This window comes from Bubalus kerabau, chromosome 2 (genome assembly GCF_029407905.1).
Source record: "Bubalus kerabau isolate K-KA32 ecotype Philippines breed swamp buffalo chromosome 2, PCC_UOA_SB_1v2, whole genome shotgun sequence".
NCBI classification, from domain to species: Eukaryota; Metazoa; Chordata; class Mammalia; order Artiodactyla; family Bovidae; genus Bubalus; species Bubalus kerabau.
This window is the reverse complement of record NC_073625.1, coordinates 135365156-135509334: the sequence shown is the minus strand read 5'-3', so window position 1 is coordinate 135509334 and position 144179 is coordinate 135365156. Positions and strand designations below refer to the sequence as shown.

Sequence of the window (144179 nt, the reverse complement as noted above, 5' to 3'; positions counted from 1 at the left end):
GTCATTGAAAAGATAGATTATTACTCACAGTTCCAAGAGGAAGAGAGCATCCCATGCTGTGCAAGGTCACACAAGATAATAGTAAGCTCAGTGGAAGGCAGAAAGAGAGTGCAGAGAAGATGCAGGAAGACCTTTATGATAGTTTTCAAGAGAAAGAGTGGGAAAAATAAGCTTAAGCAAACACACCCAGTTAGGGTTGGTTAATTTAAATAATTTCAGTAAGTTCTAGGGTACAAAGGTTGCCTGATGGCTGACTTTGGGGTGATTAGGGAAGGAGAATAATGTCTAAGAATTGTGAGAGCTGCCATGAAGCAGACCACCACACTGGGGGTTTGGCTTTTGGATTAATTCCTTTGCATATGAAAGTGAGGCTCCAAGTAGAGTGTTTTGGTCTCAGGAGGAATCTATAAACCATTAACCAACCACCAGAGAGGCAGTCAACTGCTAGTCAGCAAGGCTCCAGATGTCAAAACATCAGAAGCAGAAAACAGGGTTAATAGAAGGTTTTTGTGTGAACTTAAGTTTTCATTTCTCTGCATTGAATGTCCAGGACTGCAATTGCTAGATCACATGGTACTTGCATTTTGGGTTTGTGAGAACTGCCAAACTACTTCCAGAGAGTCTGAGCAATTTTACATTACCACCAACTATGTTGGGGTGATTAAATTTCTCCAAACCTATAGATTTCAAGAAGTGTATTGTTAAATGAATTATTAACATTTCAGGCTTTTTTGTAAGTCACTTCAATGTGTTTTTTTATTGGTGAATGCAGTGTGCAGTACACTGAGCTGGGACCTATGAAAGATCCCAAGGTGAAACAGGAATATGACTTTGCTCCAGGAGCCTTCATTTCCCAGTGCAAGCAAACCTATAAGTGATAAACAAGAAAGAATAAAAATAGGCGATACATGGAGGTTCAGCCACTGTGGAGTGTAGGTGTAGTGGAAGGGCCATTAATTCTGGGGGTGTCAATGGGAGGCCTGATGGAGGTAGTAATTTCTCAGCTGTCATTGAAAAGTGAGTATGATTGAAAAAGTTGAGAAAAAAAGGTAGAAAAGGCATCGAGCTTTAAAAATACTTTGTGTGCTGGGCTTCTCAGGTGGTTCAGTGGTAAAGAATCCACCTGCCAATGCTGGAGATGCAGGTTCAATCCCTGGGTCATGAAGATCCCCTGGAAAAGGAAATGGCCACCCACTCCAGTATTCCTGCCTAGAAAACCCCATAGACAGAGGAGCCTGCAGGGCTACAGTCCAAGGGGTTGCAAAAGAGTCAGACAGGACAGTGACTGAGCACACATGTAGCCCTGGAGTGCTCTCATAGGATTAGAACACTAAGATCATGGAGGGATGGACTGAGCATCACTGAGAAACAGACCTGGAGAAAGACCGTGAGGAAACGCAAATGACCTAAGTAGGAACAGGACTTTTTTGGTAGCTAACGAGAAGTCACTGAAGGTGCAAAGGATGGAAACAATTTGATCTGCGTTTGAGATATCATCAAAGTTATATTGCAACGTTGTAAGATCAAAAGTGGAGAGGTTTGAACAGAAGCTATTGTGATAGTTGGGAAAGAAAAACAGGGTTAATAGAAGGTTTTTGTGTGAACTTAAGTTTTTATTTCTCTGCATTGAATGCCCAGGACTGCAATTGCTGGATAGTTGCAGCAATGAAAGTTCAAATATTTTCACCTCCTCATCACACTTGTTCTTGTCTGTTCTCTCATTAGAGCCATCCTTTTGTTGCTTTCCATTATTTTCTGACTTACTTGCAAGGAACATGCATTATTTGTTAAACTTTAAAAACAGGAAAGAAAGTACCACAAAGACACAATGTTCTTGTGTTTTTAAAGTTTAACAAATAATGCATGTTCCTTGCAAGTCAGAAAATAATGGAAAGCAAGCAACAGTAATTACTCATAATCTCCTTACTGAGAAATAGCCATAATGAACATTTTGTAATATGTTTTAAAGATTTGTTCATAATCTCTATCTGTATGCATGTTTACATGTATAATTTTGAGCAGATATTAGTCATGTTGTATGGAATGTTTGTTTTTCAATTTATAATATAGTATGTCATCTTTTAGGCTTATAAATGTACTTATTTAGAATTACATGAAATTATTTCCATTGAGTGGAAATACCACAAAGTCAACCCCTCCTACCTGAAGAATATTGAGATAGTTTTGCTTGATTTCGCTTGATTTTTTGCCTTTTCTAATAGTGTTCTTTTTATTTAAGCACCTTGCAGATTTGGAATCGTATAAGGTTCAGTGTCTGTGGTTTCTCTCTCTTGCCCATGTCCATGGAAGGAGTAGGACCTCCAGATAAGGTGTCCTGAGAGGCCCAACTCTAGCTTGTACTGGTATACAACATCAGGTAGCCTTGCCCCACCTCTTGAATGCTGAAAACTGCAGGACTTAGGTTGAATTATAAAGCAGTAAGCTTGTGGTAGTCTAGCTGCTACAGGGTTTACTCAGGGTCTTTTACCCCATGTTGATCTCCCCAAAACTGAACTTGCATTAAATTTTCCAGAGATCTTTTTTTTTTTTTTTTACAAATGAAGATGCTAGAAGCCAACCATAAAAACTGGTGATTCAGTAGGTCTGGAATGGAGTCAGGAAACTATATTATTTTTACCCTTCCCCAGTTAATTTGACCATACGGCCAAGGTGAGATCCGTGGTTCTGTACCTTTCTTTCTATTCTTCTTCTGGCACAACTTCCTCTGCTGACTACATTTGCTAAAGGAATGCTATATCATGCTAAGGTGGGGCTGAGTGATGGTGGCTTGATGCATTCTTTTATGGGAGAGTCAATGTCTTCAACTGAAAAGGAATCAGGCTCCTAATGACTGACAGGTTTGGGGCAGAGATAGTTTTGAAAAAAGGAGTGTTCATGAAAGCCTTTAAATAGGAGACGGGGCTATAATGGATATCCTACCAGGTGCTGGTCTTCCATTTTCCAAAATTATTTACTGATCTAATTGGGTGATGAAGACTTTGACAGCCCTTTTTCCTGAAGGAGGTAAAAATGGACATCTGGGTGCACATGACTGTCTCCTTTATGAGCCCATGTTTTACCCAGGGAGGTTGACACTATGGCCCTGAAGGAAGACAAAGAGGAAGCACTTCAAAAGGGACAAAAGGGCACAGTCAGGAAGGCTGTGGTTGCTGAGGACCGATTTTGCCCTCGAGGTTATTTTCCTTGGGGAAGACTCCGATGCTGCACCGAGGGCATTGTCCTGAGGATCATTTGAGCAGGTGTGCAGAAGTGTGGCAGGCTCGCACCATCAGCAGAGGCTGTGCCATCGCTGCACACGGATTACTGCCATTACGGATCAAGAGCCAGAGTGTGTGCCTTCTCCCCATGCTTGGCCTTTTTGGTCATCCCTGCCAGCTCAGAGTAGAGATGTGCCCTCCTCACTCATGACTCTTGTTCATGTTCCCATCAGGACAAAGACAGTTTGCAAATCTCTCTGTAATCCATTTTGCTGCATCCATTGCAGCCCTGCCTTGCCTTCCTCCTAGGGTCTGTATGCAAATCAGATCTAAGCTAACCCCCTTCCTTAATTCTGCTTCACTTGCCTGAGGAAACATTTCCTTCATGATGGCCCAGAACCAGCTCCAGTCTTTTGCCAGTTCCAGTACAGATCTGACATTTTTCTCTGTGTGCAAAAAGGAGAAAAGAACTTGCAGTTCAAGCTACATGCTTCTCCTTTAAACCTCAAGTAAATTCCTTGGCACAGGTTATTTTTCCCAGTCTCCAAAAAAAAAATGCTAGCATTTTACTAATGCTTACTGGCACCTTGAAAGCATCAGATTAAAATAAAATGGTTAGTTACACTTTAAAGAATGGAGCAAGATTTGCAGCATCAATATTCATCTCACAAAATCTGTGTGTCAATAACATGGCATTAAAAAAAAACGAAGTTATTGCAAAAAAAGGATGTTGTTACAAGAGAGAATCGATACGTCCAGTTTGAGAAACCAACACTGTGACTTCATCTCATCATTTATAATGTATTAGCTAAAAGGTCTAAACTGTCTCAATCAGGAGACACGCCTTGAGTTCTCTGCTTGAGGATTTGAAGTGGTGAAAGTAATTATAGCAGCATCATTTATTACCTACTGTTGTTCAGGTATTCTGCTTAAGTCACTCTCATTTAACTTCATAATGTCTCTGGAAGGGAAGTTGTCACACCCCCATTTTACAGATGACAAGGTCTCAGAGCTTTCCTGATAGCTCAGTTGGTAAAGAATCTGCCTCCAATGCAGGAGACCCTAGTCCGATTCCTGGGTCAGGAAGATCCGCTGGAGAAGGGGTAGTCTACCCTCTCCAGTATTCTGGCCTGGAGAATTCCATGAACTGTATAGTCCATGTGGTTGCAAAGAGTTGGACATGACTAAGCCAACTTTCACTTTCAAGAAAAACCAGTGGTCAGAGTTAACACTAATCAGAAGAGACTCCCTGTGGCCTCTGCATTTGCTCAGTACACCCCCGGCCATCCCCAGAGTCCTGGTGGTTCACTCATTTACAGTCTTCTCAAGTTGTGTGTTCAGTGTGCTGCAGCTGGACTATTTTTTGTTATACTTCTCTTTCTCTCTACTTTGTGCAACATTAACTGGCAATGTGAGAAGCATGTCCATCAGCTCTCCTAGACGTGATCATCATGCCTATTGTTGATGGTTGTTGGAAAATTGGATAGAGGGTTCAAAATAAGAAAAGACCAAAACAGACAATAAGGGACAGAGGTTGATTTGCCAGATCTCAGCAGTCAGAAAGGATGTGTGTTTACAGAGTAAAATTGAGCAAATCAAGCCAGGATGACTTTATTCTTAGCACTTCACCTGCTGTATTTTAGGAGCTCAAATTCTCTTTTCAACTAAATCAAACACAGAGAAACATCTTAATAGCATTTTAAAGGTATGTAAACACAAACTAGAAAGAAAAGAATTCACTTCCTCTCCTTTCATCTGGAGAGAACCACTCAATGTTTTGGACAGAGTGGGAAGGATAGGAGGGAGGGAGAGAAAATGAGCAAGTTGAGTAGCAAGATAGATGGAAATAGAAACATTTCATAAAATAGAGATCACAGGTTATACATGACTATCTTTTATTCTCAGTTTTTAGCATTTTCCCATGTCGTCATCTGGAGAAGGCAATGGCAACCCTCTCTAGTACTCTTGCCTGGAGAATCCCATGGACTCAGGAGCCTGGTAGGGTGCAGTCCGTGGGGTCGCTAAGAGTCGGACACGACTGAGCGACTTCACTTTCACTTTTCACTTTAATGCATTGGAGAAGGCAATGGCAACCCACTCCAGTACTCTTGCCTGGAGAATCCCATGGACGCAGGAGCCTGGTGGGTTGCCGTCTACAGGGTTGCACAGAGTCGGACACGACTGAAGTGACTTAGCAGCAGCAGCAGCAGCATGTCGTCATCGCTTGGAAATATATTTTCAATAAACTAATACTATTTCATTGTATGAAGAAGCAACTAATTTAATGCTTGTGCTGTTTGAAGGCATTTACAGTATTTCAAGCCTTTTTCTCCTTTTTCTATTATAAATAACACGTCAGTGAACATCCTTAAATAAGTATCTTCATCCACATTTTAAACTATTTCCTTACAATAGATTCTTAGGCATATAATTATGACTTTTTTTTGCCATTCATGGCTCTTGATATATGTTATCAAATTGTTTTCCAAGAATTGGTACTGATAAACACTACCAACAGTGTTTAAAAATGACTGACTTAAGATATTATTATTTTAAAATATTGACAAGTGTGAAAACTATTATTTTGTAAACATTTTACATTTTGTTTCTTTAATTACTGCGTTTGAACACTGTCCTCATATTTAATTAGCAATTATATCTCTTTTGTAAATTATCTGTTCAAGTCTCAAGTCACTTTTATTAGTAGATTTTCCTCTCATTGTCTTTGGCTATTAATTTCTTATTGTAATTTATTTTGCCAATTTGTAATCTGTCTTTCAACTTTATTTAATACAAATTTTCACGTATATTAAAAAGCTAAATATAAAATAAATGGAACCAAGAAAGCTCTAGGTAAATTTTGAACTGCTATTTAATGGTGGATAATTCTTTTAAGTGTAACCATAATAAGAGAAATTATGAAGAGGAAGGTCAAATTGAACTGCAGCCAAATGTAAACCATTTGCTTTTCAAAACAGTTTCAACATATAGTATGTGATATGCAATTACAGAACTGAATGTAAAATATAATTACTGTTTTTAAAAAACAAATACATAATGTCAAATTATTTTCCAAACTAGTTATATCAGTTTATAGTCTCCCTTCCCAGGAAACAATTGTTATAGTGAATCAATTATATATTTAAGAATTCTCATAGCAATGTGATTTACAATCATCAAAAACTGAAGAGTGCTCTCCATACCCGTTAAACATGGAAATGGAGAAATTACACGTCTTCATCTGCTGGTGGAGGAGTGACAATGAATGAGCTGGAACTGCACACATCACGGATGAATCTCATAAACACAAAGGAAACCAAAAGAAAGCAAGACACACAGAATACAGACAGTATGATTCTATTTATATAGAGTTCATGCACAAGTAAACATAGACTGCTGGAGACAGATATAGATGTCATCAAGCTAGGAAGAAAAGCCCCCAAAGTGGTAAGCACAAAGCACTTTTGTTTAGATTACTGCTTTTCTATCGTGGCTGCACATTAGAAGTAACTGGGGAGCTTTAAAATAATACATTGAGGCCCAGGACCCAGCCCAGAACAATTAAATTAGAATCACTCTATTCAATGGCTTAGCTAAGAGTTACAGTAAACAAATACTTAGTGCATCACTGAGGAAATTACGGTCATCCTTTCTCACTACCTCAAGGTCTTTGCTTCTGCAATTATTCCCTCTCTCTCCTGCAGGATTAATTTCATCCTCACTACTGGGTTACTGTTTTTGGTATATGCAAAAGCCTTAGTATTAGCTATTTTAAAAGAAACAATAAAACAATGAAATAAAGAACAGTCCCTTGACATTATGTCTTTCTCCTTCCAGCTACTGTTTTTTTTTTTTTCTCTCTGCTTTTTTATAGCCACTGTTCTGTAAACAATTATTCACACCTCCTCTTTCTACTTCTTTATTTCCACATCCTCTCCACCCACTTTACCCAGGCTTGCATCCCCAGAGGTGCCCCCAAACAGCTTTCATTAAGTTCAGCAGCAATAGCTGCCATCCTGCTGCCACTGCTGCTGCTGCTAAGTCGCTTCAGTCATGTCCGACTCTGTGCGACCCCATAGACGGCAGCCCACCAGGCTCCCCCATCCCTGGGATTCTCCAGGCAAGAACACTGGAGTGGGTTGCCATTTCCTTCTCCAATGCATGAAAGTGAAAAGTGAAAGTGAAGTCACTCAGTCGTGTCAGACTCTTCACGACCCCATGGACTGCAGCCCACCAGGCTCCTCCAGCCGTGGGATTTTCCAGGCAAGAGAACTGGAGTGGGGTGCCATTGCCTTCTCTGAGCCACCATCCTACAGACTCTACAGTCGATTGTTTGGCTTCATCATGTTGCACCCTCCTGCCTCACCATCACTGCTCGAGCTGGGCTCCTTTTTCTCCTCCTGACCTTGAAATATTGGCTTACACCCTCAGCTTAGTGCTTGGCCCTCTTCTTTAACTGTTCTCTTTCTTCATGTAACTCATTCTATCCCATGGCCTTTCAGTATCATCTACATGTTTTTGGCTCTCAATCATTTATATTCAACTTTGTTGTTTTCTCTAAACTTGAACTAACATATCCAACTGTCTATTCTACATATTTACTTATACAAACTAATATTTCATTTCATGCCCAAACTAACTTCTACCATGCACCTTGTTGCTTAGAATAAAAAGCAGCAACATTTCATTGATCAGCAAATATTCTTTGGTAGGCCTTCAGATTGCTTCCTTGGTGGCTCAATTAGTAAATTATCCACCTATAATTCAGGAGACCCAATTTCAATCCCTGGGTTTAGAAGATACTCTGGAGAAGGAAATGGCTATCCACTCCAGTATTCCTGCCTGGGAAATCTCATGGACAAGAGGAGATTCTCTTCCCTACCTTAATAGGAAACCAGCTCCAAAAAAAACTGGGGACTTCATCTCAATCTCTGCTGTATCCATAGTATTTATTCATTTATGGCTGTACTGGGTCTTGGTTGCTGTGTGGGGGCTTTCTCTAGTTGTGGAGAGCAGGGGCTTCTCTCTAATTACAGTGCACAGGCTTCTTATTCTGATGGCTTCTCTTGTTGCGGAGTCCAGGCTCTAGGCATGCACGTGGGCTGAGTAGTTGTGCTGCACGGGTGTAGTTTCTCGCGGCATGTAGGATCTTCTTGGCACAGGGATTGGACCAGTGTCCCCTACATGGCAGGGCAGATTCTTAATTGCTGGACCAGCAGAGAAGCCCTATCCTTAGTATTCACAGTAGTGCCTGACAATTGGAAGGGTCACAATAAATATGGCAATGGAGAAATAAATACAGCAACACATAAAAACAGACTTTCTACTTTTTAACGTTGTATTTGAGTGTCTGTGGTTTTTACTTAGGCTGGATAAGATTTTTCAATTTTATTTGCAACCTTTAATCACCACCTAATTGAAAGTGTTGCAGTTCAAACCCTGAGTATTAAACATTTGATTTGTTCCAATATTATTCCTTCATAGAAAAAAGCATAGCTGAAGAAATGCTCGTAAAGCAGTTTCTCCCATCTCTAAGGCCACACCTCCTCACCTGAAGTGTTGTTGTTGTTCAGTCACTAAGCTGTTTCAGGCTCTTTGCAACGCCATAGACTGCAACACACCAGGCTCCGCTTGAAGTACGCCTGCCTATACATTTTGCTGCTTCTGGTTTTAACCACAAACCCCTACCTGTGTATTTCCTGCCACAGAGATGTTTGTCATTTACTTGCCACCGTTGCTACACTCACACTTATCTACTTCCTGCAAATGTTACTCTCTTCATCATCCTTCATGGCTCTGTAAAAACATGCATTCTCTTAGCTTCTCTCTAAGATCTGAAAGTACAGGCATATTAACAGAAACTTTTTTTTCTTTCTCCCCTATATGACTTCCCAGGCTCTGCCAGTGTGGACCCATCTTTTGAAAGAGAGCTTAAGAGATTAATATTGACAGTTTGAACCAGATGGCCTAGAGACATCATGAGATATTTCACTAGCTGTAATTCTGGTCTCAATCAAGATCTTAATTAACAGCATTGTTCTTATTTATTATACAATTCTCATTATGTGGTGTTACACTGATTATACATTATACATGTTCTGTTCTTTAGGTGAACAGTTCACTTGAGTATAACAAGGAAAATACAAAATGTTATTTTAAAATATAAATGTACCTAATTTAAATGTTCCTGTAGTGAATTAAATGGCAATTTTGTGCTGTTCTTAAGAGAAAGGATTTACACCTACACTATAAATTATAAAACAAGCTACAGTGTTCCTAGCACCCACTTCATGCTGTTTCTGTTAAGAATTCCCAGAAGGGGCTCTTAGAATATACCAGCGATTAAGTGAATTATAGTACATTCTGAAGGATTGTATAATACCACAGAGAAATAAAAATAAAGCACAAAACATATATTTAAATTGTAAAAAAAAAGTTACTTCAAAAATTGAGATATGTTTGATGGTTCATTCTTCATATTAATGTAGGATTTCTGCCCCCATTCCCTACTGAGTGCTTCAAGAGGCAACATTTAATGATGCAAGCTGTGTTTTTCTGGGTGGCTGACTACAAAATGTCAAAAGAGCAAATGTCACCCTTGGCTTGTGGTATTTGTACACACAAAAAATTAATGACAGTCTAAAATATCATTATATTACCATGAAAATAAAAATATTACTGCAACAAATTACCAAAAAGGAGAAATACTATCCTTGCTTTTTTGTATTTTAAATTAATAAAGTAGACAGGAGGTAGAATCATATATTACAGAATCATAGGAAAAGAATTATTCCTCTGAAATTATCCTCATTCACTCCTGGCCTGCAGATCTTTGCCCAGATACTGAAGTCCTGTCCATCTTTCAGGGTTGTGAGCAATGACACCCATTGTCCACTGAATTGATGCTTTCCTGGATTTACCTTTTGGAATCATCTCTCTCTTTTCTCCCTCCATCATCTCCATTTTTGCACAGCTTTTTTATCTCCCTCTTTTTTGGCATTCCCCATAGTGTTTCCATGTTTTCTATTATCTGGTGGGATCCTTCAGGGCAGAGACTATAGTTACTTATTTTGCTATTAAATTTGCCACCATAGGATTTGTTTGTAGTAGGTGATCCCTGAAAATTTTAATTGAATGACATTGATTTCATTACCATTAGCTATCAAAAAAATGCCTCACCAGATTCAAGGAATTCTATAACTCTTAACTATAGAGTTTTGCAACAAATTAAGCAATAATAAAGAAAATCAACCCTGAATATTCTTTGGAAGAACTGGTGCTGAAGCTGAAGCTCCAATGCTTTGGCCACCTGATGTGAAGAGCCAACTCATAGGAAAATACCCTGATACTGGAAAAGATTAAGGGCAGGAGTAGAAGGGGACAACAGAGGACAAAATGGTTGGATGGAATCATTGACTCAATGGACGTGAGTTTGAGCAAACTCTAGGAGATAGTGAATGGCAGGGTAGCCTGGTGTGTTGCAGTTCATGGGGTCGCAAAGAGTTGGGCACAACTTAGTGACTGAATAACAACAACAAAATAATAATTACTGAATGCTTTTTATGTTTAAGATACTAACCCCTATGGGAAAAGAAAGACAGAAAATAATTTATGAAGTGTGTAGTCATGATGGGGAAAGCTTGAAGGTGTAGGGGAACAAAATTTGCCACCCCAAAATGTCTCTTTGGCACCTAAATTACTTTGAGCTGAAAAAAAAAGACCTAAAAGAAAAGGAGGAAACTTTGATCTTCTCCATAGATGCCTAACAGAGTGTGGATCTCTGTCCTGTTCCAGGAAGGCAACTATCATCATTGATAATTATAGTGTGAACTAGGTGTGGTAGACAAAAAGGAACCTAACAAAATCAGTTAAAATTCCTCTATGTCCCATTGCCTTCCTTTCCTACAGGCCAGTTCTTGGTATAATGTCTAGAAACCTTCTAAGTTCTTTGGCTTAAACTGACCAGTGCTAAGAAGTTTAAGAAGATCCTCCTTTTGCCCCAAGATAGAGTAATTCAAAGTTTGCATCTTCTGAAGCCTCCCATTTTCTGATATGTCTCTTAATTACATAGGTTCCTCCTACCTCCATGCTGTTTATTTGTTGACTAAACCAGGATGTTTGCCTTGTAAAGTTTCCCACAATCTTGATTTTCTGCCTGTGTCTCTATGGTATTGTTCAATATGTTTTTGTTTCCTATATTTTCTGTAAGTTTGGTAGTTAAGTATAGAAACTTTGTTGTTGTTCAGTTTCTGTCATGTCATGTGACCTCATGGACTGCAGCACAACATGCTTCCCTGTCCTTCACCGTTTCCCAGAGTGTGCTCAAACTTATGTCCGTTGAATCAGTGATGCCATCGTACCATCTCATCCTCTGTCATCCCCTTCTCCTACTGCATTCAATCTTTCCCAGCATCAAGGTCTTTTCCAATGAGTCTACTCTTCACATCAGGTGGCCGAAGTATTGGAGCTTCAGTTTCAGCATCAGTCCTTCCAATGAATATTCAAGGGTGATTTCCTTTAGGATTGACTGGTTAGATCTCTTTGCTGTCCAAAAGATTCTCAAGAGTCTTCTCCAGCTCCACAGTTCGAAGGCAGAGTTGTATTTGAGACTTTGGCAAGAATAGTTCTTAGGTAGTAGTCCAGCAGGGATCCATAATATATGGTTCTTAGTTTTAGTGGGAGATGTTAGTAGTCATCGATATTCATCAGCTAGAGTGAATATTTCATTAGGCTTTGCAAAATATTAATATTTTAATTCTATTAGTTGAAATAATCATCTAGTAAAAAACTTATGTTTTTACTATTTGTTTCTAGAAAAGGGAGGAAAAATATTTAAGTTTTTCTCTATATTTCCTAGTTATCAAAATAGTGATTTAATTCCATAGCATCTCTCAAAGATACCATTCAAAGATGACTAATTATTGTCTTAATATCATTATAAATGTATAGATTTAATAATATTAGATATGAATTGATACATCACAGTTATTATACAATTAGTACTTAAATATCCTTGCTTTGGCAAGTGGAAACTTCTTCAGTTGGCTCCTGAAAGTTTTTGACATGATTACAGTAGATGTCTTGCTTTCTGTTGTAACAAAGATGTGGTTTTGTGATTTATAATAAGAAACATATATTTGGTTTTCCTCCTGTTTCTGGCACAGAGTTCTTAAAACCCTTGATGTTTCCTAACTGATGAAAGCTCTAAAGGTGTCTTTTGTTATGTTACTACTACTACTAAGTCACTTCAGTCATGTCCAACTCTGTGCGACCCCATAGACGGCAGCCCACCAGGCTCCTCCGTTCCTGGGATTCTCCAGGCAAGAACACTGGAGTGGGTTGCCATTTCCTTCTCCAATGCATGAAAGAGGAAAGTGAAAGTGAAGTCGCTCAGTCGTGTCCGACCCTCAGCAATCCCATGGACTGCAGCCTTCCAGTCTCCTCCATCCATGGGATTTTCCAGGCAAGAGTACTGGAGTGGGGTGCCATTTGTTATGTTAATGAAGTTGTTTTTTGAATGCTCCTTGGTCACAAATCACCTAAGGAAAGGGGCTTGTCCCCAGAGGAAGCAGCAATGTGATTAGAGAGTTGAAACTTTCACCCTCGCCTCTGGCCTCCAGAGAGGGGAAAGGGGCTGGAGATAGAGGTCAGTTACCAATGGTCAGTAGTTTAATAAATTGTGCCTGGGTAATGAAAACATCCAAAAGGAGAGCATTCAGAGAACGTCTGGGTTCGTGAACATGTGGAGGTGCTGGGGAGTGGCCCACTTGGAAAGTTTGTGGATGCTCCACATCCTTTCCCTAAACCTTACCTTATGCATCTCTTCCATGTGACTGTTCCTGAGTTATATCCTTTTATAACAAATCAATAAGCTAGTAAGTAAAATGTTTCTCTGAAACCTATGAGATACTCCAGCAAATTAACCAGGAAGCGGTCATCGGAACCTCCCATAGTAGGTTGGTCAGAAGCACAAGTTACAATCTGGATTTGTGATTGGTGTCTGAAATTGGGGAGGGGGCAATCTTATAGGAGTGAGACTTTAACACTTGATATATGATTCTATGTTCAGGTATTTGGTGTCAGAATTGAGTTGAATTGTAGGATACCCAGCTGATGTGGGAGAATTATATGGTAGTATAGGGAACTTCCCAACACATATGTTGAAAGGGGGTACACAATTTTTAACAGTGTTTCAAGAATCAGTCATTTCTTCAAAAGAAGTAAGCATTTCTCCATGAAAAATGGTATTTGGCTACTTTATTTACTGTTGTATCTCTAGTACCTAGTACAGTGTCTGGCAAATAACTGGCGTCACTAAAATTTCTTGACATATATTTAAAACTTAAAATGATGGTTAAAAGAAAAAAAAATCAATTCAGATTTCTATTTTCTGCCTACCTGGAATTATGTGGAGAAGATTTACCCTCCCACCTGAATTACTAAAACAGAAGCAAAATTGAAATGGGCAAATTATAAAACAATGATTCTCAAAACATTGGACAATAGACAACAAAGGACACTGATCTCTAAGAGACAGTACTCAAACTAGATGAGTGCTCTGATTACCTTAGCTTACTTTCTTAAGAAAGTTTCCAGGGCCATGCACAGTGTGGGGTGGGGGGGGGGGAGGCCAAGAGGAGCATGACAGACTTTGCTGATGAGCCTGAGTTGAAAGTTTGGGGAGATAAAGATGGTTAGAGTCCATAAGGCAGAGTGTCAGAGGAGAGAGAAGAAGAGAGGAGATATTCACCCCAAATGACATAGATGGCAGAAATAGTAGACAGAGACATTAAAATAATTATGTAATTGAACACTAGACATTCATGAAGCTAGAGAAATGATTGAATAGGCTAAGTGGAAAAAAAAATAAAAGATATAAAAATAGATACACATAAAACTTCTGGAGATGCAAATGACAATATTTGAGATGAAAAATACACAGAAAGGAATTAGTGGCAGATTATACATTGAAGAAAAAAATATTTAGTGACCATGAATGCATAAGGATAGAAACCGTTGAAATGAAACATATAGGGAAAGCAAACATGCCAAGTGAAATGTAGGGAAAATTAAAACAACCTATAGATGTAATCTCTGAAAGAAGGTAGTGAAGCAGAAAATATATTTGAAGAAATGATGGCTGAAATATTTAAAAAGTTGATAAAATTATAAACTCACAGATTCTAGAAGCTCAACCAAACCCAAGAACAAGAAACTTGAAGAAAATTTTACCAAAGTCATGGTAATAAAATTGAGTAAAAATAGTGATCAAAAAAATGAAAGCAGCTGGAAAAGACACATTACATTTAGAATAAATATAATGGAGACAGCAAATTTCTTATCAAAACCAGTACAAACTAGAAAACAGTCAAGCAACTAAAGTACAAAAACTGACAGCATAGAACTAAAGTATAAAAACTGACAGCATAGAACTCCTAACCAAGCAAAAATATTTTTCAAAAATGATGGCAATATACTTTTCAGACATACTAAAGCTAAAATAATTCATCACTAGCAGACTCACACTATAAGAAATGTTAAAGGAAGTTCATCAAGCAGAAGAAAATCATGCAAGATGAGAATCTGAATATATACAACGAATGAATAGCATCAAAAATAGTAAAATAAAATTGATTTTTAAAGCAAAAGTAATAACAAAGTACTATGGTATTTATAACGTGTAGAAATTATATGTATGACAATAATAAAAATGTTGGGAGGAGAGAAATTCAGGTTATTGTTATAAGGTTCTTATAATATATGTGAGGTAGTATAGTATTACCTGAGGTTAAATTTTGACAAGATGCATTCTGTGAGCTCTAGGCAATGAGTAAAATAGCAATAGTTATTGCAATAAGCAAACAAAAATATACAATAAAATTATAAAATTTACTTAATGCCAGAGTCCAGCTCCAGCAGCCAGGGAATCAGCCTGAAGGGGTGAGCAGTGTCGGCGGATGATGATGTAGCCTCTGACTCATAGTACGGAACTACATGTTTATTTCAAGCTTCAGGTTTTCTTTTATATTTTGACAAAAGCATTAGGTCAGAGGTTTGACATTTTTAGTTTTCCCTACCCAGATTTATTGTCTCCGGAAATCATTGTTGTCCTTCAAACAGAGTTCCTGCTTCAATGATTCTCTCAGAATCGGCTTTACTATCTATTATCTACTTTCTCTTATGTGTCCTATACTTAATTTGTGATTACATTGTAACTCATGCTACCTTCCTCAGTTTATTTATCTTTCTAAATCCTGTTTGCCCCTAGCATCTTAAGATCACTATCTCCTAAAAAGGCTTCTACCTATTCTTAATTATTCCTAAACCCTAAACTCAGCAAACTTCTTTTGCCATAAATATTTCCCTCACAAACAGGTCTCAGACAACAGTCTTTCACATGGCCTCAAGCTGCAGCCTATGTGCTCATCCTGGGACATTCTTTGTAAAGATCCTTAAACAAATATCAATGGTTATTTTATAGATTATTTTCTGGACATAACTGCAGAAGGCTTTGTGCTTTCTCATGCTTCTCTCAAGCACCTTAATATTCTTTCCAGCCAACTCAACTGAAGAAAGGAAAGAACAAGTCAGAATCACAAGGCCCAACTCCTTCATCCCGGGTCCGTGCCTGCAGGACAAGGAGAGGAGGGTTGGGGGCCATGCCTCCATTTTGTCAGTAATGCCTAATGTGGCTCCTGACAACTTAATCCAGAAGAAAGCTGTAAAATAAGTGAAAAAGAACAAAATGGATAAATAGAAAACAAATAGCAAGATAGACTTAAACCCTTACCACCTATCTTATAAATGGCCTAAATATCCAAAGAAAAGGCATAGACCACCATATTGGATTAAGAATAAAAAAGTAAAGCATGAACCAGATAAAGGCATACCTTGGAGATATTATTGGTTTTGTTCCAGACCACTTCAATAAAGAACAATAAAGCAAGTCACATGAATTTCTTTTTGTTTGTTTCCCAGGGCAAATAAAACAATAAACTATAGTCTATTAAGTTTGCAATAGAATTATGTCTAAAAAATTGTACATATCTTAATTTGAAAATACTTTATTGCTGAAAAAAAAAAAAAAAAACTACCATCATCTGAAAATCCAAGGTTGCCACAAACCTCCAATTTGTAAAAAAAAAAAAAAAAAAACCCCAAAAAACCTTTCCCTTTTACCTGCTTCTATTTTGGTTAGATAGTTTTTCTTGAGAAATGGACAAGGATGTTAAGTTAGCAGTGATTCTGCCCTCCAAATGTGAATTTCTCAGCCCTAAGTGCACCCAGGAAGGAGAACCATACCTGCAATCTGGCAGCCAGCAGACTGCAGCCACTCCCTATGATGGTGGTAGTGGTGTTCAGTTGCTCAGTCCAGTGTATTCTTGACTCTTGGCCAACCCACAGACTACAGCACGCCAGGTTTCCCTGTCATTCACCATCTCCTGGAGTTTGCTCAAACTCATGTCCATTGAGTTGGTGATGCCACCCAACCATCTCATCCTCTGTTGTCCCCTTCTCCTGTTTTCAATCTTTCTGAGCATCAGGGTCTTTTCTAATAACTCAGCTCTTCTCATCAGGTGACCAAAGTATTGGAACTTTGGCTACAGCATCAGTCCTTCCAATAAATATTCAGGAGTGATTTCCTCTAGGATTGACTGGTTTGATCTCCTTGCAGGCCAAGGGACTCTCTGGAGTCTCCTCTCATACCACAGTTCAAAAGCATCAGTTCTTCAGTGCTCAGTATTCTTTACAGTCCAACTCTCACATCCGTACGTGACTACTGGAAAAATCATATCTTTGACTACATGGACCTTTGTTGGCAAAGTGATGTCTCTGCTTTTTAATATGCTGTCTATGTTGGTCATAGCTTTTCTTCCAAGGAGCAAGTGTCTTTTAATTTCATGGCTGTAGTCACCATCTGCAGTGATTTTGGAGCCCCCAAAATAAAGTCTGTCACTGTTTCCATTGTTTTCCCATCTATTTGCCATGAAGTGATGAAGCCAGATGCCATGATCTTGATATTTTGAATGTTGAGTTTTAAGCCAGCTTTTTCACTCTCCTCTTTCACCTTCATCAAGAGGCTGTTTAGTTCTTCCCTTTCTTCCATAAAGGTGGTATCATATGCATATCTGAGGTCATTGATATTTCTCCCTGCAGTCTTGATTTCAGCTTGTACTTCATCCAGCCCAGCATTTTGCATAATGTATTCTGCATATAAGTTAAATAAGCAGAGTGACAGTATACAGCCTTGATGCACTGCTTTCCCAATTTGGAGTCAGTCCTTTGTTCCATGTCCGGTTGTAACTGTTGCTTCTTTACCTGCATACAGCTTTCTCAGGAAGCAGGTAAGGTGGTCTGATATTCCCATCTCTTGAAGAATTTTCTACAGTTTGCTGTGATTCACATAGTCAAAGGCTTTAGCGTAGTCAATGAAGCAGAAGTAGATATTTTTCTGGAATTCTTTTGCTTTTTCTATGATCCAACAAATACCTTTTCTAAATCCAGTTTGAACATCTGGAATTTCTTGGTTCATGTACTGTTGAAGCCTAGCTTGAAGAATTTTGAGCATTATTTTGCTAGTGTGTGAAATGAGTGCAATTGTGTGGTAGTTTGAACATTCTTTGGCATTACCTTTCTTTGGGATTGGAATGAAAACTGACCTTTTCCAGTCCTGTGACCATTGCTGAGTTTTCCAAATTTGCTGGCATATTGAGTGCAGCACTTTAACAGAATCAGAACACTGAGGAACTCAGGATGTGCAAAATTCAGGGTTCTAGCCCAGATAGCTGAGATGCAAATGAAAGGAGCATTTCAGTGAGCCCAGATGGTAACATCTTCCCTTACATAAAAAAATGCTAAATTCCTTAACTTGGAATATCTGGTTTCCTTTGAAAGTGAAAAGTGAAAGTGAAAGTCGTTCAGTTGTGTCCGGCTCTTTGCGACCCCATGTACTATACAACCCATGGAATTCTCCAGGTCAGAATACTGGAGTGGGTAGCCTTTCCCTTCTCCAGGGGATCTTCCCAACCCAGGGATCAAACTCAGGTCTCCTGCATTGCAGGCAGATCTTTACCAGCTGAGCCACAGTTAACAGTAATTTTTTGATATTCAGGCTACCTGCCCTTTGTTGTAAGCTTCTATATAACCTAGTTCCTCCCTTGCCTCCTCAGAGCAGTTCTCTCAGGGTTTCTTGAGATGCTGTTTCCCAGGCTTGAAGTCCTAAAAATTCCCACCAAATATGCAATTCTCAACTTTCAGGTTGTGACTGTTTTTTGACATTCTGAAGGCAGAAATTTAGCTGTTTGGTCCAATAAAATTGGGTTGCTGAAGATTCCTCCCCAGTTGATAATTTTATTAATCGATAGGTTAATTCTAGCTCTGCATTCCAGAATCTTGGACTCAAAGGCTCATTGGAACTCCCTTGTCAAGTCTCAGGACTGTTAACTCAGCTGAAAAAAGTACTGAGCATCCACTGTGTTTGGCACCATGCTGGGCACTGGCTATATCACAGTGAACAAGATAGACCTTCATCAGAAGAACTCACTTTAACTTAAAGTGCACAAAGCAGAAATATATAGCAGAGCAACACTTAGTGATTATTTAAAATGATGGTGAGTATATTTTCTTGCCTTACTAAATTTACAAAATAAGCTAAGAACAATCTAGCTAAGAAGTGATGCATACATAAACCAAGACCTCCAGGTTCTAACTTTTCTGTGCTTCTATAACTGACAAATTCTCTGCGAGTAAAATATTCTGTCTTTAGAAATGTTCATACAGTTAATCTGGCCTTCCTCATGCCCTGCAGGCTTGTGAGTCATTCTCTGCCTTTGAAACAATGGTGCATATTTCTGCTCTGCTTTGCTTTGATCTCTCAGTTTTACTCTCAGAGCCAGTCTTATTGTCTCATTTCTAAGTTCTTTGGGGGCATCATTTTATAGATTCTTGTATTCACAACCCTCAGAAGAAGTTTGAGCTCTTTTCTATTCCTTTCTAAGAGTGGACTTTGCATTAATCTCTTTAAGTAAATGTATTAGAGATTTAACACATTTCTTCTAATATTACCGTGTATCCAGCTACATGGCAGTGGTGGTATTTCAACTCAGTCCTGTTAAAAGCTATTAGTGATGATTACTAGAGTAGATATTGCTAATGTAGTAGCTGTTTTGGCCTATAGAAATACATAGGATTTGGGTAGTAGTTTTACCTTTATGAAATGAGATATGGATACTCAAATCTTTTATGATTACCATTGTAGCTTTATTGAGACTAAGAATTTAAATTTACTTTTAGCAAGAGCCAATTAAGTAGTAGAGAGAAAATGAAATTGTATTTTATTCCAGATAACCGAATAGATGCTTTCTGATTCTATTTTTAAAGAAATTCCTTTTAAAGCAGACTTTTGGATCTGAGAGTCTTGAAGGTGTCATTTGACTTAACATCTTGTCTCTACACATTTCTATGACCAGACAACTATAGTTTAAAAATCTTTATTGGAATATAGTTGCTTTACAATATTGTTAGTTTCTGCTATACTGCAAAGTGAATCAGTTATATGTATGCAAATATCCCCTCTTTTTCAGATTTTCTTTCCATTTAGATTACCACAGAGCACTGAGTAGAGTTCCCTGTGCTATAAAATAGTTACCTATTTTATACATATTTGTGTATATACATCAATTCCAATATCCCAATTCATCCCATCCTTTTCCCTCCTTGGTATCCATACATTTGTTTTCTACACCTGTGTCTCTATTTCTGCTTTGCAAATAAGTTCATCTGTACCACTTTTCTAGATTCCACATATAAACAATAATTTTTCCTTTAAAGAGTCTAGAGATGGAAGTTCCCCATGTCCCTTGTACACTGTTTTCAAGTTTAGTTTCCTATATAGTGCTTCTGTGTTCAAGAAACTCACAGTCTTATGGAGAAGACAAATATGTCCATTCACAATTAAATATAGTGAGGCACATATTAATACAGGGATGTAGCAAATTCTCTGGGAGCACAGGGTCAGACAGCGTTTCACAAAGAAATCTTGGGGAAATGTGGAAAACTTTAGAATTTGCAAGTGCTTTTTGCACTGGACAGTGTAAACCTTCCAATTTTAGTACACATGCTATAACACATGTTCTTTCTATGCTGTTAAACTTAATGTTGAGGTGGGAAGAGACACTAATTTCCTCTCATCAACTCCTCTTACCTGTAGAGATTCATATACATCCATGGATCTCACAAAGAATAATTATAATAAATTTCTAGATCTCTGCTGGAGAAGAAAAGAAAGGGACTTATTTTCATCAACAGGCAGTATTCAACATGTCTCAAGTTTGAAGGCTCAGCAGATTATCAATGTAACTAGGCCTAACTTAGCAAGAATTGATTAAATGAACTCTGTCATCTGAAAGTTTCTTTTCTTTTCTTTCTCTTTCATGCTCAGAGGTACAAATGTTTGAATCCCAAAGCACCATGACAGTGATTCTCTCTCAAAATGTATGGGGTCTCCAGCCTTGATATGTTTATTTACTGAAGATTCAGGTATGGATAGGGCCATAGAATCCTTCTGAAATCACCCTAAATGCCAAGAGACCAGTTTTCCAATTGAATCTTTATGCTGTAATTTGAATGTCCTAACTAAGTGGCCTTTTTCTTGCAGTGTAAATGGGATTGTCCAGCTGTCAGAGGATACTGCTCTTTGGTACCCAAATAATTAGACCAAGAGGGAGGTTAACAGAGAATGTACTTAAGTGTTTGAGTAAACAGCTCCCTTACGATCCTTTTTATCTTGTTGTCCAATATATTATTTGATGAGAAATAATGAATCATCTCTTTCTGGCTTCATAGATTTCCTTCAGTGTTTTACTGAGCTCCAGTTCTCATTTTCCCAGCTATAGTTTTGGTGCCAGATACTGCTGCCTGGCAGAAATCTATCCTTGTTTTTTCATAGAACCCCACTTGGTTCATGGTGTCAATGTATGCAGCTAAAATCCACATCAATTCCCCAAGCACCCTTATAATAAAGGGTGCTCATACAACACTGTCCTAGTAAGTGGAAGTCACAAGGTAACAGGGATTCCCAGATGGCACAGTAGTAAAAATCTGCCTGACAATGCAGGAGCTGCAGGAAATGTAGGTTTGATCCCTGGGTCTGGAAGATCCCTTGGAGGAGGAAATGGCAACCCACTCCGTTATTCTTGCCTGGAAAATCCCATGGACAGGAGTCTGGAGGGCTACAGTCCATAGGGTCACAAAGAGGTGGACATGACTGAGCATGTATGCTCCAGGTAGCACTGCTGCACACCTATTATTTTCTTGATAAAATAGGATAAATTTAGCTCATATGAGTCTTTTGCCCTTCACATTTTACCATGTCTTTGGAGTAAAGGATTGATGACCAGTAGGAGGGAGTCACATCTGCAATCAAGAGAATTGAAACCACAGTCTAAGGAGAGCAGATCAGATGTTATTGGAGGCCCCATTCTGCCATGACATCCTTGGGCAGCCATACCAGTGCTGGATAGTTTCAACCGCTTATGTAAATAACAAATCATGATTTGATTGAGTCATTATGGTTGAGTTTCTGTTACCTGTAACTGAAAGCACTGCTTTTCTACTGATTGACTACTTTTCCCTTTTCTTTGGATAGGCCATTTAGTATTATAGACAGAGAACCTTTGACGTTTGATACACCTTGATTCAAATTCCAATTCTGCCTCTTATTAGCCTGATCCTGGACAAGTCATTTTACTGATGAATTAGTTTTCTTCTATAAAAAACAAATAGTAATACCTTGCTCTTAGAATTGTTACAGTACTAAAAAGGATAGTTATATAAAGACATTTAAAAATAATGTATTCAAAAAAGTTCTTTCTGGTGTCATCTCATTAAAACATCATTATTATCATCATCCATAAGTATTTGTTAATTTTGGACTGCAAAAGACTCTTTGCTTGAAGCCCGTTTAGGATAAGTTCCTAGAATTCTACCTTATCACACAATGAAAAATACAAAACCTAAATTGTGAATAAAAGAGCCATTGCTTTCTCATAAACAAAAGACATAAAAAAGTATAGATCTTAAAAAATTCTGGTTGATTTATATTCTATCCTTAATCTCTATTTCCTAAAAATTGATGTCAGGAAAATATCCATGGGGAAAGAAATGGATATCAGCTACCACAAACCACCAAAAAGTAGATCTCTTCAAAGTGAAAATTTTAAAATCCTTTCAGAAAAGAGTAAAATTCCCTTCATCCTAGGTGGCAGGAAGCCCAGAAGAGAAGTAAGAAATTTAGGTTCCAGTACCCCTGGGTTCTAAACTCAGTACCATTACTTACTAGGCCTGTGACCTTGGCCAGGTTCTAGATTAGGGAGCTTCAGCTTCTCTTAGTGGACCTGTATTACTTATTTTAAAAGATTATACATATTAAGTATCTGATATATTTCTTTAGCACAAAACAAATACTTAATTTTCAAAGAGAGCTATTATTATTTTAAGTAAATACAGTGGGAGGAATAGATATTTATACCATCATGTGCTGTGGGCCATTCTAAAGCAACTGTGCTGCTGACCATAAAACCTCCAATTACAATAGACTGTAGAACCAGAAGCTTTCAGAGTCACTGTGTTATACTATGTAAATCTAACAGTCTAAAAAACTCAAGTCTTTTTTGGAGGCCACAGTTAGCTTCTCATCAATTTTCCTAAAACATCTCAAATTGCTTCTACATCCTTGCCCATTAAAAAAAATTCACTCCATGGAAACCTTTAGAAATGTTCTTCCTCTCCCCCAAATTGACAATAAAAGAGAAAATGGCCTTTAGTCATCTTAAACATAATTTAATTTTAAAATTTCTAGATATTTCTTTTCTGTTAAAAATTGAAAGGGAGGGATGGAGGAAGGTAGGAAAGAGGGAAGGAAGGAAGGAGAGTAGAAGTGAAGGGAAGAAGGAAAAGATTTATATTAGGATGATACTTGAAGGGAAATGTGTCTGCAGTAGAACTGCTCTAAGATATACTTCTGCTGAGTGACCGAGAAGATCCTATCTGCCGTGGGGAATAATACTAATTAGTGCTCACCGCTGCTGGTTTCCTGAAGCCAATCACCACCAGTACAAGTGGAGGGAGAAACAGCACCATACATCTCTGAGATTGTTCCATCCACTGCTACAGATGGCCAACAACTAAGCAGAATGTTTGCTTAAAATTGTTGTCCATTACTTGTAAGTAAGGATTTTAAAGACTATCTTACTGAGTTCAAACTGTGTCATTAATGCTAAATTATGACATCATGCCACCAAAGTGAAAAAAATATTAATATATCTGCTGACATATTACCATTATCCAAAATCTGTATCTATTAAGAATGCTACTGATGGTCATTTCCTACAGGAAAACCATTTGTCAGTGTAATGTGACAGGATGTGGTTTTATTAGGCATAGTGCCGTTAATGCACTGATTAGAACTCAGAAAGTGTCTTGCAGATAATATTTGAAGAGCAACTATTTATTGATGAATCAGATTCCAAGATATGTTACCAAGCCCAAGCTTGCTTTGGTTGCCGCATAACATGCCAGGGAGACAAGTTGTTGGGGCAAGGAAAAAGACTGTAATCAGAAAGCCAGCAGAGAAGATGGCAGACTAGAGTCTCAAAAAAACACATCTTGTCCCAGACTGGATTCAAGATCTTGTTATACAGAGGAGGGCAAGGGGAAGGAGCTCACTGCCATATGGACCAATAGCTTAGCAGGACCAATAACATCACCCCCTGACAGTTGCTTTCTTTGGGGTGGAGGTTGAGCAGAGACCCACTGCAGCATGCATCAATGTCTGCTATAGGTGGCAACTGCCTCCGCCTCCCATTTTATTGTTGTTGTTTAGTCGCTAAGTCATGTCTGACTCTCTGTGACCTCACGGACTGTAGCCCACCAGGCTTATCTGTTCATGGGATTTTCCAGGCAAGAATATGGAAGTGGGTTGCCATTTCCTTCTCCAAGGTTATCTTTCCAACCCAGGAATGGGACCTGAGCCTCCTGCATTGGAAGGCTGATTCTTTACCACTGAGCCACCAGAGAAACCTACACCATTACATACAGACCCCCAAAAGAAACTGCAGAGGGGAGAATTTATTTTGGAGTTTCAGTAAAAATAATGAGAATAATTCATGCCTATTCATTATTTTACTTAGAGGTCTTTACTCTCCTGAACTGCAACAGAAATTCTTGCAGTTCTACCGAGTATTTTATTTTTGAAGTGATTACATTTCTTTCCACTTATAGTTTATTTAATCTTTGATTAAATAGAGCATCCCTGGCAGCACTCTACTTTTCTTTTTTTTTTTTTTTTTTGTATAAGGATGCCTATAATGGAAATGTGAACTGAGTGTTGTTATAAAGAAGAAAATCTTTAAAGGGCTTCAGAGAAGAGGTGCAGTTTGCAGCAAGTCTTTAAGATGCATAATAGATTCTGAAGAGGCAAAATACAAGAAATCAGATCATGAACAGAGTCACGTTCAGAGAGTGGTGAGAAGTCCAATGTGATTGTAGTACAGAGGACAGACAGAAGTGGAGAGACATGGGAAAGTGGAGGAGGGGTGGAAAGATAGGCCTTAAAAGGTAAATTGGAGATAGACTATGTTACTGAAACTAACATGGCAATATCATCGACCAGTACCACCATTTACTTAGCACTTACTCTGCTAGGTGTGATAAGCGTCATATATAATTTAATAATCTTAAGTGCTCTAAGTGCGTTATTAACTTCTCCATTTGATGAATGAAGAGGCTGAGCCATAGAAAAGTTACTTCCCCAAGATCACACAGCTAGTAAGGGATGAAGTCATAATTCAGCCCAGTTCTGTGGGATTCCAAAGCCCATTTGCTTAACTGTTCAGTATATTGTTTCCCAGTATGCTGTGGAGATTCTTCTGGTCTACACCAAGATGTATGCATATTACCCTTTAGGTATGAAAAAATCAATGGAGGGCTTCAGGCAGGAAAGTGATGAGATATAGAGGACAGTGTGACAGTCAAAGCGACATGGGACTGTTTCCTAAGCTATCTGTATTGATATATCTATATTCATACGTATACATATATATATATCATATTCATATATATTCAGCTATAGCTCTGTATCTATATTCATATCTACTGTTTGGCAGTAAAGAATATAGAGTAGATCGAAATAAACCCTAAATTTCTATGTTTGGATACTGGTTGAATTATAGGCCATTAAACCAAGAAAATAATGTAAGAAAATCAAGATAAGAGATAATGAAATTCATTTTGTACATGTTGAATTGGAAATACTTATAAAGCACTAAGGACAGTTAGCATTTGGATATCTTTCTTTAAGCTCACTGTCTTTCAGGCTCACACTATGCAGAATTGAAAATATTTTTTTTCCAGGATCTAAACTTGGAGTCTGAAGTGAGATGAATGACAATGCCCTTAAACACTATGACTGTCCACCTCTGAAACACATTAAGCACCAGGGTTTACGACTGGTTACACAGGACATGAGAAGGAATATGTCTCCCATCTCCCTCTGGCTCCAGGACTGGTATAAAAGAGAATAGAGTTCCCCAGCCATGTCCTTCTCACTCTGTTAGCCGACAGGCTCCTTGGGACATAGAGGGGGCATTTCAAAGACTTGCTTTAGAATCCACAGAGGAGCTTTTAAAACAATGACTTCTTGAACCTGAACTTAATGGGTCCTGTATATCAGAATCAGGAATATAAATTTTTAAAAAGCTTTACAAATAGTAAAAAGAGTAACTAGCATTTCTAATAACAAACATATATTGAGCATTTAAGGCTGTCCTTTTCTAAGTGCTATAAATGAATTCACATAATTAATCCTCCCTACAACCCTGGGAGATTTTTCTAAGGATTTAGCCACTCATGAGCTGGTTTGGTCTATCTCACTCATATCCACTTGCTTTTCTGCTATAGTATGCATGTTTAGTCGCTTCAGTCATGTCTGAAATAATGGTAAAACAACCTTCTGAATATTGTTTGCATTTTTTTCTCATATGCTTAGATTACAATAACTGCTTAGTCACAGTATAATTCTGATGGAAAGCAACCATGTACTGACATTAATCCATTGCAGATTTATGTTAATGCTGCTGCCCTATATGTATCTTTACCAACATACTCTACAAGAAACATTTGTTCATGCCTGATATTAACGGAATAACGTGCTAAGTGCTCAGGATACATAAGTAAAGTAATATATGGTCTCCTTGCCCTGGAGAAACTAAACAAACAAACAGATAATCTTCATTTCTCACCAGCTTTTATTCTCTTCCATAATTTTGTATCCCAAAGGTGTCTTTTTCTCCTGTGTCTCCCCTGTTCAGGCTTCCCTGGTGGCTCAGCTGGTAAAGAATCTGCCTTCAATGTGGGAGAATTGGGTTTGATCCCTGGGTTGGGAAGATTCCCTAGAAAAGGGAATGGCTATCCACTCCAGTTTTCTGGCCTGGAGAATAACATGGACTGTGTAGTCCATGGGGTCACAAAGAGTTGGACATGACTGAGTGGCTTTCACTCCTATGTGACAATCCAATCAGGAAAGGGTTTCAGGTACTTGAACATCTAAATTAATCTTTTAAAATATATATCATCTTCCCACCACTCACATCATTGCAATTATGGTTCCTTCTTGTCTCCTGTCCCCAATCTCAAACTCCAGGAAACCCCAAAGGGAAAGTAGAAATTAACAAGATATAATAGAACCAAATTGGAAAAGCCAGAACAAATAGAGTTCTAAAAGACAAATGCTGGTGTCAATCAAAGCCTTAAGCAGGCCAAATTAGCCAAATCAGTGTGAGCAACCTAAAAGCAGTAGGATTATATAAGGCAAAATCAAGAAACCGAGACCTAGAGAGGCTCAGAGTCACAGATACAGGACATAGGCAACTGTAATCACCGAATAGAGCCTGAGGATAGGGACTGATAGGCAGGGAAATGACAAGGTCCTGACCCGTTCTCTATTCATGGCTTAATGCAAATATTCAGTTTTGTTCAAATACAGATATTGGTAATAAAAGCCGACAATGGCAAATTATATGAAAAATATTTTGCAAAACTGGACATTCCAAATAAGACTGAAAAATGGCAACAATCCCGAGTTGCCTCTCAATGCAAGGGAATTTTTGGCTTTGTCCCTAGTTAATTCTCTGAAAGATCAAATTGTTTTTAACGTGTCATGGTGGTGGGTAACTAGATTTTTTTATTATGTGAATGGGGATAGAATCCATAGAAGGGTGCCTTAGGAAAAATAGATTTCATCTCCATATAATGATAGTAATAATCCTAATAATATAGTTACATTTATTAATTTAAAATGTTTATTAAATACCTATGATAGACCAGGTCCTGTTCTAGGTATTAGAGCTATACAACCAATTACGACAGACAAAAATATCTTTTCTCATAAAGTTCATATTATATTCTACACCATGCATTTAGGTGTTTTCCATGCTATGAATTCATAGAAACATTTATATAATAAATAGGCACATGAATCCAAGGGGATATAGCAGTAAGCAAGACAGATATGGTCCATGAAGAGCCTACTGCAAGGGGTTGAAGTCTTGCCTACTGCAAGAATTTTAGAATTCTTTCAAAACAATAAATATGTAATTTAAAATGATGACTAATGCTCCCAAGGGAAATGCATGATGTTATGAAAATGCATAAAACTTTAGTTTAGGTAGCAAGGTCAGGAAAGGAAAGGCTTTGCAATGAAAGTGACAATCAAGCTGAAACCTAAAGAAGATAAAGGAATTATTTGGGGAAAGAAGTGAGGGAAGATGGTTTCAGGCATATGCATGGAAGCAGCAAAGAGATTAAACTGTTCAGAAATTGAGGAAGGCTGGTGATGTGCAGAGAAGGGCAGAGTGGTGACAGATGAGGTGGGAACAGTAGGCAGAGGCCAGGTCTTGCCGAGTCTGATTGGCTATAGTGTGGAGTTTGGAATTTCTCTTAAATACTCTGAGAAGCTCTGAGTATGTTTTCTACAGGAAGTGGTCTGATTTAATTTGGATTTTACACGATTGTTTGTGATTTGTGGAAGGAGAGTTTCTTGCTCTTTAACATCCTCCTTTCCTTAGGACCATTTTTTGGAATCCTGGCTGACCCTGAAGCCAGGATAATAAATTCAAGATAAGAAAGAGACAGAGATAACTTTTAGGAACAGTAAGAGAAAGCCCAACTTGACAATGGCGACAGTCTTCTCATTAATCTTCACTTGCCCACTCTACTCCCATCCCCCATGCCTATCTAGGCAGATTGGAACCCAATGGAACTAAGCAAATGTCACTTCATATCAGGAAATGAGGAGAAAAAGATAGGAGACTGGGAGGTTGGAAGAAAAGAGGTTAAAGAGAAGAGAAGACATCCATAGAAGGTTTATTTTGTAATGAATGGAAGGACATGTCCCACTCTGCCCAGAACAGACATGAAAAATAGGGAGCATAAGGACTCTAACTTACTGAGGACCCATGGAAGAGGATGAATTGAAAGAGTAGAGGAGCCATTCTGGCCTCCCTACCACTGTAGACCCTGCATGGATTGGAGACTGTAGAAAACTAAATTGAATTGGAAGCATCTCAAGGAAATGACAACCACTATAAACAAACAGATAGGGCTTCCCAGGTGGTGCTAGTGGTCGAGTCTACTTGCCAATGCAGGAGACACTGGTTCAATGCTTGGGTGAGAAAGATCCCTTAAAGTAGGAAATGTCAACCCATTCCAGTATTCTTGCCTAGAAAATCCCATGGGTACAGGAGCCTGGCAGGCAGCAGTCCATAGGGCTGCAAAGAGTTGGACATGACTATGTGACTGAGCACATAATAAAAGTAGTACTTACTGATAGTTTCCATGCACCCAAAGTAATTTGCCAGTGTTAACACATTAGATCCTGCAACCACACTCAGAGGTAGGAACTATTACTATTCCCACTTTATGGAGGAATTAATGGAGGCACAGTGAGAATAGAGAACTTGCCCAAGGTCATTAAATTAGAAAGTAGGATTTATGTAAAAGTCATATTTTCTATTCTCTGTACCGCATCCAATACTTGAACTATTTCAAATCCTAAAAGATGGTGCTGTTAAAGTGGTGCACTCATTATGCCAGCAAATTTGGAAAACTCAGCAGTGTCCACAAGACTGGAAAAGGTCAGTTTTCATTCTAATCCCAAAGAAAGGCAATGCCAAAGAATGTTCAAACTACCACACAATTGCACTCATCTCACACACTAGCAAAGTAATGCTCAAAATTCTCCAAGACAGGCTTCAACAGTACGTGAACTGTGAACTTCCAGATATTCAAGTTGGACTTACAAAAGTAAGAGGAACCAGAGATCAAATTGCCAATGATCCATTGATTATCTGTTGGATAATTGAAAAAGCAAGAGTTCCAGAAAAACATCTATTTCTGCTTTATTGACTATGCCAAAGTGTTTGACTGTGAGGATCACAAAAAAAAAATGTGGGAAATTCTTAGAGATATGAGAATACCAGCCCACCTGACCTTCTTCCTGACAAATCTGTATGCATGTCAAGAAGCAACAGTTAGAACTGGACATGGAACAACAGACTGGTTTCAAATCGGGAAAGGAGTACATCAAGGCTGTATATTGGCACCCTGCTTATTTAACTTATATACAGAGTACATTATGTGAAATGCTGGGCTGGATGCAGCACAAGCTGAAATCAAGATTGCTGGGAGAAATATCAATAACCTCAGATATGCAGATGACACCACCCTTATGGCAGAAAGCGAAGAAGACCTCAAGAGCCTCTTGATGAAAGTGAAAGAGGATAGTGAAAAAGTTGGCTCAAAACTCAGCATTCAGAAAACTAAGATCATGGCATCTGGTCCCATCTCTTCATGGCAAATAAATGTGGAGACAATGGAAGCAATGAAAGACTTTATTTTCTTGGGCTCCAAAATCACTGCAGATGATGACTGAAGCCATGAAATTAAAAGATGCTTGTTCCTTGGAAGAAAAGCTATGGTCAACCTAGACAGCATATTAAAAAGCAGAGACGTACTTTATCAACAAAGGTCTGTCTAGTCAAAGCTATGATTTTTCCAGTAGACACGTATATATGTGAGAGTTGGAACATAGATAAGGCTGAATGTTGAAGAATTGATGCTTTTGAACAGTGGTGTTGGAGAACACTCTTGAGAGTACCTTGGATTGCAAGATCAAACCAGTCAATCCTAAAGCAAATCAACCCTGAATATTCATTGAAAGGACTCATGCTGAAGCCAAAACTCTAATACTTTGGCCACCTGATGCAAAGAACTGACTCATTGGAAAAGAACCTGATGCTGGGAAAGATTGAAGGCAGGAGGAGAAGGGGATGACAGAGGATGAGATGGTTGAATGACATCACCGACTTGATGGACATGAGTTTGAGCAAACTCCGGGAGTTGGTGATGGACAGTGAAACCTGGAGTGCTTCAGTCCATGGGGTCACCAAGAGTTGGACACGACTGAGTGACTGAATTAAACTGAACCACATCCACTGCATTCCACCCACTGCCCCCCATCCTGACCTCATATTAGTTTCAGGATTCATTTCCATTAGTGGGCTGATTTTTCAAAGTGCCATGGCTTCGTTCACAACAGAATCAGGATATAGTCAAACAATGTGAAATTGCAGAAATGGTGTCCTTGACAGCCTTCTCTGATTTGCCTGTGCTCCACTTCAATCAGCTATGAGAATACTCGGATAGGATTCCTCTGGGCTAATGATGAATAACTAATGTAACTGATCATTCCTTTCAGAGACCACTGATAGTTCTAGTGCCAGGCACATGTTACAATTCTTATGGATGATTTAGTTTTGATTAATGTTTCATCATTTTTTCATAGTGTTCAGGAAATATATTTTAGTTCTTAGGTTTCCAAGGAACTGTATGCCTCAAGATGAAATGATGAAACCATAGAAAACAGCTGCCATGAAGACAGTCATTATTGCTACTGGAAAATGTAGGGCATGGATCTGAAATGAAGATTAAGCTCTTTTCTCCCTCATTGAAGTAAGCTTTTCTGCATTAGTTGAATGCCTCCCTGAGTCACTACAAAATGTAGCCACTTAACCAGTGTTATGGAAATATTTGGAACATTAAAAAACAAAAGATGTTACAAGAGGCATCAGCACTTAGGAAAAAAGTACATATTTAATTTCTACAATTGTAATTTTTATAATTATAATTTCTTTGTAATTATTTCTAATATATATATATATATATATGGATAACCAGCTAAATATTTTTTATTAGGAACCTGTATACTTTTGTTATTGTTGTTCAATCACTAAGTCTTGTCCAACTCTTTATGACCCATAGACTGCAGCATGCCAGGCTCCCCTGTCCTTTACTAAGTCCTGAAGTTTGCTCCGGTTCATGTCTACTGAGTTAGTGATGCTATCTAACCATATGTAACCATCTTTTCCTCTGTTGCCCCTTTCTCCTGCTCTCAATCTTTCCCAGCATCAGGGTCTTTTCCAATGAGTGAGTTCTTTGCATGAGGTGGTCAAAGTATTGGAGCTTCAGCTTCAGCAGTCCTTTCAATGAATATTCAGGGTTGATTTCCTTTAGGATTGACTGTTTCTATCTCCTTGCAGTCCAAGCAACTCTCGAGTCTTCTCCCATACCACAGTTCAAAAGCATCAAATCTTTGGCATTCAGCCTTCTTTATGGTCCAGTTTTTATATCCATACATGACTACTGGAGAAACCATAGATTTAACTGCATACTTACCCACGCATTGTTTTGTTACTATGGATCTCTAATTGGTATAGTACTACAACCTAATGCAGTCTCTATTATATACAATATAAATTATGCTTGGCATGAGGTAAATAGAGACACAAATACCCCATCTTTAAACATGGGGTCAGGGAGCAGGTATACCAACAATTCAGTTAGAATTCAAAATAAATGAAGTAATCTTATAAAATAGGTTGAATGAAAGGTCTGAGGGGCTGCAAAGAAGGCAGAGTTAAGAGAGATGAAATTTCCTGAAGAAGGTGCTGTTAAACAGAATCTTGAATAATGGTCTGGATCTCAAGTGTACAATAACTGCAAATATTAAGTCTTTAAGAAATATTGGCTGTATGAATGTGATTAAAAATCTAGTGGGTGGTACAGCCATTTTGAAAGACAGTTTGACCATTTATTATATATATAATACATATATTATATATTCTTGCCACACAAACCAGCAATTGCACTGCTTGGCAATTACCCAAAGAGCTGATAACTTATATGGACACAAGAATCTGCACATGAATGTTTATAGCAGATTTATTCATAATTGCCAAAGTTTGGAATCAACCAAAATATCTTAAAGTGGGAGGATAGATAAGTGAATGTTCATATATCCAAAAATGCAATCTTATTCAACACTAAAAAGAAATGAGCTATCAAGTCACAAAAATACATGGGGGAAACTTAAATGTATGATAGTAAGTGAAAGAAACAAATCTGAAAAGGCTACATACTGCCTGATTCCAATTATATGACAATGGGGAAAAGGTAAAACTATGGAGACAGGAGAAAGTTCAGTGGTTGCCAGGAGTGAGGGGAGGGATGAAGAGGTGTAGCTCAGAGGGTTGTTAGGGCAGTGAAAATACTCTTTATGAGGCTATTACGTTGGATGCATTATACACTTGTCCAAACCCATAGACTCTACAACACCAAGAGTAAACCATAATGCACACTACAGACTTTTGGTGATTACGATTTGTCAATGTAATTTCATCAATTGTAACAAATGTATCACTTTGGTAGGAAATACTGATAATGGGGGTAGTTTACATGTGTACCATTGGGGAATATATGTACCTGTCTCTCAATTTTATTGCGAACCTAAAACTGTTCTAAAAAAAAAAAAAAGGTTTTGTTTTGTTTTGTAAATAAGAAAATCTAGTGGCAAAAAAAAGAAAGATGAAACGTTCAGAAAGGGACAAATGGGAACAGTATTCTAGACAGAGAGATCATTTCCCTGTATCCTTTTAGTAAGAATACAGACCTATAGTGAGACTAAAGAAGACAACTGAATTACACACTGTGGCTTTCGGAAAGTGGAGAAACAATTGGCTATGGTTTGACACATGTAAGAAGTGTGATATTAGGAAGGATGCGTGAACATAATTTCAAAGATGTGATTATTTTCTATCTTTCTATGTCTCAGGCAATGGCTGTACCATCCATTCAGCTGAACAAATCAGATTCCTAGAATTGTCCTCGACATGCTGTGAGTTCTGTTGACATTAGGTCCCGGTGCTAGGAAACAGTCCCTTTCTCCATATCCCCACCACCTCTAGTCTTTGCACATTAGATTCTTAAAATTCCTTCTAAATAGTTTCTTTTCATCCAGCCAGACTCTTAACCCTGTTCTCTACTTTGCAGTTAAAGTGATCTTTTAAAAAAGCCTATCTTCTTTGGTAAAACTCTTACCTGGTTTGTCCTTAACATGGTACAAAAATTCTTCATGATGTGTTCCCTGCCTCCATATCCAGTCTTATTTCACACCATTCTCATATATCATTATAAATTGTCTTTCAATGGACTAACTTACATTTAAATCTATGTGTGTGTGCTTAGTCACTCAGTCGTGTCTGAGTCTTTGCAACTCCGTGGACTGTAGCCTACCACAGTCCTCTGTCTGTAGAAATTTCCAGGCAAGAAAACTGAAATAGGTTGCTATTTCCTCCTCCAGTGGCTCTTCCTGACCCAGGGATCAAGCCTGCATCTCCTGTATCTCCTGCATTGGCAGACAGATTCTTTACCACTGAACCACGGGGAAACCCCCACATTTGTATATGTTTGTGTAATTAATTTTTCTCTTTCTTACCAGGGGAAACCATAAACTTATATGAACTCTGCCTCTAACTTTGCATCCCAGTTGTATGATTCTGAAAAGTTACTTAAACTTTTAAACTTTATCATTCTGTTTCTTCATCTTAAAAGAAAATAGAATGGAAATATCTATTGAGTGATTTTATAGATTAAATGGAACAATAGTCACAAGAGTTCTGAGAACAATGCCTGACATAGTACATGCTCAATAGATCAGACCTGCTAGATACAGAATGTCAATGCATGTAACAAAATCTGGTTCTGCATTTCATTGATTTGCATGATGCCTGACCCAGTTGTATAATCCCTCAATGAATATTTTTAAATAAACAAGTAATAAATGATGTAAGTTCAAGAGTGTACACTCAGTTACACAATGGAATACCGTTTCATACTTACGGAATTTAAAAGCTAATATACATATCTATGGGCTTCCCTGGTAGCTCAGCTGGTAAAGATTCCACCTGCAATGCAGGAGACCCTAGTTCGATTCCTGGGTCAGAAAGATCTGCTGGAGAAGGGATAGGCTACCCACTCTGGTATTCTTGGGCTTCCCTGGTGGCTCAGCTGGTAAAGAATCCACCTGCAGAGACACTGATGTATAGAACAGTCTTATGGACTCTGTGAGAGAGGGAGAGGGTGGGAAGATTTGGGAGAATGGCATTGAAACATGTAAAATATCATGTATGAAACGAGTTGCCAGTCCAGGTTCGATGCACCATACTGGATGCTTGGGGCTGGTGCACTGGGACGACCCAGAGGGATGGAATGGGGAGGGAGGAGGGAGGAGGGTGCAGGATGGGGAACACATGTATACCTGTGGCGGATTCATTTTGATATTTGGCAAAACTAATACAATTATGTAAAGTTTAAAAATAAAAAAAAATAAAAAAAAAAAAAAGAATCCACCTGCAATTCAGGAAACCTGGGTTCAATCCCTAGGTTGAACTGGAAAAAAGAACAGTTACCCACTCCAGTATTCTGGCCTGGAGACTTCCATGGACTGTATAGTTCATGGGGTCACAAAGAGTTGGATGCAACTGAGTGACTTTCACTTTCATAGATTTCTACAATATTGACAAGGAGTCCAACTGATTTCTGTACTTGAGTCTTAAAAGATGATAATTTAGGTGTAAATTCTTAGTCCACCTGCCAACGCAGGAGACACAGGAGATGCAGGTTCAATCCCTGGTCGGGAAAGATCCCCCGGAAAAGGAAACGGCAACCCACTCCAGTATTCTTGCTTGAAAAATTCCATGGACAGAAGAGCCTGGTGGGCTACAGTCCATGGAGTCTCAAAGAGTTGGACACTACTGAGTAGGCAGGCGTATCTTAGGCTTGCAGGTCAAGAGAAACAAATTTTGGTGATATTTAAATTAAGCTCATTTGGGAATATTGTTTTTCCATAACTAGACTCACAAGACATGGCTATAAAAACAAGAGTCCTAATTTATTGGCTTAAAATGAGAGATTTAACTATACAATGTATATGACAGTTTATATTTTTATTTGCACATCTTCCCTTTCTTAGGATAGTCTATATGAAAAGCAAATATTATAGAAAATGTATTTGTTAGTCATGAAGTCAGAGCAAAGGGCATAGTTGGATAATGTTTGTAACTGGTGACAGTAAGCTAGTCATGGATATTATGATCCAGCCTTCTTCACTTTATGAACAAAATGACAATAGACACATTAACTCCCCATGAATTGTCCTGACCCATTCGTGATTTTGGTGATAGTGTATCTTTTGCTAGACAATACACAGGCAACTTATTTGTGTTTATTGTTTTCTTTTTTCAGATTTTTGCTTAGACTGACATTTCTATGACTATTAAATCAGAAGAAGACAACTTGATCTTTCTTTATTAGACTGAGACATTTCCTAAATCTTCTCAGTCATAGTTCTACAGATTGATTTTAGGGTAGTGTTATTGTTGTTATTGTTATTTGGCCTTTTAACTAAGTTAATCGCATTCTTTATGTTGAGGCTTTCTGTTCTCATTCTGGAGAAATTTGCTGATGTCTACAATATGCTGAATACTATCATAATATTAAATAGTTGACTTTTCCAGTATCTTTTCATTTCATGTTTGGGCTATTTTTTATATTTGGACATTTCATTGTTATAGTTGTTGTTTTTAATGTTTCCTTGTTATGATAATCAGAAAGGAACCTTCCAAAATTCAACTGAGGGAGATTTGTAGAATAACAGAAAAGAAAAGAATGTGCAGATGTGATGGCAGTATTTTATTTTATTTTTAATTGGAGGATAATAGCTTTACAATATTGTGTTGGTCTCTGTCACACATCAACATGAATCAGCTATAGGTATACATGTGTCCCCTCCCTCTTAAACCTCCTTCCCACCTCCCACCCCATTCCACCCCTCTAGGTCATCACAGAGCACCAGGTTGAGCTCCCTGCATCATACGGCAACTTCCCACTGGTTATCTATTTTACATAAGGTACTGTATATGTTTCCATGCTACTCTCAATTCGTGCCACACTCTTCTTACCCCACTGTGTCTACAACTCTTGTTTATGTCTGAGTCTCCATTGCTGGGTGGCAGCATTTTAGATGTACCTGCCCTGGAGCTTTATTTGCACAGAAGCTAAGACTCAGGCAAGGATGCTGATTTCTTAAGTTTACCATTGTCATGGAACTGACTTTTATTTAAAAGGAAATAATTGTTCTCTCTTTATGAATAAATCCTCACAAATTATCTTGAAGCCTTTTAGTTTTCCTTATCATTGGATTACAGGAAGAAATGTCATTTTATAGTCTTAATGAGTATTTATGTGAAAGATGGCTTTAAAGTTACTAAAGATAGATATAGTAAAATTTCCATATTTTTAGACTAATCAGGGAGAAGCTAAGCTAGTTTAAATGTAACGAAAGGTCTGAAATTATTTTTATTATTTTCAAGTGTAGCAGTAACTAAAGCAGTCTAACTCCAGGCCTATTAGTGAGACATAGCAGGCTATAGTTAGCATACTGCTTGCTCTAAGATGCAGTTAAATATCCAAATAATATTCTAAAGGACACTTGAAAGAACAAACAGGATTTTTACTATTGATTTTTCAAACCTGTTTCCCAAAATTGTACAAAATTGTATTTTGTCTAAAAATCAAAATTATATGTTACATAATTATATAAAACTATATCTTGTTTTAAAATTGTCACAAGCTTCAAATTTGTAAGGTATACCTAGGATGTAAACTATATTAAAACTTTGAGGGTGGAAAGTTGAAACAGTTATTTTTTTGAAATAGCAGCTTCATGTATTTTATGGTCTTCTGAGTTTTTAATGTCTGTACAGCTCTAATTATGATTACAATTACTGGCTCAGTTAAAGTTGAATGCATGATTATGTGGGAGGATTTTAGGTAATAAGTTAGAAATTTTAACTCAGTAATTGCCAGTGATTAATTCTATTTTTTCAGACTGTTTTCTGTTTGAATTTGAAAAGTTGGTTTATTATTTCCTTGAACTGTAATTGCTTCTAAATTATGTACAAGGCTCTAAGTTCTGAGTTAATTATATCCTAGTGAGCTCTTTTAAATCAAACCTAGAAGTTTCAAGGTGTACACATCTTAAGAACCCGTTAAATCCTTTAACATGTGTCTGGGTAAAGAACTGCCATGCATGATTGATGACTGGTTTTTGAAGCTCTTTCAATTCTATGGTGCCAGTCATTAAAGACATTGAAGTTCATCTCTATTGAAGAATTTATAGAGATTCAAAAAATTATAACTATGCTGGTGAATCTCTGGTCAATGCTTTTTATCCCAACTTCTTTAGAAAACACAAGCTCCTGGTCTGAACTGTGAAAAAAATGTAGGCATAGAAAGTGTCGGGTCACAATCATTTTACTTAACCTGCACTCATTAAATTTCCAAAAATGGAAAACAAAGTAGCATTAAAATGTAAAGAATGAGAAATCCTGAAGGCTAAAGTTGACATATGTCATGATGATATTACAATTAATTTGTGAAATAAATGAAATGTCCTTCCATTTACCTGCTCATTTATTCATATTAAAAGTGGTATGGAGTTTTAACTCAAGAGAGTACATGTATAATACTCATTCACTTTTCATTCTTCTGGCGATGTATAGAAATAAGAACTTAAAAAAATACATATAAACCTTAAATAATGACATGAATCATGAGACAGGGTTAATTAAGGAGTGGAAAAGGAGAGAGACAAATACATTTCTGGAAGACTAAAGACAGTTGAGGACATGATGACAATTTGAAAATTAAAACAGAGCCAAAAGAGCCATTTTTCATAATATGCGCAGTGAAATTTCAGTGGAGTCAGAAGCCTAGCTTCCTGAGTAAAGACAAGAAAGACTAAAAACTTGAAAACATGGGACAAATTGATGTATTTTTGAACAGCTGCCCCAGGTGGCCTTCACGCACATATCCTTAATTCACCTGTAAAAACAAACAAAAATACTTGCTTGTTTTGTACTTTCTATTAGCAATGCTGGATGTTGATAAATAAAGCTATTCATGTGGAAACTTTTTAAACAGAATTTTTGAGACTCAACTGAAGTATTGATCTAGGGTGAAAGCAAAAGTGATATTTTTAGACATGTAAGAATCTGTAAATTTTATTTTGTATCCACCTTTTCTGAGGAAATTATTTGAGAATCTATATCAGAAAAATGGAATAAAACAAAAAAAGAAATATATAAAATAAATAAACTAGCCTTGGGAGGAAACAATCATGATACTAAAATGAAAGCTTTAAAACAGATCTGGAGAAAAATAATCAGGGATCAAAAAATAAATATGATTAAAATAAATGATGAGGTGGAGAATTTTTGGCAGATATGCAGAAACAAAAAAAGAATCAAGTGGAAATTCTGAAATGGAAAATGACTGAATTTAATAATTAAATGAATCAGTTTAACACCAGAATAGAAACAGCAAATAGAAAATTAGTGACAGAATTAGTGGTCCTGATATATCAGAAGGAAATATGCAGACTAAAGAATAGGAAAATCAAAGGATGGAACATAAGGCACAGCCAATATGATTTTTCATGTTTAACATATGTGTAAATGGAGTTCAAGGAGAAGAGATAGGAAGAATGGGATAAAAAAATGTATTTGAAAAGATAATGGCTGAGAATTTTCCCCAAAATGTTCAAAGACATCAAATCACATATTCAAAAACTTCATGACCCTAAACAAAGTTAAAAAAGACTAAACAAAATATTTTGTTTATATTTTAGCTTATAAATATTTTTATATAAATAAAATATAAATATTTTTATATAAATATTTTAGCTTATAAAAGCACGGTGTTGAAAAACAAATATTAAAAGAACTTTCAATCAGCCAGAAGAAAATGGTACATTACATTTAAAGAACAGTAAAAACAGAAAATAACTTTGAACACAAAAGATAAAGTCAAAGTACAATGAAATGATATCTTCAAAGTACTGATGGGAGGGAATAAAGCCCTCTGGCCTAGAATTCTGTAATCATTGAAAATATTCAAAAATGAGAAAAAGTAAAGATTTAGATAATAGCAAAATAAATATTGATGTAATTTAGCAGCAGTAGAATTACATTAAAGAAAATACTGAAGGGCATTCTTCCTACAGAGAAGTCATTGAGATTCTGAAAGAAAATAAGAACAATAGAAAATATGTGAGTACATATAAATGTTAATTTTTAAAAACAAAAATAATTTTATGGGGATATATAGTCTATATAATATGATATATATAGTATATGCCTTTATATAATGTTGGATATACATATATTATATCCAAGAATAAAACAAAAAAGTTAGAAGAAAGTAAAAGCAGTTGCCATATTCTAAAGTTTTTGAAAATCAACAATACTTATTTCTATATAGACTTAAATAAGTTAAGAATATATGTGGGCATTTCCAGGAAAATAACAGGATACTAAAAACACATAATTAAGAAGTTAATATGTGCAGAGATATGAGCAAAAAGTTAGTAGATATATTACAATGTGAGTTTAAAAAATAAACACTACAAAAGTAACAAGAACAGGAAAAAAATGAAAACAGATATTACAATCAGAAAATCAATAACAAAATGGTACATATAATTCCAACTGTTTCAAATGTTATACGTTAATTTAAATAAGCACTCTAATTAAAAGGCAAAGATTATCAGTCAGTAAAATGTGTCTGTGTGTTCGTGTGTGTGTGTGCTCAGTCGTGTCTGACTCTGCCACCCCATGGACTATAACCTGCCAGGCTCCTCTGTCCATGAAATTTTCCAATCAAGAATACTGAAGTGGGTTGCCATTTCCTACTCCAGGGGATCTTCCCGACCCAGGGATCAAACCTGCATGTCTTATGTCTCCTGCACTGATAAGCGGACTCTTTCTACTGCACCACCTGGGAAGCCCCAAAGATTTAATAGGTGGTAGGTGTATTTAAGCTCGTTAATAGGTGTATTCCAGCTGTGGTGCTGGAGGAGACTCCTGAGAGTCCCTTGGAGAGCAAGGAGAGCAAACCAGTCAATCTTAAAGGAAATTAACTCCAAATACTCTTTGGAAAGACTAATGCTGAAGCTGATGTTTCAATACTTTGGCCATATAATGGGAAGAGCTGACTCATTGGAAAAAATCCTGATGCTGGGAAAGATTGAAGGCAGAAGGAGAAGAGGGTGACAGAGAATGTGATAGTTGAATGGCATTACTGATTCAGCAGACTCGACCTTAGGCAAATTCCAAGAAATGGTGAGAAACAGGGAAGCCTGGCATGCTACAGTCCATGAGGTTGTGAAGAGTCGGACACAACTTGGCGACTGAACAACAACAACAAAAAATTCAAATACCAAGTTCATCAAATTGCGTTTAATAGATGCAGGGTTTTTTTGGTCCTAAATTATTCCCCAATAAAAATGATTTTAAAAGTCCCACCAAAATATACTCAGAGAATGTAGAAAGAAGATAAGAACATATGTCAGAGAAAAAAAATTAACCAAATAAAAGCCCAGTGTGTGACAGAAAAGCAATAAATCTATCAGTTCAGTTCAGTTCAGTCGTTCAGTCGTGTCCGACTCTTTGTGACCCCATGAACCGCAGCACGCCAGGCCTCCCTGTCCATCACCAACTCCCAGAGTTCACCAAAACTCATGTGCATCTAGTCTGTGATGCCATCCAGCCATCTCATCCTCTGTCATCCCCTTCTCCTCCTGCCCCCAATCCCTCCCAGCATCAGGGTCTTTTCCAATGAGTCAACTCTTCGCATGAGGTGGCCAAAGTACTGGAGTTTCAGCTTTAGCATCAGTCCTTCCAATGAACACCCAGGACTGATCTCCTTTAAAATGGACTGGTTGGATCTCCTTGCAGTCCAAGGGACTCTCAAGAGTCTTCTCCAACACCACAGTTCAAAAGCATCAATTCTTTGGCGCTCAGCTTTTTTCACAGTCCAACTCTCTCATCCATACATGACCACAGGAAAAACCATAGCCTTGACTAGACAGACCTTTGTTGGCAAAGTAATATCTTTGCTTTTGAATATGCTATCTAGGTTGGTCATAACCTTCCTTCCAAGGAGTAAGCGTCTTTTAATTTCATGGCTGCAATCACCATCTGTAGTGATTTTGGAGCCCAGAAAAATAAAGTCTGACACCATTTCCACTGTTTCCCCATTGATTTGCCATGAAGTGATAGGACCAGATGCCATGATCTTAGTTTTCTGAATGTTGAGCTTTAAGCCAACTTTTTCACTCTCCTCTTTCACTTTCATCAGAGGCTTTTTAGTTCCTTTTCACTTTCTGCCATAAGGGTGGTGTCATCTGAATAGATGACCCTTTGTTAAAACAAATACAGTTGATAAACTTCTGGCAATAATGATCAAGGAATGATGGGAAGGTACAAAAAACCAATATCAGGAATGAAAAAAGACATCATTTCATATCATATAAATATTTTAAGTCATTTTAAGAAATAATGGATATATTTGAAATTTTGGATAAAGTAGACAATGTTTTTAGAAAAACACAGCTCATCAAAACAGACAGAATAAGAAACAGAAAATCTGGATCATCTTATATTTACAAAAAAAATGAAATTTGTAATTAAAAATGACCCACAAAGAAAATTCCAGTCACATATCGCTTGACCTGTTATATTTGCCAAACATCACAGGTTAGGAAAAGAGGAACATTTTCCAATTTCTTTTATGAGGCAAGTACAATCTTGATATTAAACCTGATAAGAACATCCCAATAAATGAAAATAATGAATTAATCTCCAAAGAACAGAAATGTTAAATGAAATGTTAGCAGATCAAATCCAGAAAAATGTAAGAGAATAAGGCATTATGAGCAAGTTGGATTTATTTGACAAATATAAGTTTGGTTTAACATTTGAGATAAGCCAACTTAATTAAATACATTAATAGAATAAAGAAAATACTTTAGCTAAACAAACTGAACAAATTTTATAAAATTCAATAAATATTTATACCAGTTCAGTTCAGTTGCTTGGTCGTGTCCAACTCTTTGCGACCCCATGGATTGCAGCTTGCTAGGCTTCCCTGTCCACCACCAACTCCTGGAGCTTCCTCAAACTCATGTCCATCAAGTCGGTGATGCCATTCAACCATCTCATCCTCTGTCACCCCCTTCTCCTGCCTTCAGTCTTTCCCAGCATTTGGGTCTTTTCCAATGAGTCAGTTCTTCACATCAGGTGGCCAAGTATTGGAGTTTCAGTTTCAGCATGAGTCCTTCCAACGAATATTCAGGACTGATTTCCTTTAGGATTGACTGGTTGGATCTCCTTGCAGTCCAAGGGACTCTCAAGAGTCTTCTCTAACACCACAGTTCAAAAGCATCAGTTCTTCACCACTCAGTTTTCTTTTTAGTCCAACTCTCACATCCATACATGACTACTGAAAAACCACAACTTTGACTAGATGGACCTTCGTTGGCAAAGTAATATCTCTGCTTTTTAGTATGCTATCCAGATTGGTCACAGCTTTTCTTCCAAGGAGCATGCATCTTTTAATTTCATGGCTTCAGTCACCATCTGCAGTGATTTTGGAGCCCCCCAAAATAGTCTGCCACTGTTTCCATTGTTTCCACATCTATTTGCTATTAAATGATGGAACTGGATGCTATGATCTTAGTTTTCTGAATGTTGAGTTTTAAGCCAGATTTTTCACTCTCTTCTTCCACTTTCTAAAGAGGCTCATTAGTTCTTCTTTGATTTCTGCCATAAGAATGGTGCCATCTGCATATCTGAAGTTATTGATACTTCCCCCAGCAATCTTGATTCCAGCTTGTGCTTCATCCAGCCCAGCATTTCACATGATGTACTCTGCATATAAGTTAAATAAGCAGAGTGACAATACACAGCCTTGACGTACTCCTTTCCCAATTTGGAACCAGTCTGTTGTTCCATGTCCAGTTTTAACTGTTGCTTTTTGACCTGCATACAGATTTCTCAAGAGGCAGGTCAGGTGGCCTGGTGTTCCCGTCTATTGAAGAATCTTCCACAGTTTGTCGTGATCCACACAGTCAATGGCTTTGGCATAGTCAATAGAGCAGAAGTAGATGTTTTTCTGGAATTCTCTTGCTTTTTTCTATGATCTAATGGATGTTTGCGGATATAAACCATGACAAAACTCAAAATAGAAGTTCAGTTCTATAGTATGATACAGAAAATCTGCCAAAAACAAACAAATGATAACTTCATACTTAACTGTAGAATATTTAAAGTTTTCTTCCAGATGTTGTGGAGAAGATAAAAATCCCTGCTATCACTGCTTTATACAACATCACACAGGAAATCCTCAGCAAGACTTAGTGTGGTCAAAAATACTTTCTGAAAATAGACAAAGTAAAAAGTAAAGTTTTGGGCATTCTTTGTCCCATAGAGATGTCAGAAAATAACATAACTATGAAAAATTGTAGGTGTAGAGTGAGGTAAATCATTGTATTTCAAATTAGAGAGTCAGTGATAATGTATTTAAATAAGTAAGACTATTTGAGACTAATTGAGACTACCAGTCTTCCCTTGTAGTTCAGTCAATAAAGAATCTGCCTGCAATGCAGGAGACAGGGTTCGATCTCCGGGCTGGAAAGAACCCCTGGAGAAGGAAATGGCAAACCACTCCAGTATCCTTGTCTGGAAAATCCCTTGAAGAGAGGAGCCTGGTGGGCGACAGTCCATGGACTCACATAGAGTCGGACACAACTGAGCCGTTAACACATTCACTTTTTCATTGAGACTAAGGGAATTTATATCAGTAGTCTTAGAAGTAAAAACAGGAAATTCCCTAGTGGTCCAGTGGTTGACTGCGCTTTCACTGCTTTCACTGGCCAAGAAAAAAAGTAAAACCAGAAAGAATTAAGAGTTGACTTTAGGATAGAAGACCAGAGTCCGGGGAAGGTGGAATGTAATACTGTAGTTTTCCTTATAAGTTTTTTTTTAATTTGTTCATTTTATAACATACTGAAGTTTTTATTGAATTATTCTAAAATCACATATCATGGTACTGTTGAAAGTGTGCATGCCTTTGAAAGAGTTGGCTTTGGATCCAAATCCTGCTCTACCACTTATTAATTGGTGACGTTGACTATGTTACTTAAACTTCTGAGCAGAATGTTGTTTTTATAAAGATTATTTGCAATAAATATTCAGAAACTGTACAGATCAGATCAGATCAGTCGCTCAGTCATGTCTGACTCTTTGCGACCCCATAAATCGCAGCACGCCAGGCCTCCCTGTCCATCACCAACTCCCGGAGTTCAATCAGACTCACATCCATCGAGTCACTGATGCCATCCAGTAATCTCATCCTCTGTTGTCCCCTTCTCCTCCTGCCCCCAATCCCTCCCAGCATCAGAGTCTTTTCCAATGAGTCAACTCTTCACATGAGGTGGCCAAAGTACTGGAGTTTCAGCTGTAGCATCATTCCTTCCAAAGAAATCCCAGGGCTGATCTCCTTTAGAATGGAATGGTTGGGTCTCCTTGCAGTCCAAGGGACTCTCAAGAGTCTTCTCCAACACCACAGTTCAAAAGCATCAATTCTTCAGCGCTCAGCCTTCTTCACAGTCCAACTCTCACATCCATACATGACCACAGGAAAAACCATAGCCTTGACTAGACGAACCTTTGTTGGCAAAGTACTGTCTCTGCTTTTGAATAGGCTATCTAGGTTGGTCATAACTTTCCTTCCGATGAGCAAGAGTCTTTTAATTTCATGGCTGCAGTCACCATCTGCAGTGATTTTGGAGCCCAGAAAAATAAAGTCTGACACTGTTTCCACTGTTTCCCCATCTATTTCCCATGAAGTGATGGGATCGGATGCCATGATCTTAGTTTTCTGAATGTGGAGCTTTAAGCCAACTTTTTCACTCTCCACTTTCACCTTCATCAAGAGGCTTTTTAGTTCCTCTTCATTTTCTGCCATAAGGGTGGTGTCATCTGCATATCTGAGGTTATTGATATTTCTCCTGGCAATCTTGATTCCAGCTTGTGTTTCTTCCAGTCCAGCGTTTCTCATTATGTACTCTGCATATAAGTTAAATAAGCAGGGTGACAATATACAGCCTTGATGTACTCCTTTTCCTATTTGGAACCAGTCTGTTGTTCCATGTCCAGTTCTAACTGTTGCTTCCTGACCTGCATACAAATTTTTCAAGAGGCAGGTCAGGTGGTCTGGTATTCCCACCTCTTTCAGAATTTTCCACAGTTTATTGTGATCCACACAGTCAAAGGCTTTGGCATAGTCAATAAAGCAGAAATAGATGTTTTTCTGGAACTCTCTTGCTTTTTCCATGATCCAGATGATGTTGGCAATTTGATCTCTGGTTCCTCTGCCTTTTCTAAAACCAGCTTGAACATGAGGAAGTTCACGGTTCACATATTGCTGAAGCCTGGCTTGGAGAATTTTAAGCATTACTTTACTAGCTTGTGAGATGAGTGCAATTGTGCAGTAGTTTGAGCATTCTATGGCATTGCCTTTCTTTGGGATTGGAATGAAAACTGACATTTTCCAGTCCTGTGGCCACTGCTGAGTTTTCCAAATTTGCTGGCATATTGAGTGCAGCACTTTCACAGCATCATCTTTCAGGATTTGGAATAGCTCCACTGGAATTCCATCACCTCCACTAGCTTTGTTTGTAGTGATGCTTTCTAAGGCCCACTTGACTTCACATTCCAGGATGTCTGACTCTAGGTGAGTGATCACACCATCGTGATTACCTGGGTCATGAAGATCTTTTTTGTACAGTTCTTCTGTGTATTCTTGCCATCTCTTAATATCTTCTGCTTCTGTTAGGTCCATACGATTTCTGTCCTTTATCGAGCCCATCTTTGCGTGAAATGTTCCTTTGGTATCTCTGATTTTCTTGAAGAGATCTCTAGTCTTTCCCATTCTGTTGTTTTCCTCTATTTCTTTGCATTGATCACTGAGGAAGGCTTTCTTATCTCTTCTTGCTATTCTTTGGAACTCTGCATTCAGATGTTTATATCTTTCCTTTTCTCCTTTGCTTTTTGCTTCTCTTCTTTTCACAGCTATTTGTAAGGCCTCCCCAGACAACCATTTTGCTTTTCTGCATTTCTTTTCCATGGGGATGGTCTTGATCCCTGTCTCCTGTACAATGTCATGAACCTCATTCCATAGCTCATCAGGCACTCTATCTATCAGATCTAGGCCCTTAAATCTATTTCTCACTTCCACTGTATAATCATAAGGGATTTGATTTAGGTCATACCTGAATGGTCTAGTGGTTTTCCCTACTTTCTTCAATTTAAGTCTGAATTTGGCAATAAGGAGTTCATGGTCTGAGCCACAGTCAGCTCCTGGTCTTGTTTTTGCTGACTGTATAGAGCTTCTCCATCTTTGGCTGCAAAGAATAGAATCAATCTGATTTCGGTGTTGACTATCTGGTGATGTCCATGTATAGAGTCTTCTCTTGTGTTGTTGGAAGAGGGTGTTTGTTATGACCAGTGCATTTTCTTGGCAAAACTCTATTAGTCTTTGCCCTGCTTCATTCCGTATTCCAAGGCCAAATTTGCCTGTTACTCCAGGTGTTTCTTGACTTCCTACTTTTGCATTCCAGTCCCCTATAATGAAAAGGACATCTTTTTGGGGTGTTAGTTCTAAAAGGTCTTGTAGGTCTTCATAGAACCATTCAACTTCAGCTTCTTCAGTGTTACTGGTTGGGGCATAGACTTGGATTACTGTGATATTGAATGGTTTGCCTTGGAAACGAAGAGAGATCATTCTGTCGTTTTTGAGATTGCATCCAAGGACTGCATTTCGGACTCTTTTGTTGACCATGATGGCTACTCCATTTCTTCTGAGGGATTCCTGCCCGCAGTAGTAGATATAATGGTCATCTGAGTTAAATTTACCCATTCCAGTCCATTTCAGTTCGCTGATTCCTAGAATGTCGACGTTCACTCTTGCCATCTCTAGTTTGACCACTTCCAATTTGCCTTGATTCATGGACCTGACATTCCAGGTTCCTATGCAATGTTGCTCTTTACAGCATCAGACCTTGCTTCTATCACCAGTCACATCCACAGCTGGGTATTGTTTTTGCTTTGGCTCCATCCCTTCATTCTTTCTGGAGTTATTTCTCCACTGATCTCCAGTAGCATATTGGGCCCCTACTGACCTGGGGAGTTTCTCTTTCAGTATCCTATCATTTTGCCTTTTCATACTGTTCATGGGGTTCCCAAGGCAAGAATACTGAAGTGGTTTGCTATTCCCTTCTCCAGTGGACCACATTCTGTCAGAAACTGTACATATACCTCATATATACCTTATATATATTTTATAATTTTTTCATTTAGTAATATTTTATAAATTATTTCTTTGTCAATAAACACAATTCTACAACATTGTTTTTAAATGTCAAAAGAATAACCCATTATATACAAATTGGAATTTGTTCATTCAACACCTTAAGTTTAGCAACATATTTAGTTTTCATATTTTTTTGCAATGATAAAAAGTGCTGTAAATCTGAAAAATAATTTTGGCTTATATTGTAGGAATGTTGCTTCAGGATTAAGTGTTAGAAGTGGAACTCCTAAACCATATAATATGTGCATTATTAAGGTGTTTATTTCAAATTCCCCTCAAGAAATATTGTAAAAATGTTCCCTTCACTGCTGATGCATGAAATATAAGTACCTGCATTCCTGTTACATTAACACACTATTATATTTTAATATATTTTGCCAATATCATATGTTTAAAAAATTTTTGTCTTTTGAAAATTATTAAGTACTGTAGAATTTAAAGAATCTTTCATTCAATAAAAAAGTAAAAATTTAAAAATTTTATAAACAAAATAAATTAAAAACATATTTCCTCCCATATTAATCTGTCTATAATCTAGTTGTATATATCTGTATGTATACTTTTAAATTTTTATTTTACATTATGTTTTAATATATTGTTCTCATTTATCATTCTTATTTTTCAGTATATTCTTAGCTGTTCTCAATGACACATACACAAATAGTATTAAATGTGCCAGAATTTCATTAATTCATTCATTTATTCCATCAGCCATGTGCTTTGACAAGATGTAGTGGCAATGTGAATGGTTGTTGTATTTCCCAAAAACAGATTAAATTTCTCTAATTACTGCAAGTATACTTAGGAAAAATTGAGCAGTTTAAATAGTAGAAATCTAGAACAAAAAGAGTTGGGGCATATTTTTCTAGATCTTGTATATTACAAAGTGTACTTCTATTACTTTTATACTTGACAAATTTATTATTATGAAATTTTGAGATTCCAAACATTTTCACCCAAACCTCAGTGGCATTGATCCCTTATCTTCTAGCATTTAGTAAAAGATTAGTTTATATACTCTGGAAAACAGGTGATGACACAGAGTGAAGGGAGGAAAAGGTTTATTGGTAGGTAAGCCTCTGAAGATAGAGGGAAGGAAGCAGAATTGGGCAGGCAAAGCATTCAGATCATGATATGGATCTGAAATTTGTGAAAGGAAAGAAGGAAGGAAACATTATTGAGTAGGGAGAGCCTCAGACTGTGATATACCTGACTAAGTCTTGGCCAGAGCTGTGCGAAGCTGCAAACAAGTTCCACTAAAAAGTCTTAAGTTGCGCAGAAATTCTTCTCATTCTCTTAACAAGGTCTTTTGCAGAGCAATAGGTTAATGTCTCTTCCTTCCTTCCTTCTTTCCTCTCTCTGTGTTTCCTTTTTCTTTCTATTTTTTATCCTTTGGGCCATGCTTTTTGTGTCATATCTAAGAACTCTTTGCTTAACCCAAAGGCTGCAGATTTTCTACTATGTTTTCTAACAAAAATTTAATTTTTTTTCTTTTACATGTAGATCTACGATTCATTTTAACTTAACTTTTATATAAGGTGTGAAATATGGGTCCAGGTTCTTTTCGTTGTTGCTGTTCCTTTTTGGCATATGGATGTTCTGCTGCTGCTAAGTTGCTTCAGTCGTGTCTGACTCTGTGCAACCCCATAGAAGGAAGCCCACCAGGCTTCCCCGTCCCTGGGATTCTCCAGGCAAGAACACTGGAGTAGGTTGCCATTTCCTTCTCCAATGCATGAAAGTGAAGAGTGAAAATGAAGTCGCTCAGTCGCGTCTGACTCTTAGCGACCCCATGGACTGCAGCCTACCAGGCTTCGCCATCCATGGGATTTTCCAGGCAAGAGAACTAGAGTGGGGTGCCATTGCCTTTTCTGATATGGATGTTCTATTGTTCCCGAAATTACCCAACTTTTCTCCAGTGAAGTTTTCCTGTTGTATATCAAGTTACCATATGTGTAGGTCTGTTTCTAGACACTGAATTTCATCACGCCAATAAAACATTCTTTCAATTATCATAGCTTTATAATGTTTTGATATTGTAGGCAAACCCCCTACCTCATATATTTTCCTTCAAAACTTTTTGATTCTTCTAGACTCTTTATTTTTCTCTTTGAGTTTTAAAACTACTTTGTCACATACCATAAAAATATAGGAATTTTTGTCAGTCTTGACCCAAAAAGGTCACAGTTTCTAGATATTTGTCATTATATAGTGTGCTAGTGTTGACTGAAAACTTTTCCTGAAATGGGACAGAACTGTATGGTTTTCTGCATGTGAGTTAGCCACAGTATTATAAATAAATAGCTGGGAAAAATTAAATTTTAATTCAGTTAACAGACTTAAATTAGTAGATAGTGTGTGTGAATTAATATCGCTATGATAATATTTTTTCCATCCTTGAATTTTATATATTTTCCATTTATTCAGGTCTGTTTTATAACCTTCAAAAGTTTAATAATCTCCCCAAATGTCTTACACCTTGTGATAGGTTTATTTCTAGATATCTATAGTGTTTTTTTAATGTTAGTCAAATACTTTTTAATGTTTGATTTTCTAAATGATTATTGCCAGTGTACAAGTTAACTTTTATATTCATCTTGTATTCAACAATACTGGAAAATGTTCTAACTAGTTCTAATAATTCATTCTAGATTCCTATTGACTTTCTAAGTTGACAATCTTGTTTTCATGAATACTCACATTTTCTGTACCTCCCCTTTATATCTTATTTTTTTGTCTTTTTCCTGTTCCTCTCTCTCCTTCTGTCAAATATTCTAGTGAAATGTTGCTTAATAGTGACAGTGAGAGTTGCAGTTTGTCCTTGACATTAGTTGGAAAGTTTCTCAAGTTTCAATAAAAGTAAGGGATACTTTACTATATATTTGATTGACACCCTTTAATACATTAGGAAAGTTCTCATCTATTATTTGTTAGGAGTTTGTTGGTTTATGATGAAAAAATATTGCACGTGTGTGCTCAATCTTCCCAGCAAGAATACCGGAATGGGTTGCCATTTCCTCCTCCAGGGGATGTTCCTGACCCAGGAATTGAACCTGCATCTCCTTCATTGGCAGGCATATTCTTTATCACTGAGCCACCAGGGAAGCTGGAAAAAATATTACATAATATCAAATACTAAATCAACATAGTAAAACAAACAATTATATTTTTCCTAATTACTGATATACTTATTTCTATACTGTATTTTTTAAACTTTTCTTTTTACAGGATTTTTTTTTTCTCTGTAAATGATACATTCTAGAGCTCATTTTGGACTTACTGAATTGATAGCTCGTTAAAGGATAAGGCATGGAGCAGAAATCTGTGTTAAGAAAGAGAACATTTCCAGATCAAGTTGATGATAAGAGAGGTTCTAAAACTACATCTGCAGAACAATGTCCTAGCTCCTTGCTCCTTAAAAAGAGAACAATCCATTCATGATGACTTTTGCTTATTTCTCCAAGCCTCATTGCTTGCCCTTCTATCCCATGTTTTGTGTTCACGCAAGGCTCGGACACGTCTGAGCGACTTTACTTACTTACTCAAGGCTGAATTGCTTTGGCATATGCTGTACTCTCTACAAGCAATAAATGCTGGAGAGGGTGTGGAGAAAAGGGAACCCTCTTACACTGTTGGTGGGAATGCAAACTAGTACAGCCACTATGGAGAACAGTGTGGAGATTCCTTAAAAAACTGGAAATAGACCTGCCTTATGATCCAGCAATCCCACTGCTGGGCATACACACTGAGGAAACAAGAAGGGAAAGAGACACGAGTACCCCAATGTTCATCGCAGCACTGTTTATAATAGCCAGGACATGGAAGCAACCTAGATGTCCATCAGCAGATGAATGGATAAGAAAACTGTGGTACATATACACAATGGAGTATTATTCAGCCATTAAAAAGAATACATTTGAATCAGTTCTAATGAGGTGGATGAAACTGGAGCCTATTATACAGAGTGAAGTAAGCCAGAAAGAAAAACACCAATACAGTATACTAACGCATATATATGGAATTTAGAAAGATGGTAACAATAACCCTGTGTACGAGACAGCAAAAGAGACACTGATGTATAGAACAGTCTTATGGGCTCTGTGAGAGAGGGAGAGGGTGGGAAGATTTGGGAGAATGGCACTGAAACATGTAAAATATCATGTATGAAACGAGTGCCAGTCCAGGTTCGATGCACGATACTGGATGCTTGGGGCTGGTGCACTGGGACGACCCAGAGGGATGGAATGGGGAGGGAGGAGGGAGGAGGGTTCAGCATGGGGAACACATGTATACCTGTGGCGGATTCATTTTGATATTTGGCAAAACTAATACAGTTATGTAAAGTCTAAAAATAAAATAAAATAAAAAAAAAATGCTTTTCCTTTATCAGTGCTCCCAGATATGGCTGATATTTACAGATCTTCCTGCACTTATGTTCTGAATTATGTTCTGAAAACCCCATCATACTATGTTAAGTTGAAAATGCATTTAAAACACCTAACCTATCCAAAATCATGGCTTAGCCTAGCCTACCTTAAATGCACTCAAAACATTTACATTAACCCACCATTGGCTAAAATCATCTAAGACATAACCTGTTTTAAAATAAAGTATTGACTGTCTCATTCAATTAATGAAATACTGTACTGAAAGTGAAAAACAGGTGGTTGTCTGGGTACAGAATCATAGTAAATGTGTCGAATCTTTCCCCTCCTGACTGGGAACTGCCACTCTCTGCCCTGCCCAGCATCACAAGAGAATGTCTACTGCATATTACTTGCCAAGGAAAAGAACAAAATTCAAAATTGGAATTACAGTTTCTACTGAGTATATAGCACTTTCACACCACAATGAAGTTAGAATATCATTAAGTTGAATCATCGTAAATCAGAGACAGTTTTTACTCTTCATTTAATGGGTAACATAGTTGAGTCAACTTGGGTTAGGCTGAGGGTGAATCTGTAGTCTGTCTCTCCATCACACCACAGGACATTAGAAATCCCTGCTCAGGGACTGTGTCATTTCTTTGAGGGAGGGACTTGTGCCTATTCTCCAGTGAAATTCCAGTGCCTAGAGTAGTGTGGATACACGGTCACTGTGCAATGAAAGCTTCTGAAATGGAACCAATTCTTTTAATGCAGAATGCTCAGAATTGAACTCCCTTTTTCAGGGCCCTCATCTGTATTGTCTGAGCATGCTCCAAACTCTGACTGTGACATTAGGTCTTCTCCATTGCTTTTCAGTAATGCCAAATGCTTATTTGATGTACTAGCACTATTTTTCCTCAGAGGGAGTTTGAAACATATCTCTGAAGACAGTTAACTGTTTCACTGCAGCAATATCTTTGAGTGGGAACACATTCATAGCCAACGCATAACCTTTCTGTGGAGGGTGTATGTGGAAGGACATGGGAGAATATATCTCTGTGTTTTTATAGATAGAAGCATTGAAATGCTGTGGATTTTAATTTTTTCCCATTATATCCCATAACATCCATTGACAAGCATTTTGAAAAACGGTCACATATAAAAGAAGAGTGTGGGGGAAAATTTTTAATGTTTAAAAAAATTATCAATATTTGGTTACAGATGCCCAATTTCTATTAGGAAACAAAGTACATCTGTGCCCTTGTTATTTCCCAGTTCTCAGTTTGAGTTAGTGAACCTGGCTGTTGTGCTTCCTGCTCCATTCCCACTATAGTGAGGTTCTGACAAGCAAGACATGCAGTTCTCTTTGTCCTCATGAATAAGCTTTATTTAGATAGTCACCCACAACAGCATATGAATATGATAGTGATCAGTCATATTTAGTCATTGTGGTTCATTAAGTCCTAGCATGTCATTAAAATAGGAAATCTGCTCTTTAAAAGCATGGATGTTACTTTGCTAAGCAATTGTTTAAAAATACACAGAACTGAAGCTGTTAACTAACTGTTCTGACTGATGAAAAAATGTTCCAAATCAGGACCAAGAAGGATTTCGAAATACTCACTGTGAGCCCTGCTATCTGGAGCAGCTTTGAGCTTTGCCTGCTCTTACCCAACAATAAACATTCCTTAAAGTTTTATAGATCTCTGAAATTTATAGATTTTGCTTATAACATGCATTTTTTTGTGTAATTCACTCAACACACTATTGATGAAGGACATTTTCATTATTTCCATTTATGCAAATATGTAACTTGGCCAACTTGACTCAAAAGTATCAATGCTAAGGTACAAACTTGAGTCAGGTGAACCCTGCCCTGGGGTCCATTCGTTGCATCACCACCAAACTCAGTCAACTCATGCTGTGGTAGTGATAGTACACGCTGCTGCTGCTGCTGCTGCTGCTAAGTCGCTTCAGTCGTATCCGACTCTGTGCGACCCCATAGACGGCAGCCCACCAGGCTCCTCCGTCCCTGGGATTCTCCAGGCAAGAACACTGGAGTGGGTTGCCATTTCCTTCTCCAATGCATGAAAGTAAAAAGTGAAAGTGAAGTCGCTCAGTCGTGTCCGACTCCTAGCGACCCCATGGACTGCAGCCCACCAGGCTCCTCCATCCATGGGTTGTTTTAATTTTAGATACTGTAGTATAAAGTAGTCTAAATTACTGGTGAGAGGGTAGAAACATGACTCTCCCAACTTTTTCTTGTCCTGCGATTTATCTTGGAATTTTCACAGACTGTCATTGGTATAACAGTTGAAAACAAACAACATGTTTCTATCAAACTCTATTCACAGGGAAAATGGTATGATACTTCCCCTAACAGAGACTCAGAGACCAGGATGAGAGTCTTATATGTACTCTGCACCATAACAAGGAAAATAGATTTACTTTGAGTTTCTGATCTCACCTAAAAAAATAAATTATATAACATTCTCTCTGTGCACTAGTTCTATCTCACATTTATTTTATTGGCAATGCATGCAACTTCTGATGGGAACATTTGTTTCTGGAATTAGTTTGACCAAATTATAAATGCCTCCAATGGAACAGCTTGTGCTAATAAATAGATTTCCCTCTCACTTCAAAACCTACTGCTACAAGGTTTTTAAAGAGCATTTATCAGAAACCCCTAGACAATCCTCCAACTTCAATTGAACCAATTAATTTTATGCAATGAAAAATCTGAGGGAAGTCTCTTGACTGCCTCTCTGACACTTTATATTCTGTGATATTTTATTTTTAGCAATAAGTGATTGAGAGTAATAGACATGACTTATTTTAAGTGGTGTGTGGGACTCCAACCTACATTTTTTTTTTGTTTGTTAGCAGTATTCTCCTGCCTAACACCCACTTGCATTTTGAAGTCTTACCTCATTGTGTCATAGCCATGATATGTCATTCTTCATTTTAAAAATCTGAAAAAGAAATCAGGTTATGGAGAAAGATATTAAAAATACCTGTTACATAGTAGAGCTTTGTGTATTTTTATCGCACCTTAGCCACAAGTATCTTATTCAACTGGGAAGAGAGACTTTAAAACTTAAGATAAAATGTATATATATATTTTTACATTATGATGTTCGTGCTCAAAGTATGTAAAACCATTTATTTTTTTCAATATTTTTTAAAACTACAGAAGTGTATTTGTCAGATAAATATTATATGTTTAGTTCTGATGGGTATCAGATGCTATAAAGGGTCTCATCTTCTTAGATCTTTACCTTCTGAGAATAGAATGCCTATCATTATTTTTATTATATTATTATGCAGTTGTTACCCAGGAGATCCATTTTGTTTTCAGCTTTTCAGGACTTACTTTATAAAAGCTATAGAACATTTAAAACCAAAACTTTAAGGAGGCAGCAGGGTGCTATCTAAATATTCAGCCCTATAAAGTACACAGTTACAGTCATCTGTGTGCATATCCACGCTCACTGCCTTTGTTTCCACAGAAGAGGTGTCTGTCCATCACTGACTAATGCTTCCACTATGGGTCTGAACCACATGTCTTCCAACTAAAACTAGCCCCAGCACATTTTCTCTCCCATCTTTAATTATTTTCTCTCACTAATATTTTCAACAACTGTCTTCAACATATTCAAATTTCTCCTTAACTAAGGCCACAAAAAGGCAATTGATTCCTTTCTCATTCTGATCCATTTTACCTTTCTCCTTTACTTTACAGCCAAGAGTCTTGAAAGAGTACATTTTATAATTTCCCTAGTACCTTATATGTCATTTACTGTTTTTTAAAGCATACAACTCTATATGTAATTTTTTTCCAGATTAATTGAGATATGATTGATATAAAACATTGTATAAGTTTAAGGTATACATTGTGATGATTTGGTATGCTTTTATATTGAGAAATGATTACTAGAGTAGTTAGTTAACACTTCTATTACCTCACATAATTACTTTTTTATAGTGAGAACATTTAAGGTCTACTCTTAGCAACTTTCAAGTATATGGTAAAATAGTATTAACTGTAATCACTATGCTGTAGAAAATTCCCAGAACTTATTTATGTTAGAACTGGAAATCTGTACCCTTTAACTAACATCTCCCTATTCCTGAGAGAGACCCCTGACCTCTGGCTACCACCATAATATGTTCCTGGGAGCTTAGATTTTTTTAGATTCCACATATAAGTTATAGCATACGGTATTTGTCTTTCTCTGTCTGACTTAATTCCCTTAGCAAAGTGCCTTCAAGTTCCATCCTAGGATCCATATCACAAATGGCAAGATTTCCTTCTTTTTCAAGGCTGAATAATATTCTATTTTATATATATATATATAACATCTTCATGATCCATTCATCCATTGATGGACATTCAAGTTGTTTTGGTATCTTGGCTACTGTAAACAATATTTCATTGAACATGGAAGTGCAGATAGCTCTTCGAGTTCCTGACTTTATTTCCACTAGATATTTACCCAGAAGTGGACTGCTGGATCACATCGATAGTTCTATTTTTAATTATTTGAAGAACCTTCATGCTGCTTTCCACAGTGGATCTACCAATTTACATTCCCACAACAGTGCACAAGGGTTCCCTTTTCTCTACATCCTCAGCAACACTTATCTCTTTTGTTTCTGATAATTGCTGTTCTAAAAAGTATGAGATAATATCTCATTGTGGTTTTAATTCACATTTCCCTGATAATTAGTGATTTTGAACATTTCTTCACATACTTGTTGTTAATTTGTATATGTTCTTTGGAAAAATGCCTATTTAGTTCCTCTGCCTGTTTTGTAACTGGATTATTGTTGTTTTGTTTATTTGTTTACTATTTAGTTGTCTGAGTTTCCTATACACTTTGGATATTAACCCTTTATTGGCTAGATGGTTTGTAGATATTATCTTTCATTTCTTAGTTTGTCTTTTGGTTTTTATTTTGTTGATTGTTTCTTTTCTGTGCAGAAGCTTTTTAGTTTGATGTATGTAGTCCCACATATTTATTTTTGCTTTTGTGGCTTGTGCTTTTTGTAATATCAGAAAAATTTTTGCCAAGATGTACTTTGAGAAGCATTTTTCCCTGTGTTTCCTTCTGGGAGTTTTAAGATTTCAGGTCTTATATTTAAGTCTTTAACCTATTTCAAGTTAGTTTTTGTGAATGCTTTATGAAAGGGGTTCAATATCTGCATATGAATTACAGTAATAATTTCAAATAATTGTGCATGTGCATATAGTTTTCTCAACACCATTTATTTAAGATACTATCCTTTTCCCATTGAGTATTCTTGGCTACCTTGTCAGTTATCTTCAACTGTCTTCTAAAGTAAGTAAGATAAAAAATGTTTTATATTTATACTCATTTTTACCATTTTTAGTATTCCATTTTACTTTGTGGGCTCCCCTTGCAGCTCAACTGATAAAGAATCTGCCTGCAATATGGGACACCTGGGTTTGATCCCTGGGTAGGGAAGATCCCCTGGAGAAGGGAATAGCTACCCATTCCAGTATTCTGGCCTGGAGAATTCCGTGAAATGTATAGTCCATGGGGTCACCAAGAATCAGACAGGACTGAGCAACTTTCACTTTATTTTGTATAAATCTAGTTTTTTATAGTACTAAACCTTCTGCCTAAAGAACTTCCTTTAATGCTTCTAGCACAGGTCTTCTGGCAAAGAATTCTCTCTGCAGTTGTTGGTATGAAAAGAAAAAAAAAATTTGTCTTTACTTCAGAAAGATAACTTTATTTGGTATACAGTTATGGGTTGACAATTTCTATATCTTTAAAGGCTTTTAAGATGTTACTCCATTGCTTTCTTCTTTGTTGTATTCTTATTTTTGTTTCTTTATGTGTAATGTTTCCCTTTTCTCTGCCTTCAAGGTATTTTCTTTTCTTTCTGGGGGGAGTTTAAGCAGTTAGCTGGACTGGAAGAAACACAAGCTGGAATCAAGATTGCCGGGAGAAATATCAATAACCTCAGATATGCAGATGACACCACCCTTATGGCAGAAAGTGAAGAGGAACTAAAAAGCCTCTGATGAAAGTGAAAGTGGAGAGTGAAAAAGTTGGCTTAAAGCTCAACATTCAGAAAATGAAGATCATGGCATCCGGTCCCATCACTTCATGGGAAATAGATGGGGGAACAGAAATAAATAAACAGACTTTATTTTTCTGGGCTCCAAAATCACTGCAGATGGTGACTGCAGCCATGAAATTAAAAGACGCTTACTCCTTGGAAGGAAAGTTATGACCAACCTAGATAGCATATTCAAAAGCAGAGACATTACTTTGCCAACAAAGGTTCGTCTAGTCAAGGCTATGGTTTTTCCAGTGGTCATGTATGGATGTGAGAGTTGGACTGTGAAGAAGGCTAAGCGCCAAAGAATTGATGCTTTTGAACTGTGGTGTTGGAGAAGACTCTTGAGAGTCCCTTGGACTGCAAGGAGATCCAACCAGTCCATTCTGAAGGAGATCAGCCCTGGGATTTCTTTGGAAGGAATGATGCTAAAGCTGAAACTCCAGTACTTTGGCCACCTCATGCAAAGAGTTGACTCATTGGAAAAGACTCTGATGCTGGGAGGGATTGGGGGCAAGAGGAGAAGGGGACTACAGAGGATGAGATGGCTGGATGGCATCACTGACTCGTTGGACATGGGTCTGGGTGAACTCCGGGAGTTGGTGATGGACAGGGAGGCCTGGCGTGCTGCGATTCACGGGGTTGCAAAGAGTCGGACACGACTGAGTGATTGATCTGATCTGATATATATATGCTGCTAAGTCGCTTCAGTCATGTCTGACTCTGTGCGACCCCATAGATGGCAGTCCACCAGGCTCCGCCGTCCCTGGGATTCTCCAGGCAAGAGTGTATACACACACACACACACACACACACACACACATATGTGAATCTTCAGACACTTCTGAATCGTAGATCCGTGGTTTGTTTACTTCCTTTAATTTTGAAAATTTCCCAACCATTACCTCTTTAAATATGTATTCTATCACACTCTCTCTGTCTTCTTTTGGGAGATGATCTGTGATACATGCATATTAGGTCAATTGATATTGTTGATATTGATCATGGTTCTTGGTTGCCCTGTTCTCTCTCTTTTTTCTTTTCTTCTTTCCTTCCCTGAACTTTTTTCTTTCTTTCTTTTCCCTCTCTCTCTTTCATATCTATTTACTTTTCATTTTGGATTTTTTTAACCTATCTTCTCATTCACTGGCTATTTTTCAGTAGTATCAAGTCTGATAAGTACAGAGAAGGAAATCTTTACCTTTGATTGTTTTTTCTTTTTCACTAGCATGCTCTCAACCTTTTAAACATAATTTCTTTCTCTCCCTAAATTTTATCTGTTCCTGTATGTGATTTATTTATTCTGCTAGATACTTTAACATATTAATCATGACTATTATCCACCTTATTGTTCAGATATCCAAGTAATTCCTCTGATTTTCTTAATTGCTTTAACTATTGAAAATGGAATTTTCTTGAATCATTGTGTGCCTTACAGTTTTTGACTGAATGATTCAGTTCAGTTCAGTTCAGTTGCTCATTCATGTCCAAGTCTTTGCAACTCTATGGACCACAGCACGCCAGGCTTCCCTGTCCATCACCAACTCCTAAAGGTTACTCAGACTCATATCCTTTGAGTCAGTGATGCCATCCAATCTTCTCATCCTCTGCCGTCCCCTTCTCCTCCTGCCTTCAATCTTTCCCCGCAACAAAGTCTTTTCCAATGAGTCAGTTTTTTGTATCAGGTGGCCAAAATATTGGAGTTTCAGCTTCAATATCAGTCCTTCCAATGAATATCAGGGTTGATTTCCTTTAGGATGACTAGTTGGATCTCTTTCCAGTCCAAGAGACTCTCAACAGTCTTCTCCAACACAACAGTTCAAAAGCATCAATTCTTTGGTGCTCAGTTTTCTTTATAGTCCAACTCTCACATGCATACACGACTACTGGAAAAACCATAGCTTTGACTAGACAGACATTTGTTGGCAAAATAATGTCTCTGCTTTTTAATATGCTGCCTAGGTTGACCATAGCTTTTCTTCCAAAGAGCAAGCGTCTTTTAATTTCAAGGCTGCAGTCACCATCTACAGTGATTTTGGAGCCCCCCAAAATAAAGTCTCTCTACTTCCATTGTCTCCCCATTTATTTGCCATGAAGTGATGGGACTGGATGCTGTGATCTTAGTTTTCTGAATGTTGGGTTTTAAGCCAACTTTTTCATTCTCTTCTTTCACTTTCATGGAGAGGCTCTTGGGTTCTTCTTTGCTTTCTGCCATAAGGGTGGTGTCATTTGCATATCTGACATTATTGATATTTCTCCCGGCAATCTTGATTCCAGCTTGTGCTTCATCCAGCCTGGCATTTCCCATGATGTACTCTGCATATAAGTTAAGTAAATGGGGTGGCAATATACAGCCTTGATGTACTCTTTTCCCAATTTGGAACCAGTCTGTTGTTCCATGTCCAGTTCTAACTGTTGCTTCTTGACCTGCATACAGATTTTTCAGGAGGCAGGTCAGGTGGTCTGGTATTCCCATCTCTTGAAGAATTTTCCACAATTTGTTGTGATCCACACAGTCAAGGGTTTTGGCATAGTCAATAAAGCAGAAGTAGATGTTTTTCTGGAACTCTCTTGCTTTTTCAATGATCCAACAGATGTTGGCAATTTGATCTCTGGTTCCTCTGCTTTTTCTAAATCTAGCTTGAACTTCTGGAAATTCAGAGTTCATGTACTGTTGAAGACTGGCTTAGAAAATTTTGAGTATTACTTTGTAAGTGTGTGAGATGAGTGGAATTGTACGATAGTTTGAACATTCTTTGGCATTGCCTTTCTTTGGGACTGGAATGAAAACTGACATTTTCTAGTCCTGGAACCACTGCTCAGTTTTCCAAATTTGCTGGCATATTGAGTGCAGCACTTTCACAGCATCATCTTTTAGGATTTGAAATAGCTTGACTGGAATTCCATCATCTCCACTAGCTTTGTTCCTGGTGATGCTTCCTAAGGCCCACTTGACTTCACATTCCAGGATGTCTGGCTCTAGGTGAGTGATCACACCATCATGATTATCTTGGTCATGAAGATCTTTTTTGTATAGTTCTCCTGTGTATTCTTGCCACCTCTTCTTAATATCTTCTACTTCTGTTAGGTCCTTACCATTTCTGTCCTTTATAGAGCCCATCTTTGCATGAAATGATCCCTTGGTATCTCTAATTTTCTTGAAGAAATCTCTAATCTTTTCCATTCTGTTGTTTTCCTCTATTTCTTTGCATTGATCACTGAGGAGGCTTTCTTATCTCTCCTTACTATTATTCGGAACTCTGTATTCAGATGGGTATATCTTTCCTTTTCTCCTTTACCTTTCATTTCTCTTCTTTTCTCAGCTATTTGTAAGGCCTCTTCAGACAACTATTTTGCCTTTTTGCTTTTCTTTTTCTTGGGGATGGTCTTGATCATTGCCTCTGGTACAATGTCATGAACCTCTGTCCATAGTTCATTAGGCATTCTGTCTATCAGATCTAATCCCTTGAATCAATTTGTCACTTCCATGTATAATCATAAGGGATTTTATTTAGGTCATACCTGAGTGGTCTAGCGGTTTTCCCTACCTTCTTCAGTTTAAGTCCGAATTTGGCAATAAGGAGTTCATGATCTGAGCCACAGTCAGCTCCCTGTCTTGTTTTTGCTGACTGTATAGAGACTCTCCATCTTTGGGTGCAAAGAATATAATCAATCTGATCAGTGTTGACCGTCTGGTGATGTCCATGTGTAGAGTCTTCTCTTGTGTTGTTGGAAGAGGGTGTTTCCTATGACCAGTGTGTTCTCTTGGCAAAACCTTTGCCCTGCTTCATTTTGTACTCTAAGGCCAAACTTGCCTGTTACTCCAGGTATCTCTTGACTTCCTACTTTTGCATTCCTGTCCCCTATAATGAAAAGGGCATCTTTTTTTGAGTGCTAGTTCTAGAAGTTCTCATAGAACTGTTCAACTTCAGTTTCTTCAACATTACTGGTCAGGGCATAGACTTGAATTACTGTGATATTGAATGGTTTGCCTTGGAAATGAACAGAGATCATTCTGTCAGTTTTGAGATGGCACCCAGTTACTGCATTTTGAACTCTTGTTGAGTATGAGGGCTACTCCATTTCTTCTAAGGGATTCTTACCCACAGTAATAGGTGTAATGGTCATCTAAATTAAACTCGCCCATTCTGGTTCATTTTAGTTCACTGATTCCTAAAATGTTGATGTTCACTCTTGCCATCTCTTGTTTGACCACTTACAACTTGATTAATGGGCCTAACCTTCCAGGTTTTTATGCAGTACTGCTCTTTGCAACATCAGACTTTATTACCGTCACCAGTCACATCGACAACTGGGTGTTGTTTTTGCTTTGGCTCCATCTCTTCATTCTTTCTGGAGGTATTTCTCCACTCTTCTCCAGTAGCATATGGGGCACCTACCGACCTGTGGAGTTCATCTTTCAATGTACTATCTTTTTGCCTTTTCATGCTGTTCATGGGATTCTCAAACAAGAATACTGAAGTGGTTTTCCATTCCCTTCTCCAGTGGGCCATGTTTGGTCAGAACTCTCCACCATGATCCATCTGTCTTGGGTGGCTCTACACGGCATAGCTCATAGTTTCACTGAGTTAGACAAGTTAGAATGATTAACATTGTTAAAAAGAGCTATAGAATCTGAGATAAATAGCATTTATGAAGTAAATGGTAAAGCCTCCATGCCCTCCTTTACTTCTCTTTCCTTCAATAAAGTTTTTGGTGTAGGAAGTGGATTCCATAGCTGAGCTGAGCTTGGTGGAGCTGCTTTTCATATATCATAGGCTTCTGGTCTTCCAGTGTTTGACTTCCATTAGCTAGTACTTAGTTTGGTGCCTGGGAAGCTGAAAGATCTTTCTCAGAGTTCACATTCTGTTCTCAGGTTTTGGTGGTCCCTGCAGAGGTGTGCCACAGAGGGCATTTTTCTCCAAGCTCCAGTCCAGTGGTACTTTGTGCTTATTATTCACAGCTAGATTTCTCATGGAGGTGGGGCACTTTTACTTTCCTGGTCAGTTTTAGGCAGGTTTGTGTGCCTGAGCCTCTAAAGTTGGGCTTTTTTTCCATCCCTGATCCTTTTTTGGGTGTTCTTCAGCAGAGGTGTTTCACCTTTCCTGCAGTAATAGCAGATCTGTTTTTTGAAGAGTGTAGTATTCTAGGTTCAAGGAGGAGAAGATTTGCTTCTACTTCTGTCTCAGCATGATGGGTCTCTGGCTGTGTCCTTAGGAGGATAGGCTCCCCTATCTCTTTCCCAGAGGCAGACAGGTTTTACTTCTACCTCAGAAGCAATGTGGCTTCCCTGGTGGTTCTGAACAGCAGTAAAGAATCCTCCTGCCAATGCAGGAGATACAGGTCCAATCCCTGGGTCCAGAATACCCACTGGGGAAGGAAATTGCAACCCACTCCAGTATTCTTGCCTGCGAAATCACATGAACAGAGACGCCTGGCTGGCTACAGTCCATGGGGTTGCAAAGAGTCAGACATGACTAAGCGACTAAACAACAACAACAGCATTGCATCTCTGCTGTTCCCTAAGAGGAGGGAGTTTATATCCCTTCCCTGGCAGATGAAGCCTTTTGTTTTGTAACAAAGAACACTTCAGGGAAGTAGGCTTAGCTTTACCCTGATCATTAGCAGCTGTTGTTCACTTCCCTCATACCTGTGCAAAGCTCCACCTCATTTGCCCTGCCTCCATTTTTTATGGAAGTATCTGATGGAAGCCTGTGGAAAAGAGAGTGTGAGTGAGTGTGAACTTCCCTTGTGTCTACCAGCTATCTTACCTGAAGCATGGGGTCACACATGGGGTGCTAAGCATTTGTTAAACTTTAGCTGATTTCTTTTTATGCACTTGTTTGTTATATGTCCCATATTCTTCCTAAGGTAAAATAAGTTTGTGTGGCCTGGCTCTTTTGGGAGAAGGCTTGTCCTTATTTAGAATTCAGTTTACTTGATTGTTTTATGACCTCAGCTCTCTAAGGAGCTCAAGAAAAATGATTATTTTGTTTATTATATGGCTTTTCTCAGGGTTAGAGAAGGAGTGCTGTTCTGCATCTTTCAACATCTTCCAGGAAAAGTAAGCTTTCAGTCAATGCCAGTACAGTTGGAGGTGCATAACAGAATTTACAAGCATGCTTGCACTATTTCCCTAGCCTGTTCCTTGAGCTTGTACCTTCCTTTTATTTTACTGTCTTACTGATGGGAAAGGAAAGTCAAGTGTTAGTCGCTGAGTCTTGTCCGACTCTTTGCAACCCCAAGGACTGCAGCCCACCAGGCTCCTCTGTCCATGGGTTTTTCCAGGCAAGAATACTAGAGTGGGTTGCCATTTCCTTCTCCAGGGGCTCTTCCCAACCCAAGGAATGAACCAAGATCTTCTGCATTGTAGACAGATTCTTTACTATCTGAGGCACCTAGGAACTATGCAGCAACTGGCCAGTGGTAAATGTAGAGGAAGCCTTTCATAGGCTGTGGATTAGGAAGGACACTAAATTTATAATTATTTAAGTCTATTTTATTATAAATTTAAAGATATAATGTTTTCTTTCTCTTTTGAACAATACAGTAGATAGCCAGGGTATCAATCAAATGATAAATTAGGCAAGTGTGAAAAGAGAACAGATGGAAAAAAACAGGAAAGATAGATGCTGATTCAGACTAATTTAGATGAGGTAGAATAATTTGGGAAATGAAATTTTATCAGGTTAGACAACTCTTTCTCTCTGTCATCACCTTGGCAAGTATTAGAAAAAGGGGTGGTTTGGTAGAATATGTCTCCAACCACAAAATATAACAGCTTTGAAGATTAAGATATCTGATATCCAGCTCTACAAATGTGGTGATAAATATAAGTGACATTTAGCCCTCTTAATAGCATAAATAACTCTCACAAATGTGGAGCCAGATTTTCTGCTGAAAAATGTAAGTTTTGGGTTTTACATGGATTTGTTAACTCTTCACAACTAGACGTAGAAGGCAATTGATTTTATAGGCAAAATGTTAGGAATGTGAATCCTGTGTCTTTCAAACTGTTTGAATTAGGTGCCAGGTTGTGGATCTTTCTGCTAGGTCATTTGACATCTCCCCCACAGTTTTTAAATATTGTAATGAGAGACTCAGCTTCTTTTAGGTCCATACCATTTCTGTCCTATATCGAGCCCGTATTTGTATGAAATGTTCCCTTGGTATCTCTAATTTTCTTGAAGAGATCTCTAGTCTTTCCCATTCTGTTGTTTTCCTCTATTTCTTTGCATTGATCGCTGAGGAAGGCTTTCTTATCTCCTTGCTATTCTTTGGAACTCTGCATTCAGATGTTTATATCTTTCCTTTTCTCCTTTGCTTTTCGCTTCTCTTCTTTTCACAGCTATTTGTAAGACCTCCCCAGACAGCCATTTTGCTTTTTTGCATTTCTTTTCCATGGGGATGGTATTGATCCCTGTCTCCTGTACAATGTCACGAACCTCATTCCATGGTACATCAGGCAATCTATCTATCAGATCTAGGCTCTTAAATCTGTTTCTCACTTCCACTGTATAATCATAAGGGATTTGATTTAGGTCATACCTGAATGGTCTAGTGGTTTTCCCTACTTTCTTCCATTTAAGTCTGAATTTAGCAATAAGGAGCTCATGATCTGAGCCACAGTCAGCTCCCGGTCTTGTTTTTGCTGACTGTATAGAGCTTCTCCATCTTTGGCTGCAAAGAATAGAATCAATCTGATTTCGGTATTGACTGTCTGGTGATGTCCATGTGTAGTGTCTTTTCTTGTGTTGTTGGAAGAGGGTGTTTGCTATGACCAGTGTGTTCTCTTGGCAAAACTCTATTAGCCTTTGTCTTGCTTCATTCCATATTCCAAGGCCAAATTTGCCTGTTACTCCAGGTGTTTCTTGACTTCCTACTTTTGCATTCCAGTCCCCTATAATGAAAAGGACATCTTTTTGGGGTGTTAGTTCTAAAAGGTCTTGTAGGTCTTCATAGAACCATTCAACTTCAGCTTCTTCAGTGTTACTGGTTTGGGGCATCGACTTGGATTACTGTGATATTGAATGGTTTGCCTTGGAAATGAACAGAGATCATTCTGTCATTTTTGAGATTACATCCAAATACTGCATTTCAGACTCTTTTGTTGACCATGATGGCTACTCCATTTCTTCTGAGGGATTCCTGCCCGCAGTAGTAGATATAATGGTCATCTGAGTTAAATTCACCCATTCCAGTCCATTTTAGTTTGTTAATTCCTAGAATGTCCACGTTCATTCTTGCCATCTCCTGTTTGACCACTTCCAATTTGCCTTGATTCATGGACCTGACATTCCAGGTTCCTAGGCAATATTGCTCTTTACAGCATTGGACCTTGCTTCTATCACCAGTCACACCCACAACTGGATATTGTTTTTGCTTTGGCTTCATCCCTTCATTCTTCCTGGAGTTATTTCTCCACTAATCTCCTGTAGCTTATTGGGCACCTACTGACCTGGGGAGTTCCTCTTTCAGTATCCTATCATTTTGCCTTTTCATACTGTTCATGGGGTTCTCAAGGCAAGAATCCTGAAGTGGTTTGCCACTCCCTTCTCCAGTGGACCACATTCTGTCAGACCTGTCCACCATGACCCACCTGTCTTGGGTGTCCCCATGGGCATGGCTTAGTTTCACTGAGTTAAACCAGGCTGTGATCCTAGTGTAATTAGATTGACTAGTTTTCTGTGATTGTGGTTTCAGTGTGTCTGCCCTCTGATGCCTTCTTGCAACACCTACCGTTTTACTTGGGTTTCTCTTACCTTGGACATGGGGTATCTCTTCACGGCTGTTCCAGCAAAGCACAGCCACTGCTCCTTACCTTGGACAAGGGTATCTCCTCACTGCCGCCCCTCCTGACCTTGAACGTGGAATAGCTCCTCTGGTTCCAAATAGGAAAAGGAGTACGTCAAGGCTGTATATTGTCACCCTGCTTATTTAACTTATATGCAGAGTACATCATGAGAAACGCTGGGCTGGAAGAAGCACAAGCTGGAATCAAGATTGCCAGGAGAAATATCAGTAACCTCAGATATGCAGATGACACCACCCTTATGGCAGAAAGTGAAGAAGAACTAAAAAGCCTTTTGATGAAAGTGAAAGTGGAGAGTGAAAAAGTTGACTTAAAGCTCAACATTCAGAAAACGAAGATCATGGCCTCTGGTCCCATCACTTCATGGGAAATAGATGGGGAAACAGTGGAAACAGTGTCAAAGTTTATTTTTGGGGTTCCAAAATCACTGCAGATGGTGACTGCAGCCATGAAATTAAAAGACGCTTACTCCTTGGAAGGAAAGTTATGACCAACCTAGATAGCATATTCAAAAGCAGAGACATTACTTTGCCAACAAAGGTCCGTCTAGTCAAGGCTATGGTTTTTCCAGTGGTCATGTATGGATGTGAGAGTTGGACTGTGAAGAAAGCTGAGCGCCAAAGAATTGATGCTTTTGAACTGTGGTGTTGGAGAAGACTCTTGAGAATCCGTTGAACTGCAAGGAGATCCAACCAGTCCATTCTGAAGGAGATCAGCCCTGGGATTTCTTTGGAAGGAATGATGCTAAAGCTGAAGCTCCAGTAATTTGACCACCTCGTGCGAGGAGTTGACTCATTAGGAAAGACTCTGATGCTGGGAGGGATTGGGGGCAGGAGGAGACGGGGACGACAGAAGATGAGATGGCTGGATGGCATCACTGACTCGATGGACGTGAGTCTGAGTGAACTCCGGGAGTTGGTGATGGACAGGAAGACCTGGCATGCTGTGATTCATGGGGTCGCAGAAGAGTCGGACACGACTGAGCAACTGAACTGAACTGAACTGAATGAGAGACTCAGGTAAAGCTTAAGCCCAACCCGAAAGCAGAGATTTTGGATTGCAACAGGAAGGCTGAGACGACTATGGAGAGGAAAAATTATGGCAATCCTGCTCCTTCTCTAAGAAGATTGTTTGCATTAGAAGTTTAGGTTACTTTTCACACTGGCTGAGACAGCCTTCAGCTTCTTTTCTAACAGCCAGACTCTATCACTGCCTCTTTAGTGGACTCCCTGATTACAACAGCTTCCATACAAAATGCTGAGACTAAGTTACCATCAGAATTTCTATATTCACACTTAAGGTCTACTTCTGTTATAGCAAAAACAGCTTCTCTAAAAGAACCATCAACCAAAGAATATAAGTGTGAGCAAACTCTTCTTGGAAGGTCATTTCTAGTCTTGAAAATGTTCCAGAGAAGTAATTTCTTTTCTAAGAATGTTCTGAATGTAGGCTCATAGGAAGGGTTCTGCATTTTTAGAGTTGAAGGGATATTATTGATTATTTAGTCAATGCAGTGTCTGAATATCCTTAGGAATACACACTCAAGCTTTATTTAGATGTATCTTGTTTATAACAGATGTATCTTGTTATAAACAATCTGGATATACAATTATTTAGGGCTCTTTGGGTAGAAATCAATCACCAGTAGTTTTAAGAAGAAGGTTGGATACTGTTTTTGTGGCATCTTTTTAAGCAAAGAAAGCAAATTTTCTAAATAATTGAAAATAAAATTTTTCTGTAAACATGGTCAATTAGTAGCCAGCATACCCAACCATCCTATAAACTCTACCACATCTTGGCTTTATGGTTTTTCTTTAGAGTGTTAAGACTATGTGTGAGACTTAGTTGCTCTGTCGTGTCTGACTCTTTGTGACCCCAAGGATCCTCTGCCCTTGGACAGAGGAGCCTAGCCCGCTAGGCTCCTCTGTCCATGGAATTCTCCAGGCAAGAATGCTGGAGTGGTTTGCCATTCCCTTCTCCAGGGGATTTTGTGACCCAGGGATCAAACCCCATGTCCTGCATTGCAGTCAGATGCTGTACCATCTGAGCCATCAGGGAAGCCTGTTAAGACTATATCTAGAATGAAAGATTCAGTCAAGACAAATACAATATGACGTCAGTAGAATTCAGCTGCCTACGTGTGTTCAGGCTAAGTCACTTCAGTCATGTCCAGCTCTTTGTGACCCCATAGACTGTAGCCCACTAGACTCTGTCCATGGGATTCTCCAAGCAAGAATACTGAAGTGAATTGCCATGCCCTCCTCCAGAGGATCTTCCCCATCAAGGGATCCACCCCCATCTCCTGCACTGACAGGCAGGTTCTTTACCACTAGCACCATCTGGCCGGCCAGGAAGGGGAGACTACCTTATCAGAATTAGGTCACAAAGAGACTTCCAATCTAGTGCTTAGACAGAGTGCTCTATAATAATCCAACGTAGGGGACATTTCTTAACGGAAAATGTTTGGTTAGACTTTTAAACTATAGTCTTGTGACACAGTAAGTGTTTCTAAAATATTTTAGTATCCATTTGAGAATCACTGAACAGTGAAATTTATTTCATACATGTTTTGCTAATCTATAAGTCTCTGGTGTCAAACAGCCAATAAGGACATCAAAAGCAATTGTAGTAGCCATTTCCAGTGTATATCTCTTTGATTATGTCATCACTCCTTCCCATGTCATATTATTCATCCCTCTAGTTCAATAAATGTATGTTAATGAAAATAGTAAAAACAATGGATGGTGAATAGAGGGAAGGTTGATGGCTGTCAGTCTGGGCAAAGGGAGATTGAGGTCAGCTGTTCAAACTGGGACTTCTCTGGTCTCTGAGAAAACAGCACTTTTCTATTTTTCCTAATAAATGAGGAAGCTTACAGATTTTTATTATCTTGAACAATCAATAGACGTTTTAAATACATCTTTTCCTTGATATAAGAGAATATATAATAGAAAAAATGGCACTAGTTCTCCAGCCTAAAATTCCATTTGGAAAGAAACTTAAAGTACGATTCAATGTATAATTGTCTTATACAGACTAACTTCTTTGAATCAGTCTCAAAAACAAAATAAAAACACTCCCCCCCCACCTAGCCGCCCCCCTCCCCCCCACACAAAACAGTAGATACAAAGAAACAAATTAGACCTGGAACTGTTTTGGTGCTTTATTTTAAAGAAAGAGACCATACAAGGTCATATTAAAGACTTGGTCAAAAGAGCCATTTTTCATTTTTTCCTGGCCTCAATAAAAACTCAAATCAATATCCTGTATGATCTACATCTACAAGGATATATAGAAGTTTAAAAAAAACATTCAAAAAAAGATTTAACTGTGTTCATTACACTAAACATAAACTAGGATTTGGCTCAATCTGTTTTGAAAGGATCTTCAACATTAAAGGTTAAAACAAAAAGAAGCCTCTAGTTAACCTTCAATTAACTATAGCTGCCTGGGACTTTTGTATTAATCAAGATTTTACTCTTGCATTATTTTTATTACATTCAATTTTATTTGGTTTCTTCAATATATTTCTCAGAGGTAAAATAGCTCTATTTTATGGGTGAAAATCAAATCAAAATGTAGAAGGCTTCCAGTGTGACCTTCATAAAGTCATCTCCCTGAGGTTCTTTTCTTATTTTTAAAATGACAATAATGAGGTCTCGTCCACTGTGCCGTGGAAAAAATGGAATAAATTTGTGCAGAGAAGGAGGATAGTGTTGAAAAGATTAAAGTTTTGGGGGTCCAGAAAGACATAGATTCCACCAAGTATGGGCTTTCTGACATTAGACAAGGTATTGATCTCTTTGAGCCTCTGTTTCCTCATCAATAAAATAAACATATAAATCCTAATTGGAACATTGGCATGTTATATGAGCTCATGTATGTACAGGACTGGTATATAAAACACACACAAAAAAGATAGCTGCTATGTTCTGATTGTCTCTTCCCAAAATTCATATGTCAAATTGTAGTGACCAATTCTAGTACTATTTAGAGGTGAGGTCTTTGGAAGGTTATTAGGGCATGAGGGTAAAGCCCTCAAGAATGGGATTAGTACCCTTACTGGTGGTAGTGGTTTGGTTGCTAAGTAGTGTCTGACTCTTGCAATCCCATAGACTGTAGCCTGCCAGGCTTCTCTGTCCATGGCATTCTCCAGGCACAAATACTGGAGTGGGTTTCCATTTCCTTCTCCAGGGTATCTTTCCAACCCAAGGATGGAACCCGGGTCTCCTGCATAGCAGGCAAATTCTTTACTGACTGAGCTATGAGGGAAACCCCGTATTAAAACAAAGCGAAACTTAGAATGATCCCTCACCCCTATAGCCATCTGAGATTTGCAAAAAGATTTAGTCTGGGAAGCAGGCTCTCACCAGACATAAAATCTGCTGGCACCATGATATCAGACTTTGTAGCCTCCAGAACTGTGAAAAATAACTATTGTTTTATAAGACACCTCATCTCTGGTATTACAGCAACCCACATGGAATAAGGCAATAGCTGAAGAGGAGACCCTTACTATGTCTGCGAGGAAGAGAACCAGCACTCGACTTTGTGTGTTTTTAGTTAAGTTCAGTCGCTCAGTTGAGTCCAACTCTTTGTGACCCCATGGACTGCAGCACACCAGGCTTCCCAGTATATCACCAAATCGTGGAGCTTGCTCAAATTCATGTCCATTCAGTTGATGATGCCATCCAACCATCTCATCCTCTGTCGTTCCATTCTCCTCCTGCCTATGATCTTTTCCTGCATCAGGGCCTTTTTCAATGAGTCAGTTTTCTGCATCATGTGGCCAAAGTATTGGAGCTTCAGCTTCAATATCAGTCCTTCCAATGAACATTCAGGACTAATTTCCTTTAGAATTTACTGGTTTGATTTCCTTGCAGTCCAAGGAACTCTCAAGAGTCTTCTCCAACACCACAGTTCAAAATCATCAATTGTTTGGCTCTCAGTTTTCTTTATATTCCAACTCTCACATCCATACATGACTACTGGAAAAACCATAGCTTTGACTAGATGGACTTTGCTGGCAAAGTAACCTCTCTGCTTTTTAACATGCTGTATGGGTTGGTCATAGCTTTTCTTTCACAGAGCAAGCATCTTTTAATTTCATGGCTGCAGCCACAATCTGCAGTGATTTTGCAGCCTCCCAAAATACAGTCTGTCATTTTTTTCATTGTTTCTGCATCTCTGCCATGAAGTGAGGGGACTGGACGCCATGATCTTAGATTTTTACATGTTGAGTTTTAAGGCAACATTTTCATGCTTCTCTTTCACTTTCATCAAGAGGCTCTTCAGTTCCTCTTTGCTTTCTGCCATAAGGGTGTTATAATCTGCATATCTAAGGTTACTGATATTTTTCTCTGCAAACTTGATTTCAACTTGTGTCTCATTCAGCCAGGCATTTTGCATGGTGTACTCTGCAAATCAGTAAAATAAACAGGATGACAACATACAAACTTGACATACTATTTCCCAATTTGGAACCAGTCCATTGTGTGTTTTAGTTTAATATTAATTTTTGTCTCCTCCAGAAAAGGTTCTTTCTCTATACTCAGTGTCCATATCTGTAATCAGTTCAGTTCAGTTGTTATTCAGTCAGTCCGACTCTTTGTGACCCCATGGACTGTAGCATGCCAGGCCTCCCTATCCATCACCAACTCCTGGAGTTTACTCAAACTTATGTTCATTGAGTTGGTGATGCCATCCAACCATCTCATCCTCTGTCATTCCCTTCTCCTCCCACCTTCAATCTTTGCCAGCATCAGAGTCTTTTCCAATGAGTCAGTTCTTCACATCAGGTGGCCAAAGATTTGGAGTTTCAGCTTCAACATCAGTCCTACTAATGAATAATCAGGGCTGATTTTCTTTAGGATAGACTGGTTGGATCTCCTTGCAGTCCAAGGGACTCTCAAGAGTCTTCTCCAACACCCCAGTTCAAAAGCATCAATTCTTCGACACTCAGCTTTCTTTATAGTCCAACTCTCACATCCATACATGACTACTGGAAAAACCATAGCCTTGATTAGATGGACATTTGTTGGCAAAGTAATGTCTCTGCTTTTGAATATGCTGTCCAGGTTGGTCAAAACTCTTCTTCCAAGGAGTAAGCATCTTTTAATTACATGGCTTCAGTCACCATCTGCAGTGATTTTGGAGCCCAAAAAATAAACTTTGACACTGTTTCCACTGTTTCCCTATCTATTTGCCATGAAGTGATGGGACCACGAGCCATGATCTTAGTTTTCTGAATGTTCAATTTTAAGCCAACTTTTTCACTCTCCTCTTTCACTTTCATCAAGAGGCTCTTTAGTTCTTCTTCACTTTCTGCCATAAGGGTGGTGTCATCTGCATATCTGAGGTTATTGATATTTCTCCTGGCAAACATGATTCCAACTTGTGCTTCATCTAGCCTAGAGTTTCTCTTGATGTACTCTGCATATAAGTTAAGTAAGCAGGGTGACAATATACAGGGTGACAATGTATTCCTTTCCAATTTGGAACCAGTCTGTTGTTCCATGTCCAGTTCTAACTGTTGCTTCCTGACCTGCATACAGATTTCTCAAGAGGCAGATCAGGTGGTCTGGTATCCTATCTCTTGATGAATTTTCCACAGTTGGTTTTGATCCATAGAGTCAAGGGTTTTGGCATAGTCAATAAAGCAGAAATAGATGATTTTCTGGAACTCTCTTGATTTTTCAATGATCCAGTGGATGTTGGCAATTTGATCTCTGGTTCCTCTGCTTTTTCTAAATCCAGCTTGAACATCTGGAAGTTCAGAGTTCATGTACTGTTGAAGCCTGGCTTGGATAATTTTGAGCATTATTTTAGTAGTGTGTGATATGAGTGCAATTGTGTGGCAGTTAAAGCATTCTTTGGCATTGCCTTTTTTTGGGATTGGAATGAAAACTGACATTTTCCAGCCCTGGAACCACTGCTCAGTTTTCCAAATTTGCTGGCATACTGAGTGCAGCACTTTCACAGCATCATCTTTTAGGATTTGAAATAGCTAAACTGGAATTCCATCATCTCCACTAGCTTTGTTCCTAGTGATGCTTCCTAAGGCCTACTTGATTTCACATTCCAGGATGTCTGGCTCTAGGTGAGTGATCACACCATCGTGATTATCTGGGTCATGAAGATCTTTTTTGTATAGTTCTTCTGTGTATTCTTGCCACCTCTTCTTAATATCTTCTACTTCTGTTAGGTCCTTACCATTTCTGTCCTTTATAGAGCCCATCTTTGCATGAAATGATCCCTTGGTATCTCTAATTTTCTTGAAGAGATCTCTAGTCATTCCCATTCTATTGTTTTCCTCAATTTCTTTTCACTGATCACTGAGGAAGGCTTTTTTATCTCTCCTTGCTATTCTTTGGAAGTTTGCATTCATATGTGTATATCTTTCCTTTTTTTCTTTGTTTTTCATTTCTCTTCTTTTCTCAGCTATTTGTAAGGCCTGTTCAGACAGCCATTTTGCTTTTTTGCATTTCTTTTTCTTGGGGATGGTTTTGATCCCGTCTCCTGTAAAATGTTATGAACCTCCATCCATAGTTCATCAGACACTATGTCTAGCAGATATAATCCCTTCAATCTATTTCCTACTTCCACTGTATAATCATAAAGGATTTGATTTAGGTCATACCTGAATGGCCTTAGGAAGCATCACTAGGAACTAAGCTAGTGGAGGTGATGGAATTCCAATTGAGCTACTTCAAATCCTAAAAGATGATGCTGTAAAAGTGCTGCACTCAATATACCAAACAAATATGGAAAACTGAGCAGTGGTTCCAGGACTGGAAAAGGTCAGTTTGCATTCCAATCCCAAAGAAAGGCAATGCCAAAGAATGCTCTAACTACCGCACAATTGCACTCATCTCTGTTTCAGTTTCAGTTCAGTCGCTCGGGCATATCCAACTGTGACCTCATGAACCGCAGCACGCCAGGCCTCCCTGTCCATCACCAACTCCTGGAGTCCACCCAAACCCATGTCTTTCGAGTTGGTGTTGCCATCCAACCATCTCATCCTCTGTCATCCCCTTCTCCTCCTGCCCTCAATCTTTCCCAGCATCAGGGTCTTTTCCAATGAGTCAGCTCTTCGCATCAGGTGGCCAAAGTATTGGAGCTTCAGCTTCAGTATCAGTCCTTCCAATGAACATCCAAGACTGATTTCCTTTAGGATAGACTGGTTGGATCTCCTTGCAGTCTAAAGGATTCTCAAGAGTCTTCTCCAACACCATGGTGCACGAGCGCCGTGGCTGCAATGGTGCACAAGCGCGACACTCATCTCACATGCTAGTAGAGTAATGCTCAAAATTCTCCAAACCAGACTTCAACAATAGGTGAACCCTGAACTTCCAGACGTTCAAGCTGGATTTAGAAAAAACAGAGGAATCAGAGATCAAATTGCCAACATCTACTGGATAATCGAAAATGCAAGAGAGTTCTAGAAAAATATCTACTTCTGCTTTGTTGACTATGCCAAAGACTTTGGCTGTGTGGACTGCAAGCAACTGTGGAAAATTCTTAAAGAGATGAGAATACCAGACCACCTGATCTGCCTCTTGAGAAATCTGTATGCAGGTCAGGAAGCAACAGTTAGAACAGGACATGAAACAACAGACTGGTTCCAAATAGGGAAAGGAATACATCAAGGCTGTATATTGTCACCCTGCTTATTTAACTTATATGCAGAGTACATAATGGGAAACACTGGCCTGGATGAAGCACAAGCTGGAATCAAGATTCCAGGAGAAACATCAATAACTTCAGATATGCAGATGACACCACCCCTATGGCAGAAAGTAAAGAATAACTAAAGAGCCTCTTGATGAAAGTGAAAGAGAAGAGTGAAAAAGTTGGCTTAAAGCTCAACATTCAGAAAACTAAGATCATGGCCTATGGTCCCATCACTTCATGGCAAATAGATGGAAAAACAATGGAAACAGTGACAGACTTTATTTTGGTGGGGGCTGCAAAATCATGGAGATGGTGATTGAAACCATGAAAGATGCTTACTCCTTGGAAGTAAAGCTATGATGATCCTGGACAGCATATTAAAAAGCAGAGACATTACTTTGCCAACAAAGTAATAGTTGTTGCCATCTAATCAAGGCTATGGTTTTTCCAGTAGTCATGTATGGATGTGAGAGTTGGACTATAAGGAATGGTGAATGTCTAAGAATTGATGCTTTTCAACTATGGTGTTGGAGAAGACTCTTGAGAGTCCCTTGGACTGCAAGGAGATCCAACCAGTCCCTCCTAAAGGAAATCAATCCTGAAAATTCATTGGAAGGACTGATGCTGAAGCTGAAACTCCAATACTTTGGCCTCCTGATGCGAAGAACTGACTCATTTAAAAGACTCTGATGCTGGAAAGATTGAAGGCAGGTGTAGAAGGGGATGACAGAGGGTGAGATAGTTGGATGGCATCACTGACTCTATGGACATGAGTTCGAGTAAACTCTGGGAGTTGGTGATGGACAGGGAGGCCTGGAGTGCTGCAGTTCATGGGATTGCAACGAGTCAGACATGACTGAGCCACTGAACTGAAATTAACTGATACCTGAATGGTCTAGTGGTTTTTCCTACTTTTTCAATTTAAATCTGAATTTGGCAATAAAGAGGTCATTATCTGAGCCGCCGTCAGCCCCCGGTCTTGCTTTTGCTGACTCTATAGAGCTTCTCCATCTTTAGCTGCAAAGAATATAATCAATCTGATTTCAGTATTGACCGTCTGGTGATGTTCATGTGTAGCGTCTTCTCTTGTGTTGTTGCAAGAGGGTGTTTGCTATGATCAATGTGTTCTCTTGGCAAAACTCTATTAGCCGTTGACCTACTTCATTCTGTACTCCATGGCCATATTTGCCTGTTACTCCAGGTGTTTCTTGACTTCCTACTTTTGCATTCCAGTCCCCTATAATGAAAAGGGAACTGTAATCACATTCTCTAAATCATATCTGTAATCGCACACTCTAAAACTAGTTTCCCACCTGAAAAGATTTTAATCCTTTTAAAAAGTATACTGATCCAGAGTGAGTTAGGATCTGCAGGACCTCACCACATACTTTTTTTTTCTTTCAGAGAAATGGCAAAAGGATGTAGTGTTGGGAGGGAAAGTCATAGTTATACCCTAAAGCAGTGATTTCCATCAAATTTACCCAGATAGCTCTTAAAAATTCCCAGATACAGGGTCCCACCTCTGAGTCAAAAAATCTGAAGTATATCAGTGAAGTTTGTTTTTTCTAGTGACTTTTTTGTAACTGTGGTAAAATACACATAAAACTTACCATTTTAACTATTTTTAAATGTAAAATTTAGTGGTATTAAGCACCTTCACATTTTGATGCAAACATTTTACCATCCATATCTAGAACTCTTCTCATCTTGCAGAACTGAAACTCTATACCTTCATTTGCCCTTCTCCCAGCCCCTGGGCAGCTATTATTCTATTTCCGGCCACTATGAATTTGGTTACTCTAGTTATTTTATACAGGCAGAATCATACAGTATTTGTTCTTTTGTGACTGGCTTATTTTGTGACTGGCTTATCCCACAGTCCTTCATGTTGTAGTATGAGCCAGCATTTTCTTCCTGTTAAAGGCTGAATTATTCTCTATTGTTTGTGTGTGTAACATTTTGCTAGTCCATCCATCCATGATTGGACACTTCCTGAAATGACTTTTAAAAAATATGAAATTCTTTACAAATTTGTTTGTTATCCTTGCCCAGGCACCATGCTAATCTCTGATTGTTGCAGTTTTAGTGTACTGTTGCCAAACTCAGAACTCCAAGTAGTTTTGAGAAGCACCAATAAGGCAGTTTTTTCTAGCTGCAGGTTGGTGGAATATTAAGTCAATTTACTTGATGACCAGTATTTTACAAAGACACAGAATAGGAGAAAATAGAACAATTAAAAATTGTAATAATAAGTCAATGTATTATTTCAAATATTTGTTTCTGTATCTATGAATGTTTGTTGCAGAGGAGGGTGGCATGTGTACTATGTGAGGATATAAACTCGTTGCTTTTAGTTGCATTTCTTATAGTTGCTCTCAATCAAAAAAATGTGAAAGCCACCTGAGAATCAGAATGCAGAATATGATTATATGATAAGTAAATTGACACCATGTTCTCAACTTGAAACATGCTATAAAATTACAATAGCCATGATTTTACTTTGAATATATTCAAAATAAGAGAATCTGAAAAGAGAAAAGATTGAGAAATGCCTTCTATGAATTGATTTGGACTCCTCAGTTCAGAGAGGTCTGTGTGTTGCTTATTAATGAATCATTTTCATAATACAGTATCAGGAGTTATATATGAATTTGGCCTCTCTCTGATACACTAAGCTTTTATAGACTCCAGAAGTAGATAAAGAATTGCTAATGGCAGTAATGAAGAGGTGTGAATGCCACCAGCAATTCAGGATTTGGTTCCAGCTCAGGAAACACACCACCAAAATCAAAATTAATTTCCCCTTTGGCATTTTTCTCAACCATATGTGGTTTTTAAATTATTGTGGTGGTTTCTCTCAGTGTATTGAAAATATACAGGATATATTTGTCTAAGATAAATATGATTTTGCCTGGAATGTTTTCTGAAATAATAGCACACAGTATGCATCAGAAAATAAGGCAATTATATACTAATATAACTGTTTTTGAATTGTATTTGGTTCTGCCAGAATTTATAAAAGATATATGTTTAACAGATGTAAATGTTTTTATTAGATCATATGGAACATAATCGTTCATCTGCCTTTTAAAGACGTGTGGAACTCCTTTTCATCACAAGGAGTGTTATTTCTGTATTGCCTTAGATGTTCAGTATATGACTCTATCTCAAATCCTCTGTGAGGTGCCTGATGCTGACACTGGCATTAATACAGGCAAACATAGTATTCCTAAGTAACCAAACATCATCCTTTGTTTTAATTCACAAGGAAGATGCTGGGATAGATGAATGAATGGAAAGAGATAGATGTATGATAGATAGTATTAATATATAAAAGGGTAAGTTAAATATACAATTAAAATTTTTAAAAATATGATAGATACAGACTTTCAATGCATAATGAGAATTATGTTCATAATTATAATACCTACTTGTGTTTAAGAAAACTTTATATCATGTATCTTCATTGATCCTCAGTGCTGTGTAAAAAAGACCACACTGTACACATTTTAAAAAAGAAAAACCAGATACAGACATTAACAACCTTACCAACTCACAAACCAGGAAGCAGGAATCAGTTCCTGAGGACTGACTTTCAGTCCAGGTATTATTTTACTAAATTGCTGCATGAAGCATCATCATTGTTTATTTTGTTCTTGTTATTGTTGTTCAGTCACTCAGTCTGACTCTTTGTGACTTCATGGACTGCAGCAAGCCAGGCTTCCCTGTCGTTCACCATCTTTCGGAGATTGCTTAAAATCTTGCTTAAAACTTTGTTCTTAAAATCTCTCAATTTCAGGACAAGGCACTTTGGCCAATTAGTTAAGCTCTGATTTAAAAATTATTGATAATTATCACAAATTAGTAGACAAGAACTACAGAGCAAAAATAATTTTATTCTTTATTTTGCAAACATGTGCTCAGTGGAGCTTCCCAAATCAGAGTGTTTCAGAATCAGCTACAGGGTCCTGAACAGCACACAGACTTGTGTGTTGTTCAGTAATCTCTTTTCTCCTAAAGGTCTACAGCTGATCGGGGTGCCTAGGTAGGTTTGAGAACTTCTGCTTTAGAAAAATACTTTGAATAGCATTAAACATGTATAATATCATATAAGAAACGAATCGCCAGTCCAGGTTCGATGCAGGATACAGGAAGCTTGGGGCTGGTGCACTGGGATGACCCAGAGGGATGGTATGGGGAGGGAGGTGGGAGGAGGGTTCAGGATGGGGAAGACGTGTACACCCATGGTGGATGCATGTTGATGTATGGCAAAACCAATACAATATTGTAAAGTAAAAATAATAATAATAATAATAATAAAATAATAAAATAAAATAAAAGGGAGGGAATGTAAAAAAAAAGAAAGAAAAATACTTTGGAGTAATTTTGGTGAAATACCTATCAGGAAAATCAAATAAAATATAATAACATGTTTTATTTACCTCCCATAGGCCACAAGTCTGAAGAAAATGCTGGTTTTGTATAGCCAAAAGTTTATAGAAATAGGAGATTTTTTGTTTAAGAAAAAGAAAACATAATTATGAAGACAAAATTAGTTATAAAAAGGAGTATTTACTAACAAATTATTACAAATGCATTTTTAAAAAGCTTTAAAGCACAAATATCTGCCTGACATAGTGCTGTGCTTAACAATATCCTGAAATCACTCTCCATTGGTTCATAAATATCTTCCTCTTTCCTTTTAAATAAAAGAATGTCCATTGTGTGGATGTATTATACCGTAACTTATTCAACAACTTATGAGTGGGCATTTAGGATGTTTCCAATATTTTCAATCACAGTTAAAACAAGCTTCTGTATTACATATTTTCATATTACTTGAGATGTATCTTCAGGAAAAATTCCTGGAAGTTGGGTCACTGGGTCAAAATGTAAACACGAATGTAGTTACTTTAGATGTTGTAAAATGACATCCCAGAAGAATTGTACCAATTTTCTTTCCATCAGCAATATGTGAAAGTGCCTGTGTCCCCACAACCCTGCAAAAGAGGATGCTATTTTTTAAAATTTTTTTACCAGTGTGACAGGTGAGAGATGACATCTTAATGTAGTTTTAATTTGCATTTCTCATGAGTGAAGTGAACATTTATTCATATGTTTAAAGGTTATTTTTATAAATTTCTTGTGAATTGATAAGACAGTTTTTAAAATAGAGGATTGAAATATTCAGGTTTTTTACCTAGGTGTGATAAATATACTATCAAATTCTATATGCTGATTTTTAACTCCATAACATACATTTCAACATTACCATAAATAGTGCAATTATAAGATTAAACTACTGATAATGACTTGTTATTTTCTTGCTGAATGATAAATCTTAAAGGTATATATCTTAACTTTATAATTCACAAAGCCAGACTAGAAAAGAAAAAGAATGAACCAATTCCATCAATATACAATGATAAAATTAAGAATATTTGCTAAGGAGTCAATCCTTCCCCTTCATGGATCACAGTCTTGTTGTGGCAAAGGGGCTTGTGTATCTCAAAAAAACTATGAGCCATGCTGTGCAGGGCCACCCAAGACAGACAGGTCATGGTTAAGCGTTCTGACAATACGTGGTCCAAGGCTGGTGGAAATGGCAATCCACTCCGGTATTCTTTGCTGGAAAACCTCATGAACAGCATGAAAAGGCTTTAGATATGAGGCTGGAGGATGAGCTCCCCAGGTTGGAAGATGTCCAGTATGCTACTGGGGAAAAGCAGAGGGCATTACTAATAGCTCCAGAATGAATGAACTGGCTGGGCTAAAGTAGAAACAATCCTCAGTTGTAGATGTGTCTGGTGGTGAAAGTAAAGTTCAATGCTGTAAAGAACAATATTGCATAGGAACCTGGAATATTAGGTCCATGAATCAAGGTAAACTGGATATGATCAAACAGGAGATAGCAAGATTGAACATCAACATCTTAGGAATCAGTGAACTAAAATGGATGGGAATGGGTGAATTTAATCAGATGACAATTATACCTACTACCGTTGACAAGAATCCCTTAGAAAAAGCGGAATAGCCCTCAGAGTCAACGAAAGAGTCTGAAATGCAGTTCTTGGGTGAAATCTCAAGAGAAAACGTGATCTCAGTTTGTTTCCAAGGCAAACCATTCAACATCACAGAAATCTAGGTCTATGCTGTATACTGTCACTCTGCTTATTAAACTTCTATGCAGAGTACATCATGCGAAATGCCAGGCTGGGTGAAGCTTAAGCTGGAATCAAGATTGCCAGGAGAAATATCAATAACCCCAGATATACAGATGACACTACCCTAACGGCAGAAAGCAGAGAGGGACTAAAGAGCCCCTTGATGAAGGTGAAAGAAGAAAGTGAAAAAGCTGGCTTGAAACTCAACAGCATTATAAAAAACTAAGATCATTGCATCTGGTCCCATCATTTCATGCAAATCGAAAGAAAAAGTAGAAGCAGTGACAGATTTTCTCTTTGGGGGATCTAATATCATTGTGGATGGTGACCACAGCCATGTCATTAAAAACATTTGGTCCTTGGATGAAAAGCTATGACAAACCTAGGCAGCATATTAAAAAGCAGAGACATCACTTTGCTGACAAGGGTCCATATAGACAAAGCTATGGTTTTTCCAGTAGTCATGTATGAACGTGAGAGTTGGAGTCCAGGTTTGATGCACGATACTGGATGCTTGGGGCTGGTGCACTGGGACGACCCAGAGGGATGGAATGGGGAGGGAGGAGGGAGGAGGGTTCAGGATGGGGAACACATGTATACCTGTGGCGGATTCATTTTGATATTTGGCAAAACTAATACAATTATGTAAAGTTTAAAAATAAAATAAAATTAAAAAAAAAAAAAAAGAAGCTTGAGCACTGAAGAATTGATGTTTTCAAATTGTGATACTGGAGAAGACTCTTGAGAGTCACTTGGACTGAGAGGAGATCAAACCAGTCAGTCCTAAAGGAAATCAACCCTGAATATTCATTGGAAGGACTGATGCTGAAGCTGAAACTCCAATATTTTGGCTACCTGATGCGAAGAGCAGACTCATTGAAAAAGACCTTTATGCTAGGGAAGATTGAAAGCAAATGGAGAAGTGGGTGGCAGACGATGAGATGGTTAGATAGCATCACCAACTCAATGGACATGAATTTGAGCAACTCTGACAGATAGTGAAGGAGAGATGAGCCTGGAGTGCTGTAGTCCATGGGGTCGCAAAGAGTCACACGACTTGACTAAACAACAGCAAAGTCAAGCATAGGTAGTGACATTTATTACAGTATTTTAAAACCTTTTTTACATATTTAGCCATTCTAGTATATGACTGAAATGACTTCTAAAATCTAGAAATGTTTCACTATTTTTTGTAATATTCTGCTAATAGGGCCACAAAATTAATGTTCCTCAAAACACCATTCCAGTGTTCTGTATTAACACTGCTTATTTTTATTTAAAACTATTTACTGTTTGGTATTTATTCAAACAGTTTCCCTTCTAATAACAGCACATTTACTTTTGTGGGTACAAATGATGCTCTGTATTTTGTGTTGTGTGTCTGTGTATTATCAAGAACCTAAATACTTTCAATCACATATATTACCTTAGTCAAAACTGATCTTGGAAGATTGGTTGTGAAACATGTAAGACTAACAGTAAAATACTTTGTTGTTTGCCCTTAAAATAGAAAGGGTAGATTTTATAATCTCTTTACACATTTGAAAAAGATTGTGTTGTCAAGCAAAGTTTTTGGCTATGCTCATCAAATGAACAGTAATAATGGATGATTTGAAGCAAATTATGTTTTTCTAGAAAGTATTCCACTGTCCAAAGGACACGATGGTAATTTTTCTAGGGTAATTTTCTAATAGATACAGCTAAGTTCCCCATGGACTGTAGCCTGCCAGCCTCCTCTATCCGTGGGATTCTCCAGTCAGGAATACTGAAATGGGTTGCATTTCCTTCTACAGGGGATCTTCCCCACATGGATCAAACATGTGTCTCCTGCATTGCAGGCAGATTCTTTACCATCTACGTGACCAGGGAAGCTCAAAGCTCCCCAGTTTTGTATTTTCACCAACTCTTTAAGTTTTATAAATGCAATTTGTTTTATTGGGCAGGCCAGAATTCTATTTGTTGCTTCTGAGTTGGGCATTTGATAGGAGCAATTATTTTTTATTCCCATTATTCTGATCAACAATTGAAATATTTACTTATTAAAGAAATCATTTGATCTATTCACACTGTATTTGATAAGAATAACTTTTTGTTCATTTTAACCTATAATTTTTAAATAAAAATAAAGACCCTGCTCAAAGTGGTTTATTTATAAGAAGTTTAATTTTCACTGTATTCAACTTTTCTAAAGTTCAACAAATTATTATTTTGCAGTTTTAAATTTTTCTTTATAACAGTTTTCTTTTATTAGCCCAGTATATTTTCTACTTCAACTATGATTTGATGTATTAATTTGCATTGATCTGAAAGACTAGAAAATAGCATAGTTTCATTCAAAGTGTATAGAAAATGAATATATTTTCTTTAAAATGTAAATTAAATGCAAGAAAGTGAAAACTTCAAAGAATTTTTACGTTTTCAAAACAGTTCTTTACAAAAAATATTTACAATGTCTAAACTCAAAGTATAAATCATATTTAATATGTTATAATTTCAAGTCAAAACAATTTTAACATTTGAATTTTAGAATTTAATAGCAAAATTGAGGGCTTCCCTGTGGCTCAGCTGGTAAAGAATCCATCTGCAATGAGCGAGATCTGGGTTCGATCCCTGAGTTGGGAAGATCTCCCAGAGATCTTAATCGTAAAGATCTTAACCCTTTATAGGGGGTTAATCTTGTAAAAAACTTTTATAAAAATGAGACTACTAGCAATTCTATTTTCCAAGATAAAAAAATCAGTATCTCCATATGCATATGCAAAATTAGAACAGCGTACCTTGTCTAATATTGTAAAATGTTTTTCACCCACTACGTGCACCTGTTGCAAATGTCATGGTGACGTGTCAGTAATTTCAGAAACATGATTTGGAGCAAGGAGAGAGGCTGAAAAAATATTTTCAGGATATTTGTTACTTGTTGGAAGCTGATTCTTCATCGTCTAGTGCATTCAAGCTCTCTGAGAGGAAGGATGGATTTATCTTTCCTTTTACCTGAGTGCCTCCACCACTCACTTCTTCCTGGTACTCCAAAGCAGTGTCTGTTCCCTGTGTCTGCAGCACAGAACTCACTCATGCGATTCAGGTTCAAAAGCTTTTTGTTTTGAGGATATGGGGAAGAGATGTAGAGGAGCTCTTCCCTAGAGTCTGAGCAGAGTTGGTTACAAGAGTAGCATTGAATGTTGGTGCATTTCTGTTGCTGTCCATTGCAGTCTTAGGTTTCCCTAAAGTGTGGGCTCAAAACAGAGCCTGTCGTCTGGATCTCAGTGCAGTAATGGAGAATAAAGAGAAGAGAATATTCACAAAATTATTTTGACTCCATATGCTTGTCACAGGTAGCATGGAATAATTGCTCTGTCCTTTTCAATGGAAACTGCCTTTAATGGAACAGCAGGACTGTTCCCACCTGTCCATCTTCTCTCACTGGATTGTATTTTTTTTTTTTTAATACATGTACATTTGCTTTGTATATGTGGATGAAGAAATCACATTCAACAATCAGTGTTTGTTTTTTCAGATAATTAACACTGTAGTTTGGAAAAAAATATTTTATAGTATATTTTATTAGCCCAACAGAACTACTTTCATGTCTGTGCTCAAAAATGTTTATTAATAAGGCAATTTGTTTTACTTAGGGGTAAAAACAAAGAATTTAATGATGTTTATCTCTTTCAAAAGGTTCACTGGCCTTTAAGTAAAAGTTGAACAACTTAACTATTTTAGAGAACTTTAAAAGGAGAAAGCTTAAAAATAAAAAAAAAAAAAGTAAATATTTAAGATGTATTCACATATCAGCAACCCAAAAAGAAAGATTAAAGCCAGTTAATTATTCTCCCAGGTGCTTTACACAGTGAATTTGTTGGTTAGGTTCAAAAACCTGGCTGGAGCTCATTTCTTTCAAGTCTTTCTCTCCTTTCTAGAACTTCAGACTCCTAATTAAACAGTTTCTACTTTGGGTAATATTTACAAACGAGTCAGTGCTTAAGAGAATTCACTGATCCTAATTGGGATTCAGATCTCCAAGAGATCTGTCATTTCCACATTCTTAAAAACTGCCGAATCACTGGGGCTCAATCACCAGTACATATAATTATTTTAAATTTCTAATAATGTTTCTAATTTGAAAAAATTAAGAATTACTCAGAATCCAAATGTGTTCAGAACATCAGTCTTCACATTACCAGGCTCCAGCTGACACACTGAGAACAGGAATTGAGCCAGTGATGGGACATGAATTAATATTTCTGTCTCGCTACTAGACAGAGACCAGGCTGAGTCAGTCCTCCCAGACAAAGCAGAGGCAGGGTAGAACCATTTGTTCTGCTGCTCCAGAGGCTGGCAGACTGATCCTAATTTGGGCCAGATCTTCATGGGATACCTTGTGGTCCCCAACGTTCAAGGCAAGACTCTTTATTAAGAGATTGGAGGAATTATTTCATGGTATTGTGCCCACCATTGACTTGAGCTGTCACAAAACTAAAAGTCTGTGACCTATTACTGCTATAGCAATAGTCTGCAATAAACCCACTGGATTTCCTCCAAATGTCTATTTGCAAGCTAAGGAGGAACTAAAGAGGCAACCGGTATACCTGACGTATGTTTTAGAAGTAGTGTGAAAGTGAAGGGTAGCAGAATATGTCATCCCAGGACATACTACATTGACATAAGGATTATACCGAGCTGAAAGTAATTGAGAAGAAGCAGATACAAGAAAAGCTCTCTGACCTCCCTCTATTTGCCTAAAAGCAGTGCATGCATTTGTAAAGGTTTCTGCACTCCCCTCTCTACCAGAAGGGACAGAAGTTAATCACTGAAGACAACCCGGACTCTTAACAGCCCAGAGACAGCTCCAGAGTAATCTACCTAACAGGCTTTGCTAAAACTAGTTCTCACCTACCATTGGTTTCCCAGTCTATTTCTTCCTGCAGTTTGCCACCTCAAGATCCTTTGTCTTTTGACTTTTCTTAAAATTTCTTCTTTTGTTAAGGTACTGTATAAGCCCAGGCTCTAACAACCTTTTGAGTCACTCATCACTAAATGCTCCCATGTGTCTGCAATATGCACATGTTAATAAACTGTTTCTCTTATTTATCTGTCTTTTGTCAGTCTAACCTGACATTTACCTGGAGAACCTAAGGTGGTAGAGGAAATTTTTCCCCCTCTTACAAAAAGATCATTAGCGAAGACCTGGTTCAAGTTCTTGACTCGGCCACTTTGCCATCACATCACTGTCAGTCACTCAGCCACTATGAGCCTCAGATTCCTCATCTGTAAGATGGGAACAAGAGTTATTGACCTCCCTGGCAGGATTATTGTGAAAGATGAGATCATGCACATAAGAATACTTTATAAACTTTGAATGATAAGGACACAACATCTAAGTTGTGTCCAAAAAAGGCTAAGCTTTTTTGTTTCCTCTCTGCAAGTTCCTTAAACGTAGGAGTCATGGCTTATTCAATGTAAAGTAGATTTTTTTGTTATAAGTAAATTTATCTTTGGCAATTTTAGTGTTTTGTTTCTCTCTTTCTTTTTGTTTTCTCTCTTTCTGGGAACTCTTTAGACTTACCTTTGTGCTGGCTCTTCCCATCTCTCAAAATATGCCTTGGAGAAATATACAACTGCAACCTCTGGCATCTTGATCATAACACAGGCAGACTCAGGCTTGAGATGTGCTGGAAGTTCAGTGCACAGGTCACAGAGGAAGAAAGGCTGGGCTGAATGAACCTTTTTTAAGCAAAGTAACATAGCTATAGATGCTGGACCAGGACTGGAATGAATATCCAGTGATTAAAAAAGAGCAAATTAGCCTTCCTTCAAATTAATATGCATTGAAGAAGGTTACAGGTAATTGAATATCAAAGCCTGGTGTGGCAGTGACAACACCTTCAGATGATCCATCAGCCTGAAGTGGGAGGTTTGCTTTAGGAACCAGGTCATAAGGAATCCTAAATTTTTCATAGGCCAGAGTTTAATTTTCAGTGTACAAAGTTAATTGAAACATATTTTACTTTATGTTTAACCTAATGTTTTGTACAATTGTTTCTTGTCAACATGTTCTTGAGTTTCTAAATTAAAAAACTTGCTAGTATTTTATATGTCTTTAAATATTCATGGTTGCCTTGATTAGTGTATTTCATAAATTAATATCCCTTCACCATTTTTTGTTTTATTGAAAAATATCTTATCGTTTCTTCTTTTTTTCTCACATTAATTCTTATGCATTGTTTTATAAGAGGCATATGGTTTGATTTTGCTTTTACCCACTGTGAAAAATTCTGTCTTTTATGGGGGTGGCTCAGCCTACTCGCAATTATTATTATATCTGATATTTTGGTCTTAATTGTCTCATCTTTTCAAATGCTATATACTTATATCTTTCTTTATTATTTTCTTTTTATAAACAGGTTGTGTTTCATTTGTTTTACTTTCCTCTGTAACTTCAGCTGAAACCTCCGTTTTATAATTCTGAAGGAAGGAATACCTTTGTGTACTACAAATTTTCATATTTCTATAGTAATCAAACTCAAAGATTAAATGATACATTTTAAAATATTCCATAATGAAAATGAGGAATTGATTTCATTTTAGTTCCTTCTTACTCTCTCTCATTGCTTTGCCATGATTGCCTTGCCTCACTTTTTAGTATATGTTCCTATAAATAGAACTCAGATGATGGGTAGGATGTTATTCTTATATTACCTTTTATTTTAAGAAATCCCTTTATATTTACTTCTTTTGTTAGTCTCTAAGTTGTGTCCAGCTCTTTGCAACCCCATGGACTATAGTCCGCCACGCTCCTCTGTCCCTGGGATCTCCCAGGCAAGAATACTGGAGTGGATTGCCATTTCCTTCTCCAGGGTATCTTCCCAACCCAGGGATCAAACCTGTGTCTCCTGCCTTGGCAGAAGGATTCTTTACACCTGAGCCCCCAGAAGCTTCCCAATATACTTACTTTATTACCCTGTATTAAACTATAGTTAGTTTAGCTCTATGTTTGACATGTTCGAGTGCTCATCACTGTATTTTTTAAACAGACCCATAATCTTGAACTCTTACATTGATTATTTTTCAGTAAGCTGGGATACACTTTCAAGGTTTTCTTTCAAGAAGTGCTGATAAGGGATCTATCTCCTGAGTCTTTCTATAGCTGAAAGTATCTCTATGCTATGAAGGGAAACTTAACTGCATATGAAATTCCTTGCCAAACAATGTTCTTTTCTTCCTCAAATGTGAGTACATATAATTTTATTTTCTTCTACATTTATTTTACTGAGGAGAAATTTGCAGTTTTCTTTCCTTTTTATGATAAGCAGTTTTTTAAGTGTGTTTTTCTTTTTTCTGTTCATTTATTCTACAGATATTTATTGAGCAACTCGTACATGCCAGGTTCTTTTCTTGTCCCTGGAAACATGCTGCAGAATAAAGTCGACAAACATTCCTATTCTTTTGGGACTACATGATTTTTTCTCTTAAATGCTTGCCTGATTTAAAATTTTAATAATGTATTTAATTTTCATCCTTGAATGTGTTCTGTTTGACCTATCTTTTCAATTATCTTTGGACTAAAGCTAAGGTAGCTTTCTAAAAACAGCAAAAACAAATGTATTTTCAAATTCTGGACTGTTCTTTCTACTTATGCCTCAATTATTCAGATTTCCTCTCTGGGAGAACCTAGGATTTTTGGTTGAATCTTTATTCTCCATTTTTAATATCATCTTTCCTCTAAAATATTTTATAAACTCACGTGCTTTTGGTATTCTAAGAATACTACAAATTAACTACTTCACATGACTTATTAGATTTCTGAATGTCAACTTTACCATTCAATGTTTCAATTTCAGGCTTTATTTGTGCGGCCTGTAGGTTTAGTTTTACTGAAATTTTCATTTTGAGCCATCTTTTTATCTCTTCATATTTCCTTTTTTCTTCTACTGATTCACCAGTGATTTTTGTCCTTTTAAATGTTATTGAGCTGAAATATATATACAGAAAAGTATGTGGATCAAAAATACGTCCTGGTGAATTTTTACATCCTTATGCACACCTGTGAAACCAGCTCCAAGTCCAAGATTCAGAACACCACCAACCTTCAGATCAACATCAGTACCCTTCATGCTCTTTTCTAGTCACTATTCCCATCAAAAGTCACCCTATAACCTTTTAATTTGATATTTTTTTGCTTCCTTATAATTTATTCTTCTTTTTAGTAGATGTTATATTTTCTTGTATCACAGGGAAGATGCAAAATATTACTCTAAAATTTTCTCAAATTTGCAGTCTTGAAATTAATGTAGACTGATGAGGTTCTTGAAATAATAGTACTCTGGGACTTGCACTTTCACAAAATGACTAGAATTCCCACATATATTAAGGTTTGATTAACAGTGCCCTAGAAAATGTTTGAGAAACATTGGTGCCTGGCCTTATCCTCTTAAGTTTTTTTAGAGTGAAACCATATATTAGTGTTTTTATTACTACCATAACAAATTACCACACACATCATGACTTACAGAAACACTGATTTGTTATTTCATCGCTCTGTATGTCAGAAGTCCAGTGGGCCCAGCTGGTTCCCCTGCTCCACGTCTGCAAGGCCCTGTGAAGTTGTGGGCAGGGCTGCCTTCTTTGTGGAGGCCCTGGGGAGATCTCTTCTGGACTGATTCATGTTGGCAGAACTCATTTGCATGCAGCTGTGGAACTGAGAACACTGTTTCTCTGCTGGCTGTGGCTGGGTATCCTGGTCACTTTTCAGGGGCCTCCGGCATGCCTTTGTTCTTGGCCTCTGTCCTCACAGTCAGCAACGATGGGTTGAGTCCCTCTGGTGCTTAAGTTCTTTCTGATCTCCATTTCTACCTCATCTGCCCTGACTTCTTCTGTGCAGTATACCTCTGATTCTGCCTTCCTTAGCTGCTTTTCAGAGCCCATGTAATGACATGGGAATACCTGGATTCTCCAGGATAATCTATTTTTAAAATTAGTTGATCAGTAACTAGCCTTAATTTCACCTAAAAAAAATAGTTTTGCAACCATGCTGATATTAGTGTTTGATCAGATAACTAGGTTATGGGAATGGTGTGTGTGTGTGTGTGTGTGTGTGTGTGTGTGTGTGTGTATGCATGCACATGTGTTTGGGGTGCATCTTTAGAATTCTACCTACCTCAAGCCATCTTTAGGGGCTTCTAATGTGTAAACAGGGTTGAGTATCACTAGTGCAGATCTTGGATTTCTGATCTATGAAGACAGTAGTAGATGGTTTCCCACTTTTCTTTCAGGAATGTTGGAGTGCTTTGTTTTATAAAGTTAAAAAAGGAAGAATACACACACATACAGACTCACACACACATATATATACACACATTAATCTTTTTCTCAATTGACATTGGTTTTATCTTAAAAGGAATGTCTTCAGGGGTTGTTTGTAGATGTTTGCACTTGGACATCATCACAGACTATCCATGTATGGGTGTAAGCCTAGCGGGAATTGGGGAGAGGCAATCGTCAGGCTAATGTAATACCAAATTAAGCCAGAAATCTCCACTCCTTATTGAAGCTGAGATTTTACTACTTTAATTTTGATTTTCCATTTTTCAACCAAGAAAATCAAGACTTGCAGAGATTAAAGGCTTTTGCAAAGGCACATATATATCATGAAAGGAGTCATCTGACCTGCTAAAAAAATGAACCTTTAACATTTACCTTCTGGGGAAATGAGCTATATTTTGTGCAATCTACTTTTATTTCCTTTGAATCTCTAATACATCATTTTAACTTGAGAGGGGAAAATAAGCAATTCAGTCTAAAATATGCATCTCTGACAGAGCTTGTTAAATTTCTGTCTGAACAGAGGTGTTTGAAGGTGGTGAAGCCCTGTATGCACTTTGCAGAGTAGCTTTTAGCAAAAAAGGAAGAGGTTAGGTTTGAATCCAGCACAAAAGTTCAGGGTATTGAGATGTGAGATTTCATAACCCAGGTTCAGGACTAAGCCATTCTATTAATAACTCTCTGGATCTTAGAGACAATATTTTAAGAAAATTGTGAGTATTTTTGCTTTTAAAGATCTTTTTAGAAAAATAAAGCCATTTTTTATGGTCCCCTTCTCCATTGGTAAGCCTTGTTTAAGTCATTGTTTTCTCTGTTTTTGCTGAACTATGAATTGGCATATTTAAACAGTGCTAATTCTTAATCATCAGAGGTAACAGGGAAAGGGGAAAATCTAGACCTTTCAAATCCCTTGATAATAATTTTAGCTACACACAGAAAAAAAATATACTGTGCCTATCATTCCTGGCTCTTTAGATCCAGCCTATTCACACACCCAGCTTGCTTAGCACTCACGAGTGCTAGCTCATGACTTTGGAATAACTCACATACTATTTCTGATTCTTTTATTTCTGGTTTATTTACTTCACTCTTTTCTCTACGGCCCTGAAGTTTGATTTCCCAATTTACTATTGTATTTAAACCTTTGATCTCCTAAAGTTAAATGATCTTTCTGATCCTCTCTCTTGTCACCTTGGACCTTGGCACTATGGCAGTTTTTACTTATTAATTTCTAATGCATTAGTATCTATCTCTTATTTTCTGGGTGAGGACTTCAGACTCCACTTCTGACTGCAGTAGGTAATCTCAGATCAGTGACTTGGCCAGTTGTAGTCAGTGTTTGAAAAGTAAAAGTGAAGAGCTATTTGGTCATTCCTGACCAATCACAAGAATTGATAAAAGGGATCTGAAGTTGATCACTTTATTCTTATTTACACCTTAATTATCCACTTGGTTTAGAAAGCAATGGTATGGATAATAGCTATGTTGCCCTCTATATTCAATCTTGTAATTATACAGATATATCCTAGGCCAGCATTAGTACTAATGCTAAAGTCACAGTTTTTGAACTAAAAAGAGAAGACTTTAGTGATTCAGTGACCTGGTCTAGTATTTGGTTCATGGGATGCCCACCCCCCTAGGGAGCTACCACAGAAGGTTAGGGTAGGAGTAAGACAGATGGTAAATGAGAGGTAACATTTCCCATGGGATAAGGAACCCTCACCCCATTCCAGTAGGAGCATCTCAGCTACCTCGTTTGCACATGTAAATTCCAAGAAAGGTTTTTGTTTGAACAAAGACTATCATTAACTAAAAATATTGACAGCTATGGACCTAGTTCAATCTATCATTCTCCACTTGAGGAAACAGGGGCCAATGAAGTGAAGTAGCTAAGATCATAAGAAAGCCAAAGTCTCTCAGCTCTCAACCAGGATGCTTCCCACTGGTCCACAAACAATTTTATCAAATAGTTTCCACAAGCCATTAAATGATGGCAGTCAAAAAATCCTGATGCTTCTCTGGGTAAAGTGATAAATAATAATATATGGAGTTCGTGTTTACAAATTGTGGATAAATTTTCTAATTTTATGTTTATATAAGAAGCCCAGAGTATTTTTGTTAATTCTCAGAAATTAATGAGTATTTCACTGTTTCTCATTCCATAAAAAATTTAGGTGCAAGTTGAAGAGAATACCTAGATAAATGAGATGTGTTTCCAGACTCGAAGTAGTTCTTTGTTTAATGATAGAATCTGTTTTGAGTGGAAAAAAAAAATCACAGAGCCCAAGAAACATAAAGATTGTAGGCAGTGTAATATAATTTGTTTGAGTACAGTTTAATTAATTTTAAATAATTTGAAGAATAAATATTGTAGCATGAACAAATGAATAATGTTAATATGTAATATTTCCATTTAGTTGATGACAATTTTTGTAATCGTCTACAGTAGCTTAGACATGAAATTATAGAAATGGAATTATAAATATATTAGGTGGTAAATGCCATGATTATATACATTTCCATTACTAGAAACTATGTCATATTTTCTTTTTTCAATTTTTTCTGAATTTCCTTAAAATATTTGCAAAAAATAGTGTTTGATTGCTGCTAAATTGCATCCCATACTTCCTAATATATGAAGCTAAATCAATAGTTAATTTACATAATTAATTCCTAAGTGCAGTGGATTCACTTGGTGAAAATCCTGTATATATTCATGTATAAGTATTGTATCATACTAATTCATTTACTAATTTGATAAATAATTTACTCAGATTTTTCTGCTTTCTGTGTTAGGAACTAAATTCTTTCCTCTTGAGGAGCTCACAGCCTGGTTGCAGGTTCTTCTAGCTTACATTTTCTTCTTTAAATGAAAATAATGAATTATGCACGGGAAAAAAGATGATGTCAAGAAATTATAAATATATAAATACATAATGAAAGGAAACGCTCTCATTATAAAGCAAACATCATGCCAGAATAAAATACACCATGGATGTTCTTGAATTAGAAGAGAAAATATGCTCTTTTGCTGTGCAAACAGATGGGGATAAAGAGCCATTTGATATATTTAAAGAGCCATTAAAAAAGTAACTATTATATAAAATGAAATCTTGTGTTGGATAGATTTATCAGCCACCAAGCTAAGGTAGGAGCAACAGAATCTGTAACTCAAAATGAAATCAACATATTTGCTTCTCAGTGAAGGTGGCGAAGGGAGCCTCACTGACTCATTTGCAAACTTATACATAGTAATGTCTGTTTTCATATTTGCTCTTTCTTACCTCCCTAATGTGGCATCATCTAGATTGCCTCCAGGTAATCATGCACAGGAGACCACTTTGGGGGAAGTTATCAGCCCTCCAGTGAAGGGAATCAAACTGATCAAGGGAAAGGAAGTGATGCATTGAATTGTTTCATAATGACATTCATTTCTCAGTGACCTTCCACCGTGCAATCTGATTTTTTTAAAAAGTCAGCACAGTGTGCAACTCTCTCAGTGAGTGTAGGGAGAAAAAATAAATGAGGTGTTAGCAAGGAAGCTTTCAACATGTCTCCTGGCCAGAGATTTAGGTCATGAGAGTTGAAATAATTTTGAGCCTTGGTGCTCTGCACTGCTATTAAACACCAGTTAGTCTGTAGATGTGTCCTCAGCTGGCAGATGAAAAGGTCTAGAGTTCAGATTGTTTCAAGAAGTCATAATGAAGCCACAAGATCCATGTTCTTTATGAGAGAAATGTCAGCTCTGGAAAGTCTCTTAAACTGTAAAGGACACTTCATTACATAGAAGAACTGACTTAATATACTTTGCAAATGACTTCATAACATTCAATTTTGAGAATCATTTCCATTCTTTTATTCACAGTACATAGGGAAATTAGCTGAAATATTTATCTTTGCTTCTCTCTAAGTTTTATAGCACTAGTCAAAAACTAATTAGACTCTGGCAATTAAATCCTGCATGCATGCTTCTCTTTCTTCTCAAGGAATTTTACTTGTTATGCAACTTCCTATATTGCAGAGAGTGGCCTATTTAACTTGAAGGATTTTAGTTTAGTTGTTCTTTTTTTTAATGTCAAGCTTATTCACTTTTTTTTTCTTAAGTATCTGACAGGTACTTAGGAAAAGAGGAAATGGAAGAGGCCAATCATCAACACAAGTAAGCATCTAATAAAACATCATCCACAGAAATGCAAGTAAGATTTCTCATCGTGTCAGGTCACTGAGTAGGTAGGAGCTCTCTCCAAAATCAGTGGCACACCTTCCTTCTAGCTGACAAGGCAAGAACATGCCTGCTGTGGGGCAAGATCATGTATAATATTAACCTGTAAATTCAGATCAAGTAGGGGTCCCTTCTCACCTGACAAAGAATTTTAAAGTGTGTCTGCATGACTTGCTTCCACTGCATTTGTTCCATTTAGGATTGCACCATCTGGTTGTTGGTTCTTTTGCATGATAGAGGGGTCTTGGGCTATTCCCAAAGGAGGGAACCTTCCTGTATTAGAAAGTCTCAGCAGTGTGTGAGTTAGTTTCACTCTGCTCTTAGCCTAGGAGAAAAATTCTTCCTTTCCTTTGATGTTTCTTTTTTTCCCCCCTCTGGGGGTAGGGCAGGAATTCCCTATAGCCATCTGTGTGGCAAGATCATCAGGGTGAAGATTAAGGTGTGAATAAAATCATCTATACCATTTTTCTAGAATCAACATATATGTGTTAATATATTTGTTTTTTCTTTCTGACTTACTTCACTCTGTATGACCTTCTCTCAGTCCATCCTAGATGATCCTATTTTCAAAGCAGAAATAGAGACACAGACATAAGAGAACAAATATATGGATACCAAGGGGAAAAGATAGGGAGTGGGAGGTATTCAGAGATTGATATTGACACATATACACTATTGTTATTATATGTAAGATAGATAACTAATGAGAACATATTGTATAGCACAGGGAACTCTTCTTAATGCACTATGATGACCTGAATGAAAGGGAAGTCTAAAAGGGAGGAGATACATGTATATGTATAGCTGATTAAACTTTCTGTACAGTAGAAACTAAAACATTGTAAAACAACTATACTCAATAAAAATTCATTTAAAAATAAATAAAAAGAGACAGGAGCAAAAGAGATTAATATGTGAGTCTACCATAAATTTCCAAAGAGCCTTTTTATTTATTTATTTATTTATTTAGTCTGGGCTTTTTACTAAAGGTCAAATATTTTTCCCTATGGCTTTCCTGTGATTTGGTCCACCTCACCAGAGCTGGGGGTTCCACAGAATGGTTTGTGGTGATAGTCACAGGAAGGTATTTTGAAGTAGTGGATCTTCTGTTCAAATTTCCTTTTGGAATCTGAGAGTAGGAAGATACTTGCTAAATATTGGAGACCCGGAATCCCAAAGAGCTCCAACTTTTTCAGCAATTTCAACAATATTAACTTTCCTCAAAATAGATGGAAACAATGAAAAAAAAAAAAAAACACATTACCATAAGCCACACCAGGTACATGCCTGATTACTCGTAGAGTCAGTCTGTATCAGTGAGCTAAGACTGTGCATGCATACTCAATCACTTTCGTTACGTCTGACTCTTTGTGCCTCTATGGACTGTAGCCTTCAAGGCACCTCTGTCCATGGGATTCTCCAGACAAGAATACTGGAGTGGGTTGCCATGCCTTTCTCCAAGGGATCTTCCTGACCCAAGGATCAAATTAGCATCTCTTGCATCTCCTGCCTTGCAGGCAGATTCTTTACCCACTGAGCCACCTTGGGCAGTTAGACTACTGGGTTGTAAATACAGAGATATGTAGAAATTACATCTAAGGTTTGTAATGAAACATGTTAAGAAAGACAGAGAAGACACTGGCCCTGTTCTCCTTTTTAATTTTTTTTTAATTTTTATATAATTTAAAGAATACTTTCCATTTACAATTATTACAAAATATTTCCTATACTTCACGTAGTGCGGTGGCTTCCCAGGTGGTGCTAGTGGTAAAGAACCCACCCACCAGTGCAGGAGGCATAAGAGATGTGTGTTCGATCCCTAGTTTGGGAAGATACCCTAGAGGAGGACATGGCAACCCACTTCAGTGTTCTTGCCTGGAGAATCCCTTGGACAGAGGAGCCTAGTGGGCTATGTTCCATAGGGTCACACAGAGTCAGATGAAACTGAAAAGACTTAGCATGCATGCACCCCAGGTATACAATATTTCCTTGAGTCTATCTTGTGGTCCTGTTTTCTGTACACTTCCATCCTAGTCATAGATATAATTCAGTATGAGAAAAGAGCTTCAGAAGTCAGAGCTAGAACCATACTCATGTATAGACAATACAAATTTTTATTTTTTCATTTAATCACTAATCAAATATGTTGGTGTCTTCTCTTTCAAGTCACTGCTTGATCCTGTGAATAATGTAAAGATAAATCAGATATGGTTCACAGAGTTGCTTGTCTATAAACGGAATAAAATACTTACCTGAATAATAAGACTACCATAAGGGAAATACAGATTAAGGACTGTGGAAGGAAGGAATTTGAACTAAGCCTTGAAAGCTGGGTCAAAGAGAAAAGGGGCATTTTGTTAAAGACAATGTGTGTAGAGCCTATTTGTAAATGAATAGCATTAGAAGATGTCAGCAATTTTTGAAATTTAGGAAGATTTAATTTTTGGTAGGGAGATTCCAAGATGGCCACCAAGATTCCTGCTCCCTGGGTCCATGCTGTATATACTCCCCTTTCTAGAATGTGAAAGAAGCCTGATAATACAGGACTTGTCATTCTGTGATTAGGTTGCTAACATGGGAAAAGATGAAGGGATTTTTGTAGATATAATTAAGGTCCCTAATTACTTTACTTTGAGTTAATGTGCTGATTTTCATTTTTCACTTCCTCTTTCTTCTATTTTGACAAAGTTCAATTCTCATTCTCACCCGTTCTTAGTCTTAGTCTGATAAACTACCCAGAAGTGAAAATACTCGGAGGTACCAAACAAAAAACAAAACAAATGCTTGAAATAGTGGGGTCTGCCAGTAATTCTGTCATGGTCAGTAGTGGTAGGGTTCCCCATCTTTTCCCGTCTTATTCATATTTGGGTTAAGGCAAAGGTTGGCATTAGAAACAGGATTTTGACCTGAGTCAAGGTCACAGGATTTCATAAATTGGCTGGTAGAATTAATGATGCTTCATTTTGTTCAGTAAACTAGCTTCTTCTGTCTCCTAAATTTTGTCCAATACTGCATCTCTATGAGAATTGGTCCTAATGGTAAGAAGTACTGAAGGTTGTGGTATCTCTTTTTCATCCAGCCAATAAATTTATGCCAGTGCTCAATATCTTCCTTTAACTTAGAATTAGAGTAATTAAAATTTGTAAAAAGTATGCTGGTAAATACCAGTCTCTTCAGAGTGCCTTATCTGCACTTTTGCCATTTTCAAACTTGAGAGCTTAGTAAGCATTTTCATGGGTCTCTGTTTCTTTCTGCATTTTTGGGGTGCGTCCTACAAGATTTCAAATAAAAAGAAAATAAAGCTTTGTTTCCAACAGATTATTAAATATTTGAGAAAAAGGAACTCCTGTGGGAGGCAACTTGGTATTTTGTACTTCACTGAAAACTTAAAAACTTGTTCAGACTCATAGAAGAGTATTACCATCTACTTCAGCCAAAATTTTTTGATTATTGAATACTTTAATATTTAATGTTTAATCTTTTGTGGTCACAGGGAAAACTATATATCTAAATAGACAGGTAGTTGTTGCAACTACATATAATGAGATGATCAATAAAAGACTTTCAAGCATAAAGCTGCATTAGGATAAAATACTGAGGGAGAAAAATGGAGATATGAGTTTAAGGACAAAAGTGAGTGATGTGAAAATTCTGACTGTTAAAGATCATGTTCAAGTGCATTTTAAATGGATTATTGTGGTTATCAAATTATTTTTATTTCATTGAATAGATATAAAGTAATATAATAATTATATAATAAACATTATTATGTTTATTAAAGGCATAAATATTTAGAATTACATTGTTATAATAATTTGAACTTGTAATAAAATTTTTTCAAGACCAACTTAAAAATAAATGAGAGGATATGTGGTTTTGTAGTGCTCTTCTAGAGGATCTGTGGACAGAAAGTTTCAAGTCTCAAGGTGAGACAGACAGTGTTGGAAAGGTAATTTAGTGCATTTTAGCCTGCTGGGGAAAAGCACAGAAATAGTATTCAGTAAGAAAGAGCAAATAAAAGACAGTTTGAGAAGAGTGACATTTTTTACTGAGGATGCCCTGATTGAGTCCCTCATAGTTGCCATACACTTTGTAAGGCTCTGGGATCCAAACTGTGCTTCAGGAGGGTCTAAGTGTTGTACAAATCAAACTTCATGATATAAGCAAATGTTTCACTATTGACTTGACTTGGAGAATCAATTTTAGAGTCATTTTGTTGACTATATGTTTGATTACCCCTATGGGTATGGTCCAACCCTTCTGAGCAACACTGAGGGCAATATTAGAGGCTAGCACCATCTCAGGCCAACTTAACCAGGGAAACAGTGGAGTTAGGGAGCACCTAATTACCCCCGTCCTGAATTTATGGACCCCCTAGCAGATAAGCATCACTGACTCAATGGACATGAGTTTGAGCAAGCTCCAGAAGATGGTGAAGGACAGGGAACCCTGGCATACTGCAGCCCATGGGGTCACAAAGAATAGAACACAACTGAGTGACTGAACAAAAAAGCAGATAAGTAAAAGAGGCCAAACATGGGGAGGGAAATGCTATGTAACTCTATTCCTACACTGACTTGACCACAACCAGTGGAAAAAGAAGAGATCAGCATTCCCCAGAGCTGAATGCTTATGTTAACCATTTTATATGGATGTCAAATTCTTATTCTTCATTATGTTATTTTTTGTGTGTGGTGCAAACCTCTCCTCTACTTTTCCCTAAACCTTTTATCGAGGAGTTGATTAGATCTAGTATCTTATTGCCTCTTATTACTTGCTGGGTTCATCTATTTGCATATTTTCTCATAATATCATAAAATTCTGATATTATAATGGATAAGGATCCCCATTGTCATTATCTTCAGAGGATAACAAGAGCTATTCATCTTCAGTTGGATTTTCTGCTTCAAGAGATAAAATCTATGTGCTTAACTTGTCCCACTTGTATGACAGCAAACTTTATGTGGTGTAAACTTCCTTATTCTGACTTGCTCTCCAAACGGTCTTGCTAACTTAACATGTAACCTAGAATTCACTCTTTTGCAAATTCTGTATTTGCTAAATGCCTTTCTCCTTTACCTAGTAATGAATTCACCTTTTGATAAAGGATACCTTCATCATTTTCCAATTCGTAAAATGAAGATGACTATGGTGGCTCAGTGGTAAAGAATCTACCTGCCAAAGCAGGAGATGTGGGTTTGATCCCTGGGTCAGGAAGATCCCCTGCAGAAGGAAATGGAAACCCACTCCAGTATTCTTGCCTGAGAAATCCCATAGACAGTGGAGCCTGGTGGGCTATAGTCCATGGGGTCACATAAGAGTGGGACACAACTTAAAACTAAACAACACCAGCTAAATAGTAGCAGTCAACCAATTTATTAGAATGTGATCTGCACATCCTACTACTTTTTTTTTTTGAATGAAAGGTAAAGATTTACTCTCTTAACAACTTTCAAATATACAGCATCATTAACCATAGTTACCATGCTATACATTACATCACCAGGGGTTCTTTATTTTATAACTGGAAGTTTGTACATTTTGACCACCTTCACCTATTTTGCCCTCACCTGAACCCCTTCTGCCTCTGGCAATCACCAATTTGTTTTCTCTTTATATGAATCTTTTTTTTTTTCAGATTCCACATAAAAGTGAAATCATTCGTATTTGTCTTTCTCTGTCTGACTTATTTTACTTGGTGTAATGCCCTGAAGTTTCATCCATAGTGTCCCAAATAGCAGGATTTCTTTCTTTTTTATAGATGAAAAATATTACATTTTACATATCATATTTTCTTCATTCACTTATTCTTTTTTTTTAATTTTATTTTATTTTTAAACTTTATATAACTGTATTAGTTTTGCCAAATATCAAAATGAATCCGCCACAGGTATACATGTGTTCCCCATTCACTTATTCTTCAATGGACACTTAAGTTGTATTCATGTCTTGCCTATTGTAAATAATGCTGCAGTGAACTTGGGGGTGCAGCTTATCTCTTCAGTATAGTTATTTCATTACCTTCAGAAATACCTAGAAGTGAGATTGCTGGATCACAATGATAGTTCTAATTTTAATTTTTTGAGGAAGCTTCATGCTGTTTTCCATAGTGGCTGCACCAATTTTATTCATCCCTACCAACAATGAACATGGATTCTCCTTTCTCCACATCCAAGCCAATACTTGTTATTTCTTGTCATTTTAATGATAGTCATTTTAACAGATGTAAGGTAAAATCTCATTTTTTTAATTTATTTTTTTATTGAAGGATAATTGTTTTACAGAATTTTGTTGTTTTCTGTCAAACCTCAACATGAATCAGCCATAGGTATACATATATCCCCAACCTTTTGAACCTCCTTCCCATCTCCCTCCCCATCCCACCCCCTCTAGGTTGACACAGAGTCCCTGTTTGAGTTTCCTGAGCCATAGAGCAAATTCCTGCTGGCTATCTATTTTACATATGGTAATATAAGTTTCTGTTACTCTTTCTATACATCTCACTCTCTCCTCCCCTCTCCCCATGTCCATAAGTCTATTCTCTATGTCTGTTTCTCCATTGCTACCCTGTAAATAAATACTTCAGTCCCATTTTAATAGATTCTGTATATGTGTGTTAGAATACGATATTTATCTTTCTCTTTCTGACCCACTTCAGTCTGTATAATGGGTTCTAGGTTCATCCACCTCGTCAGAACTGACTCAAATGCATTCCTTTTTATGGCTGAGTAATATTCCATTGTGTATATGTACCACAACTTCTTTATCCATTCCTCTGTCCATGGGCATCTAGGTTGCTTCCATGTTCTAGATATTTTAAACAATTCTGCAATGAACAATGGGATGCATATGTCTTCTTCAATTTTGATTTCCTCAAGGAATATGCCTAGGAGTGGAATAGCTGGGTCAGATGGTGGTTTTGTTCCTAGTTTTTCAAGGAGTCTTCATACCGTCTTTCATAGTGACTGTATCTATTTACATTCCCATCAACAGTGTAAGAGCATTCCCTTTTCTCCACACCTTCTCCAGCTTTTATTGTTTGTAGACTTTTTGATGATGGCCATTCTGATCAGTGTGAGGTGATATCTCATTGTAGTTTTGATTTGCATTTCTCTAACAATGAGTGATGCTGAGCATCTTTTCATGTGTTTGTTAGCCATCTGTATGTCTTCTTTGGAGAAATGTCTGTTTAGGTCTTTTTGCCACTTTTTGATTGGGTTGTTTGTTTTTCTGGCATTGAGTTGCATGAGCCGCTTGTATATTTTGGAAATTAATCCTTTGACAGTTGTTTCCTTTGGTATTATTTTCTCCCATTCTGAGGGTTGTCTTTTCACCTTACTTATAGTTTACTTTGCTGTGAAAAAGCTTTTAAGTTTAATCTGGTCCCACTTGTTTACTTTTGTTTTTATCTCTAGGAGGTGGGTCATAGAGGATCTTGCTTTGATTTATGTCATTGAGTGTTCTACCTATGTTTTCCTCTAAGAGCTTTATAGTTTCTGGTCTTACATTTAGGTTTTTAATACATTTTGAATTTATCTTTGTATATGGTGTTAGGAAGTTTTCTAATTTTGTCGTTTTACATGTAGCTGTCCAGTTTCCCCAGCAACATTTATTGAAGAGGCTGTCTTTGCCCCATTGTATATTCTTACCTCCTTTGTGAAAAATAAGGTACCCATAGGTGCATTGGTTTATTTCTGGGCTTTCTATCTTGTTCCATTGGTCTCTAGTTCTGTTTTTGTGCCAGTAACACACTGTCTTGATGACTGTAACTTTATAGTATAATCTGAAGTCAGGAAGGTTGATTCCTCTAGCTCCATTCTTCTTTCTCAAGACTGCTTTGGCTATTCAGGGTCTTTTGTGTTTCCGTATGAATTGTGAAACTTTTTGTTCTAGTTCTGTGAAAATATGCCATTAGTAATCTTAAAGGGATTGCATTGAATCTGTAGATTGCATTTGGCAGTATAGTCATTTTCACAATATGGATTCTTCCTACCCAGAACATGGAGTATCTCTCTATCTGTTTGTGTTATCTTTGATTTCTTTCATCAGTGTCTTCTAATTTTCTGTGTACAGTTCTTTTGTCTCCTTAGGTAAGTTTATACCTAGGTATTTAATTCTTTTTGTTGCAGTGGTGAATGGCATTGATTCCTTAATTTCTCTTTCTGATTTTTCATTGTTAGCATATAGAAATGCAAGTGATTTATGTGTATTGATTTTGTATCCTGCAACTTTGCTAAATTCACTGATTAGCTCTAGTAATTTTCTGATAGTATCTTTAGGGTTTTCTATGTACAGTATCATGTCATCTGCAAACAGTGAGAGCTTTACTTCTTTTCCAATCTGGATTCTTTTTACTTCTTTTTCTTCTCTGATTGCTGTAGCTAGGAGTTCCAGAACTATTTTGAATAATAAGGTGAAAGTGGACACCCTTGTCTTGTTCCTGATCTTAGGGGGAATGCTTTCAGTTTTTCACCATTGAGAATAATGTTTGCTGTAGGCTTATCATATATGGCCTTTACTATGTTGAGGTAAGTTCCTTCTATGCCCATTTTTTAAAGAGTTTTAATCATAAATGGGTGCTGAATTTTGTCAAAGACTTTTTTTCTGCATCTATTGAGATTACCATATGGTTTTTATCTTTCAATTTTTAATATGGTATATCACATTGATTGATTTGAGTGTATTGAAGAATCCTTGCATTCTTCAAATAAACCAAACTTGATCATGGTGTATGAGATTTTTGATGTGTTGCTGAATTCTGTTTGCTAAAATTTTGTTGAGGATTTTTGCATCTATGTCACCAGTGATATTGGCCAGTAGTTTTCTTTTTTTGTGTTGTCTCTCTGGTTTTGGTGTCAGGGTGATGGTGGCCTTGTAGAATGAGTTTGGAAGTGGTCCTTCCTCTGCAATTTTTTGAAAGAGTTTTAGAAAGATAGGCATTAGTTCTTCTCTAAATGCTTGATAGAATTCTCCTGTGCAGCCATCTGGTCCTGGGCTTTTGATTTTTGGGAGATTTTTGATCACAGCTTCAATTAAAGTACTTGCAATTGAATTTTTCATAATTTCTATTTCTTCCTGGTTAAGTCTTGGAAGATTGAATTTTTCTAAGAATCTGTCCATTTCTTCCAAATTATCTATTTTACTGCCATATAGGTGTTCATAATAGTCTTCTCAAAAAAACAGCTTTTAGTTTTATTAATCTTTACTATTGTTTCTTTCATTTCTTTTTATTTATTTCTGCTTGGATCTTTATGATTTCTTTCCTTCTACTAATTTTTGGGTTTTTTTTTTTTTTGTTGTTGTTGTTGTTGTTCTTTTTCCAGTTGCTTTAGGTATAAAATTAGGTTGTCTATTTGATGTTTTTCTTGTTTCTTGAGGTCAGATTCTATTGCTATAAACTTCCCGCTAAGGACTGCTTTTGCTGCATCCCGTAAGTTTTGAGTTGTATTTTCACTGTCATTTGTTTCTAGAAAATTTTTGATTTCCCTTTTGATTTCTTTAGTACCCTGTTGGTTATTTAGAAATGTGTTGTTTAATCTCTGTGTTTGTGTTTCTTATAGTTTTTTTCTTACAATTGATATCTAGTCTCATAGCATTGTGGTCAGAGAAGATGCTTAATATGATTTCAATTTTCTTAAATTTACTAAGGTTTGATTTGTGAACCAAGATGTGATCTATCCTGGAGAATGTTCCATGTGCACTTGAGAAGTAGGTGTATTCTTCTGCATTTGGATGAAATGTCCTGAAGGTATCAATGAGATGCATCTCATCTAATGTATCATTTAAAACTTGTGTTTCCTCATTAATTTTCTGTTTTGATGATCTGTCCATTGGTGTGAGTGGGGTCTTAAAGTCTCTTACTATTATTGTGTTACTGTCAATTTCTTCTTTTATGTCTGTTAGTGTTTGTCTTGTGTATTGAGGTGCTCCTATGTCGAGTGCATAAATATTTACAATCATTATGTCTTCCTCTTGGATTGATCCCTTGATCATTATGTAGTATCCTTCCTTATTTCTTGTAATCTTTATTTTGAGGTCTATTTTTATCTTATATGAGGATTGGTACTCCAGCTTTCTTTTGCTTCCCATTTGCATGGAATATATTTTTCCATCCTCTCACTTTCAGTCTATATGTGTCTTGAGGTCTGAAGTGGGTTTCTTGTAGACAGCATATATACGGGTCTTGTTTTTGTATCCGTTCAGCCAGGCTGTGTCTTTTGGTTGGAGCATTTAATCTATTTACATTTAAAGTAATTATTGATATATATGTTTCTATTACCATTTTCTTAATTGTTTGGGGTTGATTTTGTAGATCTTTTTTCTTCTCCTGTATTTCTTGACTATATAATTCCATTTAACATTTATTGTAAAGCTGATTTGGTGGTACTGAATTCACTTAAATTTTGCTTGTCTGAAAAGCTTTTTATTTCTCCATTAATTTTGAATGAGATCCTTGCTGGGTACAGTAATCTTGGTTATAGATCTTTCCCTTTCAGTGCTTTAAATATATCCCACCATTCTCTTCTGGCCTGCAGAGTTTCTGCTGAAAAATCAGCTGTTAAGCAAGTGGTTTCACTTGCATGTTACTTGTTGCTTTTCCCTTGCTGCTTTTAGTATTCTGTCTTTATGTTTAGTCTTTGTTAGTTTGATTAGTATGTGTCTTGGTGTGTTTCTCTTTGGGTTTATCCTGTATGGGACTCTTTGTGCCTCTTGGACTTGATTGATTATTTCCTTTTTCATCTTGGGGAAATTTTCAACTATAATCTCTTTAAAAATTTTTTCATACCCTTTCTTTTTCTATTCTTCTTCTGAAACTCCTATAATTTGATTGTTGGTGCATTTAATATGGTCTCAGAGTTCTCTGAGACTATCCTCAGTTCTTTTCATTCTTTTTAATTATTCTGCTCTTCAGAAGTTTATTTCCACCATTTTATCTTCCAGCTCACTGATCTGTTCTTCTCCTTCAGATAGTCTGCTACGGATTCCTTCTAGAATATTTTTAATTTCAATAATTGTGTTGTTTGTCTCTGCATGTTTATTCTTTAATTCTTCCAGGTCTTTGTTAATTGAATGTTGCATTTTCTCCATTTTGTTTTCAAGGGTTTTGATCATCTTTACTATCATTATTCTGAATTCTTTTTCAGGTGATTTGCCTATTTCCTCTTCATTTATTTGGACTTCTGTGTTTCTAGTTTGTTCTGTCACTTGTGTACTATTTCTCTGCCTTTCCATTTTTTTTTTTAAGTTATTTTGTTTGAGGTCTCCTTTTCCCCAGCTTTAAGATTGAATTCTTTCTTCCTTTTGGTTTCTGCCCTCCTAAGGTTGGTCCAGTGGTTTGTGTAAGCTTCGCAGAGGGTGAGATTTGTGCTGAGTTTTTGTTTGTTTGTTTTTCCTCTGATGGGCAAGGCTGAGTGTGGTGGTAATCCTGTCTGCTGATGATTGAGTTTGTATTTTTGTTTTGTTTATTGTTTAGATGAAGCAACCTGCACAGTGTGCTACTGGTGGCTGGGTGGTGCCAGGTCTTGATTCCAATGGCTTCCTTTGTGTGAGTTCTCAGTATATGATACCCCCTAGGGTTAGTTTTCTGGCAGTCTAGGGTCTTGGAGTCAGTGCTCCAACTCCAAAGGCTCATGGTTCAATCTTGCTTCACAGAGAGAGAGATGAGTCAGCAGTTCTCTCCAGTTATAAAGAAGGTCTAAGGCCACCCCTGGACTTCTCTGGTGGCTCAGATGGTAAAGACTCTGCCTGTCTGAAGCAAGGTCCTGGAGCGACACCTCACTGTGTACAGCTGATGGCAGTCAGGATATGGTGGCCACATCCTACCACTTTAAGAAGGGCTATACTTTTTGAGATCAAAGGAGGGATTTGGAAAGGCCTGTCAGTGGAGGCAAGTGGAAGTTGTGTTTTTCCATGAAAAGTGAAATAAATAAGTACACTTCCTTGGATGATTTTGAAAGATATGTTGCTATTCCCCATAGACCTGGAACAGAAGCATGCATCTAAGAGGTTGAAAAACAGCTGAGATCCTCCAAGGGGGAAGGGGGGATCCTATTTTAATATACAGTAGTATCCTTCTCCTCAGATGCTATTTATACTTTAATACTGCAAAATACTAAAGCATTACCGACTCTTTAAATGTGGATAAAGTATCTACTACTTATATAGATCAGGGTTGTTTTCTCCACTGGATGCTTTATCAGCTGACAGATTGGTTGGTAGCTGGCAAGCCCTAATTTGTCTCTTAATGTGAGGCTAAATCAAATATTGCTCTTTACCAATAGAAAGACTTCATCAAAGCTCTGTAACTTGGTCACATGCAGCTTAATAAGATGGAATTCTGTTATCATAATTGGTTTGTTTCTTCACAATTAGATATTCTTCCAGAAATTTTCAGTGTCATTTGTTGCTAATCTTTCTGTTTAAAGATCCATTGATTGTCTTGTTTGGGGCTGTATGCCTAGATATCCAGAAAACAAAATAAAAGAATGAGGTTATTACCACAGCTGAATCACCATTCATTGCTGCAACTATCATTTTCTGACACTGAGATCTGAAAAGGATCACCACACAGGATGTAACTATACCATATATGTGTGGGAACTTTAAAAGAGGTGTGCTTTTCTTCACACAAAGACAGTTTAAGATAGCAGTTTATTAAAGGAAAATGCAACTTTTGGCAGAGTGTGTTTTATATAGCCCCAGATTTATATAAACTTTATTTTCCCTGATGACACTAAGTAATGGATTGTATAGTGTATATTTTGATGCCTCTGTTAAGAAGATAGATTTGATTTATTCTCAGTTACTAGTTCCCTAAAGTCTAATAGCATAATCTTCACTAGAAAACTGGAAATGGTAGTTACACTTGGTAAATTTTTGTCTTATCAAAATCTTGTTTGCTCTCATAAAATAGACTTGTATTCCTGTTTCATATTTAATTTTGTACATATTGTGGACCAAAGTTTTGCATTTTAATTGCCTAGTTATAATAGTTGATTGACCAAATAAATTCCCTCCCCAAATCCATCCCACTAATTACCTACTTTGCTGTTTGTATAAAAGTGTACACATTCATGTTGCTGTAAGATTTATTCTTTACCCATCTGACATAAATGCATAGCAAATATAGTTGAATACAGATGACAATAAATGTTTCATTTTCTAAATTCTAAAATTTAATTTGTCATTTGAAGAAGAAACTTAAAAGTGGAAATGCTTGGAATGAATTTACTTACAGACTTAATTAGGAGAAAAAAGCCTAGGATTTAGAAAGAAATGCTGAATAATAAACCTTAAAAATTGATCAATAGCAATTTATTATTTAAGAAAAATTTTCTTCAAACTATAGAAGTTTTATGACTGGAAAAAATTGTCAAATTCCAATATAATGTGCTATATGATAACAATATACTCTAGAATGAAATTTTTTATTAATGCATGTAATGTTGAAAATTGCACCCATAATTCTTGGATGCACAAGTTGACCCTGGATTTATCAAATGCAAAGAAAATCTCACAGATAGTATGCAAAGAGAGACAATAGTTTTGGTACCCTGTTATTATTTTTTTTCATTTGGCCATAGAATTTTCTAGAGAGTCTTATCAGGATAGGAAAGGAAAGAAGACTTAAGAGTAATTGCTGTTTGCTTGAATTAATAGATGGCCCATGTGGCTCAGTGGTAAAGAATCCTCCTGCCAATACAGGAGACACAGGGTCAATTCCTGGGTCAGGAAGATCCCCTGGAGAAAGAAATGGCAACCTGCTCTAATATTCTTGCCTGGAAAATCCCATGGACAGAGGAGCCTGGCGGGCTGCAGACCATGGGGTCACAGAGACTCATACCTGTGTGCTAATTCTTTCAAAAAAAAAAAAATAATAATAATGAGCATATTGCTCTTAATTAAAGAAGACTCTTTCTTAAAGAAGATTCTCTCTTGTAAGATAAAAACCAACATTTTCCTATTGTGTTCTATGTATATATGTTAACTATGTATTTACCCCAAATTGCAAATTTTAAGGACACATGGGTAATATACAATAAAGTTAGAAGTAGGTACAATTTTATTCTACTTCTCTGTTATTTGAAAATTCAACAAGAAGCAAACATTACCTTTATAACCAGTAAAAATAAAGATAGTAACATGTCTGAAAAATAAAAATAGTAAATTCTGCATAGTGGAAAAATGGACCTCTAAGCAGAGACTAGCTGAACTTTCCTCTCTTCTGTGCTGAAATGAAATAATATGCCATTTGTTTTATTCTCTACAGATAGCAAATGGTCCATGGACAAAGAGCAAACACTCTTGTCACAGCTGTATTCATTTTAAACAGATCCAGAGAATATTTACTGTACAACACACATGGGCAGTGTTTTTTTTTAATTTTTTTTGAAAGATTAAGCTAAATACCACTGATTAACTATTGGTTTTATAGTGACTAGTAGCACTCTGTGGATAAGAACATTGTCTTTCAGAAATCTAAGTATGCTATTTTATATACTCTTTTTAGTTAGAGAAATATTACCAGTGAATATATGTTCTAAATAATAAAATAGCTCTCTCATTCTTTTTCTGTGGATTGGCATCTTGGAATTCTCATCATCAAATAAAGACATAACTATGTCATTTTTATATTTTATTCTGCAATTACTGGAATGTATGACATTTGCAGACAGATTATCTTGTGAAAAGATTACACACAAATATTCTAAAATAGCTACTGTCCTTATGTATAGATCATTTTAGTATTTCTTAGTCTTTGTCTCATAGCCTGCTGGGTAAATTAATGTCCACAAATTTTGGTGCGTGAATGATTTTAGGGGCTTATGTTTTGGGTAAACATTTTAATTTGGGGATATAAGACAGATAAATATGCCTAATTATTTTTATATTTAATGCAAATATAAAACTTTATTATTTAAAAGTACAACTTCCTTTTAAGGAAAATTGGCCCTTAAAGTCTAAGGGCTTCCCTGTGGCTCAGATGGTAAAGCGTCTTCCTGCAATGCGGGAGACCTGGGTTCGATCCCTGGGTCGGGAAGATCCCCTGGAGAAAGAAATGGCAACCCACTCCAGTACTCTTGCCTGAAAAACTCCATGGACTGTCTCCTGAGGAGCCTGGTAGCTGACAGTCCATGAGGTCGTAAAGAGTCAGACACGACTGAGCGACGTCATTTTCACTTTCAAGGGTAGTAGCTTACTGGGCTATTAATAGAGCCCCTTCATGTGAACACTTGGATCAGTTTTGGATATTCAGAGGTGTTCCTGGAGCTGAGTTCAAAAGGTGAGGCCAAAGAAAGATGAGTATCATAGTGAAGAGAAGTCTGGGAGGGATGGAAAGGGCAAAGGAAGGAAGAATGAGGGCTGAGACAGAGGGGAACCAGCAATATCACAAAAGCCTGTGTGCTCCTCAGGGTCATTTATCTGATGGAAAATTCCCATTATGGGCTAAATGAAAGTGCTTCTGAAATAGGAAAAGCTAACATTCAATTACAGTTCTTAACCTTTTGTAGATAAATTGTACTTTGATCCATTATCATTTTGTAATAATAATAATAATAATAATAATAGCTTGGCTGAGGGGAAAGGGGGTGGGAGAGTGGATGGAAGACATGGGGGAGGGTGAGGCTACCCTGGCACAGTCTTCGAGGCTTCTGGGGTTGAGGCCTGGGACCAAGAAGGAAAGTATGTGTGTGTGTGTGTGTGTGTGTGTGTGTGTGTGTGTGAGTGAAAGAGTAAGAGGGAGTTTGTGTGCATGCAAGCATGTGTGTCTTCTCCAGGACCAGTATACCCTCTGTATGTATGCATGTTTTTGTAAAAAAAAGAAAAAAAATGGAAAAAAAAATCCGAACAATAAATGTTTTATTTGCTTTAAAAAAAAAAAAAAAAGCTTTTCACACAGAAGTTTTCTATGAGTAATGTTTGTTAGCTTCCATTTTTACTAATGACCATGATCAAGTGCCCTGTTTTATGTTGATACAATGAAGACAATGTATAACACATAAGACAGCCAGATAGTCCTTAAAGTAATTCTGTAGAATTAAGGGTTAGGGTTAGAAGTGTCCGTAAAGAACAAGCTCCCTAGACGTTTGCAGAAATCTTTGGTGGGACACTAATCTTCCTTTAAGGGGTGCGTGTGTTCTTAGTTGCTCAGTTGTGTCTGACTCTTTGTGACCCCATGGACTGCAGCCTCCCAGGCTTCTCTGTCCACTGGGATTCTCCAGGCAAAAATACTGGAGTGGGTTACTATGCTCTCCTCCAGGGGATCTTCCCAACCCAGGGATCAAACCCACATCTCTCACATTTCAGGTAGATTCTTTACCATATGAGCCACCAGAGAAGTCCAGGAATACTGGAGTGAGTAGCCCATCCCTTCTCCATGGCATCAATAGGGAAAGGGCTGAAGGCAATCATGCTTTCTTTTAAAAAGTCTGGTAACTGCAGTTGACATGTTTCATAAATATTTTAAATCATAGGAAATCATGACATAGATAGGCTTGAAGTTTGAATTCTGCAGTTGCTTCAAGAATCACCCAAAAAAACCTTCCAAAACCAGTGTCTTGGCATTTCATGCTGGCCCTTTTCCCATCTGAAATATGCATTCCTTCATTTCTTTGTTAAATAGCTATCATGTACCTACTCTATATGAGACACTGTGTTAGGCCCAGGAAATGCAAACAAAAATAAGGCATTGTTATTCTCATAAAGGGGGCTTCCCAGGTGGCTCAGTGGTAAAGAATCCTCCTGCCAATGCAGGAATGGCAGGAGACATGGGTTTGGTCCCAGGGTTGGGAAGATCCCCTGGAGAAGGAAACAGCAACCCACTCCAGTATTCTGAATAAACCAAAGACAAATATGTTTCTTTCTTAAGAGAAAGATTCAATGTTGTAAAGATATTATTTATCTCAAATTACTGTATAAACTCAATGCAGTTTTAGTAAAATTTACAATAGGGCCTTTTCTGAACTTTATGAATTGATTTTAAAGTTTTTTCTATAAGTGTAATTATTTATAATAGCCAAGAAATATTTAGAACTCATCAAGCTATTTATTTTAACATTGTTTATAAAAGCAACAACAAAATCCCAAACCTTAAAGATTGATTATGAAACACTGTGGAAAGAGAATATTAATCAGTTACTGAGACACACTATGAATGCTACAGAATAGTAAAAAATGGTAATAATTTTAATGATATATGTGAAAACAAAATGTCAGTATTGGATAATGCAAACCTAAAAATATAAATACATGAGGACAAAATAGATAACATGAAAACATAGTGTGTTAGAGATGAAGATAAAATTTTTTAATCTTAAAATGTCTCGTAGAGTTGATATATCATTTTCAATACAACAAAGATTAAAAAAAAACAGCAAGTTGGATCATAAGAGATTTATAATACAGAAACATTATTCAAAAATTTATTTTTCTTCTAAAGTCATATAGTTTAGAATGCTATTTTCATTTAAAAGAAATAGAGTGATAAATAATTACCATGAGTTTATTCTCCCTTGTGGCCATCCCATGTCCTTAGCCATGAACCTTGGTGCCCTCCCAGTTTCTTTGTGTGAATGGCTAAGTTAAGATCTCTTACATTTCTATTGTACATAGAATCATAGCAGCTTAAATTCTAAAAGAAATGCTTCAGGATTTTGTAATTTAACCTTTTACCTTGAGATTTAATCTTTACATTTGATCTTTTTAAAGCTTCTGCTTGAAGATTTACCAAGATCTGTAAGTCTGTTTGGTGAGGCTGACCATGCCCTGTAGGATGAGCCTAATGACAAATTTTCCTGTGTACTGAACAAAATCTTCGCTATTTACTTGGTTTTGCCCTTTGTTCCTGGTTTTGTCCTGTGGTCCTGGGTTTGTTCTTTTGAATACAGAGAACTGTTACTTCGTCTAGTAGGCCTCCAGGTGTTTGATGCCCGTTTAATGTTGTCCTTCCCTGTGGCTCAGCTGGCAAAGAATCTGCCTGCCATGCGGGAGGCCTGGGTTCAATCCCTGGGTTGCGAAGATCCCCTGGAGAAGGGAAAGGCTACCCACTCCAGTATTCTGGCCTGGAGAATTCCATGGACTGTATAGTCCATGGGGTCACAAAGAGTCTGACATGGCTGAGTGACTTTCACTTTCATCATCTCAACATTTTCAACCTCTCCAACCCTTTCTCATGTAACATTGCTCATCCCTCAATATTTTCTTCACCTTCTTTGATAGCTACTTTAGTTTCACATATCCAAATCAAATATGCTCTCCAGATGTAGACCAGCCACTGTAGAGGACAATAGGAATGTTATAAATTCTACACATGAAAAAGTGAAAGTCATGTGTGACTCTTTGCAATCCCATTGTGACCCCATGGACTGTAGCCTGTCAGGCTCCCCTGTCCATGGGATTCTCCAGGCAAGAATACTGGAATGGGTAGCCATTCCCTTCTTCAGGGGGTCTTCATGACCCAGGGATTGAACATAATGTAGTTTAAAATTGTATTTTTTAAAAAATAATTTTGGACTCATGTGGACTTGCTGTTCCTAAGCACATGTTGGTATTTTTCAAATGAACTACTTAAGTTATACTTCATCTGTTCCACAACTGAGAAAATTATGTTTAAGGACCACAGGTGAATCTGAACTGTATCTCTAATTTAGTCTTACTAGTTTTTAGTCTTTTGAAGTAATTTTGAATATAGACTGACACTCAACATACTGCCTGGATAACTCAGTTTTTATTTATCAGCAAATTTAAATGGCATACCATTTAGTCTTTCAAGTTAGTAACCAAAATATTGAACTGATCAAGATGACATTGCCTTGTCACTAGAAAAGACCAGGTTGGTATGACAGCTATTGTTCGTTTGTTCAGCTTCAACCTAACTCCACTGTACTCTTGTCCAGTTCACACTTTTTTTTATCAGAGTCTCAAGAATATCATGAGACTTTATTAAATCTCCTTCTATAGGAAAAAAGATAAACTGGAAGATTTGGGGATTTTCTTTTTAAAAGCAACATGATTTGTTTTCTCAAATGCAGTCTTACGTGGAATCATAATTTATAGAACATAAAAAATATGAATCTACTTTGGTTGATATATGGGTAGAAAGATTGGACACCTAAAATCATTACCTCCATTCCTCTCCAGCCCTTCCTAAACTGTGGCTGCCCACAAGACTCAAGGGTGAAAGGAAAACATTTGATGACACTGATCTGCAGCATCCCATCATATCTATAAGGAGAGTCAGCCTCACTACAAAGGAAATGAGACTAATTAGGTATGGCATAAGCTGAAGGAGCACACACTTATACTTTGGGATCAACTCTTCTCTTTGAAATATCCTCAGAGCCTGTTTAATGCTTTTATTAGATAATAGAATGTCTAAGAAATACTTCCAAGCTTACTGGTCTAGACATTCTCTTTTTATAGCAAAATTATAATTAACACAAAGGCTAGATCCTGGTGTCTGTTACATCCTCTTACAACTCCAAGATAAAATACTTAAAAATATCTATTAAAGGACAAAAATTACAATGGCACAGGAAACTAAAAATAAGAAAAGACCACATGTTACTGTGTGAGGGGAATTTCCAATGACTTGGAATACACATTCCTGTGTAGACACAGTCAACTTACTGTACCAGAATTGCATGGACAGCTGCATCCCCAGTGTCTGCTCCTAACTTTGTGACTTAAAGATTATGTTGAACAGAAAATGTGGCAGCCAACCAAACCCTGATACATGAGAACTTTGTTAGAAAATATATAATATTTTTCCAGGATGCTAATGCCAAAATACATGAAAGAAACAATCTACTGAGTCTTTTTTTGTGTGTGTGTGCTTAAGTGAACATCTGCTTGTAAAGTCATACCAGTGTAATAATAGAATAAAAATTTGGAATGATGTATGATGGTAGGATATAGGCAGACTATAAATGAACAATTTGTGATGATACACAAAAGCCCAGTATATGCATATCCTTAGTTTTTTTTCTTTTTCAAGGGTAACAAAAAATCTATAATCTGCAATTGATTTGGGAAATCAATTTTTTTCCATTAAAAGAAGCTTTCTGGGAATTCCCTGGCAGTCCAGTGGATTTTAAATTTCGTTTATTTCTTACCATACTTTATTTCATTTCCTATGTTTATATGCTAAATCTATTTTTTCATGATTTTTACTTCTTTAACGTTAAATTGTAATTGGAAACAGCATTAGTCTGGAATAGATGAAGTCCTTGACATTACAGAATGATGTTCCACTGTATAAGAGTCTCATGCACCTTTCTCCAATTTTCTCAGCAATCCTCTTTTTATCTAATTTTATTCAGAAGTAATTATTTCTGGAATAAAAGATGATGGAGAGTAGAGAAAGGAGAAAGTATGCATTATATCCTGTATTATGCAGTTACTCAGGAAGAAGTTTGTATGTGGTGCTGGGTGAGCGATAGCGTGGACCACTTAAGTACTGCACTGTTAAATATAGTTTTTTATTTACTTCCCTTATACAAAAAGAATTACAGTACCTCTGACTCTTTACTATAGTTAGATAGGCTAATTAGAGGAAAAGGCATTTCCTTAGTGGAACAGATGACACTTTCCTTCTCCTTCCAACACAATAGAGGCTGAACGCATTATCCCACACAGTACTGCAGGCAGGCTTGATCTGAAAGCAAGAATTCAACTGTATGTGATATATGCTAAGTATCTGGATAGGTGTAATACCTGTAATTGTTAATCTATAAAATAAAGCATCAGTATAGAAGTTTCATTGGATGGGTAAACAGGGTAATATTAAATGACATGGCATACAATTTATGGAAAGGCTTTTCAATATCAAGGTAAATAAGAATTATCCTAAGATTCAGAAAGAGAACATACTTCAAAAATAATTTTCTATAAGAAGTGGAAAATTCTTTGACAATATTTTCCTTACTCTCCTAATAAAAGTGTAATAATATGCCCAATATGAAATAGAAACAGAGGCCAGTATTAATTATGTCTTTGGCTGCAAGTAACAATTTTGATGTGGGATAGCTTAGACAATAAACACATTGTTTTCTCATATAACTAGAAGTATGGAAGTGAAGTGGATGGTATTGTAAGTTCATTGCATTTGCCAAGTTGTCATCAGGGCCTCTATATTCTTCCAACCTAATTGCGTTGATTCCTTGTTTTGAAGATGACTTACCTCATGGTGTCAAGATGGCTGCAGCAGTTCCACATGTCACTCCACACACATTAATGTGAACATGATAGAAAGAGATGACTCTTCCTAAGTCTCTTCGGTATGGGAGAAAAGCATTGTGTAACATCTCCCAGCTGATTTCTCTTCCTATGGACCTGAATCGAATTATATATATGAATGTTCCTCAGGAATTTACTGAAATGGGAAGTGAAACAACTATAACTGGTTTGAACAAATTATCTGGGGAAATTATGACATCCATTGCACGACTCTAAGGAGAGAAAAAGATGGAATAAAGTAGTAGGTTATAGAAGGAAACTACTGAAAATAGAAAAATTAGAATTTCGATTGGAAACAATAAAGGAATGAAATTGAGAAAACTGAACTGGTGATAATAAACTAAGAAACCTTTCTAGTTTTCTGAATAAAAATGAACGTGAAAGTCACTAAATCTCTCCGACTCTTTGCGAACCCATGCACTATACAGTCCATGGAATTCTCCAGGCCAGAATACTGGAGTGGGTAGCCTTTCCCTTCTCCAGGGATCTTCCCAACCCAGGGATCGAATCCAGCTCTTCCATATTGCAGGTTTCTATATTGCATATTGCTTCCATATTGCAGTTCTGAATAAAAGAACAAAGAAATTATAGAAAGTGAAAAAGTTATGAAAGACAGAGTAGTGACTAGGAGTTGTACTTATTATGATAAAGCATAGGGAAAAAAAACAAGGATAAGAGACTAGTCAGACTTAGGAAAGAACATATTCATGAGGAGAAAGTAAACTTGAGCCTGTAGATTTAGCAATGATCCCACACGCTCCACTTAAAATGAGTAGTAAGAGACATGCACTTTTACATAGCTATTCAGGGAAATTTTTTAAAAAATCACATAAAAAGGGGCAAAATTATCCCAGTCTCAGACTTCTATTGTATGGTATTAAATTATTAAAAAAAAAACACAGTGTCTGTAGAATTTTCAAAAGAAAAAATCAGACCCAAGAATTCTAAGTGTAGCACTATAGCCAATCTAGTTTGAAAGCAATTGCTGTGTTAAAGGGCTCTGAAAATACAATCCTTATTTTCCTTTTCTTGCAACTGAAGATATACTTAAGTGAATAACTCAAGATAGAGAAAAAGCCTGGCATTTAATTTGGTTGAAGTTAAGTGCCAGGGACTCAAGATTCATATACTCATCTAAGATGTCATTCAAATGTAAAGATAGCAGAAGAATTTTCTTAGGTATTAAAAGCTCCATTAAACATTAAATTTATGTATTCTTTCAAAAAAAGACATTTTTCAGTCCTCTTAAGAAGCTAAGAATATTAACCTGGTAATATAAAAGGATGATTGTGAGATTTAAAAGAAACTTATAGAATAATTAAAAATAACTATGGTAGTGTGATTTTTTTTCTGGGCTCCAAAATCACTGTAGATGGTGATTGCAGCCATGAAATTAAAAGACACTTACTCCTTGGAAGGAAAGTTATGAACAACCTAGAGAGCATATTAAAAAGCAGAGACATTACTTTGCCAACAAAGGTCCATCTAGTCAAGGCTATGGTTTTTCCAGTGGTCATGTATGGATGTGAGAGTTGGACTATAAAGAAAGCTGAGCGCTGAAGAATTGATGCTTTTGAACTGTGGTGTTGGAGAAGACTCTTGAGAGTTCCTTGGACTCGGAGATCAGTCCTGGGTGTTCATTGGAAGGACTGATGTTGAAGCTGAAACTGCAATCCTTTGGCCACCTCATGCGATGAGTTGACTCATTGGAAAAGACCCTGATGCTGGGAGGGATTGAAGGCGGGAGGAGAAGGGGACGACAGAGGATGAGATGGTTGGATGGCATCACCAACTTGATGGACAGGGATTTGGGTGGACTCTGGGAGTTGATGATGGACAGGGAGGCCTGGCGTGCTGCAGTTCATGAGGTCGAAGAGTCAGACACAACTGAGCGACTGAACTGAACTGAGTGTGATTATTCAATTAAATGCAAAATTTAAAAATAATTATCAAAAATGGGCTTTATATAGTAAAACAACATAAAATAATAAGCCAAATCCATAACTCTCATTTTAAAAATGAAAAGAACTGAAAAATAGGTAGAAAAAGAATGTCATGAGTGATAAATTCCTATAGCAGAGAAGAGATTCAAGTTCATAATTTCTTTTTATCCTTGGAAAATATAGAAATATGAGTTTAGAAGTATATGATAAATGTTATTATTCATAAAATTAAGAAAAACAACTCCTCAAACTACTATACAATAAAACAGTAAATAAAGTAGCACAAATAAAAATAAAAACAAAGTGTATGGAAGCACATCAAAATAGAAGCTGTAAAACAAAATAAGAAATATAATAGCAATCCTTTCAGTAATGGTTATAAATGTAAAGTTAAAATAAATGATTTCTGTTGCACATCAAAGGATGACTATAACAAGTTATACCAAGGATATACCAGAAAATCAGAAGCAAAATAAGAAATTCAATTATTGGTATCAGATAAAATATCTAAATCAAGAATAACAGAAATTGGATTTTTTTAACATTGATAACATTTTCCACTTTAAAACAGAATAAAATATGCAAGCATTGTGTAGAAACATTAACCAAAAAGTGACAATTAATATAAGGGAATGAATAACAACAGGGGAAATGAAAATGGCTAATAAACATATCAAAACTCTTCTACTTCATGGAGATTCAAAGGAATGTAAATCAGAAAACAAGATAACATTTCTTAGTCTTAAATTGCAAAATCTTAAGTAATTGTGATATTAAATTCATTTGAGGATTCCCTGGTAAAGCATTCTCATATATGTACATTGAATCAAACTCTGAAAAGCAGTTAAATAATGTGCATTAGGGACCAACCTAGATAGCATATTCAAAAGCAGAGAAATTATTTAGCCAACAAAGGTTGTTGGCTAAGTCAAGGCTATGGTTTTTACAGTGGTCATGTATGGATGTGAGAGTTGGACTGTGAAGAAAGCTGAAGAATTGATGCTTTTTGAACTGTGGTGTTGGAGAAGACTCTTGAGAGTCCCTTGGACTGCAAGGAGATCCAACCAGTCCATTCTGAAGGAGATCAGCCCTGGGTGTTCTTTGGAAGGAATGATGCTAAAGCTGAAACTCCAGTACTTTGGCCACCTCATGCAAAGAGTTGACTCATTGGAAAAGACTCTGATGCTGGGAGGGATTGAGGGCAGGAAGAGAAGGGGACGACAGAGGATGAGATGGCTGGATGGCATCACTGACTCGATGGACGTGAGTCTGAGTAAACTCCGGGAGTTGGTAATGGATCCGGAGGTCTGGCGTGCTGAGATTCATGGGGTCGCAAAGAGTCGGACACGACTGAGCGACTGAACTGAACTGAGGGACCTTTTATAGTCATTTTACCCCAAATTTTAATAAAGGAATGAATCCTAAGGCAAAATCTGAAAAAGTAACAAATACCTGTATGTAATGATATCCATCATACTTTATTTGTACCAATGAAAAACTGGAAACAAATATCACTTAGAGTAAAAATATATATAATTTAAAAACTATATAGTATCATGTCATGTATAGAGTTATGAAAGAGATGTTTTTGAAGAGTTATCACTGCACTGAAAAATGTTCATGATTTAATGCTAAAGTAAGGAAAATCCAATGAAAAATTGTGTAGTCTATGTTATCACAACTACATAGAAATGCATATACAGTTTCAGAAAGGAACTCTGCCAAAGTGGTAATCACACTTGTCTCTGAAAGCTAAAATTATAGATAATTTCTTTTTTACTTTCTATGACATTTCTGTATGTCCTAAATTTCCTATTTCCAACCTGTATTATTTTAATAAAGAGAAAACAAAATATTAGTTGGAGAGAAAAAATTATTTTACTCCAATTCCAATTTCTTCCATCCTTTGCTGCTGCTGCTGCTGCTAAATCACTTCAGTTGTGTCCAACTCTGTGCGACCCCATAGACAGCAGCCCACCAGGCTCCCCCATCCCTGGGATTCTCAAGGCAAGAACACTGGAGTGGGTCGCCACTTCCTTCTCCAATGCATGAAAGTGAAAGGTGAAAGTGAAGTCACTCAGTCATGTCCTACTCTTAGGGACCCCATGGAATGTAGCCCACTAGCCTCCTCCATCCATGGGATTTTCCAGGCAAGAGTTTTGGAGTGGGGTGCCATTGCTTTCTCTCTTCCATCCTTTAGGAGTTCTCAAATACTGAGATTGTTTTGTAATTAAATCTCTAGTTTTTTTCACTCCATTGAAAGGTAATTTTTTTCTAAGGCTGGAGGATTAAAAACGCTTTAGATTTTCACTCTATCTCCTTGCCTGTCTTGGTTTTCAACTTCCTTCTAACCATATTTGCTCTCCTTTGGATACTTTCCAGACCCTTCTCTGGTTGTAGAGGATGAAAACTAAATAGGAGTTAGCTGAGTCTTGTTTGCTATTTGTCACCCATTAGCATTGGTGGGGAGAAGGCAATGGCACCCCACTCCAGTACTCTTGCCTAGAAAACCCCATGGGCGGAGGAGCCTGGTCGGCTGCAGTCCATGGGGTTGCTAAGAGTTGGATATGACCGAGCGACTTCACTTTCACTTTTCACTTTCATGCATTGGAGAAGGAAATGGCAACCCACTCCAGTGTTCTTGCCTTGAGAATCCCAGGGATGGCAGAGCCTGGTGGGCTGCCGTCTATGGGGTCGCACAGAGTCGGACACGACTGAAGTGACTTTAGCAGCAGCAGCAGCATTGGTAGGCTGCCGTCTATGGGGTCGCACAGAGTCGGACACAACTGAAGTGACTTAGCAGCAGCAGCAGCATCGTACCATGTGTTACCAGCAAACTGCCTACTTTCATCTCCTCCTTGCTCTGAACTCAGCAAAAAGAAAAAATGTCCGCTATTTTGCCTTTGAAAAGTTTTTGTAAACTGGAGCTTATTTGAAATATTCAAACTCCTTCTAGACATCCAAATCAGTCTTCTGATTTAATCTTTAATTTTATGTCCCCTTTTCCTTGAATCCCCTTCCCATTTCCTTTACAATTTGAGTTCATCAGAAAGTTTCCTTTTCATCTATTAATGGTTTGTATCTGTCCCCTTTAAAATAGATCAGTTTATTTACCAATCACACACACCCTTTGGTCCACACATGAAAGTCACAATTGCTAACCTGTTTTCTCTTCCCTGGGTGGGGAAGATCCCCTGCAGAAGGAAATGACAACCCCCTCCAGTATTCCTGCCTGGGAAATCCCATAGACAGAGGAGCCTGGCAGGCTACAGTCCATGGGGTCACAAAAGAGTTGGACACAATTTAGCGATTAAACAAGGACAACAACAATAAACAATCTACTTTACTGAGTCCATCCATTTAAATGCTAATCCCATCCAGAAATACTCATAGACACAGATAGAAACAATATTTAATTTGGACATCAGTCAAGTTGACACATGAGAGTAACTATCCCATATTCCTGGAGTTTATTTCCCCTCATCATCCCCTCTCATATTGGGTACTTGGTTTCAACTTCCTTAGAAGTATCTTCAGAGAAGGCAATGGAACCCCACTCCAGTACTCTTGCCTGGAAAATCCCATGGACGGAGGAGCCTGGTACGCTGCAGTCCATGGGGTCGCTAAGAGTCAGATATGACTGAGCGTCTTCACTTTCACTTTTCACTTTCATGCATTGGAGAAGGAAATGGTAACCCACTCCAGTGTTCTTGCCTGGAGAATCCCAGGGACGGGGAGCCTGGTGGGCTGCCGTCTATGGGGTCCCACAGAGTCAGACACGACTGAAGCGACTTAGCAGCAGTAGCAGCAGCAGCAGCAGCAGCAGAAGTATCTTCCATAACTCTAAATCCTCTGAAGTATTGTTTTTGCCAATGTATATGGTGGATCGTTGTGTGTGTGTGTCTATGTATGTGGGTATGTGTCGTGTGTATATGGTTACATATGTTTGTGTAGCAAAAGACAAAGTATTTTGCTTGTTTCCCAGCAGTGTCCTCTGCTTTGGTCTGGGATCTTTTGTGATCAAATAATCAGAATTTAGTTTTCTTGGGTATCAAAATCCACATGGTCCTCCAACATACTGCATGACTAAAGACATCAGATTCTTGAAACTTGAGGTCGCAGGTGTTCAGTCTTGGGCCCTTCTGCTTCCCTCCGACCCCTGTGGTCACTTCCTCTTCTGTTCCAGAGTTCACTCACTTCATCTTTTTTACTTTATCCCATGCCTCCACCCTCACCTCACATCTGTTAGCTAAATTTGGATCTGTCATTTTAAGGTGCAGTCATCCCTAAGAACAAGATTTATATCACCTTTTGCTTCCTTCTCTTAATTACTGCAGGTCATTGCATCAACCCTGGTTCAGTGCTGAATGACCTGAATGGCGTCATAAATGAATATTATCTGACACCCAATAAAAGGGGATCATTTCCAGAAAGCTTCATTTATTTACCCCTTGTACATCAGAAAATGGAGGAGGGCATAGCAACCCACTAGTATTCTTGCCTGGAGAATCCCATGAATGAAGGAACCTGGCAGGCTGCAGTCCAGGGGTCGTGAAGAACAGTCTTATGGAATCTGTGGGAGAGGGAGAGGGTGGGAAGATTTGGGAGAATGGCATTGAAACATGTAAAATATCATGTATGAAATGAGTTGCCAGTCCAGGTTCGGTGCACGATGCTGGATGCTTGGGGCTGGTGCACTGGGACGACCCAGGGGGATGGAATGGGGAGGGAGGAGGGAGGAGGGTTCAGGATGGGGAACACATGTATACCTGTGGTGGATTCATTTTGATATTTGGCAAAACTAATACAGTTATGTAAAGTTTAAAAATAAAATAAAATTAAAAAAAAAAAACAACAAAAAAAACATGACTAAAGCCACTGAGTATGCACATTAGAAAATGTACCTTCTCTATACATTAAAAAAAAAAAAAGTTCTTGAAATCTGTTACACAGTTGATACATTATTATTATTAACATATTTTCCGAAGATTTTTATTGTGCTAATCACTGTCCTAAGTGTTTTATAAGGAGTAAACTCATTCAATTATCATAGCAACTCAATGAATGAATTACTTTTATCATTTCTATTTACAGAAAAGGAAACTGAGGCATTAGAGTGATTAAGTAACCTGTCCAAGACTATCCCTCCAGCTAGTTTCAGAGGCATAATTTGAATCTTTCAAGTTGGGCTCCAGAGGTATACCCTTAATAACTGCAACTATTATCTCTCTCTTCTTACCTTGTTATAAACTCAAAAGATGGTATAATCATTTTCTCCCCAGGTTCCCATCACTTCTATGCCTTCATCAGTTCTCATTGTCGATTGGAATTAGGTGCCAATAGCGTTTCCTCTCACTGCTGCCTTTATCACCTCTGCCTTTTGAGCAATGAAACTATCAGCAGGGCATGTCAAGAACTTTTTGATACTCTGCCTTTAGCAGAATAAGGCTTCCAGCAGCTTTATTGATAGTTGAAGCTACTTTATCTTGCCTCAGCACCAGTTTTGTGATTTATTGATCATTTACGTTTAATCTCAAAGCTCTGAAGTGTGCTTCTAAAACAGCATCAATATCTTTTTTTTTTTTTTCATTTTAGCCAGATCATATACTTCCACTTTATAAACTATAAATTTCCATCTAGGTTAATACTGTGTTTATATACATAGCCACTTCATATTTGTGTTACTTCTAAGTTTCTCTGACTAGCCTCACAATCTCACTTAAGACTTTAACTTTTCTATTTCCTTGATTTGAAAAATCTTTCTCTCTTTATCTCGAGTCCAGGATGAATCCCTGGCTGCAAACATGTGCATGTAAGTGACTCCTAGACATCTTCACACTCAGGTACCTCAAATGCATTGGACTCTTTCCCCAAAACTTCTTTTTATTTTTTGTCACATGGCATGCAGGATCTTAATTCCCCCACCAGGGATCGAACCTGTGGCCCTTGCAGTGGAAGCTCATTGTCCTAACTTCCGGACCACCAGGAAATTCCCTAACGTCCTTCTCTTATCCCAAGTATCCCTTCCTATCTCTGACCATGTACCCCATTGTCCCATTAAGACATATCGGTCCCACTTATCTGCTCATCTTAGCGAGAAAACATATGAACATAATTGTTGGTTATCATCACTCCCATTTTCACTTCTCACACCCTGTTCTCCACTCAAGTAGGGTTCTGTCCTCACGACCCAAACTGACACTGCCCCATGAGCATTATGGACTTTCATATTGGCAAAACCAATAGTTACTTTTCTTCGTTCACTACACTTTATCTCTTAGGCACATTTGATGCAGTTATTTACTTACTTCTCCTTTTGGTTTTTATAATGCCATTGTTCTATGAATTTCTTATTCTCATATTCTTTCCTTGTTCTAAGGCTTTTTGGCTGGCTATTCCTTGAGTTGGCTTCTAAATATTGAAAGTTCCCAGAATTGAGTCCTTCCTTATTAGTTTTTTATTGCAGCTATGAAAAATGACCACAAACTTAGTGGCTTAAAACAGAGAAAAATATATTCTCTTACAGTTCAGAAGTCTGACACAGGTCTCCCTGGACTAAAATCAACGTATCGTCAGGGCTGTGTTCCTTTCTGAAGGCTCTCATAAAGAACTATTTTCTTATATTTTCCAGCTTGTGGCTTCCCCCATCCCCCATCTTCAAAGTCTCTCAAATCTCTCCCCAAACCTCTTTTCATGGTCTGGCTGTCTCAGACCACAGCCAAGAAAAGTTCTCCACTTTGAAGCCTCATATGTTTACCTTAGGCCCACGTGGATAATCAGGGAAAATTTCCCCATCTCAAAAGCCATAAATTAATCATATCTGCAAAGTCCCTTGTGTTATGTAAGGTAACACATTCCAAAATTCTGTGGATTAAGACCAGAAATCATAGGGATCCCATTATTCTACCTACAACATTAGCCCTCTTTGCTTTTCTCTATGGAGGAGATTCTCTGAATCCCACAGTTTGAAATGCCATCTGTGTGATGCTACTCACATTTACATCCCTAGCGTTGACTCCTCTGAGATTTCAACTCATATGTCCAAAGCCCAACTGAACTAACATCGTCCCTCTTTTTTCCCCCAAACTTCATTACTCCCACAAATCAAAGCCATCACAATCCCATCAGAACAAGGATTCAATTTTGGTGCCCTTCTCTGACCTCTTGCTTTTATCTGCAATTCTAATTGCAAAGGTTTTAACAGGCACCTTCACTTATTTCATTCACTGTCTCCACTACAGCCACCCTAGACAAGGCTACAGGGTCAGTAGTTCCCTAACTCCAGCTGCTACTTCTCTCTTGATGCCCTAATGTTCACCTGGCATTAAAAAAAAAAATCCTTACAAAAGAGTCACAGTAATATTTTAAAATAGTGAATGAGATTATTTTATTTCTATGTTTAACACCCTCCAGTAGCTTCTCATTTTTTCTTTTTTTCTTTTTGGCCACAGTGTGTGGCATGCAAGACCTTAGTTCCCCAACCCAGGGATCAAACTCTGGCCCCCTGCATTGAAAGCATGGAGTGTTAACCACTGGACCACCAGGGAAGTCCCTCATTACATTTTTTAAAGTCCTCTACAAAGTTCCTCAGGACCTACTTCTTTGACTTCATCTTCTACCACTCACCTCCTCTTCCACTGAGTTTCAACCACACCACCAGGGTTCAGTCTATTCCTGGAGCATGATAAACTTGTGTCTTGCCTCAGGACTTGTGCACTTTGGAACCCTCATTTCCAGATCCTTACAGAACTGGTTGATGTTTGTCATTAAGTCTTAGCTTAGGCCCTTTCCCGACCACAATACTGTCATCTGAATTACTCTACCACACTTTTGTTTTCTGTTGTATGACTCTTTTAATTCCTTACCACTGATCACTATCTCATTTATTTATATCAGTGTCACTGGAATGAACTTTACATAAAATAAATACACATTTTATGTACACAATTTGATCAGTTTGGACAAATACATACACTTGAATAGCTACAACCTCAATTAAGAGGTAGAATATTTTCATCACCTCAGAAAGCTCGCAAACACTTCTTAGCAGTCAAGCCCCCGTGACTATCCAGGGAGCTTCTGATCTGATTTTTTGTAGCTATTGATCTCATCAGTTTTCTTATTCCAGAGCATCTGTCAAATAGAAATAGGTAATTTGAAAATGTTTAGTAGCTCATATAGCTTTCTTCTAGAATGCCAAACAGCTTCATAACTCTAGAGTCTGTTTCCTTTTGCTGAACATGTTTTCGAGTTTCATCCTTGATGTAGCAGCAGTTCATTCTTTGCTATTGGTGGGCAGTATTTTATTTTACAAAAACACAGTAATTTGTTTACCCATTCTCCAGTTGATGTTGCACTATTTCCAGATTTTAGCTGCTTTGAGAAAAGCTACTATGAACCTTCATGCACCAGTCTTTTTAATACATGTTTTTCTTTTAGGTGATACAGGAAGTTAATATTTAAGTTTATCAGAAACTGCCTACCTGCTTTCCAAAGTGTTTGATCCATTTTATACTACCTCCAGCTATGTGTAAGAGTTCTAGTTGTTCCACATCCTTTCCAATACTTTGTATTTAGTCTTTTGTTTTGTTTTGGACATTCTAGCTATATCCTGTAGGGGCTTTTATTTTCATTTTATTGATGACTAATAATGTTGAATACCTTTTAAAATGTATGTTGGTCATTTGTATATCTTTTGCATAGAGTCTTTTGCAGAATTTCCTCTTTTAAAAAATGTAGTTTTCTGTGGGAGGAAAGGACACTTAGAGAATTTGGGATCAACATGTTACATACTGCTATGTTTAAAATGGAAAACCAACAAGGCCCTACTATATAGCACAGGGAAATGTGCTCATTATCGTGTGGCAGCCTGGATGGGAGGGGTGTTTGGGAATAATGGATACGTGTATATGTATGGCTGAGTCCTTTTGCTGTCCACCTGAAAATAGAAAATGTTAAAAAAAACCTGTCTTCTAATAGTTCCATTGTAAGACTTCCATATACATTCTGTATATGAGTCTTTGTCATGTATATGTTGCAAATATTTTCTCCATTACTGTTGCTTGGTTCTTAATTTTCTTTTTTTCTTTTTTTTTTAAATTGTTTATTTACATTTTTGCCTGTTTTGGGTCCTCATTGCTTTGCACAAGTTTTCTCTAGTTGTGGCAAGCAGGGGCTACTCTTTGTTGTAATTCCCAGGCTGCTCATTTCAGTGGCTTCTCTTGTTGCAGAGTACAGGCTCTAGGCACATGCACTTCAGTCAGGAAGGTTGATTCCTCCAGCTCCTTAATAATATATTTTGAAGGACAGAGCTTTTAATTTTAATGAAATTCAATATATATTTTTTCCTTTTTGGTTATTGTTTTTTGTGTCCTCTTTGTAACATTTTTGCTTACTCATTGTATCAAAAAATTTCTCCAGTGTTTTCTTCCTAAAATTTATAATTGTAGTCTTTATGTTTGCAGCCATTTCTCTCATGCTCTCTTTGTCTTTCTCTTATTTTACCTCTTTTCCTCATTTCTTTGTTCTCCTTTCTTTCTCATATGCTCATGTGAAAGCTAGAGCACTCTGATCTCAGTTTTCACCTTATTTCTCTTTCTCTAATGCCTGTCAGCAAAACAAAGGTAGTAGCAACAAAACCTGAAAAGGATGTTTTCTTTTTTAAAAGGCAGGAGGTGGAATGAAAAAGGCAGGATTATATATAGTTCTTTTTTTTTCTTTCACTTCTTTTGCACAAGAATTACCTCTTTGGACAAGAAATTACATTGCAAAAGGAATATGCTTGCAGAGCAGAGGGCTCAGAAGGGTGTGAGAAGATGGTGAAAAGCAGGATGGTGAAAGAAGGGGATGTAGACCAGAGCCAGAGAGACATGTGCCTCCGTTTACAATGAATGGCCCCAAAAGAAACAGTGAGGAGTGTGACATCTGGAACCCATTCTGTGTTATCTGTATCTTGTTTTTATATCCAATTCTTTTTTCCCATGGCCAGGGCAGACCAACCTGACCAATGGGGAAATAAAAAGTAATATCACAAGTACAGTGTGACTGTCTTATTTCTACCCTCTTTTTTTGACAGGATCTCCTGCTACCCTCCATTCTCCCTGTTCACCTTGTAGAACCCCCCCAGAGTCACCTCGTTTATTGGGTTCACAGACCCAGTCCTAATGGGTACACTACTTTCCTCTTCTGTTATGCTAGCTCTGCCTTCTTAGGTGATGTCTGCTGCCTTTGAGGCCCTTTGAAAGTGCCTACCATTACAATAAACTGTGGAAAATTCTGAAAGAGATGGGAATACCAGACCACCTGACCTGCCTCTTGAGAAACCTATATGCAGGTCAGGAAGCAACAGTTAGAACTGGACCTGGAACAACAGACTGGTTCCAAGTAGGAAAAGGAGAATGTCAAGGCTGTATATTGACACCCTGCTTATTTAACTTATATGCAGAGTACATCATGAGAAATGCTGGGCTGGAAGAAGCACAAGCTGGAATCAAGATTGCTGGGAGAAATATCAATAACCTCTGATATGCAGATGCTGCTAAGTCGCTTCAGTCGTGTCTGACTCTGTGCAACCCCGTAGATGGCAGTGCACTGGGCTCCGCTGTCCCTGGGCTTCTCCAGGCAAGAACACTGGAGTGGGTTGCCATTTCCTTCTCCAATGCATGAAAGTGAAAAGTGAAAGTGAAGTCGCTAAGTCGTGTCAGACTCTTAGCGACCCAATGGACTGCAGCCTACCAGGCTCCTCGGTCCATGGGATTTGCCAGGCAAGAGTACTGGAGTGGGCTGCCATTGCCTTCTCCAGATATGCAGATGACACCATCCTTATGGCAGAAAGTGAAGAGGAAGTAAAAAGCCTCTTGTTGATAGTAAAAGAGGAGAGTGAAAAAGTTGGCTTAAAGCTCAACATTCAGAAAACGAAGATCATGGCATCTGGTCCCATCACTTCATGGCAAATAGATGAGGAGACAGTGGAAACAGTGTCAGACTTTATTTTTTTGGGCTCCAAAATCACTGCAGATGGTGATTGCAGCCATGAAATTAAAAGATGCTTACTCCTTGGAAGCAAAGTTATGACCAACCTAGATAGTATATTGAAAAGCAGAGATATTACTTTGCCAACAAAGTTTCATCTAGTCAAGGCTATGGTTTTTCCTGTGGTCATGTATGGATGTGAGAGTTGGACTGTGAAGAAAGCTGAGCGCTGAAGAATTGATGCTTTTGAACAGTGGTATTAGAGAAGACTCTTGAGAGTCCCTTGGACTGCAAGGAGATCCAACCAGTCCATCCTAAAGGAGATCAGTCCTGGGTGTTCATTGGAAGGACTGATGCTACAGCTGAAACTCCAATCCTTTGGCCATCTCATGCGAAGAGTTGACTCATTAGAAAAGACCCTGTTGCTGGGAGGGATTGGGGGCAGGAGGAGAAGGGGACGACTGAGGATGAGATGGCTGGATGGCATCACCAACTCGATGGACATGAGTTTGAGTGAACTCCTGGAGTTGGTGATGGACAGGGAGGCCTGATCGGCTGTGATTCATGGGGTCGCAAAGAGTCGGACACGACTGAGCGACTGAACCGACTGACTGACTGACTGACCATTACTATTCACATGGTTTTCTACCTCAGCTTGCCAGAACAGTGCTGTGCCAAAGCCCTGATGTTCTGAAGCTCTTCTGCTCTGCCAAAAAAATACTGCTGCACTACTAATATATCAGATCTCCTGAGTCAGCAAGATCAGCCTGCATTTTCTGCTCATCTAGGAAGAATTCCTCTTCGTTAGCTCTGTGTTATAAACTCCTCTGTCTGGGTCCTAAAACCAGTTTATTCCATACTCACAGTTTCTTAAGAAAACAATTCTTTACACCTGACTTACATCTTTCTCTTCCCAGACAAGACTCCTTTACTCCGAATCTCTGGACATCACTTTTCCCCCTGAGGGTCTAGGTTAGGAGAATAAGCAGAGGGACAGACAATGCCCTAACTCACAATTTTCTCTTCCAGAATATGGTGCTGTGAGTGGACCGCATGCAAACATGTCCCTCTTTCCTTAGGAAGAGTTCTTTGTCAGAAGCACTTCAGCATCAAGGGCATCCCCTGTCCTTCCTTCCATTCATGCTCAGCCATTCCAGCTCATTTTAACTAAGCTGTTTTAAAAGAGGTATGCAAGTCTCAATCTATCATGTGGTATCTCTTGCTACAATTGATTAATCCCTTTTGTTTTCTTGTAAAGTACTGAGTTAACAGATGATTTATTGTATGGTTTTGGGTAGATACTTGGTTTAAATGAACTCTAAATGACAACTGTAGACAACATTCTGGTTATATTGGGTAAATAGCACATGCTAAAGGCTGATGCGATCAGCTTTTTCCTTCATTCTTTCCTTCTTCCTTCCCTCCCTCCCTTTCTTCCTCCTTCCCTCCCTTCCTTCCTTCTTACTATTTTCTCCTTTGCAAAGTCATTTGTTGATAGCAGCAGAATTCCACATTAGCCTTGTCAGCCATATGAATGGTTAACATGGTTGTCTCAATATGGAGTCATCTACCCCCCTGTGAGTTGCACGTCCCTTGGCTGGTGATGGATAACTCCCATATGCTAGAATCTGTGGGCCACCACTGTGGTCTGTGACAATGCTGAAGGAAGTCACTGTTTCTTCTAAGGTTGAACTTCATCCTCCATGACCTGTTTCTTAATCTTTTTTTCATTATCACCCTCCCTTTCCAGCCCTCCACTTCACCAGGAGCCTTTTTAGTTTTTTTTCCCCCCTAATTACCTCCTCCATCCCCTGTGATATTTCATTACCACCTATGTACTGTTTATCTGTTTGCACACCATAGTCCTTCAACTATTGTAAAAACTAAGTTGTTTTTTTTTTTTTTTCCATACATACTATTCCCACTGGAACTGGGGATTTTTACCACTGGGGCAGTATTAGTTTCCATGTAGAACTCATGCTCTGAAAAGAATGGTGTGGATGCCAGATGGCTGTGATGATGCTAAGTATCTTTTTCTTTTCTTTCCTTTTCTTTTTTTGAGGAAGGCTTTTGATATAACAGAATGATTAGAAACTTGAGAGACAGGAGTCCTGATTTTGCCATCACCAGCTGTACGATCTTAGGAAAACATCTCTGAGCTTTATTTCATCCAAAGTAAAGTATGGGAAAATGTACTTTGTTCATAAGGCTGTTTGAGGATTATTAAAATCCCTATGCAATTCTTAGTACAATGCCTCTCATGTAAGTTTAACTCCCCAATTAGTTTATATTGGTCAACTCATCAGTTTATTGACACCAAGTACTCTCCATCTTCTTGAAATCATATGTCATCCTGGATTATTTCACACACTGTCTGTTATGTCCAATTACACAAAATGCTGAAACTTATAAAGACCTTAAAACAAGCTCATTTTCCCTTCTAGAAGGGAAAATAGCCAATATTTACAGCTTTCCCAGCCCAGATCAGGTCAGGCAGAACATAGACAAGTGAAGGAAGCAGTTCCAAAGGTATCCATATGTCCTAGGTCTCAAACTGAATAACTTTTTTGGTTTCTACTGGAAATTTTGGAGTTGGCTCAGTAAAATCCATTTTTATACTTCACATAGCTATTTATAGTATTTTTATACTTCAAATAGTTATTTGAAATCACTATTCACCAGAGAGTCTTGGGAACTTTCTTTTAAGCCTACATTTAAACCTTCTTAATCCTCGCTACTCAAACTATGATCCACAGACAGCAGCTCCAGCATCCCCTGGGAGCTTGTTAGAGGTGTAGAATCTCAAGTCACATCCAAGAGCTACTGAATCAGGATCTTCATTTCAATAAGAATCCCAGCTCATCTGTATGCACAGCAAAGTTTGAGAAACATTTTGCATAATCACTTTTCTTCCTCTAACTGCATCCAATGATTATTAATCTTTTAATAACCCATAATGAATGCTATTTACAAATATTATTACCTATTCATACCTATTAACACTATTAACTAAGTAACACTATTAACTAAGTGCCAAGCTCAACCTTCTTCAATACATGTATTTTTGAACACACCCATAGAGTGATCATAAATTTTGGTATATTTATGACTCACCTGGGAAGCCTGCCAAAAATTCAGGAGGCTACTTACAGGGACAGGGATTCATTAGATCTGAGATGACATCCAAGATCTCAATTTTCCACAGTCACTTAAGATTTTGCAAGTGGTCCATGGACCATAGTTTATGAAAAATGGTGTTATACTCTAAAATTTATTAAAAAAAAAAAACACCTCCCTTTCCCTTTCTTATCCCTCTAATCATGCTAATAGATGATATAGGGCTTTCCAGGTGGCTCAGTGGTAAAGAATCTGCCTGCCAATGCAGGAGACACAGAAGACATGGGTTCGATCCCCAGGTTGGGAAGATCCCCTGGAGGAGGAAATGGCAACCCGCTCCAGTATTCTTGCCCTCCAAATTGCATGGACAGAGGAGCGTGGTGGGCTACAGTTCACGGGGTTGCAAAGAGTCAGACACAACTGAGCAACTGACCTCTCAGCCACCCATAGTGGTATATATTAAAAGTGTAGAAAGACCAGGAAACACACCAAATCAACCTTTGTAGAACATTTTATGGTCTGATTATGCTGTTCTCATTCTCTCTGTTTGATGTTGTAACTCTGCTCTGGAAAAGAACATGTGAGCATGGCTGAGGCTGCAGAAAACATATTGCAATACTCAATGAAGGGGAGTGATTTCTATATCTTTCTCTCTAATCAATGAGAACTACAAAGATTTATAAATATTTATTATAATATTGATAACTATTTTTATAATTGTGAGAGAAAGGATAAGGGTAAAGTTAAAAAAAATTGATATATCACAATGCTTAGAGGAGAATTTTAAAGTAATTCTTAACCTAGCAGTATACACTATTTTGTACATGTTGGGCAGTAAGTAATTAATTGATAGTCATAGCTTACTGATTGTTCTTTCCACCAGAATTAAGGTAATTGGTAAAATGCATTAGAAGTCTTTCAGAAGTTGATGTACAAACAAGAAAAGGCTGTAATAGAAGTACAAAGTACAATTTTAAAGATAGCAGACAGAGTTTCCCATCTTCAGTGAGAAACAGAAACTGAAGAGTAATCACCTTATACAGTTTTCTTTTAGAAAGACTAAAATTTAGTAATGTATGGATGTGAGAGTTGGACTACAAAGAAAGCTGAGCACTGAAGAATTGATGCTTTTGAAGTGTGGTGTTAGAGAAGACTCTTGAGAGTCCCATGGACTGCAAGGAGATCAAACCAGTCTATTCTAAAGGAAATCAGTCCTGAATATTCATTGGAAGGACTGATGCTGAAGCTGAAACTCCAATCCTTTGGCCACCTGATTTGAAGAGCTGACTCACTAGAAAAGACCCTGATACTGGGAAATATTGAAGTTGGGAGGAGAAGGGGACGACAAAGAATGAGATGGTTGGATGGCATCACTGACTCCATGGACATGAGTTTGAGTAAGCTCCAGGAATTGGTGATGGACAGGGAAGCCTGCCGTGCTGCAGTCCATAAGGGTTTGCAAAGAGTTGGACATGACCGAGCAATGAACTGAACTGAAAATGTGTTTATCAATGGCTGTTACTTAGAGATATACCTGGAAATATAGTAGCAAAAGTTAGTAGCACATATTTTATGAAAGGATTGAATAATCTATATATTTAATACTATATAAAAGACTTATGATCAATGGAAAATCTCCATCAGGTAGGAAAACCATGGCCGGTGGGAATATTTGACATTTAACCATATTGGAACTATCTTGGGAGCAGATATTGCAAATTTGACTTGAGTTACTAGAGTTACCTTTGGAGATTCTTTTTGAAGAATAATATCTTCTTTAAGACTAGACTTAATCAGAAATTGTGGAAACAAGAATTATGTTTGAGTATTTATCTATATATCTGGAGGAAGTATAAATACCTTTAAGGTTTCTTATCTATTTAAATCCAGTTTTATTCACAGGATTCTGTGTGGACATTTCTGGAAGCTATTTCACAGTTGTTTAGTGAAGAAATGTAGGACTAAGTCAAAAAGCTGGGGGTCACAAGGAAACAGATGGACTATTTAAGGCAGATATAGGAAGGAGACTATAAACCCTGAGAAAGGATTTGTTTCATCATTAGTTGTTATTAGAAAGCAGTTCCCATGACCTGTCCTCATCAGGAAAGCCCTCTTACTTTTTTATAAAGAAGTGGTTATTAAAAGTAACATTACTGGCAGTACAGCCAAGGAACTGCATCAGGTTTTCCTAATCCTTATAATGTGATTGATAAGAATCACACAGTGTCCTGGGGAAATGATTCGATTGAAATTTCCTCTGGTGCACCTTTGTTAAAATGTTTGGATCAGCTTTAAAGGAATTGTGTTTTATTTTGGCTAAGCAGAGAAACCGTGTTTTCTTTTTATTTCTGGGGGTACATGTTTTTCCTTGTCCACGTCTGGTTCCAAATAGAATGATTACTCACATCAGCCTTTTGGATTTTTTTTTTTAATATTATGATTTACACCTTCCAAACATCTTCATGTTCACAGGTAGACCAACAGTGGGGAGCTTAAGAGTGGGTCTTTTAAGCTGGGTCTCTCAGCTGCCCTTGTAGCCTAGTTATCAGAGATGTCCAGTGGACCCCAGTAGTTGGTGTTGATGCGGCTTTGTTCCAACTCTGGCAATGGGAAAATTTCCTCATCATATCATGGTCATACCAGTTACAGATATGAATATTTGCTGGATAATACAGAAGATAAAGAAAACATTTTTTTTTCTTTGAAACTTACGGTTAAGGGGTAGATTTAATGAAACCTGGATAAAAGAAGTCAAAGAGGTTTTATTTACATTGGGTTTGTTTAAGAAATTCTTAGAATTAGAAGGACCTACTGAGTGAATTTATAAATAAAAGTAAGATAAGAGTGGATAGCATTCAAGAAGAAACAGAGCAGTGAGACTAAGATCCACAGAGAAATTTAGAACACTTTGTTAACTTATACAGAAAATAGCTTTGCTTAAAAAAAAAAAATAGAGTTTCCCCTACAGTTATTGACATTTTTCCAAAATCAGAAGCAAGAAACTCTTTTAATTTCAAGTGAGAGTTTTATTTAGGGTTATGGTTGCAGTGGGGCCTCTGGAATATAGGGATACGTATCTTTCCTAACAGGGAGTGAGATGGCATCTTCAGTGGGGTACCAATGTGTTATAGGGAATACTTTATGACCTAGACATGTTGGAATGTGCAATTCACCCTAAGGTATGGGACCTATAGGTGAGAATGTTTAAGCAGGTTTGAGAGAGATAAAAGAGATGCCAAGTTAAGGTCATTATGAGCAACTAAGGCTATGGCCCATGGCCTGTAAAGAAATTGAGAATGAAATAGTTATAAAATAAGCTGCATTGCAAGGCTATACAGCTCTTTTAAAGTATGCAGATGCTATTAAATGCATGGACTATTTTATATAATATAAAAGTATTCCATGCTGCTATTTAAGTCTGATATTGTTCCCCACATTTAATTCATAGTTTTCTGCAGGGAGGCTCAGCAGTAAATGGTTAACATAGTCCTCAGCAAGACAGAGTCATTGAAAATGATAGTTGGTAACTTTCATTAAAATTAAGGAACTAGGCAAAGCCCCAGAATGCTTTCACAGGAAGTGACTGAGAAGCATAGACCTCATCACTGAGGACCACCCTATCAAGAGAGGAAACATGTGTTCATCTTTACTATCCTCGGAACCTAGTGCAGTACAAGGTACATAGATTTGTTGTTTTGTTTGACAATGAGTTTTGTGTGTGCATGTCCCAGAATGGACCAGTATAATGGTTTCTTGTTAATGCTAAACTGAAGTCTTAGTGTAATATCCTTTAAAACATTCTGTGTGCCCCTCCTTCTCATCCCCCAAAAAGCTGAAATGGGAAATATATAAATTTAGAAAAAGGAAAATAAATTAGAGTGGCAAATGAAAAAGCAAGACAAACCCCAAATAAGTTTCTGGACAGGAAAAAAAGCCAAATCAATAATAACAGGAGCGTTAACATACCTAATTAAACATGATACTTAGAATCGGGGCAGTGGGTTAAATTGGAATATTGATGTTTAGTAAAAAGAATTAATTTGCATGAAGAAATCAGAGCTGTCATCAACTGCTGTTATAGTTTTAGTAAGTCTTTAAATTTTCGTCTTTTTGCTTTGTACTTTTCCATTACACACGGCACATTATAACCAGATCAGTGGGGTAGCCAAGAGAGCAGAATTTATATTGCAAAACGAACGCTGATGGTTAATAGCTGAGCAGCATAATGAGCCACAATTCTGGTGGAGAGTCCAAGCTTACACAGATTGTTCAAGTCTAAACAGTGACCCTCCCAAGGCTGATGATTTCCTCAGTACTCCCAGATGGCCCAGGCTGTAGGAGGCCTCGTAAATCAACCCTTGCTGTAACTGCTGCTGCTGGAAATGAGGAGAAGCAGCCGCGTAGATTTTCCTCTGTGATGTGAGGATGGCACGGATCACTCCACTTAGCTTCCAGCATGATTCCATTCATGGTGAGGTTGGGTACATTCTAAACAGCTTTTCCTCTTCGTGACAGTCTTTAGCCAAATCCGTGTTCCAAAATCAGAACATTTTACCTAGGCATAAATTATTTATGTTTTCTTGCACAATGGAGAGTGAGGGGATGAGCAATACAGTAGTGAAGGGCGAGATTCCTGGTAATGACAATAGCTTGTGTTTATTATGTGCTTTCTGTGAGCAAGGCATTAGGTTAAGCCCCTTTAGTGCATGCTGCCATTTAATCCTAACAAAATTCTAATGAGTTAAATACCATTCTAATCCTCATATTAATGAAAAAGAAAATGAGCTTTATAAAGGTTAAATAACTTGCTCAAGTAGCAGAACTGAGATTTGAACCCAAATCTTGTCTGATCCCAAATCCCATGCTTTTAACCACAGTATATTGGTTTTCCTTGAAAAGGAGCAAGAGAGAACTAAAATTTGTTACTATGGTCTATCTGGGCAATGCGTTAATGTCTTACTTTACTACAATATGATTCTTTTAGAATTCAGTGAAGCTAAGACCCATTTGGTAGATTTCCTTCTGTTTCCAGAGAAAGGAAGAGATCAGAATGAAAGCTCGTCCTTTGGCAGGACATGATTGTACTCCTTGCCTCTCAGCATTTGACCCACATTTTCAGGCTCAAGTTAAATGTCATCTTCCCTAAGTAAACTTTTCCAACAGAACCCTCACCCACAAAGTCAATATTAAGCACTCTTTCCTGCATAGTCACCACCACACCTTATACATATCATTTCCTCTCTTCTCTGCATCTCAAAGATTTCTAGAGGGCAAATGTAGATTCATTTCCAAAGCACAACTCCAGGATGAGAAGAGATTGTAGTACTGAGTTAAATCTTATTGAAATCGTATAGTTAGATGTTTTTATTGACAATTTTAAAGTGCCTAAGGAAAAAACAAAGACCCAGTCAAAACTGATTAATTTGTATAAAGTAATTTGATCCCGGACCAGATGCCTTTACCCAGGTGAGTCATTTGTCACATGGGTACCAGGTGAGAGATGATTATGTTCAGGTTCACAATAGTGTAGAGAAGTACCATGGGCACATGTTGGCTGCTGCTGATGGGCCAGCACCTCTTCTTTCATTTATTGGAGTTAATTCAAGCACTCATTCAAAAAACATCAGTGTATACTGTGCCCTAAGTTGGGTAGTGACCAGAAGACTGAAGTGGTTTTTCAGGAGAGGTAAATTACCAAGATGAACGTAATGGCAAAAGTCTCTATTTTCAAAGGACTCATTTTCTATTAGAAAAAATATGCAGACTTTTGCTTCTACCTATGTGCTGTGCTGTGCTTGCCACTCAGTCGTGTCGGACTCTTTGTGACCCCACAGACTGTAGCCCACCAGGCTGCTCTGTCCATAGGGATTCTCCAGGCAAGAATACGGGAATGGATTGCCATGCCCTCTTCCAGGGGATCTTCCCAACCCAGGTCTTCTACATTCCGGGTGTATTTTTTACATCTAAGCCACCAGGGAAGCCCAAGAATACTGGAGTGGGTAGCCTATCCCTTCTCCAGGGGAACTTCCTGACCCAGGAGTTGAACCAGGGTCTCCTGCATTGCAGGCAGATTCTTTGCCAGCTGAGCTACCAGGGAAGCCCTTGCTTCCACCTATATTTAGTATTTATTTTGCTCTGACTTATCACAGAAACAATTTTTTTGTTTAACACTTGACAGTCTATGAAGCACTATCACATTCATTTATTGCTTCATTTATGTTCAAGAAAGGCCCCCAACCAGCATCTTACTGATGCTGAAGACCTAACACTTTGTTATTTCTTGTACCCAGTTCCCAGGAATTAGAGGCAATCAGTGAATGGTCATGCTAATTTAAGATCATGCTGATGACATAGAGAAGAGGTTGAGCTTTTGTTATAAACATCAAAGGAGCATGTTCTAGGCTAGACTTCTCTATTGTAATAGATCAGTCTCTGGTTCCATTTTTAGCTCTTAGTCTAAAGGAAAAAATAAAATATTTTCTACCTTAAAAAACACCCATATTGAAACTGCAGCACTTCTTTTATGCTCGATCACAGTTTCTCATTGTAATGCTGTCTTCCTATTGAGATGCCGCACCTCAGGCCATTTCTGCACAATTGTAACCAACTGTCATCAATAAAGTCAAGAAAACAAGACAGAAGATTTTTTACTGTGGTTGTAGTTTTGTTTTGTTTTCAAGAAAGAAAAGCAGAAGACAGGTAACTCTGACAACCAGGAAAAAAAGCTTTTACAGATAAATGGCATGTTTACATCCATTTTTTTCCCCTATCATAAAAGCATCCAAATCAGTTTCCTCCTTCTAATTGATAACGGTGGACTGTATTTGAGAGAATGGCACACTGCTTTGAGGATCCATTGAGTCAATTTTATTAAGGCTTAAAGGGGTGATAGGAGATTAATGTTTGCCTTCTTGGCACTGACTGTGCCAGCCTCCTCCTGAGAAGGAAGCACAATATGACTCACTGAGCAGAGACAGTAAAGATGAGTTCTGCAACCAGCTGGACCCTGCGGGTCACATACCCCAGTGACAGTGGTGTCAAAACAACTGTACCCCACCAAATAATAATGCAGCTTAAATTTAAGTATAGCTCCAGGTCAGAGCACTTCTCTTTTGAAATAGCAATTGACTCACCAACCATGGGAAAAAAATTGTGATTTTGGAAAAAAGCCAAAAAGTTAAGGCATATATGCTTGCTCAACAATGAATATTCTCCTCCAAAATGGACATGACTCATTAGTACAATTAGCACCAAAATATTCCCCACCACCCAAGTCCTAGTAAAGAAGTAAAAATATTGATAAAGGTGAAGTGGTTCATCACTTTCATTAAAAGAGGAACAGGTAAAAGTGCATATCCAGGTTTTCAATTGGTTTGTTTCTACTTTCCAAATCCAAAGAAATGAAAAGATTATGAAATTCTATCATTTGAACAGATAGGAGAGCTTGTCAGACATTCAGCCAGTGAAATATCAGTTGAAAGCGATAATTAAATTCTTTCCATTTAAAAATGTCATTTTCTATATGAGGAATAACATTCTGAGGATGGTGACCTTTTCTCTCTCATTAGGCTCAGAGAAAATAAGCAGATAGAGAGCACAAGCTATTTAGATTAGGTGAGGAAGACTTTTTTGATGAGGGGAGGACACTAAATGGGAAAAACTTTCTCACAAATTCTTGAAAACTAGGCGATATTTTCTGTTCAGTCAGTCAGTCAGTTCAGTCGCTCAGTCGTATCCAACTCTTTGCGACCCCATGAATTACAGCACGCCAGGCCTCCCTGTCCATCACCAACTCCAGGAGTTCACTCAAACTCATGTCCATCGAGGTGACGATGCCATCCAGCCATCTCATCCTCTGTCATCCCCTTCTCCTCCTGCCCCCAATCCCTCCCAGCAACAGGGTCTTTTCCAATGAGTCAACTCTTCTCATGAGGTGGCCAAAGTACTGGAGTTTCAGCTGTAGCATCAGTCCTTCCAATGAACACCCAGGACTGATCTCCTTTAGGATGGACTGGTTGGATCTCCTTGCAGTCCAAGGGACTCTCGAGTCTTCTCCAACACCACAGTTCAAAATCATCAGTTCTTCAGCGCTCAGCTTTCTTCACAGTCCAACTCTCACATCCATACATGACCACTGGAAAAACCATAGCCTTGACTAGACGGACCTTTGTTGGCAAAGTAATACTCTGCTTTTTAATATGCTATCTAGGTTGGTCATAACTTTCCTTCCAAGGAGTAAGCGTCTTTTAATTTCATGGCTGTAATCACCATCTGCAGTGATTTTGGAGCCCCAAAAAACCTAAGTCTGATGCTGTTTCCACTGTTTCCCCATCTATTTGCCATGAAGTGATGGGACCAGATGCCATGATCTTAGTTTTCTGAATGTTGAGCTTTAAGCCAACTTTTTCACTCTCCTCTTTTACTTTCAACAAGAGGCTTTTTAGTTCCTCTTCACTTTCTGCCATAAGGGTGGTGTCATCTGCATATCAGAGGTTATTGATATTTCTCCCAGCAATTTTGATTCCAGCTTGTGCTTATTCCAGCCCAGTGTTTCTCATGATGTACTCTGCATAGAAGTTGAATAAGCAGGGTGACAATATACAGCCTTGACATATTCCTTTTCCTATTTGGAACCAGTTTGTTGTTCCATGTCCAGTTCTAACTGTTGCTTCCTGACCTGCATACAGGTTTCTCAAGAGGCAGGTCAGGTGGTCTGGTATTCCCATCTCTTTCAGAATTTTCCAGTTTATTGTGATCCACACAGTCAAAGGCTTTGGCATAGTTAGAATGGTTCTAATTGCAGTTTTAATTAGGTAGGGATGAAGAAAATCTTTCTTAAAAAGAATATTTTAGCTCCATAACTCTTTTTAAGATTAATCTTCCTGTTTTGAAATAATTGTGGATTCACATGCAGTTGTAGAAAAGAGATTCCACTCTTTATCCTGTAGAAGGGTACGGCAACCCCAGTATTACCCTTTCCCTTCCTCTCTATCCCTAACACTTGCCAACCACTAATTTCTTTTGCATTTCTAAAATTTTGTGACTTCAAAAGTGCTATATAAATTGAATCGTCCATGATGTGGCCTGTGGTGATGCTTTTCATTCAGCTTGATTCCCCAAAGATTCATCTAAGTTGTTCCTTTTTATTGCTGAGTAAAATTTTGTGGTGTATGTACCACGATTCATATAGCCACTCACCCACCTCAGGACATCAGGGTTGTTTACAAGTCTAGGCTATTTTGAATAAAGTTATTATAGAGATTCACTTATAGATTTTTAAAAAGTATTTATTTATTATTTTGTGGCTGCACTGGGTCTCAGTTGTGGCATGCAGGATCTTTCCATTGCGGCCTGTGGGCTTCTCTTGAGTTGTGGTGCCTGGGCTCTCCAGTGTGCGGCTGTCGCACACAGGTTTAGTCATTTTGAGGCACGTGGGATCCTAGTCACCTGGCCAGGGGTTGAACCTGCATCCCCTGCATTGGGAGGCAGATTCTTAACCTCTTAACTGCCACAGAAGTCCCCACCTACAGATTTTTATGTGAACATAATATTTTATTTCTCAGGGGTAAATGCCCAGGAAAGCAGTTTTTGAATTGTATAGTAATTGGGCATTTGGTTTTACAAGAAACTGCCAAAATGTTTTCCAGGGTGACTACCATTTCAATTTTCACCAGTAATATACGAGTGATCCTGTTTCTCCACAGTAACTGCTGTCATTCATTTTTCTTTCAATCATTCTGATAGGTGTATAGTGATATCTCACTGGGGTTGGTTTTAGTCTTCCTTTCCCTAATGGCTAATTAGACTGAATATATTTTTAGTTTATGTGAAAATCATGTGTATACCCTCTGGTGAAATATTAGTTCATGTCTTGTGCTTACTTTCTGATTGGATTGTTTGATATTTACTGCTGAGTTTTTAGAGTTTCTTTACATATTCTAGTTTCTAATACTCTGTCAGATATGTAATTCAAAAATATTTTCTTCCAATGGGTAGCCTGTCTTTTCATTCTCTTAATGAAAATCTTTAATGAGAGTCTTCAGAGTTCAAATGTTTTAAAATTTTGCTGTGATTCAAGTTATCACAAATTTTTCCTTTTATGGTTCATGTCTATGATCACTTAGTGTAGCACTAGATCCTGAAAATTTTCTATTTTTTCCTGAAAATTTTACAGTGTAAGATTTTACATTTAAATCCATGATTCATTTTGAGTTAATTTTTGTATAAGGTGTGTAGCTTTGGTGAGGGTTCATTTTTTTACCTGTGAATATGGACTTTTCTAGGACCATTTGTTGAAAAAACTATCTTTCCTCCATTGTGTTACTTTTGTAACTTTAGAATGCCACAACTTTTAACACTAGAGAAGACACAAATTTAGCTAAATTTTCATACATTTAAGAAAAATACTTGTTCAAGCTTAGAGAGTGCTAATTCTGAGTGTAGGAATTCTTCTCTGATCTTTACATGTAACTTGAATAATGAATAATGTAACTTTATTCATTTCGCAGCTCAGTCGGAAAAGAATCTGCCTGCAGTGCAGGAGACCTGCGTTCGATCCCTGGGTCGGGAAGATCCCCTGTAAAGGAAATGGCAACCCACTCCAGTATTCTTGCCTGGAGAATCCCAGTGAAGGGGGAGCCTGGTGGGCTGCCGTCTATGGGGTCGCACAGAGTTGGACACGACTGAGGTGACTTAGCAGCAGCAGTAGCAGCCAGTATCCTTGCCTGGAAAATCCCATGGAAGAGGAGCCTGGTGGGCTGCAGTCCATGGGGTCGCAAAGAGTCAGGCACAACTGAGTGACTAACACTTCATTTCACTCATTTAATTGCTTCAGCAAATTATATTTCATTTAATTACCTTAATAATTCTTTAAGGTAGGTATTTTTTGTTCCCATTTTAAAGATAAGGAACCTGGAACATTGCCAGGTTAAATGATTTGCTTAAAATCACAATGCTGGTAAGTTGGTAGCTAGGATTTGAACACAGACAACGTATCCCTGGAGACTGTGCTATTTACTTTTGTGAGAACTGTATCCAGGTTTAGCAAAATACTCAACATTTTGCCATTTTCCTCACTGTTACCCCAAGGTATTTGAACTAGTGTAGGAATGAAAGACTTTTCCACGCATCCCTCTTTTTAGGTATCAAGTGTTTGATGTATTATTCATGTTAAAACCCTCATTATCTGTGAAAATACAATGGAAGAATCCAAAAGCATCCCATTATTTTTTAAATTTGGAGTCTGTTCCACAAGTTGAACTTCTAGATGTTGACACCTTGACCTTCCTGTTACCTGCCAACCAACTCTTCCCCCTCAGGG

General features: G+C 37.6%; 1 long non-coding RNA gene and 1 other non-coding gene across 2 annotated transcripts; one reads left to right on the top strand and one right to left on the bottom strand.

The window, feature by feature from the left end:
* Positions 1–77894: 77894 nt before the first annotated feature.
* LOC129645136 (U6 spliceosomal RNA) lies at positions 77895–77997 on the bottom strand. Its single transcript, XR_008711226.1, has one exon. It is a non-coding gene; the product is annotated as a U6 spliceosomal RNA (small nuclear RNA).
* A 17465-nt stretch (positions 77998–95462) lies between these two features.
* LOC129644914 (uncharacterized) lies at positions 95463–128679 on the top strand. Its single transcript, XR_008711048.1, has 3 exons — positions 95463–95528; positions 123866–123968; positions 128509–128679. It is a non-coding gene; the product is annotated as an uncharacterized LOC129644914 (long non-coding RNA).
* Positions 128680–144179: the final 15500 nt, after the last annotated feature.